The sequence below is a fragment of the Panthera pardus genome, unplaced genomic scaffold (genome assembly GCF_024362965.1).
Source record: "Panthera pardus isolate Hobbes unplaced genomic scaffold, ASM2436296v1 HiC_scaffold_24, whole genome shotgun sequence".
Taxonomy (NCBI): domain Eukaryota; kingdom Metazoa; phylum Chordata; class Mammalia; order Carnivora; family Felidae; genus Panthera; species Panthera pardus.
In genome coordinates this window covers 82052661-82196839 of record NW_026526810.1, presented here as the reverse complement: position 1 = coordinate 82196839, position 144179 = coordinate 82052661, and the positions used below count along the sequence as shown (strand labels likewise).

General features: G+C 34.0%; 1 long non-coding RNA gene across 5 annotated transcripts; it reads left to right on the top strand.

Annotated features, from left to right (window-relative positions):
* Positions 1-47491: 47491 nt before the first annotated feature.
* Positions 47492-127741, top strand: LOC109253288 (uncharacterized). Of its 5 annotated transcripts, none has more exons than XR_002074321.2 (7): positions 47492-47638; positions 52669-52723; positions 57516-57649; positions 57790-57950; positions 58291-58332; positions 96606-96653; positions 127054-127741. It is a non-coding gene; the product is annotated as an uncharacterized LOC109253288 (long non-coding RNA). The 5 variants fall into 5 exon arrangements; XR_002074320.2 differs by lacking the exons at positions 96606-96653; positions 127054-127741 and adding exons at positions 75877-75959; positions 82122-84212; XR_002074323.2 differs by lacking the exon at positions 96606-96653.
* Positions 127742-144179: the final 16438 nt, after the last annotated feature.

Genomic DNA, 144179 nt, shown 5'->3' with positions numbered 1-144179 from the left:
TCCCCAACCATCCAGTAAGCATGCTACATTTCTTCTTCCTGGCCACCCCTGGACTTTGTTTACTATTGTCTGCCTCCAATCATAACAGGGCTCCAACCTGTCTTAACAGTTAATTTGTCCAAGCTTATGTATTCCTTACTTGCTAGTTGAAAAGTCCCTTGGTCTGTACCAGAACTAACTTACTTTCTTTGAGATTTGCAGACCACTGGCCTTGAGGAGGAAGGATCAAACTTTCCCAAAGGTTAAGGCCTGACTACATTTGAGAACAGCTGCCACAGATACCAGAAAGTCTGTTCAGGGTCATGTCCACATGTGACTAACCACCTGGACACCTTCTCTTGTACGTAGCCCCCCTCCCATTTCCCCTGCCATCTCCTTTAAACCCCTCCAGCTTCCCCTGGATGGGGAAGATACTCTTTGAGGCAATAGTCCACCACCTTCCCAGGTTACTGGCTTCCTGAATAAAGCAACTTTTCCTTTCCCGCCATCTCTCTTGTCTCTCAAGTATTGATATTCCAGCACCAAGCAGTTGAACCTGAGTGTAGAACCAGTCCTCTGTCCCATAGCACAACCATCAACCCCCTAACCACTGACACTTTGTGTTCTACCAATCTTCTTTGTGGGCATCACTGTTCTTCCTTTCTAAAGATCCTTATCTTCTATAGACATATTTTCCAGTGAGCACTGGCCATTTCTAAGGCTTTTTAAAAAACAAAAATTCAGTGATCCTTTTCTTTTTAGGAGTATCCAGAGTTTGGAAAGGATTGAGATATTCTGTACTGGAAAACTCCCATAGCAACACACTTAACTGACTTTTTCATCTCTTGGGAGGGAAAGTGGATCACACTTTGACTTTCTCACTACTGATTCTTAATTTTTTCTTTCTGCCACCCAGTTTCTGCTTCTACTTCTCCCTCTCCCCCATTTTCCTTTCCCTTTCTCCTCATGTTTTTTCTTCATCCACTCTGCTCCTTAGTCTGCACTCTTTTGGCTTACTAACAAAATCTCACTACTGCTTTGAAGAAAAATGTTTCACTGTTGAAAATCATTTATGAAACAATACATTTTATGACATTCCTGAAATAATTGTTAATTCACATTAAAATTTTAAAGGCTTTGACTTTAAATTTTAAAAATATTTTACTTGTTACCATTTTTCACATATGTATCCTACATATGTTCATGCATACAAAATAACACACACATCTGTACTTCTTAAAATATACTAAAACATTATCAATATTTTATATAAAATATTTGTATTTATAAATTTAATGTATAAAATTATATATTTTATTTACTATTATAGAATTATATATAATTTATATAAATTTATATGTAAATTATATATAATTTAAAAATACAGGTAGAAATTAGAACATTCCCTACATACTTTTTATTATGTAATTTTTCTCAAAACTTTTAGTTTTCAATACCAATAGTATAATCAGGATTTCAATTGATGTTTATCCACTTACTGCTTTAGAATTTATTAGACACTTAAGTTAATTTTAATTTATATATATAATATTTTCCCATATGAACAGGTGATATCATATACAAATATTCATACATCTTTGTATACTTTTCAAATTATTCCCTAAGCATATATTTTTAGTAAATGAATTGATACACACTTTCTACTATGGCATAATCATGATATAACCCTGAAAATAATTTTATTTAACCAAGTTACTAGAACAACATTCTAACTTAATTTTTTATTCTATGAAACTAAAGTTATAAAAAGTAGTCTTGTATTTGCCATAAAGTAGATTGAACAATTGATGATACATGTAAGGATAGAATATGTATTCCATACAATGAAATATGTATGGCTGCAATGCTACTGTGTTAAGGTTAAATTTTCTTTAGCAGTTTCTGCTCTACCTCAGAAACTTACTATTCTGAAGAGAGGTAATCTACACAAAATAGACACTAATAAATCAATGTTTGGCCATAACATGCCAACAAATCCAATCCCTCACAGTGAACTTTCCAAAGTCAGAGGTCCTGTGCAATAAATGATCACAAATACTTTTTCTACACTTATAAGACATCCAACAAAGATTTTATATGAAAAGAAAAGCGAGAGTCAGATAACCTCTACCCTGTGTCTTACATCTTATTGTGTCTTAATTTCTGTTTCATTTCACTCATTTCATTTCACTCATTCCTGAAGTATTTCACTGAAATATTTCATCATTATTAATTCATACTAGCAGCAACTTATTATCTAATCTCTGAATCTGTACCTTATTTGGATGTGTAATATAAATGAAGACGAGAACACACCCATATGAGTAAAAACTGTTAATTGGTTTATGGATCGACAATTCCCAAGTATATACAGAAATCTGTATGATATTCCTGGACTTACTTTTACATTTATAATTCAGAATTGGATGAAAGACGGGTATAATTACACAGAGCCAGATGGCTCTCTTGTGACTACACATTTACAGATGCTCTTGCAGGTTGTTTATTCCAACAAAATTTGGAATAATTCAACCTCGCATGAGGTCTTTCTGACTTTTTAAACTGAAAACATAGGAAGAAGTACTTCTGCTTACTTAAAATAAGGCATCTTTGAGCATAGAACATGTATATTTATAGTTATTACACATCAAATGTTTTCTGGAAAAATTTAAGTAAGATTATAGTTTTGTGTACTGGTTGTTCCCGTTCTTACTGATTAATCTGTTACTAAGCACTTATGAGTCTGTTTTATGCAATTAAATTGAAATATCAATTGCTACATAGACTCAAACTATACAGTTTCTAATTATGTGGTTAAACATGAAGAAGGTATTCATGGTGAGACAAAGTTCAGCATTTTTTTTAAGTTTATTTATTTATTTTGAGAGAGAGAGAGAGAGTGCAAGCAGGGTAGGGGCAGAGAGAGAGGAAGAGAGAGAATCCCAAGCAGGCTCTGGGATGTCAGCACAGAGCCTGATGCAGGGCTTGAACTCACAAACCCTGAGATCATGACCTGTGTCAAGATTCAGACACTTAACCAACTGAGCCACCCAGGCATCCTCAACTTGTGCATATTTATATTGGCTAAATTTCTAGTACTTTTGCTATTGGAATACATAATGGAAATAAAAATAATCTTAGCTGCTTATGTTCTGTTTGTAATATATCTTCTTTAGTGGGAATTTGGGGTTAAATTTTATTTTTCTGATTATTTTCGGACTGTGCTAATACTTTAATCATCTTATATTCATTAAGTTTGATTGCATTTGCAGAAAGCTTTAAGTTCCTTAGGTTTAAGGTTACCAGGTGGCAAGGAGATGTGACCAGGAATATATCTTCCTCTTAATCTAATATTGTTTCTTCTCTTTAAGGGTTTACCAATAAAAAAACTACATTCTGTGTGAAATATTTTGTAGATCCTGGTCTTTAGGTTTCTGTGTATGAGAGTTCGTATATCTGGTTTCATATTGACTGGAAATATGACTAAAAGTTATGCCGATCTAAAGATTGAATTACATTTTATTTCAGTCACTTTTGCTTTCACCTCAATTAATCTACATTCTCTAACCATTTTAATTTTCAATGGGAGAAAATATTGATTTGTGAAAAGGAAAGTGAAATATGAAAGTGCATGTTAATCCCAGTGGTAATTGTCGATGATCCCTACCTTCTCCTATTCCAGGTACTTTCAATTTTCCTAGTTGGTCAGTACAAACTTAACTCAGAAACATCCATTTCAGAGACACCTGTTGGTAGTGCAGGATACAGAGAAACTCCATCTTGTAATATGATTAATTTACACTGGGTCAGTCATTGATAAGAATGTAATCGTATATACAATCTCAAACATCAGTGGTTGATTTTATACACCTCTTAAAATCATCTCCCTCCTTCCTCCTCCTGCTCCTTCTCCTTCTTCTTCCTCTTCTTCCTCTTCTAAAGTAAGCTTTATGCCCAACATGGGGCTTGAACTCATGATCCTGAGATCAAGAGTCACATGATCTAGGGGCACCCGGGTGGCTCAGTTGATTAAGCATCTGACCTCAACTCAGGTCATAATCTCCTGGTTCATGAGTTCAAGTCCCAAATTGAGCTCTCATCTGTCAGCACAGAGCCCACTTCTGATCCTCTGTCCCCCTCTCTCTCTGCCCCTCCCCTGCTTGTACTCTCTTTCTCTCAAAAATAAATAAACATTTAAAAAAGAAAGTCACACGCTCTACCAACTGAGCTAGCCAGGTGCCCTTCCCTCCTTTCTTTAGTCCCTCTTTTGGCTCTATTTAATTTATTTTATATTTTATTTTATTTCATTATTTTATTTTATTTTGTTTTGTTTTAAAGGAAAACAGAGCACACATGTGCAAGAGTGGGGAGAGGGGCATAGGGAGAGAGAGAGAATCTCAAGCAGGCTCCACACTCAGCTAGAAGCCTAATGTAGGGATTAATCCCATGACCCGGGGATCATGACCTATGCTGAAATCAAGAGTCGGACACTCAACCAACTGAGCACCCAGGTGCCCCTCAGCTCAATTTTACACATCCACCCAGGATCTCTCTCAAGTCCTTCTGTACCAACTAAACTGTAGCATCCTAGTTTGCTGACTTCTTTTTTTTTTTAATGCTTATTTATTTTTGAGGGGGTGGGTGGGGAGGGAGGGGCAGAGAGAGAGGGAGACACAGAATCCCAAGCAGGCTCCAGGCTCTGAGCTGTCAACACAGAGCCTGAGGTGGGGCTTAAACTCACAAACTGCAAGATCATGACCTGAGCCAAAGTCCAATGCTGAACTGACTGAGCCACCCAGGCGCCCCCTACTTTGCTGACTTCTATACCCATGTTAAGTCTAGGCCTCTAGCTGCTTGAAGAAATGATAGCATTATAATTTGTAAAGTAGATCGGTCTCCTAAATTATCTTTTAATATGTCTGTCTAGTTGTAATTTGTGCACACAACCATAGAGGTAGTCAATTTTCTTCAAAGTGTAGGAAAACATATTTTGCTTTCCTAATCTTTTCTGAGAAAAAAAAAATTACTTTCTATTAAGATAATTGGTGTTACTCTTGACCTATCAGGATTTTTTTCCCACTCTCCATATGCTTTTGCATCTGTTTTTTTTTTTTTCTTTTTGAGCCAGTCTGTTTATCCTCAGTTATGACAAGTTATTTACTTTAAAAAAAATAAAACATAGGCACACTTTATAACTTTTTCTGCTATCCAGTTATAGATGCCTCAAATTTTACTAATGTGTTTTTTTTTTTTATTTTTAAGACACATATGTGGAATGGAATGTATTTGAATTCAGAGAAGGAAACCCGCCTTCTCTATTCTAAGACAGTCCAGATGTAACTCAGTAATCTCCTTTTCCCTTGTGTGCAGCTGCCTTCTTCTTCTATCATTAGGTCACGTATGTAAAGAACAATTTTGTTTAATTTTGTTTACTTTTTATTTTTTAATTTTTAAATGTTATGTGTTTTGGGGGGGGGGGAGCAAGAGAGAGAGCAGGTGAGGGACAGAGAGAGAGAGGGAGAGAGAGAAAGAATACCAAAGGTTCTGAGCCTGATGCAGGGCCAGATGTGGGGCTCGATCCCATGAACCATGAGATCATGACCTGAGCCAAAATCGGGGGTTGGACACCTAACTGACTGAGCCATCCAGGCACCCCTAATTTTGTTTCTTGAGATCAGTTCTGGAAAAATGTTGGCAGAATGGAGATTAAAATATGTAAACGTTAAATAATATTTTACAGTGTGAATAAATTTCATCCTCCTTGTATCCCTTCAGAGTATGGATCATTTTATTGGCCATGAACATGTATTCAGTATTTATAGCCTTTCTTATTAATCACTAAAATTATTTTATAGGCCAAGAAGATGACATAAAAAAGTCTACTCTGGTATTTAGCCACCCTTATAAATAGGATGCACTGATCATATTGCAAAACATGGATAAAAAGTATAATGTGACATAAAATTGTATACCAAAGTTCGGGGCACTTGGCTGGCTCAGTCAGTTAAGCATCCAACTCTTGATTTTGGCTCAGGTCATGATCTCCTGCTCTATGAGATTGAGCCTCACTTTGGGCTCTAAGCTGATGGTGCGGAGTCTGCTTGGGATTCTCTTTCTCTGCCTCTGCCCACACTCGCACTCTCTCTTTCAAAATAAGTAAACATTAAAAAAATTATACACCAAAATTGAGCATTCATTTACTCCAAATAATTAATGGCTTTTATTTGGTACCTACAATGCACCAGATGTGATTGTGATCAATCCAACCCCCCCCCAGCGGTAGGAGTATTTTTAATTGAATCATGACTGCCATTTAATAATAAACATTGTCATCATATTTTAATTTTTGGCCCTTCAAAAAATTAACAGTGAGCTAGAAGATAGTGTAAGACTATTGTGATTGAGGCATTAATATTTGTTAAATATTTATTGAGTGCCTGAGCTAGCACTCATGTATCTATGAAATACATTAAAGTATACAGACTTTCTAATTTTGTTTTTCTACACATTAAATATTTTTTAAAGCAGTTCTTTTTTTTTAATTTTTCTTTATTTATTCTTGAGAGAGAGACAGGGTGTGAGCAGGGGAGGAGCATAGAGAGAGAGGGAGACACAGAAACCAAAGCAGGCTCCAGGCTCTGAGCTGTCAACACAGAGCCCGATGTGGGGCTCGAACTCACGGAGAGCAAGATCATGACCTGAGCCAAAGTAGGACGTTTCACCGACTGAGCCACCCAGGGACCCCTTATTAAATATTTTTTTAACATAATCTTTTATAGGTGAATATTTTAAAATATAGCTTTTACTAATAACATTTAATTTTTCACCAAAGTTTGGAAATTTATCATTTCCAGATTTTGCTCTTGTAGAAATATTACTATAATATTTAGTCCTACACAAAAATTATATTGTGTAAAGTTAGTTTCTGAGTCTATCTGGATTATTATCAGTCTTCCATGATTTACTGTTCATAAAGTCCCTCCTTTTTCCCAGATTCTGCTAGTGCAAAAGAATCAATCTAACAAATATCATAATGTTAGATTTTGACATTTATACATAAATATCTAAAAGTTTCAGCTAATAAATAAATGTCTTTTTAAAAGCCCAAGTTTATAATATTTTGTGTCTTCGGATTCAATTACAGATAAACCTTGTCATAGGATAAAATATAGCATTATAGAATTGAGTTTTGATCTTATTATTTTTATAGAAAGAATGAGAGGAATCCTATTTTTTTTTCATCCTTGGAAGTAGTTAGGCTTTGTATTGAGTCAGTCAAGCATGGTAAGTCACTAAGAGTTACTCTTTTGTTTTGTTTCATTTAAATTTTAAGTCCCCCGCCCCACCCCCCCCCCCCCCCCCCATAGAAACTGGTCAATACACAAATGAAAGTTTCCACATTTTTTGTTTGTTTTTGTTTTGGGTAGGAAAATAAAGTTTTTGGTGTTGTTGTTTTCAGAATGTGTCCTAATGCTGTAGAAATGGAAGTAATAGGAATGAGAATGTCTACAAGGTACGGTGAGGGAAGCTTGCTCCCTCTCCCTCTCCCTCTCCCCTCTCTCTCTCCCTCTCTCTCTCTCTCTCTCTCTCTCTCTCTAGGCAAAGACCCCTGAGCTTCTACACAACCAACCTTGCCAAAAATGCTTGCATTCTGAAGATGAGCATAACCGTTGTGGCCCAGGTGGACTATGACCAGGGTATCTTTTCTGAATAATTAAAAACAGAGCCCTGAGACTATTGAACAGTCCTAGTTAGGAAGTTCCACCATCTCCTGAACATTGAGTTATTTAATTCCCTGCTCACTAGGCAAGAATGGCTACAAGGTAGTTTTATTAGAACAAGGTGAATAAAACACATGCAATTGAGTGGTAATCACATCTGATACATCTTTTGATATGTTTTGTATGTGATAATATTGGCAATAACATTCCTAGAAAAAGTTGAATATCTACTGGCCATACTTGCTGTTGTATCCAAGGGGTTAATGGGAGATAGACTTATTGGGCTTCTACTCTAAAAATAAAACCCCACCCTTAATATTTCAATAATTTCCCTTCCCCTTAGAAAATCTTCTCAACCTTACTGCTAATAAAATTTTAAGATAAAATTTGAATCTTATCATACTATGTAACTATGAGTTTCTTTTGAATCTCTGATGTCTATTCTCTTACTGATATTTGCCTTTTTACTCAGTGCTATAATAGATCTCTTCCTGGGTCTCCTAGTGTTTGAGGAAACAATTCACTAGCTTACTGGTTCTAGAGCTAACACTTTTGGACTATGGAAAAATTTACTAGTCAATCCCTGGCACCATAAAGAAATATATTTTTTCTAGTTTTATTGTTTCAGTATGTCAGAAGTTGTTCTTCATTTTATCTTAAATATCTGTCCAACTTTTTAAACTTATTCTTCTATTGCGTCTGCCTTGATTAGATTCCCTCATTGTATGCTGTTCTTACTTTATCATTATAGATTTCTTTGTAGTCAACTCTGTGGGACAGCTATCTTTCATTCTGTTATTGCTCTATTCATTTTATCTCTGTTCAGAGAATATCTGTGTGAGGCAAACTGCTTTTCTATTAAATATACATAAGGAGCATTCATGTGAATTCAGCAGAAGTCTGTCTACTAGAAAAGTGTTGCATATAATTCACATGCATTTGGAGAGTGGATTATTCATCACATTTCCTGGCACATGATGATTTTTAATAAATGATGATCCATGTCTCAACTCTTTAAGTTCATGGTCTGAGCTCTACATCAATGCAAATATTTGGCGCCAAATTATAAAGAAATGTCTCTGTTAGTGACATCACTGAGTCACTCACCTCAAGGAGTCTCTTTTATATAGCTATATCTATTATGACTGAAAGTTCTGAGGGTTTTCTTCTTTTTTTTTTTACTATGAACATTTAACTTTTAAAAGGCCTTTTATTCATCAGAAAAAAAGACATATACTTTGAATAAACTTTGTAGTTACCACCTTACAGAGCTTTATGCATCGCTAGTAAAAGTAATGCAATGATAGGGTGGTCTATGACACATTAAGGGTACATGCACACAGATAATACTTTCTGGGAAATGAAACTCTGGAGTCTTAACTACAAAAAAGAACAGAAAATTGTTGTTGTTTGATTTCAATCTTATGGATCCTAAACAAGGAGAAATTGAGAGGTGGGTGTCAGGGAAAAGGAATTTGAAAACTCACTTTAGAACAGGCAAGTAAATATTAGTCTATTAAATATAGCAAAATGGTATGACTTTATTAGATTGTCTCCTAATGAATTTGATATCTTAGCTTCTCTATATTCTGTATATTTAATTTATTATTTTGATAAGGAATGTTACTTTGGTTAAATGTTTTATTTAATTTATTAACATGTTCATTTTGCAAAAAGTGACTGGACTTGGGTATCATTCTCTGTTATTGGGAATATAAGGTCATATAGACCACAATCCTAGTGTGTTTCTAATGTAATAAAAGGCGGTGACAAGGCTTTACAACCTATTATAAATGGTATGACAGAAGAACGCAGAGTTTTATTATACTATGGAAGTGGACAGGCAGATCCAAATTTCAGATTATAGAATACCTCCTGGAGGAGTTGATATTTGGGCTGAATTTTGAAGGATGATATAATATGCTATTCAACAAATGCCTTTTTAATGTGTAAGTGAAGCGCTACCATATTATTACTTTTAGCTTGGATAAACTCAAGTCTGAAGGTGCCTGGTCTTCTTATATGTACCATAATAATGCACCATTGCCCCCTGGTGGAATTGCTTTACACTGTTGACTTGAGGTTCATGGAGAAAGTAACTGACTTTCTAGAGTCTCTAATGCATCAATTTCATTTCATTTCAATTCTTAAATTCTAAACTTGTTTCCTTTATCTACATAGTGTAGTTTTGTTTGCCCTCTATGGATTATAGTCTGAAAAGTTAAATTATTTTTCCATTATTCTTAAAGCTACATACCCAAGAGACCCAACAAAGAGCAGTATCAGGTTACTTTTGTTAATAGTTCAGATGTTCTCATCTTAGACCAGGCATGCCTAGTGATCAATGGGTGAATAATTGTCAAATACAAATTTCCTGCTTTTGTTACAATCCCCAATGTAAGGAATAGAATTAGTTGGAGTATGTTTCAAAAGTTTAATAAATTCCAAATATATTAGATTGACAGCAATATCTTTAGCAGCAAATCTAACAAGCAGTGGTTCTCATCCAGGGAGTGTTTTTTGTCCCCCTTCCCCTAATGTGCTGAGAGACACATGCTAATGTCTGAAGGTTTTTTGGTGTGCTACTATCACCCAGAGGGTATAGGCCAGGCATGATGCAGTTCATCCTGCAATGCATAAGACAATGCATAAGCTCCTGAGAACAAAGACTTAACCAGCCCTAAACTTCAATAAGACTAAATCTGAGCAAACCTGAAACGAAATAATAAAGCTTTTCTTTTGTGTTTCAACAACAACCTCTCTGCGCTTTATCTTGCTCATCTAACATTATTAGCATAAATACATTTACATCCTTTTAACTAGTAAAAAATAAGTGTACAAGCTATAGCATATTTAGAATTTGTAAGATGAAAAGAGCAAACTTTTTTTTTCAATATATGAAATTTATTGTCAAATTGGTTTCCATACAACACCCAGTGCTCATCCCAAAAGGTGCCCTCCTCAATACCCATCACCCACCCTCCCCTCCCTCCCACCCCCATCAACCCTCAGTTTGTTCTCAGTTTTTAACAGTCTCCTATGCTTTGACTCTCTCCCACTCTAACCTCTTTTTTTTTTTTTTCCTTCCCCTCCCCCATGGGTTTCTGTTAAGTTTCTCAGGATCCACATAAGAGTGAAACCATATGGTATCTGTCTTTCTCTGTATGGCTTATTTCACTTAGCATCACACTCTCCAGTTCCATCCACGTTGCTACAAAAGGCCATATTTCATTCTTTCTCATTGCCACGTAGTATTCCATTGTGTATATAAACCACAATTTCTTTATCCATTCATCAGTTGATGGACATTTAGGCTCTTTCCATAATTTGGCTCTTGTTGAGAGTGCTGCTATAAACATTGGGGTACAAGCGCCCCTATGCATCAGTACTCCTGTATCCCTTGGGTAAATTCCTAGTAGTGCTATTGCTGGGTCATAGGGTAGGTCTATTTTTAATTTTCTGAGGAACCTCCACACTGCTTTCCAGAGCGGCTGCACCAATTTGCATTCCCACCAACAGTGCAAGAGGGTTCCCGTTTCTCCACATCCTCTCCAGCATCTATAGTCTCCTGATTTGTTCATTTTGGCCACTCTGACTGGCGTGAGGTGATATCTGAGTGTGGTTTTGATTTGTATTTCCCTGATAAGGAGCGACGTTGAACATCTTTTCATGTGCCTGTTGGCCATCCGGATGTCTTCTTTAGAGAAGTGTCTATTCATGTTTTCTGCTCATTTCTTCACTGGGTTATTTGTTTTTCGGGTGTGGAGTTTGGTGAGCTCTTTATAGATTTTGGATACTAGCCTTTTGTCCGATAGGTCATTTGCAAATATCTTTTCCCATTCCGTTGGTTGCCTTTTAGTTTTGTTGGTTGTTTCCTTTGCTGTGCAGAAGCTTTTTATCTTCATAAGGTCCCAGTAATTCACTTTTGCTTTTAATTCCCTTGCCTTTGGGGATGTGTTGAGTAAGAGATTGCTATGGCTGAGGTCAGAGAGGTCTTTTCCTGCTTTCTCCTCCAAGGTTTTGATGGTTTCCTGTCTCACATTCAGGTCCTTTATCCATTTTGAGTTTATTTTTGTGAATGGTGTGAGAAAGTGGTCTAGTTTCAACCTTCTGCATGTTGCTGTCCATGCACCATTTGTTAAAGAGACTGTCTTTTTTCCATTGGATGTTCTTTCCTGCTTTGTCAAAGATGAGTTGGCCATATGTTTGTGGGTCTATTTCTGGGGTTTCTATTCTATTCCATTGGTCTATGTGTCTGTTTTTGTGCCAATACCATGCTGTCTTGATGATGACAGCTTTGTAGTAGAGGCTAAAGTCTGGGATTGTGATGCCTCCTGCTTTGGTCTTCTTCTTCAAAATTACTTTGGCTATTCGGGGCCTTTTGTGGTTCCATATGAATTTTAGGATTGCTTGTTCTAGTTTCGAGAAGAATGCTGGTGCAATTTTGATTGGGATTGCATTGAATGTGTAGATAGCTTTGGGTAGTATTGACATTTTGACAATATTTATTCTTCCAATCCATGAGCAGGGAATGTCTTTCCATTTCTTTAAATCTTCTTCAATTACCTGCATAAGCTTTCTATAGTTTTCAGCATACAGATCTTTTACATCTTTGGTTAGATTTATTCCTAGGTATTTTATGCTTCTTGGTGCAATTGTGAATGGGATCAGTTTCTTTATTTGTCTTTCTGTTGCTTCATTGTTAGTGTATAAGAATGCAACTGATTTCTGTACATTGATTTTGTATCCTGCAACTTTGCTGAGTTCATGTGTCAGTTCTAGCAGACTTTTGGTGGAGTCTATCGGATTTTCCATGTATAATATCATGTCATCTGCAAAAAGCGAAAGCTTGACTTCATCTTTGCCAATTTTGATGCCTTTGATTTCCTTTTGTTGTCTGATTGCTGATGCTAGAACTTCCAGCACTATATTAAACAGCAGCGGTGACAGTGGGCATCCCTGTCGTGTTCCTGATCTCAGGGAAAAAGCTCTCAGTTTTTCCCCGTTGAGGATGATGTTAGCTGTGGGCTTTTCATAAATGGCTTTTATGATCTTTAAGTATGTTCCTTCTATCCCGACTTTCTCAAGGGTTTTTATTAAGAAAGGGTGCTGGATTTTGTCAAAGGCCTTTTCTGCATCGATTGACAGGATCATATGGTTCTTCTCTTTTTTTTTGTTAATGTGATGTATCATGTTGATTGATTTGCGAATGTTGAACCAGCCCTGCATCCCAGGAATGAATCCCACTTGATCATGGTGAATAATTCTTTTTATATGCTGTTGAATTCGATTTGCTAGTATCTTATTGAGAATTTTGGCATCCATATTCATCAGGGATATTGGCCTGTAGTTCTCTTTTTTTACTGGATCTCTGTCTGCTTTAGGAATCAAAGTAATACTGGCTTCATAGAATGAGTCTGGAAGTTTTCCTTCCCTTTCTATTTCTTGGAATAGCTTGAGAAGGATAGGTATTATCTCTGCTTTAAACGTCTGGTAGAACTCCCCTGGGAAGCCATCTGGTCCTGGACTCTTATTTGTTGGGAGATTTTTGATAACCGATTCGATTTCTTCGCTGGTTATGGGTCTGTTCAAGCTTTCTATTTCCTCCTGATTGAGTTTTGGAAGAGTGTGGGTGTTTAGGAATTTGTCCATTTCTTCCAGGTTGTCCAATTTGTTGGCATATAACTTTTCATAGTATTCCCTGATAATTGTTTGTATCTCTGAGGGATTGGTTGTAATAATTCCATTTTCATTCCTGAGTTTATCTATTTGGGTCATCTCCCTTTTCTTTTTGAGAAGCCTGGCTAGAGGTTTGTCAATTTTGTTTATTTTTTCAAAAAACCAACTCTTGGTTTCGTTGATCTGCTCTACAGTTTTTTTAGATTCTATATTGTTTATTTCTGCTCTGATCTTTATTATTTCTCTTCTTCTGCTGGGTTTAGGCTGCCTTTGCCGTTCTGCTTCTATTTCTTTTAGGTGTGCTGTTAGATTTTGTATTTGGGATTTTTCTTGTTTCTTGAGATAGGTCTGGATTGCAATGTATTTTCCTCTCAGGACTGCCTTCGCTGCATCCCAAAGCGTTTGGTTGTTGTCTTTTCATTTTCGTTTGTTTCCATATATTTTTTAATTTCTTCTCTAATTGCCTGGTTGACCCATTCATTCTTTAGTAGGGTGTTCTTTGACCTCCATGCTTTTGGAGGTTTTCCAGACTTTTTCCTGTGGTTGATTTCAAGCTTCATAGCATTGTGGTCTGAAAGTATGCATGGTATGATCTCAATTCTTGTGAACTTATGAAGGGCTGTTTTGTGACCCAGTATATGATCTATCTTGGAGAATGTTCCATGTGCACTCGAGAAGAAAGTATATTCTGTTGCTTTGGGATGCAGAATTCTAAATATATCTGTCAAGTCCATCTGATCCAATGTATCATTCAGGGCCCTTGTTTCTTTATTGACCGTGTGTCTAGATGATCTATCCATTTCTGTAAGTGGAGTGTTAAAGTCCCCTGTAATTACCACATTCTTATCAATAAGGTTGCTTATATTTGTGAGTAATTGTTTTATATATTTGGGGCTCCGGTATTCGGTGCATAGACATTTATAATTGTTAGTTCTTCCTGATGGATAGACCCTGTAATTATTATATAATGCCCTTGTTCATCTCTTGTTACAGCCTTTAATTTAAAGTCTAGTTTGTCTGATGTAAGTATGGCTACTCCAGCTTTCTTTTGGCTTCCAGTAGCATGATAAATAGTTCTCCATCCCCTCACTCACAATCTGAAGGTGTCCTCAGATCTAAAATGAGTCTCTTATAGACAGCAAATAGATGGGTCTTGTTTTTTTTATCCATTCTGATACCCTATGTCTTTTGGTTGGCGCATTTAATCCTTTTACATTCAGTGTTATTATAGAAAGATACGGGTTTAGAGTCATTGTGATGTGTGTATGTTTTATGCTTGTAGTGATGTCTCTGGTACTTTGTCTCACAGGATCCCCCTTAGGATCTCTTGTAGGGCTGGTTTAGTGGTGACAAATTCCTTCAGTTTTTGTTTGTTTGGGAAGACCTTTATCTCTCCTTCTATTCTAAATGACAGACTTGCTGGATAAAGGATTCTCGGCTGCATATTTTTTCTTTTCAGCACACTGAAGATATCGTGCCAATCCTTTCTGGCCTGCCAAGTTTCAAAAGAGAGATCAGTCACGAGTCTTATAGGTCTCCCTTTATATGTGAGGGCACATTTATCCCTTGCTGCTTTCAGAATTTTCTCTTTATCCTTGTATTTTGCCAGTTTCACTATGATATGTCGTGCAGAAGATCGATTCAAGTTACGTCTGAAGGGAGTTCTCTGTGCCTCTTGGATTTCAATGCCTTTTTCCTTCCCCAGTTCAGGGAAGTTCTCAGCTATTATTTCTTCAAGTACCCCTTCAGCACCTTTCCCTCTCTCTTCCTCCTCTGGGATACCAATTATGCGTATATTATTTCTTTTTAATGTATCACTTAGTTCTCTAGTTTTCCCCTCATACTCCTGGATTTTTTTATCTCTCTTTCTCTCAGCTTTTTCCATAACTTTATCTTCTAGTTCACCTATTCTCTTCTCTGCCTCTTCAAGCCGAGCCATCGTGGATTCCATTTTGTTTTGCAATTCGTTTAAAGCGTTTTTCAACTCCTCGTGACTGTTCCTTAGTCCCTCGATCTTTGTGGCAAGAGATTCTCTGCTGTCCTCTATACTGTTTTCAAGCCCAGCGATTAATTTTATGACCATTATTCTAAATTCACTTTCTGTTATATTTTTAAATCCTTTTTGATCAGTTCATTGGCTGTTGTTATTTCCTAGAGATTCTTCTGAGGGGAATTCTTCCGTTTGGTCATTTTGGATAGTCCCTGGAGTGGTGAGGACCTGCAGGGCACTTCCCCTGTGCTGTGGTGTATAACTGGCGTTGGTGGGCGGGGCCGCAGTCAGACCTGATGTCTGCCCCCAGCCCACCGCTGGGGCCACAGTCAGACTGGTGTGTGCCTTCTCTTCCCCTCTCCTAGGGGCGGGATTCACTGTGGGGTGGCGTGGCCCATCTGGGCTACTTGCACACTGCCAGGCTTGTGGTGCTGGGGATCTGGCGTATTAGCTGGGGTGGGTAGGCAAGGTGCACGGGGGCAGGAGGGGCAGGCTTAGCTCGCTTCTCCTTAGGTGATCCACTTCAGGAGGGGCCCTGTGACAGCGGGAGGGAGTCAGATCCGCTGCCAGAGGTTTGGCTCCACAGAAGCACAGAGTTGGGTGTTTGCGTGGAGGAAGCAAGTTCCCTGGCAGGAACTGGTTCCCTTTGGGATTTTGGCTGGGGGATGGGCGGGGGAGATGGTGCTGGTGAGCGCCTTTGTTCCCAGCCAAGCTGAGCTCTGTCGTCCGGGGGCTCAGCAACTCTCCCTCCCTTTGTCCTCCAGCCTTCCCGCTTTCCGAGCAGAGCTGTTAACTTATGACCTCCCAGACGCTAAGTCGCGCTTGCTGTCGGAACACACTCCGTCCGGCCCCTCCGGTTTTGCCAGCCTGATTCGGGGGCTCTGCTTGGCCGGCAGGCTGCCCCTCCGCCCCGGCTCCCTCCCGCCAGTCCGTGGACCGCGCACCGCCTCGCGGCCCTTCCTACCCTCTTCCATGGGCCTCTCGTCTGAGCTTGGCTCCGGAGACTCTGCTAATCCTCTGGCGGTTTTCTGGGTTGTTTAGGCAGGTATAGGTGGAATCTAAGTGATCAGTAGGATGCGCGGTGAGCCCACCCACCTCCTACGCCGCCATCTTCCTGAAAAAAGCAAACTTACAAGAGAAAGCTAGAGTATGATTTTTTGAGCTTATCATGAAAGACAAAGTGAAACTTAGTCAAAGTTTATAACTTTTCCATTAACACAAAGTTTTTTGCTACATACTACATGATACCATGAGACTCTTGGCTGGTTGCCTAATGAGAGAATAGACAACTTTGTAGATACTGCTTTGTAAGCATTCATGTGAATACAGATTGTATATATAGCAGTATATAGTATACTATATACTATACTATATTATACTATACTATACTATAGTATATATAGTATATATATATAGCAATATATAGCATTATCAGTCACAAACAATCTTTACTTAGTTAAGTGTTTATACAGGGTCCTCCATTTATATATTATGTATCTTTTCTGGGTGTCAGAAAAACCCAAAAAAATAGTCATTTGAGGTCCATCTTGTACAGTAACAATAATTTTCATGGTTACTTAATTTTTTTAATGTTTATTTATTCTTGAGAGAGAGAGAGAGAGAGAGAGAGAGAGCATGAGTGGGTGAGAGGCAGAGAGAGAGGGAGACACAGAAATTGAAGCAGGCTCTAGGCTCCAAGCTCCAAGCTATCAGCATAGAGCCTGAGAAGGGGCTCAAACTCACGAACGATGAGATCATGACCTGATCCAGAGTCCGACACTTAACTGACTGAGTCACCCAGGTGCCCTTTCATGGTTACTTAATCTCAGAGTTGTGGAAGAGAAATTGCACTGGACATTTTAAATTTTATTTTATTTTTTCATCACGATAAGTGTACTCTTTAATCCCCATTATCTATTTCACTCAATCACCCCCACCTTCCTTCTGGTAACCATAAGTTTGTTCTCTATAGTTAAGAGTCTATTTCTTGGTTTGTCTTTCTTTCTTTTTTTCCCTTTTGCTTGTTTTACTTCTTAAATTCCATGTATGAGTGAGATCATATGGTATTTGTCTTTCTCTGACTGACATATTTCACTTAACATACTCTCTAGCTTCTATCCATGTTGTTGCACTCGACACTTTTTAAAAACTGCCAAGAAGACTTTATTTGACACTACTGAATATGAATCAAGACTATTGCAATAGGGGAGAGAGATTGAACTCAGTTTTGCTGAAACAAAAAAAAATAAGAATTTTTAAACATTGGGGTGAACTAATGGAAAAGTACTGAAGGACATTAGGAAAGAGGTTGGTGAATGTGATTAGACCATCTGTGTTTGTTAATTGTCACTTATTGAAATTAGATTCCTACTCTCCCACAGAAACTGAGAGTGTTCTCTCCTTCAATGATTACATTTCAAAGGATGGCTCCCACTTCCTAAGAAAGGCATTTTCTGGGTTATAGAGGATTTATATCTCAAAGGGGCAGATAAATAATTTATAATTGCAAGTTTTCTATAGTAAATGCTCTAAGAAAAGAGAGATCAGTAACCCGATTAGGAAGAAACCTGTTTAAATTTAGGTAAGGTGATGAAACATGAAAGCTATCTTGCTCAGATTTCAGGAAAACAAAATTATTATTTAGAGAAAAATTGAATGAAGAATATGGAATCCTGCCAATTGCAAACAATATATTCAGAATTATATAAAGAAAACCTTTAATTTGAATACCAGTACCCATTTTTGAAAGTTTAAAAGGTTCAATATATTTAAAATTTTTAAATAAGAAAAATGCTTTTCTTTCTTTCTTTCTTTCTTTCTTTCTTTCTTTCTTTTTTTTTAGAGAGAGAGAGAGAGAGAGAGAGAACAGGAGAGTGGCAGAGAGAGAGCGGGAGAGAGAATCTTTAAGCCGTCTCTCACTCAGCTCAGAGCCCAACATAAGGCTCAATCCCATGACCCTGAGATCATGACATGAACTGAAATCAAGAATTGGACGCTCAAATGACTGAGCCACACAGGCACCCCAGAAATACACAGTTTATAAAAGGAAAAGATATCTACAAAGAGTAATGTTGTCTTTGATGAAATATGAAGTAAACTCTAATTTCAAAACCTACACTTTTGATTATTTGGATTTGGTTAACAGAGTTATTTTGATCCTACCTATGTTGAGTTTCACAGATTTTACTGAACCATTTCCATGTTCTCAGGCTTGGAAGGTTGTTATGTCCTAGGCAGAATGCTAAGATGGTCCCCATGACCCTGATGTACTCATGCTGTACATGCTTTCTCCCTTGAGGCTGGATGACATCTGTGAATATAATGGAACACTTTTTCCTCCGGTTATACTCTGTCATATAGCAAAGGTGATGAAATAGTCAATCCCATGATTACATTACATTTTAGCTTTGTAAAGACTCCAATGTTGTGGACTGAAGAAAGATCTTTTCTGTTGACCTTAATGGAATTAACTACATGAGAGGACCACATGGCTAGGATCTGAGGACAGTCTCAAAGAATTGAGAACCAGTCCTGGCCAACAACTAGCAAGAAGACAGGGACCACAGTCCTATACCACAGAAACTGGTTCTGCCAATAAGCAGTTCCAAAGCTGAGCTTACTTTGGAAGAAAACACTAAGCCTCAGCTGAGACCATAACCACAGATGACATCTTGATTTCAGTCTGATGAGACCCTATACAAAGAACTCATGGAACCCAAGTTCTGATACTAGAAACTAGGAAATCATAAATTTGTGTAGTTTTAAGTTACTAAGATTATGATAATTGCTATGTAGCAATAGAAAATGAACACATCTAGTACTATTTTCACTGCACAGTGTCTTTTCAGTCTCCACATATTAAATATCAACGTTCAGATTTTAAACATCATTGTCCTTATTAGCTGTTTTTCTAACAACAGATGTTTTCTCCAGTGAGGTCCATGAAATATATCCTGAAGTGGTTATTATGCAAAGAAGGACGTTCCTTTCTCTTTTCATGACCATACTTAATTAGCATTTCTGTCCCTGTCTGTGGCCCAGATGATTCTGTTCAGCATTCAAGCCACACGAGTGTGTTGAGAGGAGTCTTTTTGAATGTGTTTTTCTGACAGGAATAACTTACACATTGTGGACCAAGCTAAAAATGGATTTCCCCTTTGGACAGAAACACAGGTCCAATTACAATTCATATGAAATGATATTAAATGTTCAATCAAGCATTTCAGTAACTGAGGACTTCCTTGTTCAAATAGTTTATGCTAAAGTCATGAGTAAAAAATAATACAGGTTTCATAAGACAAAAATGATTTAATATTAAACCAGTGTCATATTTCATATTAAAAAGGTATTTTGGATTGTTAAAATGCTTTATACTTCTATCAAAAGAGAATGAGGAACAAGACTGAAATTTTCTCTTTTGGGGAAACAGCCTGCAATTATGTGAGTTACATTATAGTTGCTAGGAAAATAAGGACAGTTTGGCTACTAAACTGAAAAGGAATGTCATTTTCTTAGCCATGTGTCTCCCTCTTTGTTCTACCTCCATTCTGTCTACCATCCTCTAAGTTTATAGTTGATAGAATTAATATCTGACACATGGAATGAATCAATCATGTCAACTTGAGCTTTGTCTTCAATGTTTTAATGACATAATCCAGCCTACTTCAGAGAAGCTATTCCTGTATTCTATAGAGCTATGCATTTCCCTGTTAGCATCTGACCTTAGTGCATTTAAAATGACCCCCCCCCCCCCACATAGGGTAATTTGTATACATGCCACTGCTGTTTCTGAGTTCTTGTTTAGGTGCAAATAAATAACCAAAACATTCAGGTACATACCCACATATATGATTCATGTATGTGTATAAGAAAAATTTAAGGTGTGAATAAATTTCTACACATACAGATTATTTTTCAAAGAAAATATGGCAACATTTTGATAGATAGCCTTCAAATTATTCATTTTGGGGGATAGAACATTCATTTCCATAATGGAAAACACTGTGAGATAGTAGAAAATGAAGTAGGTTGGAAATAATTGGATTTTGTTTGTTATCTTATTTTTGTCCTAGCTTTCTATATGATTTGGGGTTATTATCTGATGTATCTGGGTCCTAAATATCCCCAAATATAAAACAAGGGATTAAATAAGACCAGTATGTGTCTCTAATATTTCTTATGGAAGATACACTCTCTTTGAGATTGCAACAGTGTTCTGTAGTGAAAAGTGTCCTGTGGTCAAGTTTGGAAATGCTGAGTTTTATCAAAGAAAACTCTTTACAGAGATACCTTATAGTCTTTAAAATACTAATGTGCACTGAAACTCTGTGAGAGATACCTTATAGTCTTTAAAATACTAATGTGCACTGAAACTCTGTGAGAGAATCTTACCATTCAGTGACTCTCCAACTCATTTTACCAACTTACTTTAACACATACTTTTTGCATAAAACCAAATAAAATCTGGTGGGGTCAGTGTTCTCTGGAACACATTTTGGGAAAAATTGCTCCAGAAATCTTTTTAGTAAAGAGCAAAAGAAATATTATACTCTAAAAAATAACTATAATACAAATATACCATCTACACAGGAAATGAATCTTTGCATGTAAAATAAATTATAAATTGTGTATATTCAGAAAATATTTTAATGTTCTTAAATATAAAAGATACCTGCCATGATTACTCTAACTTACTTTTTTAGTGTGTTGGATCATGTTTACACTGAGGTAGGAGCTAAGCCTTTAAAATATCTTAGTTAAGGTACGATTCTCTAATATTTCTAGTTCTTCTTGGGTACTTCTTGAGCATACATATGTGCAAATGCAGATAATGGAAAATGCAAGCCTTCAAATTAAAGTTTACATATATATAGCTTTTCCATTTAACAAGTACAATAGAACACACTGATTTTCAATGGTTGTTTAATAATTGTTGATACTAAGGGAATCATTAGGTTGAAAATTATATATTTCTTCACAAATGTGCTGTCTTTCACAACAGACCCAGTTACCTAAGAAATTGTTAAGAAAGGTTAATTCATAATGAAAAAATGGTTAAGGGAAATTTATAGAAAATTTTTTTTTAATTTGTAGACTTTGCTTTTCAGAGCAAGTTCCAGATTTACATAAAAATTAGTAGGAAAGTACAAAGTTCTCACCTGCTCTCTTTCACCCTATTTCCCCACTCTTTGTGTTATATAGTTCCATGAGTTTTGCCAAATGCATAATGCCATATATCCACCATTACACTAACTCTACAACTCAACACAGCCATCAGAATGATGTTTGTTTATTTATTCATTCGTTTATCTATTTACTTATTTATTTATTGGAGAGAGAGCATGAGCGAGGGAGAGGGGCAGAAGGAGAGAGAGAGAATATTAAACAAACTCCATGCTCACCATGGAGCTCAATGCTCCATCCCACGACCTTGGGATCATGATTTGAGCTGAAATCAAGAGCTGGACGTTCAACTGACTCAGTCACCCAGATGCCCCCAGAATGATCTTTTTAAATTATAAGACAAATTATATCAGTACTCTGTTCATAGCTTTCAATAGTTTTCTATTTTCATGAGATTAAAATTTAAAAGAGATAATTTAGGGGCGCCGGAGTGTCTCAGTCAGTTGGGCATCTGATTTTGGCTCAAGTCATGATCTCACAGTTCTAGTCCCGCATCAGGCTCTGTACTGACAGCTCAGAGCCTGGAGCCTGCTTCAGATTCTGTGTCTCCCTCCTTCTCTGCCCCTCCCCTGCTCATGCTCTGTCTCTCTCCCTCTCAAAAATAAATAAACATTAAAAACATAAAAATAAATAAAACAGATAATTTAGATTTAGTAACATAAATAGGTGAAATTAAAAGTGTGGAAAATATATGCCATGCAAAGACAAAGAGTAACAAAAAGAACACTTGAACATCTGTTAAGATATACTTTAAGAGAAAAACTGATATTTGGACATTTTTAATGATAAAAGGAATGAATATCCACTATCGGTCAGTAGACTTGCAATAATATATTTTTCCCAACAGTTTTTTTTTCCCCAACAGGCTTTGTCGTTCGTGTATGTTACCTTGCTTTTTATCCTTCTACATGCAGAATTAGGACATAGCTGATTGGTGTTGAATTGGGCATGGAACACAGCCAAGTTAGCTGACTTTGGGATGATCAAACCCATTGGTATCAGATTCATGCTAGTACTACCATGATTATGGAATGACATTACCATCCAGAGACAAACCTTATTCTTCAAAAAGTGACTGCAAATATGGACACCTTTTGATATAGACATTTTTTACTTATGACATGGCAATTACAAATCTCCAAATAATATTTTTCCTATAAAGGATATGCAGATATTTCAGGATTTTGAAATACATATGTTTCACACAGCCCAAAATTTCAGCCAACAGCTAGTATTAGACACTGAGTCTTTAGAGATACTATATTATCAAGTTACGTTCAGATAGCAGACACTAGAAGATATTCTTTTGTTGTAGCAGAGAACTAGGAAAGGCAGGTATTTTCGAATAGAGCAAGAAACTATGAAAATAACAAAGTGCTATTGAACAGAAGTACAATAGAATAAATCTTTAGAATAGTAACATATCTGTAAATGTGAAATTCACTCTATTTGGAATAATTATGCATGTGGTAATGATTTTGTCTAAGGGGTTTGCAGTTTAACATAGTATGTTTTGTAACAGTCAATGGTCAGTCTCACACTTAATACAAATTGGTTGAAAGGACCCATTCAGTGCTATTAGGTACAGAAATACAAATTTGGCTTTATCTATTCCCTTTACCTACACACTTCTGTTGTCCTTTACTGTATACTGGTTTGTAGTAGAACTCTAAAAATAAACAATGTCTTGAAGGATGACAAAATTTAACATGGTAGGAAAATACATGTATGTAACCACAATCCAAGGCAGACTATGTTAAAAGTCTAAGAGACAAAATGCTATGGCTTTACCAAGAGAATATTGAGAGAAACTGATTCCAACATTGAAAATATAGTGTATCTTTGGCCCTCACCTAATAAAAACAAATTTTGCTGAGAATGACATGTTTGTAGGCTTGTGCTGTTACATTTCTTACTAATGACAAGTTTTATGGTTATAAAATTGCAGTAACATTTTGAGAATAGATTTTAATACTATGATTTAAAAAAAACAAAAATAACTCCATTAATCATTGCAAATTGAACTATTACTATTAATAAATTCTACTGATTCATATTTAGAAGAGCTTGAAGAACGTAAAGTTTGAAATAGTTCTAGCGCATATGCATTACTGCTATAACAAAAATACAAATAAAAATAATAAATCTTAAAAACGCTTTCTTAAAGAAAATCTTGATTTCTATCCACCACTGTTGTTCTCACCTGAAAACACCCTGTTTTATTTTAAGGGTTTTGGCTAGGCTTCTTAAACTCTTCTTCTTGTAAAACTTGAGTAACAACTTTGCTGCTCATAGAGGTATTAGCAGAGACCCATTTATTTATCTTTTCTTAATTTTTTTTTAATTTATTTTTGTGGGGGAGTGCAAGCAGGGGAGGGAACAGAGTAGGGCAGATGATTTGAAGCAGGCTCCGCACTGACAGGGTGACAGCAGCAAGCTTGATGTGGGGCTCAAACTCGTTACCCATGAGACCATGACCTGAGCAGAAGCCAGACTCTCAACTAACAGAGCCACCAAGTACCTCCTGCAGAGATCCATTTATAAAGACCTTACTGGGATTGTAACTATGGGGCACTACGGACAGGGAGATTTTTCTAGACAGTGATGACTGCATAACACTTTGAAAACACTTGTCCATGTGCATTCTGGAACTATTGGAGCATTATAGACTGACCTAAGAACTGACTTAAATCTTCAAGCAAAGGAAATGAAAACAAGTAGAGCCTTCTTACTGATAAGGTCAGAGATAAGAGCTCTTCAGTGCTTCCAGCTGCTACCTCTGAGAATCAGACAAGATGCTCTGCAGAAGTCAAACCGAGCTGGCCCTTACAAGTTTATAGAAGATGGATACATTGTTATTTCAAGATTCTAAAAGCCTCACTATCTACTCAGGCAAAAATAAGCCTTATTATAAAGATATAACCTCTCTGTAATCTGTAGGATCTACAGGTATTGTTTTCTCTTTTTCTTTCTTTCTTTCTTTCTTTCTTTCTTTCTTTGCATGTTTCCAAATAGATTACAAGAATTTTTGTTAATGTTTATTTGTTTTTGAGACAGAGAGAGAGAGAGACCAACAGAGCATGAGTGGGGGAGGGACAGAGAGAGGGAGACACAGAAACTGAACCAGGCTCCAGGCTCTGAGCTGTCAGCACAGAGCCAGACACGGGGCTCAAACCCAACAACCCGCAAGATCATATATGAGCTGAAGTTGACGCTTAACCAGCTGAGCCACCCAGACACACCAGATTGCAAGAATTTTTTTTATTTTTCTAACCTTGCTTAATCTAGCATAGGGGTTGAACATGGCTTGTGCCTACTTTAGACAGCTTCAATGGCAAACTGACCTCCAGATTACCATAATATTTCACTTGTAAATTATTTGTGTGAACATTAACTATGTAACATACATAATATTTTTATACAGAAATCTTATAACTCAAAACACAGGTATTCTGTCAGGTATTTTTAACAGCTATACTATCATATGAAAGGTAAGCAAAGTATGGAAATTACTATAAAATTAATGGTCTAAGAACACAATAATTTTTGTCTCATTGAAACTAGCTCTCAATGAAAGTGTTTAGATGTTGATATCAATGTTCATACTCAAGTTATTTTATTTTAAAAAGGTTATATTAATGCATGTTAGTAAATGATGGGCCTTGGACCTGGGCCTTATTTTAAACTGCTCCATTCAAACAGTAAATATTTCTGGATGCCTCTCCTTTATTTAGATGCTAAGATTGCAAAGTTGAAAAACATTTGTTCCTTCTTTCAATGTATAGATAGGAGGAGAAGGCAAAGATATGCATGGATAGTTAGCAATGTAATGTGATAAATACAATAATAGATCCAAATTTAGGGAGATTTGGGACAAGGAAGAGGGACTATCTGACTCTTGCAGAAAGAGAAGAATTTTTTTTCGGGGGGGGGGGATAGAGTAGCAATTACTTTGGGCCTTAAAAAACTAAGCAGGACTTTCAACCAAAGGAAATCTATAAGAAATGAACACAGCTTTTCTTAAAAATGCGAGGGAATAAGAATGACCATAGCATATAATCTTTACTGTTATTTTGGATACTTTCAGAACATATCAAAGCCTATCTGTTATGACAGAAAATAAGTTTTAGATGTAGTTCTGAGTTTTTCAGCAAGTATAGAAACAGACAATTAAATGTTTAACCTTTGGCTTACAAGTGTAGTCACGAAAAATATTGCTAGATGTGTCCTGTTACAAAGATTTTAACTTTGGGTTGCCTGGGTGGCTCAGTTAAGCGTCCAACTTCGGCTCAGGTCATGATCTCATGGCTTGTGAGTTCAAGTCCCAGGTCGGGCTCTGTGCTGGCAGCTCAGAGCCTGCAGCCTGCTTGGGATTCTGTGTCTACCTCTCTCTCTCTGCCCCTCCCCTGTTCACGCTCTGTCTCTCAATAATAAATAAACATTAAAAAAAATTTTTAAAAAAAGCAAATTTCCCCATAAGAAATCATGGAAAATCAGATGATTTGTTCCAGAAATAAACCCAGAAATATTCATATAAAAATGATTGCAATACTGTAATATAATACAAAATAATAAAGAAATTTGGGTTATTGTGTAGGACAACTTTCACTATCACTAATAGAGTATTAATAAACTCTTGTCATATACTGTATTTAATGTAACCAGCAATAAGGCAACAGAGGAAGGGGTCTATATCTGCAGGAAGACTGACCTAGAATAAAGCAAAGCATTCCTATCCTTACTCTTGTATGCAAAAGCAAAGAACTGTCCATCGGCGCTTTGAAGTAACAAAAAATACACTCGTGCCAGTTATGGGCACCTTCCAACGTTCTAAAAAATCACTGATTTCTGCCAAACACTGTGGCATGAGACCTAGCATCCGAGCATGGTAGATGATCACCCACAATCCTGCAGTGAGAGAGAGAGAGAGAAGTATCATTGGCTCAGTTGTGATCATGTGATGTTCAGTGTCATGTACTACTTATATTGCAAGACATTGCTTGTTTATCATAAGTTAAAATTTATTAGAAATGTTTGCTGGTCTCATGGAACATTCACAGTACACATTACTTGCAATCCAAGGTTTCACTGTATTTATAAGGCATTTCTTTTTTACTTTCTTTTTTTTTTAATGTTTATTTATTTTTGAGAGAGAGAGAGCAAGCACAGGGGGAGCAGAGAGAGGGAGAGAGAGAATCCCAAGCAGGCTCTGTGCTGTCAGCGCAGAGCCCAATGTAGGGCTTGATCTCTCTCACCACGAGATCATGACCTGAGCCAAAATCAAGAATTGGATGCTTAACTGAAGAAGTCACTCAGGCACCCTGAAAATTAATTCCTTTCTAAGGCTGAATAATATTTCATTGTATGTAACCATACTTATTCACCCATCATCCATTGATGCACATTTGGGTTGCTTCTATCTTTTGACTACCATGAGTGATGCTGCCATGGACTGTGAAATGTTGATATACAAATATCTGTTCCAGCCATGCTTTAAATTCTTTTGTTTTTCACTTAGGAATAGATTTTTGGGGTCACGTGTTAATTCTATTCTCAACTTTTTGAGGTGCTGTCAAATTCTTTTCACGGTGGCTATACCATATTATATTCCTACTAATAATATATGAGTTTTCAGTTTTCTCTACAGCCTCACCAGCCTTTATTACTTTCTGTTGTTGTTGTTGTTGTTGTTGTTATTGCCACCCTACTAGGTATGACGTGTTATCTCATTGTGATTTTGACTTGCATTTCCCTAATGACTAATATTAGGCATTTTTTTCATGTGCTTATTGGTTTTATTATATCTTCTTTGTAAAATGTCACAGGTGATACTGTCCTGTAGATTTATTTTGGTAAAGCTCTAAGAAGTTTTTGGTTTTTTTTTTTTTAATAAATAAATGGTATAGCAATTGACAAATAATGATCTAGTAGTTTCCCTTCTTTTTTATGCTTCAATAGCATTCAAGTGATTTGCTTTTTAAAGATTTATTAAACCCATGACCATGTTATTTCTTGGAGGGGATATATTTTTGATAATTTACTCTACCTTCTATAAAAATTTTCTGTTTAGGCTTTCTATTAGTTCTTTGATGAACTTTGTTAAATTACATTTTCCAAGACAAATGTTTTTCATATAGATTTTCATATTTATGTCCATAATGGATGCCAGAAACATAAGGTACTCATCCCTGAAAATATTTTGTTTTGTATATTTGAATTTGGAGTTATATAAATATTATACATAATTGAAAAACAAAATTAAAATTAAATTAAACTTACTTTTTAAAAACCCTAAAAATGAGAGCAAATATAATGGAAGAATCTTACTTTATGCTAAATTGGGTGACCTAATAATTTTGAAAACAACTATTCTTAGAGATTTAAAATAAACTAATTGTGCCTCAGTCTTAGTGGGATATACATTAGAAAAAATTGCAAAAATAAAACCCCCCAAACACCATATTTAATAATCATAATGTTTTTAGACTGTTAATATTGTTATTTTGAGACTGATAATATTGTTAATATTGTTGTGAGTATATTTTTGGTTAAAGCTAATGATTAAATTAATGTTATTGAGAACAGGATTTTAAGCATTTTGAAAGATATAGATTCAAGATAATGAGGTTAAACACTTTATATAGTCTTACTTTTGCATTGCAAGTGTTTGTATAAAGTCATGGTATATTTAATCTTTAACAATACTTCCCAGATCTTTCCAAAAATCCTAGAAACAATGATAAACCTAATGGCATTGAGTGCTCAGAATAAGGTCTCAAAATACTAGTTTGCACTAAAGGAAACCAGGGCTTCTTGAAAATTTTTAATTCCAGGTATGGGGTAGAAAATAAACCAGATAAACTTGGAATATATCTTAGAAATCATAGTGGCTCAGTTGGTTGAGTGTCCAAGTCTTGATTTCAGATAAAGTCATGATATCAGGGTCATGGGATTAAGCCCTGCACCGGGCTCTGCACTGAGTGTGGATCCTGCTTGAGATCCTCTCTTTTTGTCCCCTAAGCTTCTCTCTCCCCAGCTCACACACCCTCTCTAAAATTTATATATATATATATATATATATATATATATACACACACACACACATAATCACAAAACTGTGTATATATATATATATATATATATACACACACACACATAATCATAAAATTGCAAAAACTGTAAAAACTTGTATCTAAAGGATTCAGGAGCCCATGTCCAAAAATTAAGCAATTTAAATATATATTTGTATAAGAATATTTATATATGAATGTATAAAATATAATTATTTACATATAAATATATACACACATACATTTATACATCTACATGCTATCCACATACATATACATGCATATATACTCAACATTATTAAAGCACATAAAATGTTTAAGTCCATGATTAAATAATGACACTTTAAAAGGAAGCAAAATTAAAGAAATGAAACTTCATTGGGAAGATTCTAAGGAAACTCTACACAGTTTTGAAATTAGTGAAAAATACTAAAACATTTTCCTGCCTTTTCTATGAGACTGGTAGTTGACATTAAAAAATTAGCTCATAAGAGGTGTCTTTTTATTAAACTGATATAACATTGAAATGAAGAAGAAATAATAGAAAGAAAGCCTTATCATAATGAAATTCCTAATGATTTAATGTATCAGGTCAGTACTCTAAACTGATGGCCACAGCATGGAAAGAAAGAGACAACCAGACCTTCTGGGCTGACTATCAGAAGTACACAACAGAACATAATACAAAATCTTAAGAAAAGAGAAAAAGAACTAAAACGCAGTCAAGACTTTAGATTCAATTACCACTTTAAAAGAAATACAGAAAATAGATAAACAAGTTCAATCACATTAAGAGGGAGCTATCAGCAAAATCCATATAGTGGGAAACTGTATGACAGAAATAATTCATTCTCTTCAACACATACAAGAAAGAAAAGGGAATTTGTAAAATTATAAAGAATAGCATTTTTATTTTATTTTATTAAAAATTTTGTTTAATGTTTATTTATTTTTGAGAGAGAGAGAGAGAGAGAGTCAGAGCACAAGGGGGGAGGAGCAGAGAGAAAGAGAGGAAGACACAGATTCTGAAGCAGGCTCCAGGATCTAAGCTGTCAGTACAGAACCCAACATGGGGCTTGTACTCACCAGCTGTGAGATCATGACCTGAGCCAAAGTCGGACATTTAATCGACTGAGCCACCCAGGCACCCCAAGAACATCATTTTTAAATTAAGAAAAAGAAATAGAGCATCAATGTATCTGAAAAAGTAAAAAATAGACAAAATTCTCCTGGGAATGATCAAATATTAAAGAGAATATTACAGACAAATAATATTACGTATGCAGAAGGTATATAACTTTTCTTAGAGAAGAAAAAGCATTTAAAGCAAATGTTATATAGGAAATTAATATAAAAATTTTAAATCCTAGACAAATTTGTATACCCGAAAATATGCACTCAAAAGAAAATCTACCATGAAAATTTCATTTGTCTATACTCTCCCAGCACAGTATATATATTTTTAGTTAAGTGACTGCAAATTTGATAGGTGAAAAACAGCATTTCATCTTAATGTGTATTTCTCTGGCTACAGAAGAGGGAGGATATCTTCATATATATGCATCATCCCCTTTTATTTAATTTTTTATGAATTGCCTCTTTATATACTTTGCCAAGTTGTATTTGTAATAGCTCTTTATGGATTAAGGCTGTTATCATTTATTACAGATATTGCCAATATTTTGTTCCAATTTCTCATTTGCCTTGTAAGAGAACTCAAATTTAATTAACACTCCACTTATTTATTCAAAGAAAAAAACGTACTTTATTTCTTTATAGTTTGTCTGCTTCTCTTTTGGAGCTAACACAGAGCAGTATAAAAAACACCCCAACTAAATTTGAATGTTAATCAGTTCACTTAGTACAATGTAATCATGTGCTCTTTATTTTAAACAGTATCTTCATGGTTTACATTACCAGAGTTGGGCTGAAGTTAATGGTTATATAAGACACAATGAGATAACTTTTGAGGCCATATGGGGGGAAATGTAAATCAATTCTTACAGTTTCTTTTCTTCATAGGAGTCCCTTAGGCTACTTAAATGGTAATTCTTCTAGTATAATGAGGGTGATGTGGGATGGAAAGGGATGAGACTTCGCAGAAAGAGGAGGAAATCTGTCAGCCTTCCTTAAACTCTAAAATTCTCTGTGCTGGCTAGAGAGGTACAGTGCAGGGGTGTTATCTAGAGGCAGAGATAGGGAAGTTGGGTGTCGATTGACCAGTTCAAGTTCCTCTTGGGTGTGCAACGGCATATTAACCAGCCTCTTTTTACTTTAAGTGATTGATGAACAGTTTTAGTTAAATCCAATGTGCAGGTGGTCCAGGGAGACATGAAATACACGACCTAAAATTACTCGTGCCAACTCAGAAACAGTTCTTCATAGCAACAAATATGCAATGACAGCCAAATGGGCCAGACTTTTTTAAGTGACTATTTTTTGCAGAACACTGTTCAGGAAACTATGAAGGGTATGAACTAATATAAGCAGTTAATATGACCAATAATATTCACATAAGCTTAGAAAAGCAATTTACAGTAATACTGTTCATAATGTTTATGGTAAGTGTTGCAATTATAGTTGATATCAATGTTAATATGTAAGATATTCAGCTGTATTGTAAATAATTGAAATTATGGCATGCTTTTTATTTAAAATCTAGACTTCCAAGTAAAACTACCCCAAACTTTCCCCTCCTACTTGCTTCCCCAGAAATATGTATTTTTTTAACTATATATGGATGTATATGACTCCATTTAATCCTTTGAAATAAACATAAGGTTCTTCAAAACTAGCGGGGTATGAAAAGAGCTGTGTGTACAGATTTATATGTATATGTTATGTGTGATGCCCACGTAAATGTGCATGTGTGCATAGTATACATGTTTTTAGTGCATGTTCGTGAATATGTGCAATTGTGTATATTTTACTTCAAAACCAGTATCAGCTTGACTGCCTTCAGTGGATATGATAAACCAATAGAAGCATCAGTTTGCCATAATCTTTCCTCAAAGAACCTGAGTCCATGTGAGCAGTTGCTAAAACCAAAGTGTATCACGGTTACGTGCAAAGACTAATCCTCATATGATATTTAAACCTCAGTGGGACTGATACTTTGTCTTTCAACAGCTGTACATGGATAATGTATTTTCTACATAAAATTCTTAGCACATGAAAATAATTTCATGAAGTCACTTGATAATCATTGAAAAATAAGAGAACATTTTTTATCACTAAACAAATTAATTTATGGTAATTGACATTAATACTTAACTAAAATTTTTTAAATTACTTTTTCTGAGGCTAAACTGTTAATATCACAGACTAATTGCAGTTTTATTTTCACTTGTGTGCCTTGTTATGAAAATAAATACCATAAAGAAAATCTGTCATAAGGAAATTATGTTCACTCTGTTCAAAAATTTTCTATTTTAACATCTTTAGATTTGTCTAGTTTTCCTATTACAAAATAGGACCTACTTGTAGTTCAATCAAAATTATTCCAATACAAAATGAGCTGCCAATTAAGTTATTGTGTGAATTTATCCTAGTTTTGTCAACTATTCTTAAACTATTAAAAGCTGGAAGTATATGTTGTTTTGCTGCATAATTATTAATAAGTTTCAGTGTAGGGAAAATGCAAACTTCAAATGTCAACTAAAATCTACTCTTTCTAAAGTACGTTAGAATGTGTACTACAACACTTTTGAAGCTATTTTAGGGTCTAATCTCATATGTCAAGATATAGGAAAAAGTCTGGTGAATTTATACAAGCTTTATGTAAGAGGAGAGGGGCAAGATTGGAAGAGCTCTGCGAGTGTTAAACACAGAGATAGAGATGAGCAGATCTCCCCGTGCTAGGTCCCTCTGTCTTGAAGGTTATGGAACTGTGGGTTCACGTTCACATGGTGAAAGAGACTTTGAACAAATGTTTTTTTCCACAGCTGTGAGAAACTGGTAGCATTTACTGTTAATAGCAATTTGCCTGAATTCAATGTAAATTGCAAATGCCCCACATGCTTCCCACTCTATATAAAAAGCAAGAAAGTTCCAATGCAAATTTGTTCAAACAGCAGCTCTGGTAAAATGCTTCTTGCAACAGGTAAAAGCAGCCAATGAAAGTGTTGTCCATAATGTAAATCAGACAGAAATTTGAATAAAAATCTACCATTACAACATATATGCATGTTACATTACCAGTTTAAGTAATGAATAGCAGTCATTCAAGGGAGGCATGTGTTCTTTAAACCTGGCTGGAGCCAAACCTAGGCTCCCTCTTAGCTGATGCTCTGGGGCCAAGGGCTGAAGAGATTCATGCAATCTTAGGAGGAAGATGCCAACAAAAATAATGCATCAAATAATAACTAGTATTTTTGTGATTTTGTCACTAGTAGCTCTGAAACTTTTCTTTATACTCTTTATTAATATGTAAGTGACTGATTAGATTTACTATAGCATGTCTTAGTTTAAAGAATAAGCAATTCTCGGGCGACTGGGTGGCTCAGTCGGTTAGGCAGCCGACTTCACCTCAGGTCCTGATCTCACGGTCTGTGGGTTTGAGCCCTGCATCGGGCTCTGTGCTGGCAGCTCAGAGCCTGGAGCCTGCTTCTGATTCTGTGTCTCCTTCTCTCTCTGCCCCTCCCCTGCTTGCTCTCTGTCTCTTTCTCAAATAATAAACATTAAAAAAAAAATTTTTTAATAAAGAATAAGCAATTCTCACAAAAGAAATATCTGTCTCTCTGAACTGTAATAGTATATCTTGAAAATCCTATATTAACCATGTTGCACAATGTCTTCAAATGGTTTATTTGATTGTTGGGTTTGAGACATCCTAGTTAAGGTGAAAAAAAAATATGTATGGAACTTCCATTTCACGTGTAATTTTTTTTAACTTTTCTATTTATGAGGAGAATCACTTCAGGTCATACATTTGTTGAATGTCTGCTCTGTGCCCAGGACTAGGTGGCAATTTGGAATACCATTACAATTTTATGGTCCCTACAGACATCTAGGAAATTGTTTTCTACTGGACCCAACAGTGGATTTTAACACAATGAATCAAATGTGCTGGGTGCTGTAGGAACACAGGGGAGAGAAGCATTTGATGATGTATCTACATGGGAGGAGGTTTGAGAGAACAGTAGAGTCCCCAGGATGTATCAAAAACAAAGTTTATAGATAATATTTTGCTTACTTGAGTTTCATTAGATAAGTAGGAGAGAGACAGGTAGAGGTTGTGGGTGGGGGTCAAGGAAACACCAGAATCTTTTTTAGACTACTCTTTCTTGCCTTAATGCTATCTAAGTGACACTGATAAAAATGTCCATTTTCACATATTAATGATTCATTCTATACTTCCTATTAGCACTATACTATAGACATTGTGTTTATTTTGAAGAGTGTTGATACATTTTCTCTGCAACCCAACTGCAGAGTGTGGGTTATTTAGTTTGTCACCTTATCTCTTAAGCTCTTCCTGAATTTACACGTCATTTTTTAAAATGTTTATTTATTTTTGAGAGAGAGAGAGCACAGACAGAGGAGCAAGGAGGCAACGAGAGAGGGAGACACAGAATCCAAAGCAGGCTCCAGGCTCACAGCTGTCAGCATGGAGCCCCACGTGGGGCTGGAACTCACAGACCACGAGATCATGACCTGAGCCAAAGTCAAATGCTTAACTGACTGAGCCACCCAGTTACCCCTACATGTCATTTTTAAAAATGTTTTTTGAAGTTTATTTTTGAAAGAAAGAGAGAGACAGAGTGTAAGTGGGGTAGGGGCAGAGAGAGAGGGAGACACAGAATATGAAGCAGGCTCCAGGCTCTGAGCTGTCAGCACAGAGACTGATGTGGGGCTCACACTCATGAACCCAAAATCGTGACCTAGGCTGAAGTCACACGCTTAATTGACTGAGCCACCCAGGGGCCCCTACATGTAATTTTTGTTAGGAAAATATTGTATATCTGCTGTGTTTTAACTGAAGTGTAAGTCATTGAGGAAAGATACAATGTTATTAAAGAATTAACATTTTATATATCCCAAGTTTGTAAAAATATATTTGAATAGGCATTTACTTGAAAAGCAAACTATTTAAGAGGAAAACAGGATTCATTAAGTAAGGACAGTATGTGTATTTTCATTTCAAATCTGAATAATAATATTTAAAATATCTAAAACATATACATGTTATTGATAGATAATATGTTATTAATCTTGAGGCTATATGTAGGTTATATTCAAGTAAAGAAATGTGATATTTCTCATAAAATGTTTACATAATTTCTCATTTTAATTACTAGATTTGATATTTGGGATTAAAAGTGCACTTAATATCAAATGATGCAATTACTATATTGACACAGTAAAACTGTCTTAAAGAAATTGTATCATATTTGGAATTAAAAGGAAAGAGATTAACTGCTTTTAGTTATATATAGATTTTTAAATACAGATTTTAATTTACAATATTTGAGGCAGATTTTATTAGTCTATATATAATATTAAATGATTATGTAGATGACACCACCTATTTTTAGTGAGAGGACAACAAGAACATTAAGAAAGTACTTATTTTGTTTTGATTTATCCATACTTCCTGAGATGCTTGGAAATTTTCTCTAATCTTTCAACAATGTTTTGTAGTTTTCATTGGACAAGTCTTCCACCTCCTTGGTTAGGTTCATCTCTAAGTTGTTTGCTTGTTTTTCTGATGCTATTGTAAATGAAATTGTGTTTGTAATTTCCTTTTTAGATTATTCACTTTCCCATTCATGTACATATGTAGAAAACACTCTCTGAATATTTATTTTATTTATATGTTATGGGAAAGATCTTCCAATCATTTCAAAAACTTTTTTTAACTGTGATAAAATATACATAACACAAAATTTACCACCTTAACCATTTTTAAAATGTAGAGTTCATTGGTCTTGTATACAGTCACAATGTTGTGTGACTATTGCCTAAGGTTAACCTCAATTTATCATCAAAAGTTTCTCCTGGAATTTGTAAGACTTCAGCAGACTCCAGAGTTCCCCACCAGTTCTATCAGATAGATTTGGCCAGTGCAAGTGCTGTCTAGGTGGGAGACATATTCCTGGTTCTTCGTACTCTGCTATCTTCCCAGAATCCTCTTTCTTCCAATTACTTTTGCGTTTTATTTTGAAATTTATTAAAAACCTTTTACTGGTACTGTGATAGAAGCTAGGAACAAAAAGTTGATGATGGTATCTCCTTGCTCTCAAATAGATCAAGATATAGTGCATGTGTGTGTGTGGCAAGAGGATGGTTGCCACATCATTTATCCTCTAAGAATAGTACCCTTTAATGAATACTATTCACTGTAGTGAATTTAGGACAGACACAATTATTAAGTCTGTTTCGGAAAGGTGGGTAGTATGAAGGTAAGAGCAAGCATGCTGCGTAGATATGAAGAAGATAGCTGAGTTGAACTTTCATCCACCAAATACACTGAATACCCAAAATTGTATTACAGACACTTGGCTAAGTGCTGGGTTTACAGGATCCCATAAGACATGAATTCAACCCTTCTGTAGTCTAGCAGGCACCTTGTATACATGCTGCCAAAGTGAGCACCTTGAAGGATAACTTTCTGCACCCAGTTCCACTTCTGAATGCCAATTTCAATTCTGGCACCAATTAATGAATCTGATACTTGATTCTAATGTGGAAGGGAGAGATTTGTCCCACACCAACAAGCAATTCTATAATATAAACTTGGTGTTCTACAATTTAATTCAATTCTGACACTCTCTATCTGGAGATAGTATCAGATCCCACATGTTAAGGACTCAGTCTTACAAGACTGTACCTTGTCCCCACTTCAGACATTGATCACAAGTCCAGGTTCTTATCTGTGCTTCTGACCCACTGGCTATAGATTAGAATTTTCAATGACCTCCTCTCTGAGTTCCATTAATTTTCTAGAGTGGCTCACAGAACTCAGAGAAACATTTTATTTACTAGATTACGGATTTATTATATGAGAAACTCAGGATCATCCACCTGGAAGAGATGCATAGGGCAAGGGAGATGAAAAGCGGTATGGAGTTTCCATGCCCTTCCCAGATGCACCACTCTCCCAGCATCACCATGTGGTCACTCACCTGGAGACTCTCTGACCCCTGTCCTTCAGGACGGTATGGAGGCTGAATTACATAGACACAATTGATGAAATCATTGGCCATTGGTGATTGATGCCATCTCCACAATCACTAGCCCCTCTCTTCTCCCTGAGAGTGGGGGTGGGGGACTCAAATTTCCAACCCTCTACACGCAGTTGGTTCTCCTGGCAAATAGCCCCAATCTTTTGGTTACCTATGGGCTTTCCAAAAGTCACCTCAATAGCAGTAAAGATACCTTTATTGCTCTCATCACTTAGGAAATTCTGAGGGTCTTAGGAGTTCTTTGAAGACCAAATACATATTTCTTATTATAAATCACAGCATCACTAAGGATGAGTAGAATTTTATCAAGTTGGTACAAGTAAAAGGAAGAAGAGCATGCCAGGTAAAGGATACTGCTGGATAAAGACATGAAGGCACCAAAGTCTCCCCAGTTCTGTTAATTATTATCTGACCAGTGCTGAAGGTGCTGAGAACAGCAAGGCATTGAACTTTATCATTTAACATCTTCAGCCTTAGGACAAAATATTCTAATTCAGGGAACAGCCGTTGTATGTACATTCATATTTCATTTTCTGTAGAGAACACTGTTTTTAAGCCTCTGTAAAAGGCTTTTTAATCTGAATTTTTCTTAATGAATTGAGATCATTTGAACTAAATTAAAGATACCTGCTAAATCGTGTTTAAGAGTTGTATTTTCTTTTCTTGTTTGCTTTTGCTTCTTTCAAACTCCTCCTCATTTTCCTTAGTCCAAATCTGCAGTCACCTGGTGGCCTCTCTTTATTACAATGGCATAGTTTTTGTGAGCAAATGAAAGAGAGATTCACAAAATTATCTTGTGCACTACTAATTCTGAAATTAGATTGAAATAAATGAGAAATTAGTAATTTAGAAAAATGCATTTAAAGAATTAAAATTACTCATCCCTGAGCCATCAGGGAATACTTCTATGAGTACTGGGAAAATTCTTACACTTTACCTATCTTTTGGCATGTGCATTTTAGAACTAATTTGCATCAACAAAAGCTAGGGATTTTACAGATGACTGATGCCTATGAAAATGAGATTTCTCCCCTGAACTTACTTTAATTAAAATGCTGTAAGTAAGGGAACATTTTCATGTGCCAATCTCCATGTTGGTTAGTGCTGGCTTTCTAGAAATGTGACTTTAGTTTGCATATCAAAGAGCTCTGGTACACAGGTTCTGCACTGTTGTTGCACTGGGCTATTTAGCACTCTAGGTGACGTCCCTCTTATTAAATAGTGCTGCATAAACGATGGCCAACATGAATAAGGTCCTTAGTTAATTACACACCTTTTCTCATTTGTTTTTTGTTGCCTCACTTTTAAACCATTACATAAAGTGCTTAAATTGGTAGTGATAAACTTATATGCCAAGGGACTTCAAACTGAATCTAACCTAGACTTGTAGACCCACAAAGGTATATTTTAAAAGATTCTTCATCTTTTTTCCATAGGAAACAGACTTTGATAAGCAGCATGTCACCTTGCTCATGGTAACAGGAAAATTATTGACCCGTAGGTATTTTCCCCACAGTTTCAGATTACAAAAATGTTCATAGGCAGTTTGATCAGAGTTACCTAGTAATAATCTTCTTTATGAATAATCTTTATTCTTATGATTTATGAATCCATTATTTTTCTTTTAAAAAAATTTTAAGTAATTTTTTAAGTTATTGATTTATTTATTTTTGAAAGAGAATGAGCACAAGCAGGATAGAGGCAGAGAGAGATGGAGAAAGAGAACTCCAAGCACATACATATATGTGCATGTATATATGAAGAGCTATATGGTGAACAATAGCAAAGGTCAATTCATTAAATAATTAGGGCACTTAAGTATACATACATATATATATATATATATATATATATTCCTAAGCAATATAGTTTAGTTTTTGTTTTAAACCTCATTTGAATAGAATTATGATTTTAATATGTGTTAACATTAAATTTGTATTTTGCTCATAATTTATATATACAAGTTTTTATGAGCCTATGATATTTTTATGATATTTTTATTGAGTTGTATCAAGACTGCTATATATTTGAATTCAATAGAAAGAAGTCCACCTTTTTTTTTTGTCTATAATGGTTTAAATAGTACTATCTATATTTGTTTCTCAAATAATTGAAAATAACTTGTTCATTGAATGTTGTAGGGAATAGTTCTAAAAACCTATTCTCTTGTTTTTATTTGTCTATTTTATATCCATATTTGAGTGGGTCCATTTTTATTTTCTCTAATATTACCCATTTCTTTTCATTTTCATATGAAATTCCAAATACTCATCTGTTAAATGTTTTTGTGTACTCTTTATTTGTGATGCTTACATTTTTCATTCTTCATTTGAGATCATGTGACTAAAACTTCTTTTTTAAACTCTTTGATTAAATTATTGAAGAAATACAGGTTTCTCTCAAAGATCCCTATATTAACCTAATATTTTTACTTTATTATTTTGTTTGTTTTTAGTTCCTTTCGCTTTTAAAACTAAATATTGTTATTTTGTTAATCTTTTCAGCAGTAGCTTTTAAAATTACTGATAATATTGCTTAGTAAGTGAATTATGTAAGATTTGGATAATTTGTGAATAAAACTTTGATTACATTTCATCATATTGACAGCATTAATTTGAATATTGTTATTTTGTCTTTATTCTATGATTGCAATCTAGATGTTTATTTTGGCAATGATATTATTTGGGAAATATTTTTATTTCACAGAACTTGCAGGATATCATTTACATGTAAAATTATCTTTAATGTTTCCAGAGGGTCTTTGGAGAATGACATTTTTTCCATCTTTTAGAAAGCAATAACAAAAGTATTTTGATTTGTTAGGTTATTTGCATGAAAAGAGTTAAGTAGAAAGAATGGCATACACCTCTTAATTTTGTATAGGTAAAATGTTAATATTTGTATTTTAGAAATGATAAGCTTGATGGGAAGTTTCCAGAAGTTTGTCAATGCACTCTTTGTCCATACTATGTTTTTACCTTAAAGGAAAATATTGATCAAGACCTTATGATATAATTCTGTTGTTTTTCTGTATTTGTTAGAGTCCTAGAGATGCTTTGCCTGATATTAGGCATTAAAAGTATAATGTTTTCAGTCATAATTTTTCTTATTATTTATGCATTTCTACTTTTTCACAACCTTATTCCTTTATTCTGAATGTAACACCATTTAGCTAATGGTTCTCAATTTGGAAAACACATTCAACTTTCCTATATAGTTGTTTTTTTTTTTTTTTTTTAAAGAAAAGTACCCATGGAACAGCTACAGAAACGTAAAGGTGGTTGGAAATTAACACTTCAGGGCACCTGGGTGGCTTAGTTGGTTAAGCATCTGACTCTTGATTGCAGCTGAGGTCATGATCTTCTGGTTCATGGGATCAACCCCCACTTGGGATTCTCTCTTCTCTCTCTGCCTCTCCCCACTCAGGCTCTCTCTCTCTTTGTCTCTCTAACTTTAAAAAGGTTGAATACACTAATGCTTCAACAAAGTTTGAATTTAAACTGCACAAATTTTCTTTCTCATTCTTTTTTTTTTAAGTGTTTATTTATTTTTGAGAGAGAGTGAGCAAACAGGGGAGGGGCAGAGAGAGAGAGAGAGAGACAAGAGGCAGAGAATCCCAAGCAGGCCCCATGCTGTCTGCACAGAGCCTGAGGTGGGGCTCAAACTCAAGAACAGCAAGATCATAACCTGAGCCAAAATCAAGAGTTGGTCCTTTAGCTGACTGAGCCACCCAGGTGCCCCCTTCCTCATTACTGAAGCCTCCCTTACCTTTTACTTGCTTTCTATGGAATCCTTTGTTCCAGGAACTCATTATGGATGTGGACATCTTGCTGACCTCAATGTATACTCAGGGACAAGAGACCACCTTGAAGACATGACTGTGGCTGGCAGCAGGTACCAGATTCCTATTGAAATTTCCCAGTTTCTGTATTTTCCTGTAAACCTCCTCAACCTTTCACCCCCAGTGGGTCTGCAGTTTTGAAGTCATTAGATTGCTGCAATCTTCTTTGCCTGGGATGGTAATGAAACTGTTGTTCCTCTTTATCCCCAAACTATGTCTTCATGCTATATTTCAGCTCCAGAGCACAGAGTTTGGTTTTTGACAACACCTAGGTCTCAGTCCTTCTCCAGAGTTACTCAATCTTGCACCTGGTATTCTTTGTATATGTTTTGGTATGTCTCAGATTTATTGTTTGTTTTATGTCAGTATTTTTCCTTACTAAATTTGTGTTTATTTATTCTTGTAAGTCAGATAGATGTATAATTCTCCTTATCTTCATTGAAAATAGACTTATTCATTATTATCAGAGATAATTTGTCTGCATTTTGTGAGGGGAATAGTTTTATTATCTTTATTCCTCGTGCCACGGAAACAGATTTCCTTGTCAGTTGCATTGATCTTATTATGAATCTATTCAGACTTTGCACATTTGAAATTTGTCATTAGAAAAAAATAATAGAACCCCCTCCCCCCCGCCCCCAGGGTTTTTGTCTCCAGCTAGATAACCTGCTATCATTTGCTGACCAGAATTTTATCTTTAACCATGAAGGATAGTCTCAAAAACCCAAGAAAAAGGACAGGGGTAGGTACTTCAAACTATTGACACTTCAAAAATGGACTCTTTGTAGCAACTGAGCTGACATTGTTTAGGTAATATTTAGACTCTATCAGTAGACTAATCAGAATTTCAAGATTCCTTTTGATCAAGAAGCAGACAGTTTTCTGCTGGGCTTATACTAAATCAGATACAACAGAAAAGGAGTTAAATACAGAAGACTGGTTAGACTGAAGAGGAGAATTTTATTGTGGCTATTTAATTGCTTGCAATATTGTTGATAATGCCTGAATGTTCTATTTTCCATACATATAAGAAGCTCATTTTCTTTTTAAGCTATCCCATTTCAATGTAGTGTCTTTGCTTTTGTAAACCAGGGTGACTCACCCTGGCATCGCAGAAATCATAAACTCATTATATCGTCTAACTTTCATAGCAATATAGTTATGTGCACAGGTTCAGGAAGCATCTGTCTTACTCTCTTCCATGATATAACTGGATAAATTGATCATGTAACTAAGATTTTAGTGGAGTATCATATTTGAAAATGATGTGTATTCAATCTTTTTTTATTAAGTTTATTTATTTATTTTGAGAGAAAGAAAGAGACAGTGAACAAGGGAGGGACAGAGGGAGAAAGAGAGAGAATCCCAAGTAGGCTCTGTGCTATCAGCACAGATCCTGACCCAGGGCTGGATCTCACAGACTGTGAGATCATGACCTGAGCCGAAATCAAGAGTCAGATATTTAATTGACTGAGCCACCCAGGCATCCCTGTTTAATCAGTTTTGACAAGCACTTTAAGGGACCACTGTTAGCTATACTTATAGAGCAAATGCCTGTAAAGCCCTCCTAGAAAAACTATCCTGGTGCCTTGTTTATGGTGTCCCAGATGGACAGGTGGTAAGGAAGGTCATTTCTTGGACCAGGACATTTAGAATATTTTGAGAACCTCTGAAATAGAGAAATTCATCCAGATTTAAAGGTAAATTAAGTAAAATTTGGTGGAGTTCCTACATTTGGCTTCTGGTCTCAGTATTGTAGATAATAGAGACTTTTTTTATAAATCCAGTCTGAGATTCCTTATGAAAACTTCCAGACAGAAGTTAATTTTATGGATTTATTAATTATTGAATATTGTATGACTCTAGATTTGAAAAACAAGCTCAGAGAGCCATATGATTGAGCAACACTTTTGCTGTACCTATGTAAATATCAGTACAAATCAGATGAGACCAGCCTGATTTAAAAAAAAAAAAAAAAGTCTACTTGAGATGATTATAATCACAGGGGAAGAGTGGGTGCTATAAAGAAGGGGGAAAAAACGTCTAAGATTTTGAAACAGACCAAAGAATTCTTGATTTGGTTTCTTTTATTCTGGGTCATCTGACTCCATGGAGGTTCTACACCTTTCTTTGCTTCTGAGTTATTCCACAATCATTTATATTATGAGCTAATCTACGATCAGTTGTAAAATACCAAAAGTAGTGCAAATGATTTTTTTTCATAAAAATATAAATTCTATCTGATTAAATGCCTTGTGGATATTTCATGAAGTTTTGCATCTATTTGTAAATCCAGTCTAGCATTCTTCATCTGACTGTACAAGTGTTTCAGTTTCCATTCTACTCTGAGCCCATTAAAGTATTAATGAATTAAATAAAATCTTGGAGGGCTTCCTGGATGGCTCAGTGGGTTAAGCATTTGACTCTTGATTTTGGCTCAGGTCATGATCTCACAGTTCATGAGATCGAGCCTTACATCCAGCTCTGTGCTGACAGCATGGAATCTGCTTGAGATTCTTTATCTCTCTCTCTCTCTCTCTCTCTCTGCCCCTACCCAGCTTGCATTCTCTCTCAAAATAAATAAATAAACTTTAAAAAAAAGTCTTTGATACATTTATATCTGTACTAGAGTCATTGTGACGAACAGGCTGCAAGATGGCCTTCCCACCAAATCCTGGGGTCCACACCACTGCGTAATCCCCTCGCATTGACTGCAGGCAGTATGTGTGAATTGCTTCTAGCCAACAGAATGTGGCATTCCAATAAGGATATAGAGATGTCACTCCTTTGGTTATGTTATTATATATAAGACTTTGCCCTAGCAGACTACACTGAAAGGTCGTCCTTGTTGGTTTGATGAAGTAAGCATTTATGTTGAGGAAGCCCTTGTGGCAAGAAACTGAGTAGAGCCACAAGGAACTGTGAATAGTCTCTAGGACCTGAGGGTGGCCTTTAGCCATAGCCAGCAAAAAGCTAGAGCCCTCAGTAATTCAAACACAAAAGAATTTCTTCTTGCAATAATTTAGATGCTTAGAAGTGGATTCCTCCCCAGGTTAGCCTGGGCTAACCTGGCCAGACTTGTAAAAACTCAGCCTGGCCAATTCTTGATTGAAACTTGTGAGATAGTAAGAGGCCTCAGCCACACTATGCTAAGGCTTCCAACTCAGAAACCATGGGCTATTTTAAGCCACAGAATTTGTGGTGATTGGTTATATATGCAGTAATATAGAACAATTGCTGTCGTCATGATCTTACTTTTTCTTTTTAGTTATTCATTAATAATGTGAACTGGTGGAATTAACTTGCAGTTGCCACTCTGTCAGTACTTAAAAAGGAACAGAAGATATGTCATGGAGCAATCATTTCTGAGCGGCAAAACAAATGGCATAAGATTGTATGATCACTCCTGTTTTAACTAAGAAGGTGACTGACAAAACTGGAACCAGGAACCACAATCATACATGGCTACGCCACATAGTAAGCAACAGAGTTGAGGAAAATTGTAGCAATTCTGAGAAGGATTTTTCAAGGGAGCTATTTTCTTTTTTAACTTGTAGTTGAAAAATATATCTCCTGTGCCAGAAAGGAGGAGAGCCATAATCAATTGGTCATATCATATATTGGCTTTAGCAAAAATAGAGCAGAAACTGCTGGAGGCTAACGTGACTAAAGTAACTCATAAACTATATTCTTCTTGTGGGAATATCAAGGATCCAATGCATTCCTGACTCACTTTCAGCTTCAACTTTAAGAGAAGGTGTACAAAACACATGGAAGAAAAGATAGATGTGTTTTGAAAGTTAGTGCACAGGGATTTTGTTCTATGAGAGGATTGTTGCTATATACTCTAATTATAGCACTATGTTGTCATAGCATTTAAAATAGGGTAACAAATATTGGATAATATAATATTTTGAAATAAAATATGTGCAGTATAAAATGGTTACTCTAAAATATTATATCATCTCTTTCAACATGACAAGGAGGTATAGAAGCTGTGGGGAAATAAAAACATACTACTTGATTGACATTTTTTTTTCCAGCAGACATATGGTTCACTTCAATTACTTTTTTAACGTTTTGTCTCCTTACGATGAATATTAAGTCTTTATAGTAGAAAATCTTTGCAATTTACCAAATAAATATCAGGAATAAATATGCTAACATATATCATTTGCTCTTCTGTGTATAGGTTTTGCACTTGTAATACCAATAATGACTTTTTAATTACAAAATAATAAATATAAGTACTAGATAATTCTGACCATCAGTGCTTGAGTATTTCCTTTTTGCCCACTGATATTTACTACTGGTGTCAAACTGATCACTTTTCCTGGCTCTCTCTTCACTTCTTCATTTTGCATTTCATGACTTAACATTTCCTCCCCAGAAAAACACTACTAGGGCCATTACTTCTGGCAACTAATCCTTTAGCCTGGCCTGAAGTCTTTCTTGCTAAATGAGATTGTTAAAGATTGCCGCTTTTCTGAGTCCAGAGCAACACTGGTTTACTCACTAGATTGATATTTATTGAGTTAAGAAAGCCATCTCTTGGGGCCCCTGGGTGGCTCAGTTGGTTGAGCATCCGACTCTTGATTTCAGCTCAGGTCATCTCAGGGTTGTGGAATTGATCCCTGCATTGATTTCTGCACTCTCTCCCTCTCTCTCTCTGTCTCTCTCTCTCTCTGTCTCTGTCTCTCTCTCTTTCTCTCTCTCTTTCTCTCTCTCTTTATAGAGAAAGAAAGAAAACTCTCTCATGCTCCTGCATCTTGTTTGGTCAAGCACAGTGGGAGCACAGACAATTTTATCTTCCCTAATCTCTTTCTCTTCCACCATGTCCCTTATCATGCAGAATATGTCCTCATGTATGGTAGAGACAAAGTTCAGGCAACCACAAAGTTGGAACTAAATGTCTGAAATAGTTTTCTTAATTGTGTAATTATTTTTGTCCCAGAATTTCTTGCTTCCTTGCTTAGACTGTTGACAGTCATTGTTTTCCTCTTTTTTTAATTTGATTTTTGGACATAAGAATGATTTTACTGATAGATTGATCTTTCTCTTATCTGTCCTAATGATGTATATTCCTTACCATCCTTATCTCAGGAACCAGTGTCTGAGTCCCACAGAAGGACATGAGGCCTGTCTCTTGATAACAGAAATTATAGTCCTTGGATAATTTGCAAAGTATGACCAGGTAGGTGAATCATCTATTCACTGAGCCTGGACCATTTTGGACATAAAGATGATTAAGGGTTATATCAAACTTTACACAATGTTTGAAACAACATAAGTAATCTCTTTTCTATCTACTAAAATGCACAAAAGCTAAAATTAATTTATATAATTATGGTTTCTTTCTTTCCTTTTTTCCTGAGTTATTATCACAGCTTTGTTATAAAATGTGATTGGGCGGGCAAAACAACTGTTAGTATTGTTTCAGACAAAAGATCAGAGTACTAAGATTTATTTTTATGACAAATAAAAGCTGAACTAAATGGAGAATCCTGGAGAAATGAATCCTCCAGGGATCAGAAATGTTTTGTCAATTAAGAAAGGGCAATAGGAACATTAATGCATATAAGCAGACACTGTAACTTTGCTTATGTGGGTGTTTTCTGATCTATTATCTATTCATCTTGATCATTATATGTAGTGGATATCATTATTCCTATTTTTAACAAAGAACAATGTCTCAACTCTGAGGAGAAATGCTTTTTGGTATCTATTTTACTTAAAAAACGGCACAAATAGAATGGATAACATTTGAATATACAGATATAGGAATAGTTTCCTAAAGCATAATAAAAAATAGAAATAAAGAAATATTATATTTTTGAAAGTTTTATTTTGGAAATTTTACACAGATACAGAATTTTTTATATTTAAAAAAATTTGATTCTGGAAATTTTATACAGGTACAGAATTTTTTAGTATAATATCAAATACTCATTTTCCTCATCAACAATTATGAACACATCATCAATTTGTTTAGTCTATATCATTTCTCAGGTCTCTTCCTGGATTATTTTGAATAATACCCAATGAATCATCACTCTAATTGGAAATACTTAGTAGGTATCTCTAGATAAAATGCATCCTTAAAAAAAATCACAATACTATTATAAACCTAAACATTAATACTAATTTTTAATGTGTTAAAATATCAATTTTTCATGTAAATTTTTAAATTTTAAATATTTAAAAAATTACAGTAAAAGGTACATAAAAGTTACCACTTTGAACATTTTTAAATGTATAGCTCAGTGGCCAAGTAAATTTATATTGATATACATCTGTTATTATCATCCATCTCTGCAACTTTTTATGAAATACCTATTTTTCAAAATTGTTTGAATTATTACTCAATTCCCATATATTGTAACTTAAAAAATGACATTTAAATATTATATAATTTTTCAAGTTTCTATCTCTTTTTGTTTACTTGGCATATTTTATTGAAGAAAACAATTCATAAATCTAATAGACAATAGTCTGAACCCTGATGATTATAGCCATGAAGTAATTTCTTATGACCTGGTAGAGTTTTGACCATATTTGCATTCAGTTATTTTTGACAAGACTGCTTTATATAAAATTTTGTGTACTTCCATTCAAGGGTGTGATGTTTAATTTTATGTGTCAACTTGACTGGGCCACAGAGTGCCCAGATATTTAATCAAACATTAATCTGGGTTTGTCTATGAGGATATTTTTGGATGACATTATAGTCAACTAAATACAGCCAATTGCCCTCCCCAATGTAGGTGACCTTTGTCCAGTTCATTGAAAGCCCTCCCTTTCTCCTACCCATGAATAAGAGGAAATTCCTTTTTCCTGACAAGAAACTTTTCCCAAATTTCACAGCTGCTGGCTTTCATACTGGAATTTACACCATTTACTTTCCTGATTCTCAGGCCTTAGGACTCATACTAGAACTACACAATTGGATCTCTCCTGAGATCTTGGGACTTCTCGACCTCCATAATCATGTGAGTCAATTCCTTATAATAAATGTTTTTCTATGTATGCATCTCTTTCTCTAGAGGACTCTGACTAATACAAGGGGATATGTGTAGGTCTGTTTGCCTTTGTTTTTGTGACATTTCCATTAATTATTACTGATAGATCTGCTACTTAAGGACTCCAAAACAGTAATATTCTAATTCTTATTTATTAGTTTGTCTATTTATTTGTTTATTTGTTTTCTTGTTTATTTATTATAAAACTCATACAACTCAGTAACAAAATAAAAATAAACAACAGGATTGAAAAATGGGAAGAAGAAGTGAATAGATATTTTTCCAAAGAAGCCATACAAATGGACAACAGGTATACAAAAAATTGTCCAATATCACTAGTTATCAGGGAAATACAAATCAAAACCTCAATGTGATACCACATCACACCTGTTAATATGGCTGGAATAAAAAAAGACAAGAGGATAACTAGTGTTGATGAAGATGTGGAGAAAAAGAACCCTTATGCACTATTGGTTTGAATGCAAATTGGTGCAGTCACTCTGGAAAACAGTATGGAGGGTCTTCAGAAAATAAAAAATAGAAATACCATATGATCTAGCAATTGCACTTCTGGGCATACATCCAAAAGAAATAAAAACAGGATCTCAAAGAGGTATCTGAACGCCCATATTCATTGCAGATTATGTACAATAACCAGGATATAGAAACACGTAAGTGTTTAGCAGTGGATGAATGGTTAAAGTTGAGGTAAGACATGTACATATCTAGATGAGTTATGAAAAAGAAAAAATTCTTGCCATTTGCAGATCATGGGTGGATCTTGAGGGCATTATGCTAAGTGAAATAAGCCAGACATAGAAAGACAGATAATACCTCTTATCATTTATATGCAGACTCTTAACAAAAAATGAAAAATCATAGAAATAGAGTAGAAAAGTGGTTGCCATGGGCTAAGGTGTGGGGGAAATAGGGATAGTTGGTAAAAGGGTAAAAATTTTCAGTGGTAAGAAAAAAATAAGTATATATAAGAAATTAGCTTCTCCTACCCTATATTTCCTGCCTTTTTTCCCTTGGGAAAAATCATGTAAATATATTTATGGTTTGTTTTTCTATTTTTTAATATGTTATTTAGTACTATGCTACACATTCCATCTTGCTTTTTTTCACTACAATATGTTGTGAAGAACACAGCATAGTATTATAAAAAGATGTAACTTATCTGTAAAATTTTCATAGAAAGGTTTTTGAGAAAGTAGTATATTTGAAATTGGTCTTCAGAAACCACAACTGTTCATGGGAAAAAATGAAAGTGTTAAAATTTAGGAGAATGGAGATCAATTAGAAAGCTACTAGCTGTGTCTAAATTAAAACATGAAAAATTTGAAATGGCTAGAGATGAAAAGACACAAAGTTAGAGTAGATGGTTTTGGGAACTCTAAGATGTGGGTAGTAAAAGAGGCCATTATTTAGAATAATTTCAAGGTTGCAAAATAAGGTGACTGAAAGAATTATGGTGACATCAATATGAGTAAGAAATGAATAAAACAGTAGTAATTGAAGATGGGTTATTATACAATCGACATTCAATTTTGGGTCTATTTTTTTATATGTCTGCCATATTGTCTAGCAGTTTGTGAAAATGAAAGATAAGACTTGGAGAGAGGTCGGACCTAGAGACATACAAATTCAATTGATTTACATAAAAGGGAGAGATCAGTACAAAAGATTGGTGAAATGCCAATGAAAATAATTTAGAGCATGGAATAGACAGACAAAAATGAGAGAGAAACAAACAAGCCAATGAACAAAAACACACCAACACAGAAGCTTTAATTGAATGCAATTAAGGAAAGAGAAGGAAGCAAGTATGAGACTGAAATATATTTTGATCAATGTTTGAATGTAATAAACAATAAATTTTTAAATTATATTTGGTCTATAGAAATCAAGTGGCCATTTTTTGATATCAGTAATATTTGTATCAGTTTGGTAGTAAAACTCAGAAAATATAGTTACTTGTGTGAATATAGAGAATTTAGTTGTCAGTTAAATGAGCTTATCTTTTTGATGCCCTTAAGGTACTTAAAATCCATAATGTTATAAAGCATATTTATACAATGAATGTTCTCACTTTATTTTTGTTTCTATATGAGTCTTGTAGGGAGGAAAAACTGTGTCTACCCACATATGGAAAATCTTGGTAATATATACTGGAATAATGGGAAAAAGCTAATTTGAAACAGAAGGAATATGACACTACAAGTTTTTTACCTGTGTTCCACAGGGAGTGTAAAGTTGTAGCTGAATCAATTAGAAATTTGTTACCTAGATATAAAATGCAAAACAACTAAAAAGTACCTTTTAGAGTACAAATGCTGCATAGGAATTTGCAACTGACTATATTACTAGTTTTCTCCCTACGTTTAATTCCAGAACTATATTTCCTTGCATATATATATATATATATATATATATACCATATTTAAGTTAAATATATGGTGTGTATATATATATATATATATACACACCATATATTTAAGTGAAATTATAATTGTATTATAAATATGTTGATTATTTAATAATACTTTAAAAATATTTTATATCTATGCTTACATAGTTATCATAATTCCTTGGTATCAATAATGCAATAATGCCTTACAATGATTTAAATATAATTTAACTTTCTATCCAAGACATCACATATATTTCTGTGACTAAATTCATACTATAGAGTTTCAGTCTAAACATGGTCTAATTTCCTAACTTATTATCTTTAATAATAAATCCCACTTGTGCTTCACTTTCATAATTATCATGAATGCTTTCTAGAGTCTTGAGAATCTTTTCTCAAATAAGTTTTGCATGTATAGCTACTTACTCTAATTATGAGTTATTCATTGTTCCAATGAAGTATCTTTTAAGATTTGTAGTGCTGTTACAAAGCATAAGAAATGCAGATCCTAAAACTTCTATGTGTTTATAAGAAAGGGAGTGCAAGTATTAAAAAAAAAGACTTACAATAATGACATATTTAATGTTAAGTTTATCTACTATATGTAATTATCCATTAGCTGATTCAAAATTTTTTCAGTGTAAATTAGAATTGTTCAATGAAAAATATACACCATCCTTTCTTAATGAAGGAAAAATAATTGGTAAGGCTTAAAAATATAATGTAGAAAAAGAAAGCTGAAGGAATGCCTTGAAGAGCTAAAAAGTGCCTGACCTGATATCCATTATGAGGATTGAATAAACCAGTCTCTTTGGCAGATTGTCTTTAGGTCATTTCTATAATATTCATTTATTGAAGTTGGACTTCTAGATGAAGAAATACATTTTGTTTCATATATCTGCTGCAATGCACTAATGTTGAATGTTTTAATTTCTAAAATTCAGAGAAATTTCTGTAGGTTAGAAGTCAACTACTTGTCAGAAACAAACAAAAAAACATGAGTGAGTATTACACAGACCAAATACTATATATGTTGTATATATAATTACATATATATATTAACCTAATATATAGAATTTAAAAATAACTGCCCCCAAACTGCCTGATAAAACAGGTGTCCCTAAATAAGACCATAACAGAATAAAAAATATTCTATTTGGTTACATTGGAACCTTGTATACATTAATAATTCTTCCATATTTGTGTCTATTTCCATACATATATGTGGAAATATATATATAGAAATATATATATGGAAAAAATATTATACACACACATACACACACACAGAAAGTGCTCTAGAACAGGGGAGGGGCAGAGAGAGAGAGGGAGACAGAGAATCTTAAGTGGGTTCCACCTTCAACACAGAACCCAATATGGGGCTGGAACTCATGACTGTAAGATTGTAACCTGAGCTGAAATCAAGAGTTGGACACTTCAACTGAGCCATACAGGCATCCCTATTTCCTTATATTTCAAAAGCGGTAAATTTTATCTACTTTTGCTACTCTGTACAGTATTTGTGGACAATTTCATTTAAAATCTAGGTATTTTCGGGGCTCCTGTGTGGTTCAGTCAGGTTAGTGTCACACTTGATTTCAGTCTCAGGTCATGATCCAAGGATCGTGGGATTGAACCCTGCACTGGGCTCTGCACTGGGCATGGAACCTGCTTAGGATTCTCTCTCTCTCTCTCTCTCTCTCTCTCTCTCTCTCTCACCCTTTCTCTCTCTCTCTCCATCTGCTCCTCTCCCCCACTTGTGCACTCTTTCTCTAAAATGAAACAAAAAATAAAATAAATTAAAAAAAATAAAATCTTGGTATTTTCAAAGTATCAAGAAGAAGTAAATTTTACTGTGTTTAATGAAATTACCATTTTAAATACAATCATTTTGTTTATTTCTTAAGTTATATTTTTCATATTTTCTAACTCATAACAAATTTTTAATATATACACACATATATTTTAGATACAAAAATCTTGTGATAGTAGAAAGGCCCAGTTTGAAAGAATTTTCCCTCCAAATATTTCTTTGTAGATGTTTTTTTCTCCATTTGTTTTAAAGCTCCCAATGGTAAAATTTTCACATGCTTCAGCTACCAACTCAGTTACTGAAAAGATGTGTAAAACATTTATCCTTAATGGGCTATAGATGGAACATTGATCTTAAAGTCTCTGAGGAAAACAAATAATTGAGTTCATGTAATTTAATTGGTTCTAAAGTTGATATTAGAATGCATAATCCACTGTTTTTAACAAATATGTGAATTAAGAGTTTTACAATAAAATAATTTTATGTTTTAAAATTTTATCCTACTGAACAATGTATTTTTTTAGTTTCTCTCTCTGAACTTCGATTCTGCTGCTTTTCATTGACGAATATTAATATATAATTAATATTAATACTATTAATATATGATATATTATATCACATATGAATAATATTAGTATATAATATATGTAATCCCACTTAAAGTAGAATCTCTTATAGAAAGATAATTGGACCTAAAGGGTTCACATTGTCCTTTAATGAATAAAGACCAAAATGACCTTAACATTGTTCTCAACTCATCTTATCTTTACACAGGTTTCTTTCTAACCCTAGGTCCCTGATCTCATTTTTCCAGGATACTTTTCTTTAGGTAGCTTGCAATTGCATTTTGTTTTGCTTTGTTTGTTTGTTTGTTTGTTTTTGATCTTGCTTGGTATGATGGTTTCTTTAACAATAGGATTTTGCTACTACAATGCTGGACATTTTCCTTTCAACATCAGTTATAACTGTAAAGATGCCCATAGCTTGAATTTTTGAGTACAAGTTATGTCCTACCAAAGAAAAAATTAAAAGTGTGAACATGAGTCTTGACAAAACTGTGTCTAAATTTTTGGTGTAAGCTCTCTGTTAAAAATAATAGACAAGAGATGTACCAGGGAAGATAAAGGTAGATTTCTAGACAAAGATAATAACTATGATCACTCATGTTTTTCGAATTATTCATTTGTCTATTTAACAAATAGCTGTATCCACATGAAGACATAAACTTCAAGTCCTTGGACACCTTAAGTTACTTTTTCATTTAATATATGGTCGTACACAATAAGACACAGCTAAATAGTACTTTAAAGCAGCAGACTAAATGGATAATACAGGTCACAGAATTTTATAAATTTCAACACATGGTGTTAGAATTTGGAAAAAGAAGTGAAAATTAGGAATTACCAGGGTCTTGAACTATGATAATAAATTAGAGAAGTGGAAAAAGGGGGAAAGTATACTCAGGAAGAATACAAATCAATACAAAATCTTTCAATCAAGGCTGACTGACCATAGTGTATTTTATGGACTACCTAGAAGAAAGAAAAGGAATGAAGAAATATTTGGATGCTTTAAAAAAGTGGTTTTATAAGAATATGAGAGCCAGTAGATGAGAACCAGTAGATTTATGGTGTCTTATAGAATCAAACTAGTCATGGTGAGAGAGCACGACATATGACTTGAAAGAATAGATAGCATCCAACTGTGAAGATCTCAAGTGCAGGCCGACTAGGTTTGCCTGTAGCCTATATGACTTTGATATAATGTGAGGAAATCAATTTCAATAAGAAAGCAAATCAAACTATTTTAATTTCTCAAGTGGGTATTTGCATATTAATCACAAATATTTAATCTAAGTGTCTTCCTGTCTCAAATAAAAGATGTCTTAGTAAATTATTCTGGGTAAGACAGAATTTTCATATACATAAGGATTTATACTTTTTTAAAAGCAATAATAGAATAGTTTTAATTAATAGATGATTTATGCAAACCTATATGATCCAATTTAAAATATAGCCAGGAATTAAAAATGTAGATGGACTACTTGAGGTGATCACTGTGGTTAGTGATCTCTGCACATGTCTGTAAGTGACAGAGATTTGAAATTATTAATATCAATAATTCAGAATGAAACTTTCTAATGTTCTTAGCCAACATTCACATTTTTAATTGCTTACTCAAACTGCTGCAACACCTCCAGCCTCTAGAATTCATGAATAGCATTCCTCTGTAAGTTGACCCCATCAACCCTATTGAAGTCCCAAGTTGTAGTGTTAAGTAAATAACCGCTCCAAAAGGCCACTATACCATTAGAGGTCATGACGCTATGGTCCTTGTCCATCCCAGAGACTCACACACCAATCTGGTTGGCATTAAGCTCAAAATTTCTTGCTAAAAACTATGATTTACTATGATCACTTAATTTCCTGGAATTCCAGAACCCAAACAGTTGTCCTATAGACATTTCCTGAAATTGACTCTATAACACATTTCTCAATATCTGCTCAAACCATTACATTGATATATTTTTTTAAATCTTCAATTTCTTTCCTAATGTTTATTTCAGGTTTGTGTGCTACTCCAAACATGCTTGTCCCTAAAGAGCACTGATTTTCCCCAAATTATTTAAAGCAGAGTTTGTATTTGCTTCGCATCTCAAGGCCACTTTGAAAATATTTCTTATTTCTTCAACACTTTCTTCTCACTTGAAAAACAAATGTTATTAGATTTAACATCATCTTTCCTGTCAACTATTGATTTGGGGGTCACCCACCTCATTAAAAATTTTTTTAAAATATTTGTTTATTTTTGAGTGGCAGAGATAGATAAAGCACTAGTGGGAGAGGGGTAGAGAGAGAGGGAGACACAGAATCCGAAGCAGGCTCCAGGCTCTGAGCTGTCAGCACAGAGTCTGATGCAGGGGTCGAACTTACAAACTGCAAGATCATGACCTGAGCCTAAGTCAGACGCTTAACCAACTGAGTCACCCAGGCACCCTAACCCCACCCCACGTTTTTTAAAGTAATTATTTATTCATGGTATTTCACTCCTTACTATTATTCCTATCATTTTCTTTGTAATCACTTCAATATTCCAGTACAAGTTTGGTTCAAAATATTCAACATTCTGGTCTCTTGGTTCTTTGAGCTCCTCCATCCGATCATGTTTTCCTCCTCTAAGCTAAACTAACAATTTCCATCATCTTAATCTGGACTGTGAGGTCAATAATAACTACCCCATCTCCAGAACTTCACCTTCAAGCATCTCCGTGTCTAATCATTGTCTTTCATCTTTCCAGATCACTGAGCCACTATATTTTTATGCCATGCTGAAAAGAATCTAGATGGCAGTTATTAGCACGTTTCCTAGGCTGGGTATCTTGACAGTAATCATGCTACAGAGAAGAGAAGTTGAATACATTATTCCATAGAGTTTTGCCTACCCCATAAACATAACATGTGGGGCGTAAGAATTTCTGTTACTGGAGTGAAGGACATGAAGAAGCTTGCATTTCTTATCTTTAAAAAGAAAACAGAGTACTTAAGTTGGCAACTTAAAATAGGGCACATATACTATATTTCTGCTTCTAGATTTGAGTAGAGGCAGAAAAAAAATGAAGCTGTTCAATATCTTGCTTATGTCTAGTACAAATATTTCTGTACTGGAAATTTGATCCTTATATGTTATATTTAACAGTGCTCATTGTGTGAACATGATCAGAAAGCTACATTTGAACCTGTATTGAACCCTAGATGAGAATCTCAGTACAATTCCTTAGGGTTTGTAGACAAAGCCACCCTTCAGCAAGTAACTTTTTCTATGGAGAAATAGTTTCTGACTTTTTACTGGGTTGTTTTTCAGACTAAAGTACTGAAGAAAAGGTACCAGGTAATCATGCCACCTAAGTCTCACTTCATAAAAAAGATCTATCCAGCCACTCAGTCAGGCACATCCAACAGTCCTTTGCCATCCCAACATCAAGTGGAGGTATTATTTATGCATAAGATTAGACTAAGGCAGAACTTGATAGCATAAATCATAAATAAATTGCTGTCACACTTCCAATTCTTCCTCAAATTATATCTTTTGTATCATGATATATTCCTCATGTCCTGACTGAAAATTAAAACTCCAATTTCATAGAATGCTATTTCTGTTATTTGTGTAAATACACACACAAATATATATGTGTGTATATACATATATACGTACATATATATATACTAATAAATGTAGGATATATTTGTAATCAATGGAAAATGAGTGTTAGGGTATTTGCATAATTTTTGAGTGTGAACTTTATATTTTATCCATTTTCTGTAACTCTGCTGAATTTTTTGTACTTATATATTGTTTTAGATTTATTTTAATAATAGGAATATTAACCCTTTATCTGTGAGCATAATGCAAAATTTTTTTCCGATTACTCATATTCTCAGACTTTGCCCTTCTGTTTATTTGTTTTTTGTTCCTACAGAAGTTTCTACTTTATTTTTATATTATATAAACCAGCAATAAAAATTGCACCTATATTTTGGGGCCAGAATTCAAAAAGCTTTCCCAACATTCAGGATATAATGAAATATACCCAGACTTTTGTTTATAATTTCACATCTTTCTTGACATTTAGATACAATATGTTTCATTTAGGGGTATAAGCAGTTATATTTTGATCCAATTGTCATTGTGCCCAAATGGCTATACCCCTGTTTTCAAACTTTTAGTAAAAAGATAATTTTCCTCAGTGATTTGAAATGCTACCTTTGTGTACAGTAAATTTCCATGTACTTGTATTTGATGTTCAATTTGTTCCAAATATATAACTTTTCCCAGGTCAGCAACATAGTGTTTTAGTTATAGAGACTTCATGGTATGTTATCCTAGTTCCCAACATTTAATTTTATTTTCAATACTTGTTATCATTGAATGTTTATATTTTTCATATGAACTTTAGAATAAATGTGTCAACCTCCATCAAAAAATCGTTAGTATTTTTGTTGTTGGTGTTGTCATCATTATTATTTCAACACTACTGATCCAATATAAAAGTTTACCTGACTCAAACTTTTTCTGGGTTGTGTTTGATTATTTTGTGAGTAAACAAATTCAAGATATAAGTAACTTTATAGTCTTGCACTAATTTAGTGTGGTAACCTAATTAATAATATTGCCACATCTTCAGAATATAACCCATTTCTACCCACCACCTTATTATCTTGGGAAACAGGAAACCAAATATGAATTGAAACTAAATTCGCTTACAAATAAAGAACTTTTCAAGACACAGGAAATGTATTTTTATTCTACTTAGTAGAACATTAAAGAACATTAAAGAAGTAGAACATTAAAGATCATTAAAGAACTTTTCTTTGCTGATTAATATTTTAATATTCTGAAATCTGAATAATAATATGCCTTAAGAAATTCAAGGAGTGTAATATGATTTCTGATATAAAAGTACTTCAGGGAAAACAAACTATTTCAAATATGTTAACTATTATTACTACTCCAAATTCTTCAAACACTGTGTCGTTCTAATTTATTAATGAAATGATACACTATTGAAATGATTTCATTTTTAATAATGCCTCACAAAATTTGAATGTCTTTGCTTTCATTAGGTGATCATTCAAAATACCAGGCACAGCTGCTCACAGATGACTGACCAAACAGGAATCTCACTCCATTTTTCAATGTTCACCTGCTAACAACTTTTAGACATCATCCCTTCCTCATTGTTTTTGTCCACATTTTGGTGAGCTAATAAGAGAGCCTGTGCTTTCTCCTTCAGTACCTGCTGGAAACTGAAACCACACAAGCCCCCACCTTATCCGTACCCCACCCTTAAATGCAACAAAAACTCCTGAGCCAGTCTCTTTTTCTGGCACTCTCCAGACACTTCAGACCTCCTTGAGATCCCTGCCCTGCGTGGTGTACTACTCTTGACATTTCAGTCAAATTTTAGTGAAAGTGCCCCCTGCCTTTGCAGGGTGACCATAACGGCTTGACCCCTGCAGGAACTGATCGATCAAGGAAGACAACACAACAGCTGCATGGTTAGTAAATAACAAAAACTTGGTCAGTCTTCCTCTTTAATTACCTTAGTCTTATATAATGTTTAAAAAGTAATTCACATATTACCTAACGTCATTTTTAATATGTTGCAGGGACATAAATAGGTCCCAATAAAGTAGGCTAAGATTAAAAAGATCTGTACAATTTACAAAACATGAAGATGTTATTTTGTAATCATTTTAATTACATGATATATTAAATATATGTGCTATTAAGGTAGTGTAAACTACCCTGATTTAAATAACTCTAAATTAACATTAAATGTATGATAAGAGAGTGCTAGAAATAAGACACAACTAATAATCAACATTTTACTTACAGGATTTCCTTCACAAACTATTGTTTTTATCTTCATAATTCAAAGTAAGTAATGAATTTCTATGATATTTATCTCTTGTTGCAAGAAAATTTACCAAATACGATGGCCTCCTTTTTTATGGAAATACATGTTTTTGTGGTTTATGGAATGGTAATAATAGTAACTAAGGTGTGATGTTCTTTTATAAAACTTTGATTATTTTTGAAAATAGCTAATATCTTTATGATGTTTAAGTATTGGAATAATAGTGTTCTTTTGTATGTACAACCTGTAAATTGCCGCTGTTGGAATATTTTCATACTTTTTTTGTAGACAGAATATATCTTTATGTCTTAAAATTTTCTTCTTGTGGAAATGTTATTTGCAGAATGCATTGTTTAATAAGGTTTAGAATAATAAACAATCCAAAAGACAAGTATCTAGTATTTAAGTACTCTTAGGGGAAATAAATTTCAACTTAAATGCCAAACAACATTATTTTAAATATAACGCTTCAATGTTAATTATTTATAATTTTTATTTTATATTAAAAGACAGATGCGTAAATTCTAGAGTTGGAAATTTTATTTGAAAAATTCTTTAACTTCACAGGACACAACAAACGTATTGACAACAGTGGAGGAAAAAAAATCTTTCTTTTCTTTTTTATTTTATCTTATTTTATTTAACATTTATTCATTTTTTAAAAATTTATTATTTTAATTTACATCCAAGTTAGTTAGCATCTAGTGCAACAATGATTTCAGGAGTAGATTCCTTAATGCCCCTTACCTTAGCCCATCCCCCCTCCCACAACCCCTCCAGTAACCCTCTGTTTGTTCTCCGTATTTAACAGTCTCTTATGTTTTGTCCCCCTCCCTGTTTTTATGTGAAAATCTTTCTTTTCTTATTCTTCATCAAGAACTATCAGAATTCTTACAATCTGCAATTGACAGACAGCTTCTAGTTCTGGTTAACTGCTCCACTTTCCAAACACAAGTTATAGCAACTTGAACTTAACTATTCTTCACTGGGTTTTCATCACAAACAGGCAGAAAGATAGCTTTGCATTAAAGAAAACCAAAAAAAAAAAAGTTTTCAAGTTCTTTTAACATGTTTATTAAGCAGATGGTGGTTCCTATAGAATGAATAATTGTGTCCTTCTCAAAATCATGTTTAAATCCTAACCTGCAGTGTGATGGTAACTGGAGGTGGGACCTTGGGAGGAGATAAGGTCATGAGGTGGAGCCTGCATGCATGGGATTCATGCCCTTGTAAAAGAGATTCCAGAGAGCTCCCCTCTTATCCCTTCACTATGAGACACAGCAACAAGATAGCCCTCTATGAACCAGGAAGCTGATTCTCACCAGAGACTGAATCTGCCAGTGCCTTGATGTCGCAATTCCCAGCTTTTAGAACTTTTGAGAAATAAGTTTCCATTGTTTTAAAGCCACCTACTCTATGGTGTTTTTGTTGTAGCAACCCAAATAGCCTAGGCAGTAATTGCTAACAGAAGTGGGGTGCTGTTACAACAAATACTTAAAACTGTGGAAGTGGCTGTGGTAACGGACAGAAGCTGGAAGAGTTTTGAAGAGCATGCTAGGAAAATCATACATTGCCATGAACAGAGAGTTAAAGGTGATTCTGTGAAGTCTCAGATAGAAAGAGAAGTCTAGAGAAAGCCTCAATCTTAGAGAATACTTAGGTAATTGTGAACAGATGTTGGCAGAACTTATCCACACAGGCCATTTTGATGATATCTCAGATGGAAATGAGAGACATGTTATTTAAAACTACAGGAAAGGTTATTGTCGTTATACAGTGGCAAAGAACTTCATTCAGTTGTATTCGTATTCTGGTGTTTTGTGGACTGTTGATCCTGGGAGCAATGAAATTGAATACGTAGTTGGCGAAATCATAAGCAAAGTATTGAAGGTGTGACTTGACTCCTTTCGACTGCTTACAGCAGGATGTGAGAAAGAAGTGACTTAAAGATGAAGTTGCTGAGCAAAAAAGAAGCAGAACTTAAAGATTTGGAAAGTTATCAACCTATCCATATTGCAAAAAGATGGGGACACTAAGGATATGACCAAGCTACTGTTTGATAAGGAGGGTAATATGAATCAGCCATCTCAACAGAAGTCAGAAGTTATTTTCCAAGAAGATGGAATGACCCCAAAGGGGTCATCAAGACAGCACTCTCATCATAGGCCTCGAGTGCAAGGGTGTGAGGGATAAAGTGGTTTCAAAGGGAACAATCTTCAGGTGGGCCAGGGAAATTCCACCCAATAACCCAGGGGTAGAACCCCTGCAGAGAGTTGTGACTTTGGTTGTGCCTAGCAGAGCTCTGTGGGCATTGATTGCTGCCTCCACCTATATTTCAAAGGACAGGGCTACTGGGTGAAATCAGGGACTCCAAATACCAGTCTACACTGAGAGGGCTGTGGGCATGAGACAGTAGAGCCATGGGACCCAATCAGAAAGCCACCTTGAGGGCAGGGCCCAGGCAGAACCACTGTAAGTTCTTCCTACTGAGCTGTAGGGGGCGGGGGAGTGTTGTCACTCCAGTGGACCTAGAAGTCAGATCCTCAAGCCAAAGAGGATTATTCTCAAGCCTTAAGTCCTAATGTTGTTGCCCTGATAAATTTTGGACTTACTTGAGACCTGTCATTCTTCTCTTTCCTACCTTTCCCTTTGGAATGGAAATGTTTATTCTATGCATTCCCACCATTGTATTTTGGAAACATATACCACGTTTACTTTCACAAAGAAGTAAATCTTTGTTTATAAACTACCCAGTCTACGTTTGTTGTTGTTGTTGTTGTTGTTGTTGTTGTTATTTTAAAGCAGCTGAAACAAACTAAGACAGTATTGTTAATTTATATGAGTCTAATATTCCACTTTTACAGTAGTATTAATTTATATGAGTCTAATATTCCACTTTCACTCTGGCTTATGAGTCCAGAAAATGGAATCTATTAAATTTTCTTGTAATACTCAGATGCTTCTCTTTCTAAAAGAGTTGACAATTTTCCATTTCACATTTCACACACATACACACAAACACACAAATTCTTATGCTGACTATTCCCAATAAAGTTGTAAAAGACAGGAGTATTTCACAGAAGCTTGGTTCACAGTTCCTAAATTTTTATCCATGAAAGTCCAGAGTATACATTTATTTGAGATATGTATAGAACAATGGGACATGGTAGCTACTTAATAAATTAAAATTAAGGAAACATTTAAGGAAAAGGAAGAAAATATATGAAGGTAATGAGGTAAAGAATACATAAATAAATTTTATCTTATTTTGACTTTTCTATTATATTTCTAAGGATATTATAAATTAAATCTGCAATATACATTTAATATTCTACTTAATGTCATTGTAATAAGACTAGATTTTAAAAAGAAATAAAAGGAAAAAAAGCAGAGTAAAACATCTCAGTAATCTTTTAAAATTATAATTGTAATAAAGTAATTTTTTATATTCAAAAAGGTTATTTTTCCTCATCAAACATATTTTACTTCATTTTCTAATAGACTTTACTTTTTAGGGCAATTTTAGAATTCACAGAAAAATTAATTCAAAGGTAAAGAGATTCATATTTTATTTAAAATTTTTTTTCATTTCATTTATTTCAGAGAGAAAGAGAGTGAGGGAGAGAGAGAGAGAGAGAGAGAGAATCCCAGGAAAGCTCCAGGCTCAGCATGGAGCCCGATGTGGAGCTTGATCCCACAACCCTGGAATCATGACCTGAGCTGGCACCAAGAATTAGACACTCAACCACCTGAGCACCCAGGTGCCCCTCATATTTTATTTTTAAATAATACTCAGACTACAGCTTAACCAGTAAACTATTTGATCATATGCATTATATATTCTGTATATACACAGTTATGCTATCATAAAACTCCATTACAAGCAACTTTTTGTTGAATAATACTGTTCCAAACTATTCTGATTTTATTAATGAACTATTGGATCACTATAGGTATCTCTTATGCTAAGTACTGAAGGAATATTATTGGAGTCTTAAATAATCCATTGTTTCATGCAACACTTGGGTCAAGTTTTACAAGCAGACCTTAGTGATACAATGTATGTTCATATACATTGAAAATGTGAGATATTTTAGAACCAAACATTTACTGATAATGATTTGAAAACATTGAATTATTTTTAGTTAGCAGAGATTACTAGCATAACCATGGAAATTTTAAGATACTAAACATTTTTCTCATTGGAAATTCTAGGATACTTTTTGGAATCAAATTTATTTAAAAATAGGCCTTGTGAATTATGATTTGTTATCTAGAAGTAAATGTTATAAAATTATTTTCTGTTTTCTTTAAGCCGTTTTAATTTTGTGTTATAATGGTATACTAAAAAATAACATGCTGAGCCTTATATCCCATGAACTACACCAGAAGCTTTATATATATTCTTTTGGTTTAATCATTAAAAAACCTTGGGAGTAAGCATTATTAAACATTTTTCTTCAGATGAAGAAAGTGAGATAAATGTAAACTAAATAATTATCCCACTTAGCACAGCTGTTAAAGAGCAGAAATGGGAATTGAATCTTAGCTATATAGTTTTTAAGTTTATTTTCTCTATTTATAAACTGCTAAGAAAAGATAAAAAGAGTTGGCTCCTACTCAGTTCATATATTGAAAATTTAAAAATGAGTTTCATAGTGTTTTGAGTTACACTGCAGAAATAGGATGGGTCCCATCTAAAATGTGGTTTTATGTCCAGGTTTATGATACTCCACACACCAAGAGAATGTAATAAAAAGTATGTCATTACTTACACAAGAGGCTTCAGGGAGAACTGGGAGGGCACAAGCAGATCCAGGCTGGTTTGAGCAAAACTGAGGGACTGTGTTTGGGTCCTTACAGTGGCCAGGAAGTAGGACTGGAGAAAAGTTCCTCGGAAAAGATGAGGCACATGAGAGCTTTACCAGCCTGTCCTGTAGGATCAAAGGGGAAAGGGAGGGTGAGGCTTAGGAACGACTCAGCAGTCATCAAAAATGGTCAGTCTCTTTATTACAACTCATATAACGTTCCTTGTAATACTCCATATCTTTCTTATAATATCAAGGCACAGAATATTTAGCTAAATAGTTTTTAGTTAAAAGGTAGTTTATATCTCCAGGACGTGTGAGAAGAAGACCCAATTATGACACATCCTGCCTCCCAAATCATCATCGAGATTTAATCCAAAATATTTAATTCATACAAATCCCCTATCATCATTAGAATGCAGAAAAGGGTTCTTCCAACATACCTATAACTTTGAAGAATATCTTCATAAAATTATACAGGTATAAGTTGAGCGAGGAGGAATTTAGTCACTGCATATTGGAGAAAAGCCGTAAGCTTCCATGAATACTTTTTGTTTTGGAGCACCATATGGCTCTAAGGATAGACTGTGAAACATTCTTGGAAGATGAATCTTTCTCTTGCTTTTGCCATGCCATGCTTCATCTCTTATACAGCCTGCAGGGTACAGAAATGTCCCTCTTTATTCAAGAGCAGATGGCAGTGCAGTGTTAATGTTGGCATTTGTTAAGCAGTTGGTTGGAAAGATGGGCTCTTTCCTGACTAAATATGGACTCAACAAATGAGTTTCAGAAGTGACTTGCATTTGTCTGCTAGGGCTGTCATTACGGAGTACCACAGACTGGGTGGACTAAAGGACACAATGTGATTTCTCAGTTCTGAAAGTTAGAAGTCTGAGATCAAGGTGTCAGCAGGCTTGATTTTTTCTGAGACATCTCTTGTTGGCTTGTTGATGACCATTTTCTCCCTGTGTCTTCACACGATCTTTCTTCTGTCCTTGTCTGGATCCAAATTTCCCCTTCTTTCTCCCCCCGCCCCTCGACCTGACAATCTATTCCTTTACATTATTTTGTTTAGGTTAGCCAGGAACTCATTTAATGGTAGTGGTGGTAGAAGACATCATTCTCTTCACTGTGCATCAGGAAGGAGTGCTTATAAAAAACTTTGCTTTCATTATGTTATAAATCTGATGAATACTGTGTTTTTTCTCCCAGTTGAATGTATATTAAAGACAATCAAATACATTGCCTGAATGTATGTGTTCTATTTTCTCCAATCTGTTAGTTCAGTGGCATTAATTCAGGTTTTGAGGCTTTCAGTGTCAAAGCATTTTTGTTTTGATTTATTTATTGTAGAGAGAGGAGAGTGAGGGAGAGCACAAGCAAGGGAGGGGCAGAGCAAGAGTAGGAGAGACAGAATCCCAAGCAGTCTCCACACTGTCAGTGCAGAGCTGACACAGGGCTCAGTCTCACAAACTGCAACATCATGACCTGAGCTGATATCAAGAGTTGGACGCTTGACCAATTGAGCCACCCAGGTGCCCCATGCCTGTGATAAATCTTATTTGGACTTGATTAATCCAGACTTGTTATATTAATATCTTAGTATGCAATTTAAAATGTCCACTTCCATGTTTTAAAAAACTTTTCCTGTTTCTTTTTTAGATTTGGTGACCAATTTATGCATGTAGAATTATTTGAGAAGCTATTAATATTTTTATTTGTATTAAATATTTATATATATGTTGTTTTTTTCCTGGAGATTTTATAGGATTTGCCCATATTACGTTCTGGGATGGGTACCTTTTACAAGTAACTTTTTGATTACCAAATTGATTTTTAATATTTTTACTGGTTTGATCATACTTTCTACCACATTTATGACAATGTTCTTCATTTTAAAGTATAAAAAACTATCCATTGTGAAATAATTTTAAAATTGTAAGTTTACAATTACCTACACTTTTTATTTTTCAAAGCCTACCCCACACATTTTATATTGTTACCTTAAGGTTTTTCTCTTTTATCTTGACTCACCAGATGTTTATCTCTTTTTTTTTTTTATTTTCCAAAAAATGTATCAGTGTCATTGACCCGTATATTTATTATTACTTACTGCTTCACTGTTTTATTTCTTAACTATGAACTGTGCTGTCCATTTTAGCTTGTCTTCCTTTAAGTCATTTGTTAGCTTGTTTTACTACTTTTATAATAGTTTTGAAATTAATATTTGCTAGCTCTTCTTCATAGAGTTTTTTAATATAAAATCACATCTTTTTCCCGAGTGTCCCTTAGTCAATAAAATTTGCATTTTTATATGATGGATTGCTTATATCAAAGCTCACCTTAAAGTTATTCTAATTCTAATTTCAGTTTTATGTTAACCCTAAACTTATTAAGAAGGATTATCTGTTAATTTTCCAATTGAGCATATTTTATTTTCAAATGTACTTTTTAAAATTACTGAATATATGCTTTGTAATCAGTGTAAATGGAGAAATTTTGCTTTTTGGAATTTGTTGAGATTTTACTTGGGACAAATATATGGCATTTTTGGCAATTTTATAAAATGTAAGACCCATAGCAATCCATTTTTATAAAATTTCATCATATTATCAAATTCTTTCCAGTATATGTATGTGCATGCAGGTGTGTGTGTGTATCCAGTGTATGTGTGTGTGTGTGTGTATGTGTATATATATACATATGTAATATATACATACATATATTTTCAGGTTTATTTTGTTTTTGATTTTAGTTTTTTTCTTTGTAAATTTCATCCCAGTACTTCCTGTTTTTGAATACATTCTGGATCTGCTGATGCATCTTTCATTGCTTTTTTTCATTATTTTTGATTTATTAGTTTTTTTCTCATAACACCTTATTTGTCATTTCTCAAGAGTATACATGTAGGTATTATAGACATCTATGTCACCTTCACTTTTGATCCAGTTTTAATTGCTTTTTGTATGACAAAGGGCAAAATAGTAAAATGAAACATTACTTAATTGTGAAAGAAATACCTATTTTATTTGCTTATCAAGCTACTAATTCTTTTTTCATTTTTGAAAATTAGTTTAAAAGAATTTCTTTAATAAGTATTTTATGTATACAACACAACAGAGAACATGAAATATTACTGGGAATATTTTTAGATACCTTACAATTATAAAAGAATACCACAGATTTTAAAATATGGACTGATTTTGAGAACACCAAAATAGTCACTTTGTAAAGTTTGCTTTTGTCTGTTGTAAATCGCTTTTGAAAGTGAAGTTTTCTCTGAAACCTTCCCTATTATTCTCATGCTGCAAAATATTTTTGTAAGTTTATTTATTTATTTTGAGAGAGAGAAAGAGAGTGAGTGTGTGAATGGGGTAGGGACAGAGAGAGAGGGAAAGAGAACCCCAAGCAGGCTTGCTGCCGTCCATGCAGAGCCAGACATGCTAGCTCGATCCCATGAACCATGAGATCAAGACCTGGGTCAAAATCAAGAATTAGATATTGAACTGCCACCCTGAGGCCCCCATGCTGCAAGATATTTTTAAAGAACATATGGAAATGAGACTTTTTCCTGGTGTTTCCCTAGTAGAGGGGGAAGAAGAATCCTTCTCCCCATCTTCAGTATCCATTTAGTTGTGGTTAGAATACATCTTAATCAGGCTTACCCCAAGGTAAATCTTTTAAGAATTTATCTTGTGAGTCTCTTCTAATGGAAGGGACATTTTATTTTTATTTATCTTGCTTTTCCTGGAATTGAAGATGTGCATGGGAATTTGCTTCTAGGAGGAACGCTCTGTTATATTTACCACAATGAAATGGGCACATAAAACCAAAACCACAACAAACTGCAAAAATAACAAAAACAAAAAATAAAACATTGGCTCATTAGATCTTCTTTTATTCCCAATGTGATAATACACACAATCACCTAAGACTCACTCCTGTGGTTTTTTTCCACTTCCTTCTTTTTCAATATTTCATTTCCTCACATACATACAATAAGAGCTATTCATTTTACTTGTTCAGTAGGACTGACTTTTTGCCTAACATTTGCTCTGGAAAGGGGAAAACAGTGCATATTATGCATGAGTAGGTGATACTATGACTTCCAGCCCATTTTCCACTTTAGTCCTGCTGTTTGGCATTATGAATCCATTCAATCTTTGATTAACGGTAATTTATTCATGTTTCTGGAAATAGTTGATTGATACCTGATTTCTCTAACATGGCCAGTTGTGATTGTCTGAGTATTTCAGGGGAGAGATGGCAAAGAGGGAAGTAGAGGGAGTAAAGTGTTTCTAGCTAGTTAATATTGTAATGACACCACAATTTGTTTTATGTCTTGCCTAATGGAGATGATGAGTCTAAGATAGCAGATAACATAGGAAAAACAAAACAAAACAAAACAAAAACCTCTGAGTTTAGGAATATGTGATTTTGCATCAGTAATAATGGAAAAGGTAAGAAATATTCTATTCTTAAGATATACTGAATTTAAACAAAACTCAGTAAGATTCAATGGTACAGCACATTACAGTAAAATCAAACATAAATATAGTTGTAAGGTTTCACCTGCAGTTTCTCTAGAATGATCCATCATCATCCAAAACATTTGATGTGACAAACTATATTGTTCTCCTGTATGTATTACGTCCTTAAATGAAACTGGATTCTTTTAATAAAAAGTGTATTGATTATACATGTTTGAATATACAACTATATTCTCTGCTATAGTCTGCCCCTCTAGTTACCCAAACATCTATGCTCATTATTCTTATTATTCAAATAATATACTCAGCCAGTTCTCAACAAGACAAACCTGAAGTTATCCAGTTCCTGCATCCTGTTCTATATGTCTGTATGATGTATAGCCATCTCTCCATCAGCAACATTTTTGAGATTTTGGATGCATAAACACTCTGGAAGGAACTGCCCCACTGCTCTAAGCCCTGGTTCTGCTCTCCAAGAGACTTTCCTTGTTGCTTTCCATATGAAGTGGGCTGTAGAAAATAGGTCTTCCTATACAGAGTTTTCACAACTTTCTTCTTGTGTTACAGTTTTGGAGGAATATGGGTTGCATTAGAGGAAAACAATCACAATCTTTAATCCATATTTCAATATGAAAACTTCTATTTCTTTCTATGAGAATAAGTATAGTTTATTCATTACATTGAATGTAATAAACTCTTTTTCTAAAATAACCTGTCTCAATTATTTTTTTTGCTGAGACTTCCAGTGTTGTTTGTTGATGGATATTTTTTTAATTTTATTTTTTGTTTTGAGAAAGAGAGAGAGCAATCAGGGGAGGAGCCGGGAGAGAGGGAGAGAGGAAAGAGAGAATCCCAAGCAGACTCCACACTGTCAGGCCAGAGCCCAATGAGGGGCTCAAACTCACAAACCATGATATCATGAGTTGAGCTGAAATCAAGAGTCAGACGCTTAACCGTCTGAGCCACCCAGACACCCCTGTTTTTAACGAATATTAAATCGACTTTGTGCCCAAGATTCTTGCTGGATTTGTGTGTGTGTGTGTGTGTGTGTGTGTGTATGCACACATAAAACATACACATGTATGTATATTCTGTCGTATCTATACATTTGTATGTATGCATATAGAGATATTTACAGATTTGATATTAAGACTGTGGCAATATAAAACAATTTATCTGGATGTTTAACTCTAATTCAAATGTCATTTTCTCTTGTTTAATACTTAAAGAGTCCTAGTACTGTGCAAAAGTGACTATGTAATGAAACGTTACTTATTCTTGGCCAATAAACTGAAGCTAATACTGCTTAATTATCTTTTATCACTAAAAAATGAGCAGAGCATGCAAAATTTCCTTTAAATTAAAGCAAAGAAATGCCATATTAAGTAGTTCTAAATTTTTAAGTATTATTTCATTCCAGAAGAAAAAAAATATTCCAAAAAGAACGGTGTATTTTGAACTGTGAAGAGTCTTGTCCAATCTAATTAAGAAAGTCAAAGAAAGCAGAAAAGTGGAAAATGGAATTAATGGTGTATTTAAGCAATAATTAAGACCTTCTTTCTAATTTATGGAATAATATATCATATTCATATGTGCCTTCTTGCATGAATTACAGGGTACTTTAAAATTGTGACCTCTCCCTAAAGATTTAAAACTAAAACAATAAAAGTTCTTAAGAAACAGATAGGTGAAAGAATATATTACTCTTATAAATTATTTAAAAAAGTAATGGTCATCAACACACGCTCTAAGTAAGTTGGGATGACTGATAGGGCCAGTTTTTGCCCTATGTTCGTTCTGCATTGTTTACATACCGACCATTTCATAGCCTTCCCTTAAGCCCAGTGTGGCCATGTGACTAGTGATGGCAAATGGAATATTGGTTCAATGTGACATGTGAATTCTGGTTTGTACTCTTATGTGGAAGAAGTAGGTCTTTTCCATCACTTGAACTCCTTCTTGATAACTGGAATACCAATCAGGTGATGAACCATTCTGACCTTGTAGTACGAATGGAAGAAAAAAAGGACAGGAATTTTGTTCTTTCCATATTCAACTTAGTTAATTTATATTTAATTAAAAATTAATGACAATAGTGTGTAACATCAGTAATTTACTAAATTTTTCAAAATGCACTTATACTGATCTCCATTAAACTGAGTTAAAGAAAAAACTGTATCTTTACCTGTAACTTACTACATTCCGTTTTAGAGATCGATTTCAGTGTTTTCTATTATTTTTTCTGCTGATGTTTTTACTTTTTGCTATATACAATAATATCATGCAATAGATTAAAAATATGGAAAATAAGTTAAATGCAAATAAAAATATGCCAGTGGTTATGGACCAGAGAAGAAAAGTAAAATATTCGTGAAACAATGGAAATTCTTTCGATAAGATACTTAGTCTTCATACATATTTTAAAGTACTGTGAAAGCTTGGGAATAATTTCATTCAGAACTTTTTTGGTTTTGTTCTGATTACTAATGTAGTCATCAGACAGAAGGGAAAACACCCGACTGGGTTTTAATCAAGGAAACAAGACAGGAAAAGAGTGGCATTTAAATAGTAGAAATGATTCTAGAATCAAGTAATCAAGCTGGGGAAAAGCAGGCAAATTAAAGACATAATATGCAGGAATAAAATTTGAAGCACATTTTAAATGGGTAATTTTATTGTACAAATTCATCTACTAAACAATTTATTCTTTCAAGAATTTAAATCTGTTGTCATATTTCTATCAATAGAAGCTATGTCATTAAGAACACATTGTTACCCTTTGGTTCACCATTTTTTACTAGTCTCAAGCTTTTCTTTTCTAATCTAGCCTCTGTGTTTACCTTATTAGTTAAGTTTATGAGTAAGATGGGGGAAAAAGAATTATGCTTACAAAGGTAATTTACATAGAATTCCCAGAGGAAAAAAAAGAAAGAATATTTCCCATTGAACCAGTCGATCTAAAATTCCAGATACTGTATTAACCAAAGAACGATTGCTATCAGGTCTTCATAGTTGGAAAGTATTTAATTGTCATATATTCAGTTGGGTAAGGGTCTGTCCATTAATTTGATAAACTTTGATGAGGCATTATTTTTTTCTACAATTTTTTTCATTTCAGATGTATTAAAAGTTACACAACAGACTAAATTATAAGTAATAGTGTGCAAAATTTTAGAAGATAGAAGTGTCAAAGTCTACAAGTAGGAATAAGGTAGAAGGGACTTATTTATTTGTATTCTATTTTACCTTCATGTATGCATCATAGTGGTATTTATGAAATAGAACTATACTAAACTAAAATACATTTTTCAATACATATAGAATAAAACATTTTATTTTTTATTTTTATTTATTTTTAACGTTTATTTATTTTTGAGACAGAGAGAGACAGAGCATGAACGGGGGAGGGTCAGAGAGAGAGGGAGACACAGAATCGGAAGCAGGCTCCAGGCTCTGGACCATCATCAGCCCAGAGCCCGACGTGGGGCTCGAACTCACGGACCGTGAGATCGTGATGTGAGCTGAAGTCGGACGCTTAACCGACTGAGCCACCCAGGCGCCCCAGGATAAAACATTTTAAATGATAACAGAACATTGTGTAAGTTAATTGGCATAATTCTTTTCTTCCTTGATAATATATAAAATAATGGTTATAATAAAAAAATTTTGAATTAGATGAAATATAGCATATCTTGGATTTATTAATTATATTCGGCAGATATTCGATATCTGTGCTTTTTTTTGGTAGTCAGTCTTTTTTTTAATTTTTTAAAAATTTAAAACAAAATTTTTTAAATTTACATCCAAATTAGTTAGCATATAGTGCAACAATGACTTCAGGAGTAGATTCCTTAATGCCCCTTACCCATTTAGCCCATCTCCCCTCCCACAACCTCTCCAGCAACCCTCACTTTGTTCTCCATATTTATGACTCTCTTCTGTTTTGTCCCCCTCCCTGTTTTTATATTATTTTTGTTTCCCTTCCCTTATGTTCATCTGTTTTGTCTCTTAAAGTCCTCATATGAGTGAAGTCATATGGTTTTTGTCTTTCTCTGACTGACTAATTTCACTTAGCATGATACCTTCCATTTGCAACTACGTGGTAGTCAGTCTTTTATTAACACCGTTGATAATAGTAGTAATACAAACATATTTTGATTGTAATCTAGAGGTCAGAGATGCCTCTGACTTTTAAGAGTGCCACATTAAAAGCAAACGAAGAAGATAAGTACACTGACATTCAGAGATACTAGTTGAAATTGTCAAAGCAGCTAAATCTTAATGTAAAGTTTAGGATTTGCCTCTCAGTTCAACAGTCTTTCCAAAATAACAGTCTTTGGAGAAATAAGCAAGAGCAGGCAAATAATATATTATTTGATTAGCACAACCTCTAATACCACACATCAAATCCAGAGTTATGTTGGGGCGCCTGAGTGGCTCAGTCGGTTGGGCTTATAACTTCGGCTCACAGTTCCTGAGTTTGAGCCCAGCGTTGGGCTCTCTGCTGACAGCTCAGAGCCTGGAGCCTGCTTTGGATCTGTGTCTCCCTCTCTCTCTGCCCCTCCCCTGCTCTCTCTCTCTCTCAAAAATAAATAAACATTAAAAAAAAACCCTCCAAAAACTAGAGTTATGTTATATACCTAAAATCACAGAAAATGTTAATTATATTCTGTATTCTACATATTATATCATGTACTAAATTATTAATTAAGTGATAATTTTCTTTATGTTCATGTTGGGTTTATAACTAATCATGCAATGGTAAAGTGCTTACAGAGTTTCTAATCATTTACCCACTCACTGTGCTTATTTTTGATCTACTTGATGTATCACTAGTTTTAGAATGCTTTATAATTTATTTATTTATTTTTTTCATGTAAAATATATTTTCCATTTATAGGATGCAACTTTATTAACTTGTCTATTGATTGCTGTATGTTTATTGCATTATTCAAATTGTCTCTTCAATTATTTTTCTCTAGTAAATCAGTTAGATTCTGAATATGATAGTAATTTTGCCATTCTTGTTTCCTCCTTTATTCAGGCATTTGCCTGAATGTCTATTATCTGACATAAATCAACATTTCAGCATTTAGTTCTTTGTTTTAAGATTTTCCTTTTTATAATGCATAGTAAAGTTGATTTATCTCGATATTAATATTTGTTTTTAAAATGCAAATTAATTTATATTTAGTCTGTATGATTTTACTACTCTTATCTTAGTTCAAGGTTTTTTTGTTTTGTTTTGTTTTGTTTTTTTGAGAAAGAGAGAGAGAAAGAACACGTGCAGGGCGGGGAGGAACAGAAGGAGAGGGAGAGAATCTTAAGCAGGTCCAGATTCAGTGCAGTGCCCATCCAGATGGGGCTCAAATCTGGTGACCCTGGGATCATGACCTGAGCCAAAACCAAGAGTCAGACGCTTAACTGACTGAGCCACCAAGGTGCCCCATCTTAGTTCATTTTTAAAATTATGTATTACTCATATGTGGAATTTAAGAAACAAAAGAGATGAACATATGGGAAGGGAGGGGGAAGAGAAGAAAGAGAAACAAACCACAAGAGACTCTTAACGATAGAGAACAAACTGAGGGTTGATGGAGGGAGGTGAGTGGGAGATGAGCTAGATGGGTGATGGGTGCACTTGCTGTGATCAGCAGCAGCTGTTGTATGTAAATGATGAATCACTGAATCTACTCCTGAAACCAATATTGCACTGTATGTTAACTAACTAGAACTTAAATGAAAAAAAGATTGCTTTACTTTGTTACATTCTCTTCTATCTTTTGCTTGTCTTTCCTGATTTGTTTTTATTCATCCTCACTTTTAATCTAGTTATTTTTGACGGTCCTTTAAGATTTCCATTTGTCAAGTGTTTTTTTTAAACATTCCCAATGTCAATAATCAATTAATATGTTTCCACTATATGTAAATGTATCAACTCTATCCTACAACATATCCTACAACGAATAAAATGGTTCCATGCTTCCTTTTCCCAGAATATGACACTGTAGAGATAATGCTTTTATTTTCTCCTCCTCAATCCAACACTCAGATTCTAGATTTTGCCATAATATTTTGATAATTTTAGTTATGAGCTATTATTATCTTTTCCCTTGCAATTTGACTCTTATTTCAAGGAAAAATATTTTCAAATAGTAATTCAAGTCTTCAACCCAGGAGAAATATATCCATTATCTACTTTCTTAGTTTTGTTACTCAGGAGTGTCTGGGCTCTGAAATCTCTGCATTAGAGTAGAGATCCATTATCTTTGCTGACCTTGTAGAAACACTGCCATTTCTCTGGGATCAGGAGTATCTGACAGTCATTTTACACAAGGCTTCCAAATGGTTAGGTGCTACACTACTCCAATAGGGTGAAATGCCTTTTTTAAAAAAATGTTTATTTTTGAGAAAGAGAGAGAGAAAGAGAGAGGCAGAGGAGAGAAAAAGATTCTGAGGCAGTCTCCAGCTTCTGAGCTGTCAGCACAGAACCCAACCGGGGCTCAAATTCAGGAACCAGGAGATCATGATCTGAGCTGAAGTTGGAAGCTTTGCCACAGTCGGAAGCTTAACCTACTGAGCCACCCAGGTGTCCCTAGGATGAAATGCCTTCTGAGAGCTCACCTCTTCCTGACAATAGAGTACTAATTTTACTTTAGTTTCTTCCTTCTATTCCTGCCTCAGACGTTGGCTTATAGCAGAACAAAATCCTTTCTGTGTGGGCTTCCTTACAAATCATGACTTACTCCATTTACAGTCCTCTCTTCTTGCACTGACATATTAATTTTTTATGATTTGGAAGGAAAAAATTATGATGAAGGAGTATAGGTAAATTGGAAGTCTCAATAGACAATGATCTGGTAATAAAATTGCATTAAATACTGTTTTTAATATTAGGAAATGTGTTTTACTTAACATCTATATTCAGAACTCTTACACTCTGGTGCTCAAAGCATAACTAGGCACAGAAGTTTTGGAGAAAAATTTTTGAGTATCTATCAAAAGACTTAGCATTTTACTATGCAAATGCATTAATTTCACAGTTAAATTTACAGCAAAAATATCAATGTAATGCAGGTAGACTTTGATATATTGTAACAAGTTTAAAAAATACCCATGACTCTCATAGCATAAAAATTATAGCCTCTCTATATATCATAAGATACTTTTTACTTTCCCCTGGAAGTAAATAATTTATATTTTCTGAACCCTATTTCCCCAGTGTTATGTGAAATTCGAACAAAAAATATAATGCTTTAATATATTCATACACTTTCATTGAAAATCTCATGGACTAGCCTTTTAAAATCAAATTGTACCTTTTTATTGATCATATTCTTTTTTATTTTTCTATCTCAGTGAACCCTTTGTACACACATAATAATGAATTACCAACATTAATACTGATAAGTGTCACAATTGTTCCAACTGGAGCAATTTTCTATCAAAATACATGGAAAAATATGCAGATTTTTAAAAATGAGCTAGGAAGCACCAGATTCTGGGTAATTTAGTTGCCCCATGAACTATTTTTAAGATTCTGTATGTGGAAAACCTACTAGACTGAATCAAACTACTAATGTCTATACCTAAAGATTAGTAAACTTAACATTTCCATTATCCTTTTCATAAATACATTTTACAATGTACATTGTAAATAATACATTATAAATGATGATTCTTAAATGCATATGCTGAATTCAAATTCATTGTAAAAGATCAACCCACAGCAGGTTCATTTTCAATTAACAGTCGTAGGAATAAGTCCATACAATCAATGCTATGATTCAAAGCATTATATAAAAAGGTAAAGATGCTTTCGCTTTCTTCTTTGTCAGAGTGGAAAATGAGACACCTAGACATGATACACTATAAAAATCTAAATTACGTGGCTGATGGGAAATGAAAGAACACAACAGTAAATTTTATTTTCCTTTATTTTTAAAAATATGAATTTATATTTTAAAGGAGTATTCACTATACATTGTAGAATTTTGATCTGCTTTGTGACTTTAAATAGAAGTGTTGATAATAAGGTGATTGAGGATTTGCAGTTGAAATTAAGCCATTGGTTTTGCTTTGATTGATTTTATTCTCAGTAAAATCAATACTTGTTTCTTGTTTTTATCATGCACAGAAAAAGCAGGCAGTGGTAAATCACATGAATGTCTTCCTGATTTATTTACACAACCACAGTCAGTATAGCAGGTTAGTTGTGTGAGTTGACCTATTTGCCATCTAAACATTTATGTTCTCTTTTTCAAAGGATTAAACCATATGGGTGAAAAATTGTATCATACTCTGAAACCAAGTAGCTGGAAAATACCCCGAATTCTGAGGCTGCATCAGGTAATGGCCAAGGTGTTGACACTGCAGAGCTCTGCCCCTCTCCTTCACTCAGGGTTTCATCAGCCTACTGCTATTTTTCAAGCATAATTTTCCCACCTACTCCTCACATCTGAAGCTAGTCTTGACAGGTTTGAACTGGATTTCCTCACCAATTGTATACTCTGGAAATGACATTTCTCACAAAAGAGGACTTCCTTCCCAATGAATTGGGTCCTGGGCTTTGGGGAATTGCTATTCACAGAGGACTAGGAATAAATCTTTTTCAAATATGTAAGCACAAATTTCCTTTTAAAGTAGAATGATGTTTAGAAAATATTACTAGTATTAAGATTTAATTGTGTAATGAAAAGTGATAACTTCCTTTTAATTAAATTTTGTCGGCTACCCACCATATGAAGTTAATTGTAATAGCTGTTGTATGAGACACAAAGAAGAACATGAAACAAGAAATAAGAGAAAAAAGAATATTTCTTGAGGCGACTGGGTGGCTCAGTCGGTTGAGCGGCCGACTTCAGCTCAGGTCATGATTTCGCGGTCCGTGAGTTCGAGCTCCGTGTCGGGCTCTATGCTGACAGCTCAGAGCCTGGAGCCTGTTTCAGATTCTGTGTCCTCCTTTCTCTGACCCTCCCCTGTTCATGCTCTGTCTCTCTCTGTCTCAAAAATAAATAAATGTTAAAAAAATTTAAAAAAAAGAATATTTCTTTTGTGAGCACATACTTGTGTTTAAAAAATGATTCCTTCATTTACCACTTGTGTAGATTTAGGCAAGTGGTTTACAGTTTTTGACAATTGACTCATTTCCAAAATGCTGATAGCAATATGTGAACTCCTAGGGTTGCTGTGAGAAATGGGCACATGTAAAATATCCAAAAGAGGTCTAACTGCAGATCTCAGATAAAGCCTATAGAACATAAAGATCTACCAGTGGAGGTATACTTCCTAAGTGTTTTAATAGTGAAATAGATATTTGTAGTATAATTGTATATGTGAGGGTCAGAGAACATCCAAAACAGAGGTACTGCCTGATGGCTGAAGAACCATGAACTAATGGCACTCTTGCCTTTCTATGGACCTGAAGGCCCATGTGATAGGGAGAAGAGGAAGGGTTATGGGTAGAAAAGTATTAAATAGAAATGGTGAAAAGAGTCTTAGCCATTGTCTCTAATAAGGAGAACTCATGGAGCCACCTGTGCATGCTAGGCTGCACACATGCATAGGAGCTCTGGCCGGGGCCGGGGGGGGGGGGGGGGGCTTGGTAATCCGGGGCTGAAATTTTGACTGTAACCCCCTCCAGAAAAATTGTAATGCACTGGCCATGCACAGTCTGGTGTGGGAGAGCAGCTTCCCTCCATGAAACCTTCTAGGCAAAGCCTTGTAATTGGCTATGGTTGGACCTGAAAGATCCCACATAAGATTTGCGCTTAGAGCCAGACTCCCTACACGTATTTTGCTTTACGTTAAATGTGAAGACAAAAATACCATCATTCACATGACATATTTTTAATATGTTTCTTTAAAGTTTCATGTTATGTTTTTGTAATTACTTACATTTAATTGATGTGGTCTTAAAGGGGGATTTTATTCATAAACTACTTTAAAGTGATGTCCATAGATTTTTTTTTTCTACCAAACACAGTTTGGTAATGTTGAAATTTTACATTGATTTAGTAAGTAAATTAAGTACATAATAAATGTGGTTGGCTGTTATACTGGGACTTTAATACTAATATATGTGTATGCAAGTATAAAATTAACTTTGGGTTCATTAACTTGAAAGTCAAGAATGACATGATTTTTAGAGCATCACATAAATTTAATTTTGGGAATTTCTTCAGAATGAGTCTATTTAAAAGGATAGGACTTTAGCATTCCAATGTTTACACATTTGTACAATGCTAACATTTAAATGAATTTGCAACTTCTGGGATGGAACACATGATCTGGAAGATATGTTGAAATATCTTTCACCCATTTTGATGCATTCCATTGACCTAGGGAATAAGGTTTTGACAAGAATGTTTCATGGCCCTATACCCCCTTCATTCCACAAAATTAGAGTGTTAGAATCTACTTAAGACAGTTGAGTATTTGTATGTTGTTAATTAAAATCTGGAGTTCAGATTTTTTCTAAATTGCTACTGTGTGTGAAAGGAGGACATTTTCTGTATAATGAGCCATCAAGAGCACAGGGCAGAAATAGATAAGGCCCCCAACAGGGTCTTTTTGCATGTACCTACACTCTAGCTTTGGCTTTCAGTTGTTTGTAACACCTGAAACAAACAAACAAGCAAACAAACAAACAGCAAACAACAACAACAAAAAAAGAAAACCAAAATTTGGGGAGCAATTCTAAGTACTCCAAATGAGGCAAAGTAGGAAAAAGTTTTCAAGGGCTTAGTTGGTTTTACTTCATCTTACCAAGAGCCAAATCCTATGTCCAAAGTTGACTAACTAACCCTCTGGGTTGGCAGTGTCTCCATTTCTCCAGAAATGGAGTTAGTTAAGAGTGAGAAAAAAAAAATGTACTGGAGGGCTTCTGAAAGCAGGTGATTTCCCAGCCTCTAAATTTGTATCATATGACTTTGTAATAATAAATAGTAAATCATGGTCAAATCATTATTATAATCTCTGACAATCTATGACTTTCATCTCATAAATAACCTGGGAAAAGTGGTAACAATCAAATACTGAGAAATACGATGTTTTCCTATTAGGAGAGCATCACTGATAGGGAACATCTACGCTGAACGTGTCTTTTTCTCCAACACACACAAATATCGATGGATGGAATGGAGTATGAGACCAGTTGTTATGATCGGGAATATTTAGACATCAGCTATGAATAGACAAAAACCTCTGTATAAAAGATCTAGCTTCAAGTTCAGTTAGTTCTACTTCAGAGTTACTATTTGGAGCTGTAAATGAGTTGTTGTTGACCTTAGTTGGCAACTCATTCATCAAGACTCTCTAGGAAGGCAAGCCTGGCTCCACCCTCAGCCCACATGATGGACAGTACATGGTAACTGGTGCCTTAGAGAGTGCCATGTTCACCATCCTAAGGTGACAATAGGACAAAGACAATTTCAATTGTATTACAAAATATTTTAATTTTCTTACCTTTTTTCTTTGTTTTCATTGCCATATTCCACTAGAGATGAGAATGTGTGGGTACGATACCCGAAGTTTAAATTCAAGAAGAAATTAAGAAATTTATGCGTATATTCAATCATGCCTTTTTTGGGTACCATCTGGTTCTCAAAAATTCAAATACTTTAAAAGTAACTTGTCCTTAGTTTTCAGACCTTTCTAAAAGACAAGAACAATACCTCATCAAAACATCAAGGAAAATGTGTTTGCCATTCATCTTTCCCAGTAGAATTTGTTCTTTTCCTGGTACATCGATAGGCACTTATGGGATGTTGAACAATAAAGCTATACACAAAAATATATAAAATATAATTATAAAGTAATTACCTAAAAGGAAGGGCATAAGATACCCTGTGAAATAGTTAAGTAGAATAAAGAAACTTTTTGAACTTAATTGTTTTATGCAAAGTAATTCAAATTGCTACTTTCTCTTTGTGCTGGTACAGTAATACTGCTCTTTTTTCTCAATAGTACTAAACCCAAAAGGATCTAGGTAGCATTCTCTCTATGTTCAGTATCACAGGTGTAGCATTACCGTCCCTTATGTCATCTGAGTTAGGACCCTGATGTTGTTCTTCCTATTACTTTTGTCCTCTTATTTCAATATATTATCAACTCACCATCTTTAGGTTTAACTGGCAACATGTATTTTTAGTTCCTCCTTTATAGTAATGGTCAATTCTTGACTTTAGGACATCCTTCAATCACATTTATTAAAATTGCTTCTTTGGTTGCACTTTTTTTTTTACCAGTTTAATGCTTTACCTGGTTTAATGTTTTGTTAGGAAAATTTAAGAACCCTTATTTATATGAGACCAATCTTATGTAAATACAGATCTCACTGTCTGAATTTTTTTGACTCCACCACATTACATACAACCACAATGACTATACTTTATTTTCTTCCACTGACCACCGAATATAGGACAACCCTATAACACAGCATTGGATTTTCATTATTCTATTGTGGCAAGGACTTTCCAGATATCATCTTTTCCTCCTTTAATCTAAACACAAACCTGAAATTCTTCTGTTCTCTATAGCATCCATGTTGGATAGCTCATTTATCTCTCACATTTTTTTTCCAAGTGTCCCTTTTTAAAATCGAAAGCCCATCTCTTCATCTCCACCTGTAACATGACTCCTATTTCATGAATAATAAAGCCAAAAGCATTGAGAGAACAACAAATATAAAAATACTGCAAACAGCTGATTAATATTGCATTTGTCTCTTATTGCTGCTGTAACAAATTGCTACAGCTTAGAAACTTAAAACATGATAAACTTAATATCTCACAGTTCTGTAACTTAGAAGTGTGAGTTCATTCAGCTGACTTCCAGCTCCAAGAATTACCAACGTGAGATTAAGCTATGCGCAAGGCTGTGTTCTTTTCTGGAGTCTGTTAGCATCAACTTATTTCCAAGCTTATTTTGATCGTTGAAGATTTTGGTGTCACTCGTTGTAGGACTAAAGTCCACACTTCCCTGCAAGCTGTTGGTCAGGGAGATTTTCAGCTTCCTTCTGCCACCACATACCTATTCTTACAGCCATTGCCTCAATCTTCAAAGCCAGCAACTGCAGGCTGATTCTTTCTCCTGCTCTGCATCTCTCTGTTCTGTCCTTTCATCTCATCTTTCCTAATGTTCAAGGCTGAGAAAGTTCTGAACATTTTTAGGAGTGCCTAAGGTTAGATTGGGCCAATGTAGATAATATAGGATCATCTCACTGCCTCAAGGCTCATTACCCTAATCATTTTCAAATTCCATTTTGTCACATTTACTCCATATTCACAGGTTCTGTGGACATCTTTGAGAGGCCCTCATTCTGACTACAGCACATACATTCAAGAAGAAAAATATGCTTTAAAAATATTCAAAAGTAGAAAGAAAAGAGTTAATAGAATACACAGTAACACACACACATATTTGTGTGTATAAGTAACTTAATTATGGTCTTTATTTTTGATGCTCACTGATATTTCTATACGTGTTATTCCAATAAGTCAATTTTATGGATGAATCCATGCTTTAACAGAAAATTTTAAAGTGTTCTGGTTGAAAATGTTCACGATTGATTGATTATTTTATTTTATTTTAACTTTATTTATTTTGAGGGAGAGAAAGAGAACCTGCAGGGGAAGGGCAGAGAGAGAGAGGGACAGAGGACCCAAAATGGACTCTGTACTGACAGCACAGAGCCCGAGATGGGGCTCAAACTCACAAACTGTGAGACCATGAGACCTGAGCCAAAGTTAGAAGCTTAACCAACCCAGCCACCCACTCGCCCCAAAAATGTTCATGTTTTTAAAAATTTCTGTTACTATCATTTCATATCTGTTCCTTCATTTGATTTTCTTTAAAACATATTGCTCTTTATTATTTTTCAGACTTTTGACAACCCATCATGCTTTCCCTTCCTCTAATAGTTTCTTCTTAACATTACCTTTTTTTTTTTTCCTGGCACCTGAATTCTAGTCTTCATTTATAAATTGTTCTTGTTCCTGTTAGTTTTTCCAGTACTGCTGCAGCTACACATAGTTCCACTAGCGTATTAAAACACATCAATTAGGTATTTTTAAAATTATAGTATAGTATACAAATGCTATCCAAATAACTCTAAGACTTGCTTTTATGTATAAAATTATTTTCTCCATTCTTGGTATTTCCGACCATGTTTTAATCTGTTATATACTCACTCTTCAACTACTTTTTATTGGTGAGATTGAAAGGGGAAAAAAAAAACCAGGCATGAGTAGTTTGGCCCCTATTTTTCTCACTTATTCTGGAGAGAGGTCCCTTTGCTGTTGGCATATCATTAGCTTAGTCCTGTCTTTGCAGCCCAGGCCTGTAGATCTGTAGCTGGCCCTGTAAGTCAACAGAAAGCTGTTTGACTCTGAAATTCAGCACTTGGAAAGCCACTTATCCCATAGATAGAATTCCTTCTCTATTATCTCCATTGAAGTAGATATTTGACCTCCACTAACCATATATTTTTTGTTTTATTTTTCCATTTAGTTATGCATCTGAGGAGGGAAGAATAGCACTATTTCTTGGATCTCTACACACCCCAAAATGTACAAATAGTTATTGTGGAGGAGGGCCAAAACACACATTTTTTAGTACCTTTTATGTGAACAGGCATTACAATAGTTATTGCATGTGAATCAGATTATTCAATCCTACAAGTGACATTAAGAGTTAATTATTGTCTGTATTTTAATGATGAGGATAAAGATAATTTAAATAATTTTCCAGTAGTCACAGACATAGGAAAAACCAGGGCTCAGGTCAGAAGCTATCTCTGTTTAAGATGAAAGACCATGCTATTTTACTTCATCTTCTCCAGGAATTTACATATATTCTTATTTTGAATTTTGTACAATAAGTAGGTACTATATTATTCATACAAAATCACTTTATCTATTATTATTATTTGCAGCTTACTTCATATTCATATAGCAGTTTCTCATTAGTTTTTTCCTTATAGATATTATCTAGCAACTCCCTTTAGATTTGTGTATTGACCAAAGTTATTTTAGTTTAAACAGCAAAACTAAGTCTGGATATTTTAAGCATAAAATGTTACTTTGGGAGTAAAAATGAGGTAGTTTGCAAGATCAAAGGAACTTTTGAAAGCTAAGCCTTCTAAAGGGCAGGTAGTAGGGAAGATTCTGGGCAGCAAGAATATTTATGGATCTTTTCTATATATATAGAATTAAATTTATTGTCAAATTGGTTTCCATACAACACCCAGTGCTCATCCCAACAGATGCCCTCCTCAATGCCCATCACCCACTTTCCCCTCTCCCCCACCCCCATCAAGCCTCAGTTTGTTCTCAGTATTTAAGAGTCTCTTATGGTTTGCCTCCTTCCTTCTCTGTAACTCTTTTCTTTCCCCCCTTCACCTCCCCTCTGGTCTTCTGTTAAGTTTCTCAGGATCCACATATGAGTGAAACCATATGGTATCTGTCTTTCTCTGCTTGACTTATTTTACTTAGCATAATATTCTCCAGTTCCATCCACATTGCTACAAATGGCCAGATTTCACTCTTTCTCATTGCCAAGTAGTATTCCATATAAACCACATCTTCTTTATCCATTCATCAGTTGATGGACATTTAGGCTTTTTCCATAATTTGGCTATTGTTGAAAGTGCTGCTATAAACATTGGGGTACAAGTGCCCCTATGCATCAGCACTCCTGTATCCCTTGGGTAAATTCCTAGCAATGCTATTGCTGGGTCATAGGGAGATAATGGATCTCTTCTCAAGAGGTCTCTCAATAAGAAGTTTTAGATTCAAGTACTCCTAGATTTTGTTTCTCTTTTCCATCTTTTAAAATTCTTGAACAAAGTCTATGAGAGACCAACTTTGAGTTGTATATTTATTTGCCCCTTGACTTATGAACGATGAATGTGGAAAGCAAAATCTTGCATGCAAACTTGCCCAGTGGAGGTCTACTCATATGGATTGAGGAAAATATCCACTATAAGCCACATAATCACTTCAAGTACAACCTGCATTGAATAAAATACCTGCATGAATTATAAGCCAGTTATTACTTCAGACATATATAGCTTTTAAAACTTCATTTTTCACTTAAATATTCATTGATGTGAGAAAACAATGCTATTTGAAAATAAATGTAATCATAACACAAAGGATGCAGTGTTATAAATTTGTAAATGGAGAGTAAAATTCCTAGACTTATGGAACTAAATCAGATTGTCTATTTATGTCTTTAGAGCAGTCTATTTGCTACATTTATTTTCCTGTTAAATATTTATTGTGGCTTCAGTGTTACTCTAGAAATGGCACAATACCTTATGAAAAGCTCATTATCTAAGACAGTACACATAACAAACCAAAGAAATTGACCACCTACTTCAGATTTTCTGAATGTATTTTATTGTCCAAAGTCATGGTTTATATGATCTGATAAGAAATACACCTTAGGGTATTCCATAAAGTGAAAGGGCAAGCAATGATATTAGTCAAGGACATACATAATGGTATTGACAATATTTTATTTCTTATCATACTAAAGTCTATCTCTTCTACCTGGTATACCAACACCTAATGTCTCATACTTGGCTATCTGGGTAAAGTTAATGGCATTATACAAATGCATATAATATATATGTTTTCCTTAAAGAATATAATAGAGTATATATGTTACATATAATATATATGTTTTCCTTAAAGAATATTTCACATTCTTTAATCTATCCCATATGTTTTTCACCTTGATGATAATTATTGCATTAATGGAGAATAAAGTATGATTATCTACAATTTTCCAGTGGGTGATGGGCACTGAGGAGGGCACCTGTTGGAATGAGCACTGGGTGTTGTTTAGAAACCAATTTGACAATAAATTTCATATAAAAAATAAATAAAATTCTCCATATTCTTTTAAATCGTTATTTGCAAATACAGGCAAAATTAGAAAACCACATAAAATTTTTTGAAAAGTCAAAGACATCTCTCTACATGGCACAGAATGTCTTAATTATTAATATTGTCTTTCATGGCCCAGGCCTTTATAAGGGATAATTATTGGGAATTTAATTATCTTCACAGACACTCATCCTTTATTCATTTTATGTGACAAGTATCTATATAACATTTACTATGTGCCAGGTGCTATTCTAAGTGTTTCTTAAGTATGAGATAGTTTTATTATATCTACTCTATAGGTGAGGAAACTACTATGCAAAGAGTTTAAGTGATTTGCTCAAGTGCCAAAAAATGGCATAGCATTTGTGTAGATACATAAGATGCAAATTAAACTATGCCCGGAAACTGGAAAAAGCTAAGTGGAGTGAAGGTTAAATGTTTTTGTTCTATTCGTTTATATTTATTCCTCCTTAGGACAATTACCTTATTAACTTACATAATATTTTTAGCATTATAATGAATTGTTATCCTTACTAAGACATCCCACTAAATATAAATTGATATATAATGGTATTAAAGCTATTAAATTATTATTATAATATATGGTACAAAACATTGATTCATTTTTATAGTAAAAATGATAATTTCCCTACTTCTTATAATAGAAAAAGTACTACAATTTAAATACATAATTGAAAAAATGTTATATATTTAAATGCTTCCTTAATGAACAATTCTCTTGCATACATCTTTCATTGACCTGAAACTCACCATTATTTTTCCTTGCTTTTAAATGCCTATTTGCTTTTTTTCTTTAATGTATGTAATTATATGCCTAGATATGGTTTTGCTCCTTCTTTTTGGTTTTCTTTGAAAAGAAATCAATAATATTTATTACCAAATACATTTATGCTTAAGGATCAAGAAATGCAATGTATTTAAAATGTTCCTATTTAGTTGTATTACTAAGAAACTTAACTGGCATTTCTCAAGAGCACCATAAACATTCTAAACGATACAATCTTTATTCGTAAAATTTGTCCAATGTCTGATAAAAATGTGTGTAATTTTTGCATCTGAAGCTTTGCATTATTAGGCACACTTAAATGAGTCTTTTTAAAACAAAATAAAGCTTTGGCCATCCCTTGGAATGTACACTGGGCAATATAATATATAAAACAAGCAAATTTCTGTGTGCTATGGTTAGAAAATATTCTTGAAACCTAATACCTTCTTTCATTAAACATTATCCTATGAATCTGTTTTTCTTGTTTTTACTCTTCTCATCACTAGAATTTGATATCTTTTTTAAGAAAAAAATTTCAATTCCAAACGTGCAATTAATAACATGTTAGAGCAAGGCTCAATAGACGTCAGCCTTAAAAAAAAACTAGACACCTTGAAATCTCTAATTAGATAAAGCTAGCATAATTTACCAACAGAAATACTGAATTTTAATTTTGCCAAGGGGTAGCTTTAGGGCATCATTTAATCCAATAGATTGCCATCCAAACAAGTATCAAATCAAAGGCTGTTAGCTAATACTCAGTAGGAAACTGAAGGTTTGAAAAGTTTCCTAAAACACCCCTGAGGTGAAGATTGATGATTATTTTATCTAAACAAATATGAGTGAGATTTATTTTCTTTAGTGTCTTTGTGACCAGAACATCAAAGGCTATGGATTTATTACCCTGTAATCTGTTTTCAGTATGAGAAAGCTATAGAGAGAAAAATTTCTAGAGAGAGGATTTAACTGCACTTGAGATTCTAATTACATTTCCAGATACAGATATTTCTACTCAGGACTCATTATGTAAATGTATCCATTATGTAAATCACTAAACTAAGACATACACATGCCTTTATTTTACCAAAAAATAAACTCTTTCCATTCAATAAGCAATCTCAAGTGAAACCCATAAAAATCATCACTTGTTTATTGACAATGTTATTTAAGATACATTTTAATGAATCATAAATTATGATTTGTTGTTGCCATAGAGCAATTTTCCTGACTACTTGCAGGATAAGACAGAACTGGTTACTTAAGCATCCTTTGGGCATGGATTCTTCAATACCTACTTAGATTTTTAAAAATGGTTTAGTGTCTTTAAAGTCCTGAATAGTGTTCCAGACAATGACGTTACCTCTGGCAGAATCTGTTGACGCCCCGCTGGTATCTTCTTGGCCCTTCTACTTTCTAGCTAAGTTTGTTTGACTTCCAAATGCCACCACCTGCATCCTTTTGCCCTTGGGCTTTTCTGGCTGACGGAGCCTGCTCTGTTCATTGGCAAGGCATGCAGGAAGTGCCAGGACTTTTATCCCCTTTTCTTGGAAGCATTTCACAAATGACTGAACCCAGGTTAGGAAAGTACTCCACTAAAGGCAAGAAATTCTAAAAGAGTCCTGACCAAGATGCCCTCACTGTTTCTCTCTACTTGACTAAATTTTGGACAAGTTTCTTTCTTATTTTAGGCCCCCCACCCCACCCCACCCCCACCTTTTTTATTTGAGTATGCTTACTTTAGAAAATATGTAATTATAAATCCTTTATCTGCTTCTTTGAGATGGAATTTTGTTCAAAAGCCACTTTATGGCTTATGAATGATTCTTATACATTATGCCAAAATATATTGGATGGGCCATTTAAAAGCTTTGTAAATGCAAATTAAAAACATTAAAGGTTAATAAAAGCTGATAAGGTTTACGTAATTTTTTGAACCAATTTTGGTGAAAATTTAGATATTGACAAAGATAAAACCTCTTCTCATGACAGATTTCTATGCAATACAGACAAAATTTTGAAAAGTGGTAAAGCCAAAAAGGAAAAATTGTTTAACCAACTGTGATACAGTCATAAAAGAATAATATATAGTCACAAAAATCATGTAATTTTTACTTTAATCAAATAAATGAAACAATATATATATAAGTATGTATAAATATATACAACGTATAATGTACCCAGGTATGTAAGACTAGCTTTATATCAACTACATTAGCTTGCTAATTTTAAAATTAGCTAATTTTAAAATTATGGACAGATGTTTAGACACTTTTTTGATTAAGTATGCAACCATTTCTCAATAATATTTCAAATAAGTAAAGGAAAAGGATCAGGGTCATAGCATGGCAGGAAACAGAACTAATTATCACCCCCAGCATGAAATTGTTTCAAATGATGCTTTTTAAGTTAGAAAGCATTTTTAAGAGTATTTTAAAGTTTTGTTATAAAATATCATAAACAACGGAATAAAGGCCAAAAGCAATGCCTATACTGTGCTTTCTTTGTATTTTTTAATGTGCTTGGAATAAAAACTGTTTCTGTTTAGCTGATCAAAGCTGTTTTGGGTTTCTTTTAAGGTGGCAAAGCTTCACCTGTGAATTTTTATAGAAGCCTGGGGAAACACTCAGCAGGATCTAACTTTTTGTTGTGGGTAAAAAACATTTTCCCTTTATGTGAAAGTTTGCTCTTTATTTGGCAGAAGGAATCCCCTGGTGAGGTGAATTTTAGTTGAAAAAAAAATACAATAAAATATACATCTTGAGAATGGCAGGCATCAAAGTGAGGAGTACAATTGAAGATTTATTCATCATCTATATTATCTAAAATAATGCCCTCTTTCTGAAGTAGATGATAGAGTTTTGCAAAAATGTCCTTGAACAAGAAATATTTAGCTGTCTTTATTTTGTAGTAGTGTTTATGGATCTTACATCATGTTGAGATTTAAACTGATTTCATTCCCCCTCCTTTTGTTTAATTAGTGTACAATAATATCTGCTACATATCCAGTCATGTATGTCTGGTATAAAATCATCAGACACACAACTCATATACAAATTACAATATGCTTTCAAACTTGATAACAGGACTTCTGCTATTAGTTTCAAATGGAACATTAGTTTTAAAAATAAATATTTTGTGAGATTTATATTATATTAAGTATATTTATAGTATGGCAAGTATTTATATTATTGCTATGGGTAAATTACATCCCCCAAAACTCATATGTTGAACTCCTAACCCCATTACCTCAGAACCTGACCTTGTTTGGAAATAGGGTCATCACAGGTGTAATTAGTCAAGAAGAGATCATAGTGGAGTAGGGTGGACCTCTACTCCTAACTGGGGGATGTCCCTACAGAAAGGGAGAATTTGGACACACATGAACGGAGGATGCCATGTGAAGACTGGAATTATGTTGCCATACGCCAAGCAAGATTGCTGGCAGACCAGCAGAATCTAGGAGACAGATGTGGAACAGATCCTTCCCTAGTGCCTTCAGAGGGAGTATCGCCCTGCTGACACCCTGATCTCACATTCCTAGCCTCTAGAACTGTGAGACCATACATTTCTGTTGTTTCAGCCACTCACTTGTGATACTTTGTTACAACAATCCCAGCAAGCTAATTCAATTGCCAATGGAAAATGTCAGAGAAAAGTGTTTCAAAATGTTCAGTCATACAAGTATTAAATAAAGTAGAGGTCACCATAAATAGCGTGAATTTGCTATGAATATTTAATCCATGACAGTTCTGATACATAACTTTTTTTCAAAGTAATATCCAGTTATACTTGGACAGATGTGATAGTCTATGTAATTACATCCACACAATTACTTTTTGAGCCCCCACAGAAGTGTATCTTCCAGGGAAAAAAGTCTCAAAGACATTACCCAACTTTCTAAACACATGTTAGATTTGAAAGTTTGCATCAATTTATTTGCTGTGACTCAGTACATAATTAGTATGCCTCTTACTATAGCTTCCTTCCCCAATGATTAAGAATGAAATTTTTAGTTTTGTCCATGTCAATGGGTAGCAATTATGTTAAAAAATTTTTTGAAAATGTGCTGATCAAGGGATGAGTCAATCAGCCTCAAGGAAATTTAAGAAAAATAATCATATTTATGAAAAATGAGCAGTTCATAGTCAGTATACATGAAGAGAAATTATTCTGTGTTATGTGAAATATCACCACAGGAAACAACTCCACTGAACTGTGAGAATGGTAGGAAGAAGAGAGGGTGCCCCCTGGAGATCCCTGGTATTTCTATGGTTTAATAAAATAAAATATTGATGAGGGTCTCAGATCTCTTAGTGTTAAGATATCCCTGTTCTAATCAGTACATCTTGTCGCACTCATTTAAAATTCAATTTCCCAAGGAAATAATGTCTCACCAATAGTCATCTATGATGAAACAAAGGCAAAAGAAAAAATTACATTTCCTTACAATTTACAGCCCATTCACAAGTCCTTGAAACAGGCAGTGACCTTCCTCTGGGAGCTCAACTGCTTCCATGTTAATACTTTGCCTAAGAGCAAAAAGTAATCTTAGCTTAACATTATCCCAACCTCCAGGATCTGGTAAGTCTACTGGAACTTATAAAAATTCTTTTGGAAATTTCCTTTATCTTTCCCCCCTAAATATATGTTAGCAATCATCCTCCAAGCATACGGCCCACTGATATGCATCTGAGGGGTCTCATGACTGTTTTATTAGACAGTAATAAATGACCTTTTCTTAAAAATATCTAGCCCCTTCAAGATCCTAGAAACCTTGCTTCCAAAATTCCTCAGAGATTTAGGCTATCCCTGACCTCGCCCCACCTTGAAAGTACCCATACAGCCCCAGGGCAGCTCTTTCTGCCCGTGAGTTCTGTCCCTGTGCTTTAACAAAATCACATTTTGCACCAAAGATGTCTCAAGAATTCTTTATTGGCCTTTGGCTCCCGGCTCCAAACCCCAACATTTCCACATTAATCTACTCTTACTTGATAAGATATTCATAGAAACTTCCCAAATCTATTTTTAAATGCAATAAGACTTTATTTATAAATGCCATATTTATAGAACAGATGATGAAATTTGAATAGTTCAAATAATTCTGAGACAAAGGAAACTAACAAAACTTGATGTCTATTATTCTGATACAATATTCTTAATAATTACAATGTAAATATGACCACCTATTTTGACTAACCTAGCCATACCATCATTTTAATATTTGTATGTATTTGTATTCTAGTAAATTCTAGTAAACTAGAATTTAGCCTAAAAGAAGTATAGGTGAGTTAGGAGGGCAGGAATAAAATATAAAAATGTCACCACAGTATGCCCTAAATTATAAAAAATGATTTTCTTCTTTTTATTTTCTCTTTATAAACAATATTTCCTTGTATCCTACTTTCTGTCACAAAGATGTTAATGATAATTGCAGAATGAGAAGTTTATTTTTGTTTACTGGTCCTCTGCCTCAATATTTCTTTGATGATTAGCAAGATCCTGCTTCTACAACTTTCCATTCCCTGTCAAATATAGACATTTCTGGTTAGTTGCAAGCTGTGCTAAACTTATATTTTTAATCTGTGATATACAGTATCCACTGAAAACCATTCAAAAGTATTTTTATAACCAAATAGCATTTCAGCCATTATCTTAGTTTGGATTGCTATAAAAACATAGTGGGCAGTTTAAGTAATACACATTTATGTCTCACAGTTTTGGAGGCTAGGAAGTCTAAGATCAATGTGCCTGCAGAGAGAAAGCACTTTCTTCTGTCTTCTCCTAAGGGCTCCACTCCCATGATATCATTTAAATTCAATTGCCTCCTAAAGGCCCACCTCTAATTATCTTCATTACACTGGGTTTTGGTGTTTAACATATGAATTTGGGGAAACACAAGCGTTGAGTCCATAATAGCCGTGGTGAATACATTGTCAAAACGTTCTTTATTGAGAATGATACATTACTAGTAACATAATTTCTTTAGAGAAATTGTGACTCAAAGTTGAAGATTATTATACTTTTCCAGGATATGTAAAAAATGTCCCTGTAAATAAACCCACAAAATATAAAAAAGATACCTAACTACTTTTCTCATGAAGAAAGTAAAACAGTATAGCTGTAGAAAGGTTTTCAATATTTATACAGAAAGTACAATTTAAGAAATAACTTGATGTCATTAAATTGTGTTAAATCTTGAGTTCACAGTCAGCTAAAGGCTCATTCAGGAGACAAGAAAATGTGATTTAATTAAACTCAAGGCACAAACCTTCCTATATACCTCTTTTTCACAATACTCCTTTTATCTTCTCTCTTTTTATATTTAACTATTTTCTTTTCCTCAATCTAGAATAATGGATTTTATTTTTACACTAAATAATGATAGCGTTTGGAATCCTTACCATTTTCTGAAATAATATATATTGCCAAATCTGTTTCATAGATGTCTAATTTTAAATAATGCTCAAAGAACAAAGGCTTTACATAAACATGTTTTCATAGTATCCTTATTTTAGATATCCTTAATAAAGAGAGAAATATGCATTCATATAAAATGTAAGAAATGTATTACTCACAAAAATATTAAAGTGGTAAATTAAAATCATTCTAGAATGTTTATATTTAGTACATGTAAAAAATGAGACATATGAACATATATATACATATATATACAACTAGTTCTAAGTAAAGGGTGTTTCGTTGGTTTTATTTATTTGATATTTTCTCTGTGCTTTTTTTTAAAAAATTAATGTTTATTTTTGACAGAGAGAGAGAGAGAGAGAGAGAGAGAGAGAGAGAGAGAGAGAGAGTGTGAGCAGGGGAGGGGCAAAGAGATAGGGACACACAGAATCTGAAGCAGGCTCCAGGCTCAGAGCTGTCAGCACAGAGCGCGATGCGGGGCTCAAACTTGGGAACAGTGAGATCATGAGCTATGTTGAAGTCAGACGTTTAACCAACTGAGCCACCCCGGTGCACCTATTTGTGTGTTTTAATCGAGATTAAAATACATTCAGCAAGTGGAGGGTGCAAATCCTAACTATACAGCTGGATGAGCATTTACAAATATAACCACCATCCAGATAATGATGTAGAATACTTATTTCAACAAAGCTTTACCTTATGCTCAATTTCAGTCAATATTCAACTTTCCTCTCCTCAGAAACCTCTATTCTGATTTTTTACCATTATCAATAAGTTTTGCCTGTTCACAAACATAACTCTTAACAGAGAAAACAACATAGTTTGCCAAGTTGCCTTCACAGAACAATTTAATACCAGTTATATCTAATCACAGACTTGAATTTCACTAGTAAAATGCATTACTGTGTTACTTGAACAATAACGCCAATCCTATTAAAATACGATGTGAAGTGTCAGCATGTGACACACATATAACAACATTTTCTTCTCCTTGTATCACCACAATCTATAGATGCGAAGGAAAAAGAACAAAAATATCTCCAGAAAAACCTTCTACAGTATATGGGCAAATGACATTGTTGGAAAATGTCCAAAGGTTAAAGAAGTTTACCTTGTGAATTTAATGGAATATTACCTCACAGTGATGACTTCCTGGATTCTTCTTCATTTGAGGAGCCTTAGTGAACACAATTTCCATGGCCCTGCCTTCTCATTGATAGGTGGGTAACTCCAGTCATTCACTCACAAAATCTTCAAGAAAAAACGAGGAGTCTGACTTTATACACGCTTTATGTTTGTATATTTTGGATCAATGTATTTATGGAGTTGAGGCTGTAGTTTTAATGTACAAGCAGAGATAGAACATTTGGCCTTGGAACTGCTCAGAGTAAGCAAAGATCCTTACTTTCAGTAGGAACACTGAAAAGGCTGCCCTTTAAGGAATGGGGACTGGAGGTGCCCTATCATCTGTCTCAGGAAACAACAAAGAAGCATCCTAGTTAATGCCTACTCTGAGTTTTTGGTAGAAAGAAAAGATAAGTCTTTCTTGAAAAGTTTAAAAAAAAAAACATAAACAAAGTCTGCAAAAGCAGTGAAGATTGGGGCGCCTGGTTGTCTCAGTCGGTTGACCTTCAGCTCAGGTCATGATCTCACAGTTCATGAGTTCAAGCCCCACATCAGGTTCAGGGCTGACAGCTCGGAGCCTGAAGCCTGCTTCTGATTCTGTGTCTCCCTCTCTCTCTCTGCCCCTGTTCACACTCTGTCTCTATCTCTCAAAAATGAATAAACTTAAAAAAAAAAAAAAAGCAGTGAAGAAAGCAGCATTACAATATGATCATAACATGCAAATGAAAAAGCAGATGACAAAATGAGAAAATAAAGGCTGAAATCATACTACACCAATATATTCTTGAATATTATGAACAGATAAATACTTCAACTAAGACAGCTCTGTTATATTGTTAAGCCTTATCCCTATGACTCTGAATGTACTGAGATATCATGTCCTACTTATGTTCTATTACATGACAAAAGAAAGTTTGCAGATAAAATTAAAGTCACTAACCAGTTAACTGAGTTGTTTTCTTTTCTTTTCTTTCTTTCTTTTTTTTTAATGGACCTGAATGGACCTACTATAATCACATGCCTTTAAGATAAGTGTTTTCTTTGGCTGGAATCAGCAAAGACAGAGATTCCAGTGTGAGAAAGGGTTGACATGTCATTGCTGTTTTGAAGAGGTAGGGAGCTACATAAGAAGGAATGTGAGCTGCCTCTAGAGGGTGAGAGTGGCCCACTGCTGATAATCATCAAGGAATTAGGACCTTCAGTTTCAGAAGGATTGAATTTTTCAAAAACTTGAATGAGGTCGAAAGTGGAATTTCCCCCAGAGCCTCCTATTAAAAGTCCAATTAGACCAACACTTTGATTTCGCCTTCGAAGGCTGTAAGTAGAGAATTCCATTGAACCTGTCCACATGTCTGACCGGTACAACTGTGAGATAAGAACTGGGTATTTGTTTTATGTTCCTAAGTCTGTGGTAGTTTGTTGTATAGCAATAAAAAACTAATATAACGGCAAAAATGTTTAATGTTATTAATAATAATAACAATGATAAACAGCCAAAAAAATAGTCCACCAGGGTAATTAAACAGGTGCAATGATAATCTGCTCCAAAACAACTTGGGATAATAAAAATAATTAATAGATAATAATTATATTTAATATTATTAAATAAATGAAAGAAAAATATAGATTATACCAGGTAAAAAAAGTCTGCGATGGAAAAGAAGGGCACATTTGACAAAAGAATTAAGTAGAACAACTGGAAGGGGGAAAAAAAGTTGTAGTCTTTAACATTTAATAGCTATTAGTTAGTTGAAAGGCAGTCAAAAAACTTTAGAAGACAGAATCAGTAGGCAAAAAGATAAAGTGGGAGAAATAATCTGGAATGAAAAAGAGAGGTGAAAGATCAAACAAGGACAAAAATAATGCTGTTAGTTTGAGAAAGCTTACAGGAAGACTTGGAGGAGAGGCATTAAACAGCACATCTGTGATGGTTAATTTTAATATGTCAACCCGACTGGGATAAGGGATGCCCAGATAGCTGGTAAATTATTATTTCTGCTTGTGTCTATGAGAGTGCCTCCAGAAGAGATTAGCACTTGAATTAGTACAGTGAGTAAAGAAGGTTCCCTCACCATTGCAGGTGGGCACCATCCAACCCGTTGAAGGCCTGAGGAGCAAAAAGTCAGAGGAAGGGTGAAGAACTCTTTATGCTTGAGCTGAGATTTACATCTCCTCCTGCCCAGATGACAAATTATGGGAATTCTCCACTGCCATAATCACATGAGTCAATCTCCTATAATAAATCTTTTCATCTATTTATTACCTATCTATCTATCTATTTATCTATCTATCTATCATCTCCTATTGGTTCTATTTCTTTGGAAAGCCTTGACTAATATGATATCCACATAAAGGTACTAAAAATCTGGTATGGAATCAGTTCTCTATAAATATTTTTACAAGGATAAAATTTAAATTATTTAAAATCTAATTTCAATTTTTGTGTTTATATTAGATTATCTAAATGGCTAAGTACAGAAGAATAGCAAATGTAATATGATTTTTGTAAAGTGCTCCATATACCTCGTGCAAAATTAATATTCAATCAAATAATTTTGAAATGAACTGAAATAATAACAGAAACACAGGTAAGGGCCTTCAAATTTTGGAGCATGCTTTATCATATTTAACAAGAATGAAAAAGGGTTGCTTTGAGGTTTTAAACCTATACCCAAGATTATGTTGTTATAGATTCTGAACTATAAATTAACCCTTTAGCTTGAACAAAGATTTCAAGAAAAACTAAAATGAAACAAAAAAACTTCCATTGAAAAGAGTAACCAGTCATATTTGTGCCAGTCAATTCAAAATCAAATAATTTCCAAACTACAAAGTCTTAAATAGAAAAGTTGTTACTACATACAATCTAGATATTGTATACATAAATTGAACATTTTATGGGGTAGTTTGATATGATGTGTATTGTGAAGTAAATAGACAAGAAGACCTCACAAATTATTGTTTATTTTGCTTGTTTTTATTGTCTTCTACTTATTTCTCTACAGCAGGGAGGTAGGAAAATTACTTTTGATTAATGAATGAAATGCATTTGCCCCTGAGTTGGATTAAGAAAAAAAAAAAACAAAAACAAAAAAAACCCAACAACTCACAAATCCTGAATTCACTGGATTCCTAGAAGGAAATAACTGAAGATTGTCTGTCTGAGGGACAAGTTAGCTCAATAAAGAATATTATTACACTGCGCTTTCCCTAAGGAAGAGTTTTCCAGCAGTAACCTGAAATCACTATGCTCAATATAACTCAGAATTCTTCAGTAACAGGAAAGGACTTTACTTTTTCTAGAACTAGAAACACATATTGTTGGAAACTTTTAATTGTAAAGAATCTAACCAAACAGAATAACCAATCAACTACTAATTCAAATAAATAGTGAACATCTTTAGTTACTATTTGAAAGTAGCTATTGACCTAATAAATCTATATTAACTTTTCCAAATTTCCTAAAATATGTCTAACTATGGCTTTGTATAATGGTAATTCATTATTGTAGTAATAATTACTCCTTTTTTTCTGACTTAAAAAAAACAACTCTTATATTTTGAGAAATGTATTTTATATGCTTAAAGCCAAGTTTCTGATTCAGTTAATTTAATAACTTACATGAGTTGCACTGAGTGTATGAATTTCAGTTATGCTGGACATTTTATCTGGGCCTTACGATGGAAAAAAATCTATTAAATACTACCGGCATATGGCTATCAGACCTTCTCTTTTCTGTGTTCAAACCACTCTTTCTTTGTTTGGTAGGCTGAACTGGAATGAAAGAACATGAGCTGAATATTTCATACTGTGCTGGTATGTATAATTCATGATCAAATCCTTCAAAAAGAAATAGATAAGAAGTACTGAAAGCTATAAATGAAATATTTTTATACTTAACAGAGGCACTGCATAAAGATCTTTTAAGACTTGTCTGCACTGATATCAGGAAGAATTATGAAAAATAACAATTCGCTAAAAAAGAATCAAAGTTGCAGAGAAGGCAACTAAAAAAGAGAAAGAGAAGCAGAGAAAGAAGTAAACAGAAAATAGATCATTCTTGATATAAATTGCAGAAATAGTTTTCTCCCAAGTAATATATGAAAATGTTCACAAGTTTTGGCTCAAGATATTTTAGTCTGTTATTCACTTCTTCCTTTTCTGTTTTGAATGTAAGGTGGATGATCAAGTTTTTAAAAGAAGACTTTCCAAAATACAATTTTAAACATAGAATTAAGGATAAGTATAGTCAGTTCATTCACTGATTTTAACATCTATTATCCATTTATTAATTCCACATATCTTTATTACTGACCACTATATAACTAAACTTCTGGTAGTTGTTAGGGGTATAGGTTTTATAAGCAGAGTAACTATATGTATAATTTATTATCCAAACTAGGACACTTGGAATGTGAAAGGGAATGCTGATACATGGAATGTTGAAGAAATAGTTACAAAATGAGACGGTCTCTGTAAAAGCAAGGTGTATAAACACTCCACTTATAAGACTTGCTCTTTTGACTGTTTTCAAAGTTCTACCATTGTATTAAAAAATGAACATAAAACTGTATAAAGTGATCCGACACAATTTTAATGTGAGCAGCTCCAGTATAGTAGGAAGTGTGTATAGGATGGAGCTCACCAAGCCATAGGAGGTCATTAAAAGTGTTTCAGAGGAAGTAACTTAAAACCGAGGAAAAGGTTAAATAGCAATTGTGTGGTAAGTAAATATCAAGATTAGTAAAACACTAAAAATAAATCCAAAGCCCCTAACCAAATAAATCACCCAAAATAGGAAGAGATTATACAATACCTTCACAAGAAATAAATGAAATTTTGTGTCTGGGTTCTCAAAGTCATATAGTAGGTGGAAAGAAATGCCTAGTCTCAACTGTAGATTCAAATTATTATGAAAAACTGCTAACGTACCATTGCAAAATTCTGTTAAACCGATAGGATAATCTAATTTGGATTAATAATAGAAGCCACAAGATAGTGTTTCCAATTATAAATATAACAGACAGGAGTTCTGCACCACTTTCTCTAAAATAGAGACCCTGCTATCTGAAAACAAGTTTAAGGCACAGTTAGTTATTTTTCCTGGACTACTCTCCCTAAACCACTCATTTCCACTTCTAGCCAAGTAGTTAAACAAAGACACAAGATTTGCTATCTTGTTAAACACCTGAAAGGAGTTTAGAAACTCATGAAAAAAAAAAAATCCAGATGATGCAGGATTTGCCTTATCTTGTATTATAACTTCATGTTATTTTGAGGAGTTACTAGATAATATTTTAATATCTTTTATCAATTAAGATAAGAAAAAATGTATACATATATACACACACATATATATGCAGTTACATAACATATATATAATCCATCTAATGTTCTAAAGAAATTGTTCTTGCAAAAATGTTTTTTATAATGCGAAATATGTATTTCCATAATCATAACTGTTCTCTCAATATTTCCATTTGATATATATAGTATTTTATATAACTAAATGGTGTTAATAAATCTTATTTTATTTTTTTTCCAACATATAAAATTTATTGTCAAATTGGTTTCCATACAACACCCAGTGCTCATCCCAAAAGGTGCCCTCCTCAACACCCATCTCCCACCCTCCCCTCCCTCCCACCCCCCATCAACCCTCAGTTTGTTCTCAATTTTTAACAGTCTCTTATGCTTTGGCTCTCTCCCACTCTAACCTCTTTTTTTTTTTTCCCTCCCCTCCCCCATGGGTTTCTGTTAAGTTTCTCAGGATCCACATAAGAGTGAAACCATATGGTATCTGTCTTTCTCTGTATGGCTTATTTCACTTAGCATCACACTCTCCAGTTCCATCCACGTTGCTACAAAAGGCCATATTTCATTCTTTCTCATTGCCACGTAGTATTCCATTGTGTATATAAACCACAATTTCTTTATCCATTCATCAGTTAAATTTTAAAAAATTAGTTTAACATTGAGGTTAAAGAACTGGATATTTCCTGGAAAATCAATTCTTGTACATAGGAAAAGTTTAAGATGCTTCATACAAGGTAGAACTACTAGTTATTATCTAAAAAGCCTTGATTCCAAATCCATTTCATGATCCATATGCATATTTCTCTTTATAGCTTCTTAATTTGTTTATCCAATGACTGTTCTAAATTCAATAAGTTAATCTATGTTGTTTGGTATACCTAAAGATCAGTTAAAAACTCACAGCCATCAGTTTATATCATCCTACTTCAAAGTCCTTAATCTAGATGGTTTCCATCTCCAATAAATGTCAGCTGTCCATCTACATGGCACAACATTAAACTCAGTTATTATAGGAAACTGTTCTATTCCCAAAGTGATACTCATAGCATTCTCTTTCCTTCACATCCCTTGACTTCCATGGTTTCTATTTTTACAAAGTCAGGCAAAATCTCATATTTTACTTAGTCCACCAATTCCCTTCAACTATGCTAATTAGCATTGATTTTATTATAGCAAATCAGCATCTCCTACACCCTCCCCCCAAACTGCCTCATTTTTCTTTCACTACAATCTTTATCAAGCAACCTTGGAGAACTCTGCCTCACTGGCCACGCCTCTTGCTATTGGTTATTGCTATGAAGTTGTCCTATGGAATGGTATTCAAATCCCACAAAATAATTTTTAAGTGTTTGTCAATCATTTCATTTATATTTCTTGGATGGCTGTTTCTGTGATCATTCTTGAATTCCTCACATTTTTCTTGCAGCAAGATGATCTTAGTTCATGATGTATTTCTCCGATTTTTCAGCATTCCACTGAGGAGACAGCTATTGAGGGAACACAACTCATTTGAAAACTTGAAGTTTCTGCTTGCAAATGTGCTTCTATAAGAGTCTTTAGCAGTAGTGTCTCCATAGGCTATGCTTCCCTGTATGTCATTCTGCAGAGTACTAAACTTCAGCTTCACTTGTTAATCTCTGAAGTATCTAATTCCAGCACTCTAATGAATTCTTATTGTCCTTTACCTGTGGGGATGACTAAGGGGCTACAGCTGGACATACCATTTCCTCATTGAGACTTAGGAGAAAACAGATCCAGTCCTTAATAGTGCTATTCTGGTGTGTGTGTGTATGTGTGTGTGTGTGTGCACGCAATACCCACTATTTTTTAAGCACCGGTGGTTCTGGGTTTATTAATTAACCATTTCCATGTCCACTGATACTATTAATGAACATTGTGGGTGCTATATTTAGCTGCTTATCATTTTAAGCTGAAAGGATATGTTCCACTTATGAAAAATTGTAGGTATTCTCAAGCAAATAAATGTAAATATTTGGAATTCAGAGTATTTTTTTGTCGCTCAAATTACATTGATTTAGAAGTTCATTTGTTCATTCAATAAATACTTATTGAAAAGGGTGGTATATAAGAAACACATACATTGGTTTCAGAATTATAAAATCTGGGTTTGATTTTCACCTCCCCTACTTAGTAGATATCTGACTTAGGTAGGTTATATAATCTCTTTGAACTTCAGTTTTCATATCTGAAAAATGAAAGTAATGATTTTTAACCCACAAGACTATGAGAACTAAGTTAGAATACATGCCTAGAATATAATGTATAATGTTTAAAACATAGTAGATGTTGACTATCTTCTTATTACCTATGTGAAATTCATTACCTATGTGAAAAAAAAATACCCAGAGGAAAATATATGCCAATAGCATGAAGGCCAAGAGGGGAGAAAGAAAAGTAAGAAGTTGTACAATTTTATACTGTATCAAAATACTATCATATCTATTGAATATGGTCTTTGATAAGTTGAAATATGAAAACTAAAGCAAGTAATAAAAACAGGTAAAGATAATGAGCTAGTAATGAAGAAAAAGGAATCACAAGCAATATTAACTTCATCTAAAATAAAGTAGAACCAAAAGGGAAAAAAGGATAGCCTAAGTAGAATGGAAGTAGATTTAAACACAACCAAATCAATACTCGGATTAAAAGTAAATTAAACCCCAATTAAATATTACAACTAAAATAAAATATTGCCAGGTTGGATGATAACAAAGTAAGAAGCAATCATAAGTTGTCCATGTTATTGGTAAAAAAAGGCATCAGTAGCTTACAATAAAAAAAAAGTCATACTAATACTAATAAAAAGAATAAAGACTGGCTATAGTAATACCAGAAAGGTAGATTTCAGAAAGAGAAAGAATATGACGAAAAATAAAGAGACCCTTGGGGGGCCTGGGTGGCTCAGTAAGTTGAGCATCCAACTTCGGTTCAGGTCATGGTCTCGTGGTTCATGGGTTTGAGCCCCACATTAGGCTGGTTGCTGTCAGCATGGACCCTGCTTTGGATCCTCTGTCCCCTTCACAATCTCTGCCCTACTCTCACTCATGCTCTCTCTGTCAAGAATAAATAAAACATTAAAAAAAAAAGAGACTCTTGTAATAGTAATAACTAAGGATGCAATTAAAAAGACAAATCAAAAACATAAACAAAATGTTTACACACCTATTAACAGAACTAAAAGAAGTAAAAAGTTATAAAAGAATGAAGAGATAAAATATTTTTATTATCAGAGACCTCATTACTTGCTCTAAAAAATTGATAGTTCAAATAAACAGAAAATCAGTAAAAATATAATAGACTTGAACAATATTATTGATTAACTTTTCTTAATATTTATAGAACCTTCTATTCAACAACAGCAGGATGCACAATTATTCAACATGCAATTCGATCATTTACCAAAATATACCATATTATGGACTGTAAAGTGAGTCTCTATAAAAATTATATCACACAAAGTGTGTTTTCTTTTTTCAATGAATGAAATTATAAATCAATAACAGAAATTATATCTTAAAAATCTCAAGTATTTTTTTTATTTTTATTTTATTATTTTATTTCTTTTAGAGAGAGAGAGTGCAGGAGCAGGGGAGAGGGGTTGAGGGAGAGAGAGAGAGAGAGAGAGAGAGAGAATCTTAGGCAGGCTTTATGTTCAGCATGGAGCCTGAGGCAGGGCTGGATCCCACCCATCATGACCTGAGCCAAAATCAAGAATCGGATGCTCAACTGACTAGCCACCCAGGCACCCCTCAACTATTTTTAAACTAAATTAAAAAAAAAAAAACAAACCTAACTGTCAAAGGAAGGATGGCAATGACTATTAGAAAACATATGAACTGGATGAAAACAAAGTAAACCAACAAACAAAATTTGTGGGAGGCAGCCAAGGCAGTGCTAAAAAGAAATGTAAAAAGAAGCGCATTAAACACTAACATCAGAAAAGAAGAATAACCTAAGATGCCACCTTAAGAAAATAATGATATGAGAAATTCAAATTAAGCACAAAGTAAACAGAAGGAAATAATACAGACATAAGGTGTAACTAACATAGAAGATACAAAATGGCGGTTGCTGTCTCCCTCAGCACCGTGGGTATTTGGGTTCAAGATTTATTTGTTGGGTGAACTGTTCTGTACATTGTGAGATGCTTAGAAACATCCCTGCTTCTACCCACTAGATGCCAGTTATACTATTTTACGTGTCACCAAAAAAAGAGCATCTGCAAGCATTCAAACACTGCCAAATGTCCCCAAAGAGGCAAAGTTGCCTCTTCCCTCTGCCAGTGAGAACCTCCACTCATACCAGACAATCAATCAATAAACATAAATAATCTTATTACCATTATCAAAAATAAGATGAGTGAAATCACATATATGATAATTAAAGAATAATATGTTTATACTTGACACCAATTTAGAACAATAAATTCAGTGAATTAGATAAAAAGGAAAATCCTTGAATGAGACCTACTGTGAAAGCTCACACTAGGAGAAATAGATAACTCAATAGCCCTATATCTGTAAAAAAAAAAAAAAAAATACTGGAATTGTAGTTTAAAACATACCCACAAAAACTTTAGTCCCACATTGCTTCATTTGAGTATTCTTCCAAGCATTAAAGGAAGAAATCATACCAATTTCACATAATTATTTCAGAAATAAGAGAAGGAGCAAACAATCACTAATATATTCTATGAGGAAGCATTGTCCTCATACCAAAATTAAAAGTAAAAAAGAAAAATCAAGAAAGGAAAACTACAGATAAAAACCCCTCATAAACATAGATGCAAAAATTCTTAACCAAATGTTAGCATATTGATTCAAAAATATAAAAATAATAATGTCATTACTAATTGAGGTTTATCCCAACAATGCAAAGTATATTTTTTTAACATTCCAGAATTCCCTTTGTGATTATATGGTGTTAAGCTGGCACCAAAGTGAAAATTCACTCTCAAGAGAAAACCCACCCCCTTCAGAAATTTTATTTTCTAATAAATACATTCTAAAATCTGTCTCAACTTTGGTTCAAACAAAAACTGTTTGAAACTGTTTACTGTCAATTTGTTTCCCACACAATCCTTTATATTTGAGGTTAGTAAGTGTCAGATAGATTACATAACCTGTCATGGTTTCACAGATAGGAAATTCTGATATTCAAAAGTAGGATATCTGATTTCAACACTTAATATCTCCATTGCCTTACAGTTTCATTTTGTTTGAATTATAAAGCTGCTTCTTCCAGTATCATAATGCTAAGCTATATTGAATCATTGGGCATCTTTAGCAAATTGACTGATATTATCACATACATTTGTATCAATAACTCTACTATGTCCTACTATACAATGAAGTCTCTATTTCTCAATTCTTAACATTTGTTCTATGGGAATACATCTTCAGTTATAAATTCACATAATAAACATATGAGTGTAAGTAGCAATTTTTAAAGTATTTGTGTATACGGGGCACCTGAGTGGCTTAGTCAGTTAAGCACTGGACTCTTGGAATCAGCTTAGGTCATGACCTCACAACTGGTGAGTTTGAGCCCTGCATCTGGCTCTGCAGTGACAGCATGGAACCTGTTCGGGATTCTCTGTCTCCCTTTCTCTCCACTCATCCCCCTCTGATGCTGTTTCTCTCAAAAATAAATAAATATTTAAAAAATAATAAAATATTTGAGTATAGAAGATGTTTTATATTAAGACACAAAAAGAATATGAAAATAATTATTCAGAATTTTCTGGCAGTAATATTTTTCAGAAATATGTGTTATTTTAATATTTTAAGATATTTCTTTGAAAGTATTTTATAACCCTTATATATTACACATGCACGTATATATCTTTTCCTGTTTTGTTTTACTTGGAATAAGGATCAATGACTATAAATCCTACATTGTGCTCATCGCCTTTTGGCCTGGTTTTGCTCTCTTTATCTGTAGATTAAATCTCCTTCCATATCCACAACCATATGAAAGAGGTAATGGATATACCCATGTTAAGCATATCAAGAACTCTGAAGAGTCTGAATTTTACCCTATTTGCAAACTAGTGAGGCAGCCTGTTAGAGTTTCATGCAAGCTGACAGAAAACAGAAGACTCCTGGGTCAGAGATAAAAGTCTATTAATATACAGCAGGCAGCAGGAGCTTCAAGTTCATGCCCATTTCCCATGGTCCCCAAATCCCCAGTGAGCCTGGATGGATGTGTGCACACAGTTGGTGTGTAACATAGCAGATGAACCCTAAAATTAGGAAATTCTAGTCTCTTATAATGAGATGGAAGCAAACCTGCCCAACATTTGCTCCAGAAAAACAAACTAACAAACATCTTTATTGTAACTGTAACAATAGTAAACAACCGACCCTCTGTAGCAAAGAAAAACTCTCTCTCCCAGGGCTGCTTGTTTTACAAACACCCTTGGAAAAGTGGTCTGTAGCAAAGGGACATCAGTGTCTCTGCTATGGTGGGCAGAAACGTGAGAGTCCCACGGAGAACTGACTCCCCACAATGAAGATTTGCAAACCGTGTCCTGTGGTTTCACAGGACAGAGACAAGACTGTTTTGTTTTCATACTTCCTGGTTGGCTTTCTGACTCAGAGATTGGATTGGAAATCTATAATCTCTTATTTTTAATTTGCTTTTACCTAATGATACTTATACACAGTTAGCTCCCCAAATTCAAATTTCCCAGGACAAATCTGCCAGTCGTTTTTCTGTTTATCTATCTGCTGGAAAGTACATAAAGAAAAGGGGAGCACTCTTCATATTAGGAAAGTAACCTTTTCTTCCTTAAAAAAATAATAATTAGTACCTGCCAAAAAGGAATTGGTTTTCTTATTTGTACATCCTTTTTGTTTTTGAACCATGTTAAGAGGCTCTGAGATAGCAACTTTCCACTGTTTTTCATTCTGGTAATTTTGCACTATTCACAATAGAGCAGGAAAGATAGGGAAATGGTTTAGATAACAGGCTCAACTGTGAGTTTTACTTTTGACTTTTTATTTTATGTTTCTTCACGTACATTTCAGTGCAAGGTAATAATAAAAAAAATTTAGGAACTGCTACTCAGATCCATTTTATATAGGAATTCTATCTGTAGATTTTTTGTGTGTGTATGTGTGTACAAATTAGAGCAGATGTACTCTAAAGCTACATTAATATAAGGCGGAAGTCAAAAAAAACTAGATCACTTGGGCCTCCATCTGAGAAAATATGTATTTTTTTAATTTTCAGAGGTTTTTCACCACTATAGCCAAAGTGACAAAGCTTGCTATGTTTCAAAAGAATATTTCAATTGATGATATTTCCATGTTCCTTTTAAAATATTAAAAATCACAGGAGCACCTGGTGGCTCAGTCAGTTAAGTGTCCGACTTTGGCTCAGGTCATGATCTTGTGGTCTGTGAGTTCGAGTCCCACATTGAGCTCTGTGCTGACAGCTCAGAGCCTGGAGCCTGCTTCAGATTCTGTGTCTCCCTCTCTCTTTCTCCCCTCCCCCACTCACATTCTGTCTCTCTGTCTCTCAAAAACGAATAAAAGTTAAAAAGAATTTTAAACATTAAAAATCACAGCTAACCAGATTTCTTCTCTCAGACTACATTCCTCAATTGAAGTACAGAAATATTCTTTTCCAAGCTGGTAGCTCTAATTTTGGTTTTGTATATATCAGGATATTATTCAAAATTTAGGTCTTAAGCAACAAACGTGCAGTAACATTATTATAAATCTACTAAATCCTGTCTGTTCACTAGGTCTTAAAAACATGATTTACCACACCCCTGAAAAATCCCAGTAGTTGCCAGCGTGTTATTTATTCTCACATAGAAGCTGTTTTTTTCCTCCCCCCACCCCCCCACAGGACTTATTGTAGGGACCATCTCAGAATAATATTCTTCTTGAGGTATAAATGACCTCAAGTCATTAAATAAGCTGAGAATGATTTGATTATATAAGTTTGGGCATATTTATATACTCACAGAACCATCACCACAATTGAAAAAATAAGTACCTCACGTCCAAAAGATTTTGGACATGAAACTTTTGCCCACAAGACTTTTTCCTCTTTTTCCTTTTTCGAGATGTCTTATAGTTTAGGTTTCCCTTTAATCTCCAGCTCATTTTGAGTTAATTTTCCTCATGGTGTAATGTATGAGAGTTAATTTTGTCTCAAAATGATGTGCAATCAATTTAACACCATTTTTGAAAGATTATCCTTTCTTCATTGAATTGCCTTTGCAATTTTGTCAAAAATTAACTGAATACATATAATTTTCATATTTATATCTTTATTTGATTGAAGAGATTAACTAATGTTTTTCTTTTTTAAATCACAAATGAATATGGATTTTGTCAAATACTTTTTATGTATCAGTAGAGTTGGTCATATGATTATATTTTCTTTTTCATTTTGTTATGGTTATTTTTTTTCTTTTGGCTAAATACTTTTCTATTTCTCTTTTATTATCTTTCTTGAGTCATGGGTTATTTATAAGTTTGTTACTTAGTTTCTAAATATTTAGTCAGTTACCAGAGATCTTTTTGTTATCAATTTCTAATTGAATTCTATTATGACCAGGAAACATATTTTGAATGCTTTTATTCTGTGGATAATTTTACCTAGAGGGTCAACTGGAGAAAAAAAATTAGGAGAAAAGCAACTTATATTCCACAAGCAGCCTAATGCACTTCATATTAAAGAGAGTTCACTATTGTCATTAGACAAAAACCAATTATGGGGACACCTGGGTGGCTCAGTTGGTTAAGTGTCCAGTGCTTGATCTCTACTCAGGTCATGATCTCAGGATTCATGAGATCAAGACTGAGCCCCCGCATCCGGCTCTGTGCTGACAGTGTGGAGCCTGTTTGCGATTCTCTCTCTCCCCCTCTAAATATCACAACTTAAAAAAAAATTATGGCCTAATTTAACAAGTGGGTACATTTATAAGATATAGGAAAAGAAATACAATAATCCTTAAGAGTTTGAAATGCTGCTCTATTTCACATACAGCAATGAAAATACATAAATTGACTCTAACATTTAGGAATAAGGATCCATCAAAGGAGACTGAGAACCAGCAGCCAGGGCAGTAGGAAAACCAGAATAAAGTAGTGCCAGGAAGACTGAGAAAGAGGAAAAATTTTCCAAGGAAAAGGAGGCATCAACTGTTTCAAATACCACCGGAGCTAAACCAACACTCCTGAAATCATACTTACTGGCCTGCTCCTGTCAACCATGCATCCTTAGCCACCTCCCCACCAGTCCTGCATCCTCAAAGTTGGATTCGAATTGAGACTGTTCCCTTCAGAACACATTACTCAGAAGATGAAAATGTCTCAAATTTCTTCTTTTTCCTCTATCTCCCTTCCACTGCTTATCCATTTTTCTATATTGTCCTTTTAATAAATGAATTTAGGTAACAAAGAACTATAAGCCCATTTAAAACCAGCATATGGCTTAGGCAATGCCATCTGTAACCTCTTAACTAATGAACAATGTTCAGGCACATCTACTTTCTTTCATAATAAAAAAGAATAATACACTGTGACCAGGTGTGGTTCATCCCAGAAATATAAAATTTAATTTGAAATCTAATGACAAATGATACATAAATATTTCTATATTTGTATTAATACTAGTTTATTATTTATCAAATTATAACATTGAAACATTAAATATTGTTATTGTACTTGCCCATCACATAATCATTCTAAAAAACTGTAAATTTTAAAAATCTACTTGACATAAAGCTAAAGTTGAGAATTTCCATAGAGAATTTTTTGAGACTCAATGAGATTGAGGCCAAAGCTTGTTGGTTTATGCCCACCCTTCCCTCTCCCTGTTCAATATTGTAATATATAGATGACATTTGGATGTTTTTAGATCAATTTTATACTTTAATTTTTCTGTGGTTTAAAAATATTGCTCTGTTCCATTGGAACAGACTTGTGAGGCATTATGTAGGGAATGCATTAAAGAACAATTTCTATGGATGCTTATGTAAAATAAGTTCATATAAGAGAAATTATTTTTAGTTATGTTGCCCAATGTCACTATGGTGAAATAAAATTTAAATGTGTATGTAGTCTACTATAATAATGTTAGTTAAACACTTGAAGCATGTAGCTAAGATTTGGCTTTTATCCACCAAACTAATTGCTCAGATAGTCTTTCTCAAAGTATTCAATCCAGCTGAAGATTCTCATTAGAATAAAAGTGATATTGAGAATGCATTTTTTGGATTTACAAACAAAAATCATATCAACTTATATATATATATATATATATATATATGTACACACACACACATATATGTATGTAAATATATATAATCTTTCAGCTAAACTATTTACTTACTCAAGGCCCAATTAATTAGATCCTTGAAAAAGAGATAATGTCATATTCAGTAAATCATATCTGAGGTATCACTGAAGTGTTAATTATTTCTAAAAAGATTATAACACATACTTACATATGCCAGAGAAATTCATACATTTTTGTAACTATGACCTCCACATTTTTTTTTAACTTGAGAGAGAGAGAGAGAGAGCGAGCAGAGGAGAAGGGCATAGTGACAGAGAAAATCTTTAAGCAGACTCCACACTCAGTGCAGAGCCTACCATAGGGCTCAATCCCCCAACCCTGGGATTGTGACCTGAGCCGAAATCAAGAGTCTGACACTCAGCCGCCCGAGCCATCCAAGTGCCTCTGACCTCCATATTTTGTATATACATACAAACACACACAGACGCACACATATCGTATCATACATATACACAATATGTAGACATGCACATAATTTTCCTCAGGAGTCACACATCCTTAGAATATAATAAAACTAAATATGGAAAGTGAGGGGAGAAGAATAATTTGAAGAGAATTTGAAGAGAAAATACCATACCTCTTTGTGAAGTGACAATATAGTTATGTTGGTAAGAATGCAGTCTTGTTATTAGCAAATACTAGCAGATTAAGCTTGAAATATGATAAACTCTCTTTTGGGGTTTGTGAATTCATTTGTTCATAAACATATTTACTGTAGCATAGTCCTATTCTGAGGCAAGTGGTGTTGTTAAACTTTACTTTTATCTTCTTCACGGAGACAATTGAAGCCTATACCTACATAAATCGAAAAGCCAAATTTTAGAATGACTCTAACTGAACCAGTGACTTCAAATAGAGAGAATCATTACATCAGGTATGCCTTGCCTCAGAGATGATTTCAAGTCTCAGAAAACTCACTTCACATTCCAAAATAATATTCTTAAAGAAACAGACATATGTGAAATATATTCTACATCCTAAGTTATGATATTTGTAAACAAACCAGTTATTCTTTACAGCAACAAAGAGAAATTATGCCACCAAGTAGTTCAAATCTTTACTCTCCAGCCTATCAAAATCCAAGAAAGTTATATTAGATCAAGTTAGACTTACACTTATCTATCAAAGCAAACTAATGATTTGGGAATTTCTAATCATTGTATGAATATAATTATAACCTGTTAGCAGGAAATTTAGTGGTTAATTCTGCAATTGTCTAATATGGCATACATTAAAACTTTTTATAAAGGAATATCAGTTTTCTTCTGGAGAATTAGGGGAATTATTACACTTTTCTATCCACTATGAGTGAGCTGTGGCCATGTAATTTTATCTGTCCACTCAAAATAAAAGAGTTTAATTTCCTATTTTCTCTTCCCCTGCTGTGGTAGCCCTGTTGAGATGGAACATCCATCGGCATGAGTACCTCATGGATTATATTCAGCCTAATTGACCTGGACATCATAAGATGAACAGGAAGTAAACTTCTGTTGTTTTAAGCCAAAGAGATTTTTTTTCATTAGTAGCAGCTAGCCGATTCCCAAATATACAACTAGTATTCTCAACTAGTATTCTCAGAAAATAAGGAGAGATACAGACAGACAGGGAGGTGGAGTTCTAAGAGGTATTGAAGAGCAAAGCAACATTTAAATGTGAAAATAATTCCTATTAGGTAGTGCCATAGATACGTTGAATCATACTTTGAATCAAATTCAAAAACATGTAGATTCAATAAAAACACTTAAAAAGAAATAAAAGCTACAACCAAAGTAACACCTCAAAATCCGAAATACTTCATACTAGAGTCTTCAAGAATTCCTGTAAGGATTTTAGTATAAGTTCTCCCAGTCATTTTTTTAAATGGACATTTTGTTTGCTTTCTGGTGGGTCTGGTTTTAAACAACTGGAACAGATTCTGAAAAACCTAAGCAGAAAGCATCTTATTGGAAAGATATGGAGGAGATCATAAATGCAACATAAATGTTGGTAATTCAGGAAATTGGTTAGGGACTGCGAGAGGTTATATCTCAAAGAACATAGTTAGGAACATACCCCACAGTCTGGTTTGGAAAACTTCACAGGAAAACTGCTGTCTTCTGCACCAGCAAGCACCACAGCACCTGGTATCAGTCATCTCTTTTACGAGACTTCAGATTGTGGTTGATTCTCTGAATAATATATATAGAATTTTTTTCATCTTAGTGTCATTGAACAAAAGATCAAGATCACAGACTAGAACATCAAGGAAAAGAAAAGGAGTATACAGGCCACTTATGACTTACAGAATTGGGTCAGAGTCTTATTTTAGGATTTAGGCTACGTAGCAAAAACATAGTAAGAGTTCACTACTTTACAACAAAACAAAACAAAACACACACACACACACGAGTATATTTCCAAAAAAATCAGTTATGCTTTTAAAATTTTATAGCTTTTTTTCTTTTATTTGACTCAGTAGAATTCTTTTCTTTTACATGATTTTTTATAGCTTCAAAATAATTCACCTTAGCGATTCAAATAAAACTAATGAATCCCATTGAGTTTCTTTTTTTGCTTTTGAAAACTATAATAGTATAACATTATAAATATTTAAAATTTTTCTCTCAAAATTAAACTCAGACATCGATTTCTGAGTAAAGGGGAAATGTATTAATATGTATTAGTGTAAGAGTAAACAGCATTCAATCACATTGACTGCAAATATTTAATCAATAAGCAGAGAGGGAGAGGGAATGAAATGTAAAACTCCTCTTTTATTCAGACCTCACAATTCTCCTCAGCCCCAAGCGGAAACTACTCATAATAGTTTGGTCCATGTATCTCCAGTCTTTATTTATTTATTTTTTTAATCTACTTGTGATAATTACGTATGCACTGTTTTGCAACTTCATTTATTTACTTAATATATCTTAGGAGTATTTTCATTAATAAAGTTCAGAAAGTTCTAACTCATATAAGTCATTCTTTTAAGTGTCTATACAGCATTACATGACACATTTGTTATATTATTTGTATATACACAACTTGAAAGGTATTTAATTTGTGTGTATTTCAATTTTTAATTATTATAATTCTATATATGACCAACCACAACTAAAATGCTAATATTTAACCATGTTTAAAGGCAATTAAATATGAAATGAAATTATCATATGGCTCCATATGGTACTGTTGGAGAAAGACTGCAACAAATATTTGAACCCCCAATTGCATGGCATGTACTTATATGTATATCCTTTTTTTCCTTTTTTTAAGATTCCTAAAGCTGGAAATGATGGAGGAAACCACAAACATATTTTAATCTTTTGATTACTAATATATGTATAGATAAGCCCATTACTATTTTCTACTCTCACAAATGGTTTATTTTATTTATTTAGTTTTTACAAATGGTTTATAAGACTATCAATATTCTGCATCTTCCTCAACACTAGGTTTCATTATCCTTTCAACTACTGACAAAATGATAGACAAGAATACATTGCTAAAATGTTACTATCATCACACATTTCCCTATAAAAAACATTGCCAATCATTTTAACCTTTTCTATCTGATAAGCAACAACTTATATCTCACTTATTTCCCTATATTTTCAATGCCTTTTGATTTTGCATTTTTTAATTGAAATCTGTGTTGAGATCATTGTAAATTCACTTGAAGTTGTAGGAAATAATAGAACTGTTGTGCACTTTACACATTTTCCCTTAATTGTAAAATTTGGCTAACTGTATTTTAATATCACCACCAGGATATTGATATCAATACAATCATCCAATCTTATTCAGACTTCCCCATTTTACACATATGCATGTATGTGTGTAACTCTATTGCATTCCATATAATTTTTTTAACATGTTCATGTTGTATATCAACTATCATGATTGGTATTCTTAGCAAAGACCTATTTTATAAACATATCCACTCCCTTCCCATCTCTGCCAATACCTAATTCTTGGCAATCATTAATCTGTCCTCTACTTCCAAATTTTGTCTTCAAAAATGCTATATAAATATAAATGCATTAAACAGTATGAAATCTTTTGCAAATATCTTCTTTTTCCATTCAGCAAAATCTTCTTGGGATCCATCCAAGAAGTTGTGTGTATCAATAATTCCTCCCTTTTTATTGCCAAGTACATTTCAGGATTATGTGTGTACCACAATTTAGCATTTCCCTGTTGAAGGAAATTGTGACTGACTGCAATTATCGATTATTACAAATAAAGTTGTGGACATTTGTGTATAGATTTTTTGTGTGGTCATGTTTTTAGGTCTCTGACATAAATGCCCTAAACTGCAATTGTTGGATTTTATAATTGTATGAGTAATATTTTAAGAAAGTGCCAAATTTTTCTAACCTGTAAAAGTTGTAAATTTGTTTGCTAATATTCACAATTGTTTTTATTTCTTTGATGATGGTTAAAGTCATATAAAATTAAACCTAACTTTACTATTAAGATTTTTCTTTCCAGGGCCTTCCTGGGTGGCTCAGTCGGTTAAGTGATGAACTCTTGATTTCGACTTCATGGTTCATGAGAAGGAGACCAGCATCAGGCTCAGTGCTGACAGTGCAGAGCCTGCTTGGGATTCTCTCTTTCCTTCTCTCTCTGCCCCTCTCCACCTCAAAATAAATAAATAAACTTAAAAACAAGATTTTTCTTTCCAGAAATTAGGATAGTAAACTATTTAAATTAGAATGTAGACAGATGTTCACTTCTAAGCCATCTGTTTACAATATTTTGGTATTCAATCTTTTTTAATAAAAACAGAGCTAAATCTAAAATTATTCACACTAATTGTTTTTAAGGCAATATTTTTTATGTTGTTTCCATAATTTTCACAATTTAGCTTTTAATTTTAATCATCATGAGTATCTTCTTTATTTTTTTCTCTTTTATATTTTAGTAATACTATTCTTAAAGATAACAGGTTTCAGAAAGTCAATTCCTGTCACTTGGGACACTCATGGAAAAAGTGACAAACTAAGTGTAATAGAACTTAAGCAAAATGACTAATAATGAGTAACCAAATAGGAATTAATTGGCAGGGAAAATCAATTTAGAGTTAAAAGATAGTTTGCCTCATTGATTTTCATAGCTCATTGAACAGCTACTATTGTTCGTTGTTCTCCGAACTAGACTAAAATTATGGTTAGACTTCCTCCACACATGAGGACATCTAGGTAAAGTCCAGGTATGCAATAAAGCTAAGTTATTAGGTGTTTCCTTGCAGGGTAACTTTTAAAGGGAAAATAAATTAAATATCTGAAAGGTCATAGGAGTAATGCCACAGAGTTAGATTACTGGCTCTATGTACATATCAGGGACATTTGTAACAATCAAATGTATGGTGGTTTCTTACATCATTTTTATTAGTGTGTGATGGTGCCTCCTGACAGAGGGACAGGTTTTAATTAGCAGTCATTTTCCGACACAAATTTTCATATATGCCCTAAAAGTCTCCCAAAGCAAAATCGCTTCCAAGTTGTTCCATAGTCTTTGTTGCATTGTAGGGCAATCTCAAGTTCTTTTATGAGAAAAAAATATTGATCTTATGTGTTGGCAACTCTGCAGTCTATTTTTGTGTATATTTAGTTACTGCTTCTCAATATGTAGGCTTCTTCCATATATAATTAATATTACCTTTCTTTTTAGGCCTACTTTTAAATTCATATTTTTCTTTGTGTAAACAACATCATAGAACTTATAATTTAGTCTCTTGTTAGAATCTTTACTATTGGAGTAGGTAAATTTCAAGACGTTAAAGTTTCGTAGGAAACTTTATTTCATTGAGAGATTTACTGTTTTTCATCCACATGCTTTCAGTTATCTCTGTGGTTAAAAAAAGTTATCTCTGTGGCTTATTATATCAGATATATAGGCTTCGTTAAAATTAAACTTCATTATTATTGAAGTACCAGGCCAACCATTATAAATAATTATATTATGAAATAATTCCTCAAAAAGTTTCTATAAAAAACTCTAATTAAAATGATGTAAGTCTTATCTTAAAATATTTGCATTATTAATTTGTCTTAGGTTTTAATGGCAGTATAAATGAATACTTCTACAAACAAGTCTCTGAATGCTTCTCCTACTACTGTTAAAATCAGAAACAGAGACTAGCCTTGAAAACTTCCTGAACAGACAAACACAGTTTAATCATACAAACAAAGCTTAATTTAGCTTATTTTACAAAGCCAACTTGACCTGGATCATTTCTTGCTTGTGCTTCTGGAAATGATAAACAAAACTTGAACTATTTCCCGAGGTTGATATGTGGTAACCACTGAAAATTGTAACATTGCAGCCAGTCACTGAGACAGGTTAACAGTCACAGCTTTCTCACTACATAAGCTGCTTTATAACATATACACTACTGAGCCTCATTTCACATTTTGGTTTCACTGTTCTTGGATTACAAACTGTCTTTTAGGTGGCTGCACAACAAATCTTAACTAATTACTGTTTTAGTGATTCATGGGTTTTACTTTGGCTATTTTGAGCATCTATCTGACACTATATAACTCAATACTTTCCCAGTTTTGCTTTGTCTGCAAGTATGATCTGAATTTGTCGTTCAACTGAAGTATTCAATATGTTCTAATATAACTTATCCAAACGTGATAGAATTTTTTTTGTCCTGTTGAACATATGTGAGGGATAAATCTTGGATAAACCAAGACAATTCACACATGAAAAGAAAAGAAAAGAAAACAAAACAAAGACTATAGCGTTAAGTAGATAAATGGTACAAGCAAGAATATAATCCATCCTGTTTACATGATTTATGACATGAGAAGAAAAATTAGTATTTTGCAAAGGTATTGATCACGAAAAGGTTATACATTTTGTTTTTCTCCCCTCTCTCTAAGACAGTGATGAAGTGTTACTCTTTTGTTACCTAAGATACCAGACTTTAAAGTGTATCCATCCACTGCTAGGTTTTCTCAGGTGAAAGGATAGGAAAAATGTTCTACTCTTTTCATTTCTTTCAAAACCAGTTGAATGGAAGATCTATATTTTGTATACAGTGTATTTAGATACTTTGTTTACAAAGATACATTATGTTTTATTAAATATTGATTTAATCTTAGTTACCAGTTGAAATGTCTTAAATACAATTTTAGTCAATTTTGAGAAAGAAAAGATTATATAAAAATCAGAGGGAATTACCAAAGATGCTTCTGAAATTATTGTTTCAGTCTGATAAAGTTTCTTTTTATTTAAACCATCTTTTATACACAATAGGGTTAACTGTGCAGCCTCAAACTTATTTTCCTATTATAGAGTTTTTCAAGGGAGGAAAGAAATAGAGAATAAGAAATGGTGTTTTCTGGTTATTTTTTCATACTTTTAGATATATCTTTAAATATTATAAGCCATTTGAATTAATTTTCCTGTAGTGTTCCAAGTAAAAATCCTTATATGTTATAAAAGTAAAGGAAGAAGACATTAAATAAATATACACATGGTACCCCTTTACATAGCCCCCATGACTATGCTAACAGATAGGTAAAAATATGTATACTACAGGAAGTAGGAACTGGGGATCGTGTACTTATATAGAGATTTGAATCCCAGTTCTTTGATTTACTGGTTTTGCTGCTTTGTTCATGTCATAGCACTTTTCTGAGCTTAAGTTTCCTCATCGCTAAGTGGAAGTAATGACGCTGTGTTATTGCAGTGTTAAGGTATCCTGAGATAATATATACCCTGTGTTGTATTAACCCCATCTCCACATTTTCTACTTTTAGTGTTAGGACACATCTTATGCTGTGTCTCTATTGATGGAGACTTACCTTGAATGAAAACACCATAATATAGTAAAAATTAAATCATCAATGCAATACTTTTTAAAACTTTTTTAAATGTTTATTTATTTATTTTTGAGAGAGAGAGAGATAGAAACCAAGCAGGGGAAGGGCAGAGAGAGAGGGAGACAGAATCCCAAGCAGGCTCCGTGCCGTCAGCACAGAGCCCGATGTGGGGCTTGAACCCGTGAACCATGAGATCATGACCTGAGCTGAAACCAAGAGTTGGATGCTTAACCAAGTGAGCCACCCAGGTGCCCCCAATAGTTTTTAAACCTAAGACTTGTGACAATAATAGGTAAAACAGTTTTATAACACCTTGGATAAAATTCTATACAATTATCCTCCTTATGTGAGATCAATTTATTTCCCAGAAGATGAAAATGCTTTTTCAAATAAATTTTGCTTTTAAAAGAACATTTTCTGCCTTTGTGGAAACTCAGGAGAACATCATATGCACATCCAAGTGTTGTTTTATTTTGGAGAATACATGTGAGGTTAGTGCAAATTCTCAACAGACTTGGATACCTGGGACAGACCTGGATATGTTGTCCGCTTGCAATGGACACTGAGATCTGGAGTGAATTTACTTTGAGTGAACACAAGCTTTGCTAGGAAGAGATGTGAAAGTGCCTGCTCCTTCCTATATAATTAGTGCCACATATTTTTTTTTTTTTTTTTTGCAACTGTACGTAAAACAGGTTAAGCCATTAAGGGGGGATTTGGGGCCATGAAAATGTTTTGGAAATAGAGAGAGGTGGTGATTGCACATCATTTTGAACACACTAAAAGCTACTGAACAGTTCACTTTAAAATGATTATAATTAAGGGCACCTGGGTGGCTCAGTCGGTTAAGCATCCAACTCTTGATTTCGACTCATGATTTCACGGGTTTGTGGGATTGAGCCCCACATCGGGCTCTGTGATAACAGCAAGGGAGCCTGCTTGGGATTTTCTCTCTCCCTCTACCTCTGCCCATCCTCCACTATCTCTGAAAGTAAATAAATAAACAACATTTTAATGGTTACAATTATGTCAGTTTCATCTCAATAAAAACAATGCAAAAGAAACTTTCAAGAACTCCCTTGTTCATAAATTTTAATATTATCAATAGATAAAAAATCATTGTCTACTTCCTGATATGCGCACAGAGAATGACACGGAATAATTTTAGTTATAAATTCAAATTTGGAATATTGATATAATAAGATGCTGTTAAATTATCTTTTTGAGAGTTGTTGTTTTTCCTCCATGTAATTTTACTTTTAGTTTGAAATACATGGCTTTAAGATTCTGATGTGTTACATCTTGGGTAAATTTTGTTTGGGTCTTTATAGCTGAGGTGAACCCTCAGCTGTATCCTGTATTGACATCAGCACTCTGCATCTAAGATAGGAGGCTTTTAAAATTGTCTTTATAATGATATTCAGACTTTGAGTACTCATGCAAAGCAGCAGAGGTCAATCAAATGTTAACCTTGATATATTTCTTGAAATATCACCATAAATGAAAGAAACATTATAAAAATAGTGTATGATTTATCTGTTATGACACATTGCATTATTGGGAAATATGTGAACTGGTTAATCAAAATGAGTTAACTTCATGGTTCATACTCTTTTGGAAACATCTAATAAACTTTCCTGTATCTATTAAACTGGAAATTAGTTTTCTCTCAATAGCGACATAATCATTAAAAAAAAAAAAAAAAAAAAAAAGGTTAGTCTTTTGAGTCCTTGAAGTCTTGTGCGTATCAGACCATCTCGGTTCAAAACAAATGTTTAGCCCAACCATAGTGATGGGATCCTACAAAGATAAGGCCCAGATTTAGGGATTTAAAATTAACTAGTCCTTCAGAAGACAATAATCAGAATCCCAAGAAAAGGACATGGGACTGTGGTTTAGATGTGATATTAAAAGTGTATGAGCTTGAGAAGGCTAGGAGAAAGCAAGATGACACTTTTTAGCTTCAGAGGAGGAAGTCTGTAGTTTGTTTCCCATTGGGTTTCTTTCATGGAGACATCTCTAAGGTGGAAAGAGCTCATAGGAGCCGGGTAGCTGAAAAAGCCAGGTAGTCATGGGCTTTAGTTCAATAGTTTGGCTACTCAACATCCTTGCATGGCCTTGTTTCCAAACTCATACTTTCACAAAAAATTGTTTGGGTTATTATTGTAAAATTATGTCTTGAATAACAATAGGAAAAGTAAAAAACCCTGAAGGAAAATAGTCTTGCCAGCTATTTCAACCACATTTAGGCCAATGAATCTCAAATAGGGTAAATATAAGAGAAGCATAACTAGATACATCATAGAGAAACTATTGAAAGACAAAGACAAAAAGAAATTCTGAAGAGCTTTTAAAGAGAGCTTGTAATCATAGAAAGGATTCTTTGCAAAATGTTGCCATTTTTTGCCAAAAGCCTATCTGGTAATATTGCTCATAATTCTAACCACTGTCCTATTGATTTGTTTTTCGGCAGCATGAACAAATGCCAAAAATAAAAATGAAAAATAAAAAATAAAAATCAAGCAAGAAGGAAATGTATGAAAAAAATTAATTGTAGCTAAAAGGGGTTCTCAAATGAGGTAGTAAAATGGGTTTCAATTAATGAAGGGTCAGAGATTAAATTTCAATCAAGATACCACAGCAGATGTGTGATAAGTAAAACACTACCAAAACTAGCACCATTAACAGCATATTACTGGCACTGCATGCCCAATTGGTAGTTTCCCCTGAAAATGATGTGTTATTGCTATCACTGTTATCTTCAAAGTACATTCCTCACTGTGCATGTTCCTTTAATTTAAGAGACACTATAATTTGTTAATAACATCCAGAGCTATGAAAATGTTATTCATCCAATTAAAAGCCTTGCTGAATTACAGATATATAAACAAACAGACACACAGAAAAGGGGTTTACAGTGCCAACAAATTTAAGCCATGGATCACGAATAAACACAGAAACAACAACAAAAAAACCTTCTCTGGTCCAGATATCGAAAATAGTTCTTGTGAACAGAAGAGTAAATAGCGCTCCAAATGGGTAAAGGAACAAACAGGAAAATCCTTACAAACTAGATTCTACCTAATCTCTCATCCAACAGAGAATAGACATCCATAAATTTTAATCAATTGTCAGAGATCATCAAATGATCATATTTAAGATCAACTGATCACCTATTGCTGCTTGCAATGATTATTGGCTGCTAATAAGCCTAATATAAAATTAAAAACAAAATATATAATGCAAAAGTGGTAGGAAAGAAAAATAAAATTAAAAAAACATAGTCAGTAAATTTCTCTTAACTTTTTGTATTCCCTCGGACCCAACAAAAGACTCAACGGACCTTAAATTGTCATCAGGTGCACCTCTCTAATAATGAAATTTACTTAGTTCTGTTAGGTGATCTAATGGGCATCACATTGGAAAACCTTCAAAACTATTAATTAACAGTTTAAAAAAAACTAAAATCATAATTCTTGTACAAATTATAAATGAACATATATTAAATATTTTATTTAACTATAATGAAGGAGTAAAGCAAATAATTTAACAGGTTCAAAGGAGAATTGAGAAATACACTTACAGAACAGGAATATTTAAATAAGTGTGAAAATGGACACAGAACTGGATTCTTCCAAAGAAGAAATAACTCCACTGAAACTCCATCAGAAAGGACAGAATTTATGTAGAGAAGAATTTATCTATAAGAAACAGTAGTTTTACATAACCACCAGATATCTGTAATTTACAGAATTATAAAATAGTTCCTATGAAATCAGTATTATATAAATTTGGTATATTATAGAGAATATGTAATTTTTAGTAAAGCCTGAATTTTTAAATGAATTATTTGTAAAGTATGTGTTGATACTATAGCACTCTATTTCCCTATTTTTATATTTAATCTTTCAGTGATTATTTATCCATACAATTATCTGTCTATAGATGTGTCTGTTTAGAGAAATATCTTTCCTTGAACATTTCTCACAGCGTATTATTCTGAAACAAAAAAATAGCCAAAAAGTCAATCAGAACTAGACAGTTTCTCCCCTAATGCATTAAAATGAAACAGTTAAAAATTTTTCATTATGAGTCTTTCTTTTTGTGTGTAAGCTGAAACTGAATTGTGTAGTGTACTTTGGTTTTCTAAAAACCTGAAAATAAATATTTTTGTAGGAAACAAATAAAGAGGAATGTTTTCTACAGTATCCAGAGCTACCAAAGCTGAACAGCTTAGTGAGTAACCCAAGCTCATGAAATTACAAATTTAACAGTTTTCTTCATCTTTGTATGCCTTCAAAACACCAGAAAAGGTGAAAATGAAAAATCAGGGAAAGAAAAAAAAATTGCCATACTAATTATATATTAATTTAAGTATGGTAGAGAGTTTTTTCCTTCTGGAAAACTTTCATCAAGATAATAAATAGCTACTTTATAATTTTGGAGATTTCCATAAATTTATTCAATATATAACCTAGATGTTTGACTTCCAAGAACTTTAAAAAAAAAAAAAACATTTATTATGTGCTGTACCTTTAGAATGGAAACAAAATTTACATGTTTAAGTCTGGTGAGACTCTAACAGATACATATGTTTCTTGTTTCAGAATAACATAATTTGTTAAATATTAAGTTGTATCATAATGCTAGCTGAGTTTCGACATAATGAATGACTTCTGTTTCTTTTTTTTAATTAATAAATTAATTTTTTATTTAAAAATTTTAATATTTATTTATTTTTGAGAGAGAGAGAGACAGAGAAAGAGAGAGAGAGCGTGAGCAGGGGAGGGGCAGAGAGAGAGAAGGATATACAGAATCAGAAGCAGGCTCCAGGATCTCAGCTGTCAACACAGAGCCCAACATGGGGCTCCAACTCATGGACTGTGAGATCATGCCCTGAGCTGAAGTTGGACACTTAACCAACTGAACCACCCAGGTGCCCCAAATTACTTCTTTTTCTAATTGTGTTGTTTTATAAAGGCATCTGGTAGAGAAACTCCTTGAAGTATTAACAAAAGCAATAGTTTATCTCAAAACAAATAATGGAAAGGTATAATTTACCACATAAAGAGTCTCTTCTAATCTGTTTTTTCTGATCATTAAGAAAACTGATAATTGGACTGACTGGACATAAAACATTATACATCGTAGAGATTTTTCACATCAGTTTTCCTCTCACATTCTTTGCACATTCTTCAGTTTGTTTCAGTTGTTAGAGAAAAAATAATCTGATTAGACCCATTTAGTTCTGAGTTGTAAGTATACGAGAATGGTAAGTATCCAGGGACATTTATAATTTAATATTGAATATAAATTTATAATTTAAAAGTCTCCAAATTGTTACTTCAGTTTCTGGTAAATGTTTAAGAGAAACTTTTCTATTGTTCTGTAAATCCTCCTATTTAACCGGAAGCAAATTTATATAGTAAAATTTGGATGCTATTTACCTATTCTTTCACATTATGGTAGGCAAAATAAGAGACTAATCAGATCAGAAAATAATATGGTTGGTGTTTTGTTTTTACACATATTGAAGGATTTGGGACAGGATTCTGATTAGGGATGTCTAGCTACTATGACTACTCTGACACTTATTAGCCACAAACATTTGGTATACCATTTGACAAGTTTTCCTTACAGATAAAGTCAAATTATGCCAATGTCACAGGATTCGTATGAAGACCAAATAATACATACACAAATAATACAGCATTTTTCAAGATGTCTTAAAATCAATTAGCCTCAGAACATTGTTTTTAGCAAATTATTGTATAAATTCCCAGAACATAAGTAAATATATGCCAAAATGACATGTTTCAGGGGGCAGGAAATATTTACAAGGCCAGATAGTAAATAGTTTTGCAGACCATAATATGGTCTCTCTTTCAACTACTCTAGTCGGCCATTGTACAGTGAAAGCAACCTTGACAATAAGTAAATGAAGGAGAGTGGCCATGTTCCAACAAAATTTTATTTATGGACACTGAAATTGGAGTAAAATAAAACTTCAATTTGTCATGGAACATTATTTTTGACAATTATCAATTTATGGTTATATAATAACATACTCTGACCATGGAGGTCATATAAAAAAGGCCATGGGCTAAATTTTGAGGCCTCCTAATATTGCTTTCATTCAGCTTCCCCCACTTTGGTCAGTGGGGCCCCTCCATAAAGCCTAGAAAACTGCACAGAGAATGATTTGGATGATATAATGCATTACAAAACTATCAGTTTGGAAGCTTATGATATATTTTGGATATTCAAATAATCACTGAAATAATTCCATAAATTTAGAGACTATCTTAAATTCAGGACAGTAAAATAGACTTAGACTTAATTTTTCTGCTTATGCCAGTAAAGATAGGTAACACAATATAGGAATTACATTAATATTTACAGATTTATAAATTGCTTCATGAATTTAATGAGAAAAAAAACTGAGTCTTGTCCAGCTACATATTTCCAAAAGGGTAGTTGGCTTTCACTATATATGGCATATATATTCATTGAAATGAGACTGGCTTAATTTATTATACTCATTATGGTTTGTCACATGGCAAAACTGTCTTTGCATTTTGCAAAAATGTAAGCACTTTAGAAGTATATGTAAGCAGAAGTAGAAGGAGCTGATTTTTTCCCCCTGCACATTGGCATATGACCCTTGGTGATCCACTGGACCTCTTTTAGCTCTAATAGTCTAGATGAGTAGATAATGCCTAATATTTCTTTGTAGTATAATGACTATTAGTGATGGCATGTGATATTTAGCATAAGAGATTGGGAGTGGATCTTTCTTAATTTAATGCCAAACTGAAAACCGAATTTTCATTAATTAATTTCTTAAAGCTCTGTCCTAATTCCAGATATCAGTCCAAGTTTAAAATATAAATGTGGATTCTCTATAGTTCTTCACTTTCCTGAATCTCTCAGATTCCTTTTATTTTTTCCATTTTGAATTGTATGTCCACCTTTACAATTTGATTTTTTAGTTCAATTGAACTGAATTATCACACTCTCTCTTCCTGAAATCATAGGTTTTATTAAGAGCAAGAACTGAAAGTTATATTCCATAAAGAGTTTAAGGATTGCATTAGTTAGGATATAATTGTGGCTGCTCTGAGAGTTCCAAAACCACAGTGGCTCAATTAAGAACTTCATTTCTGTCTCACATAAAAATCTAAGCTGATATGGCAGGTCTGCTCTTGAAGCAGAGCAAGGCCACTCCTATCTTTTTGCTTCTCCAGCCTCATGATGCTCCTTTATTCACCTGGTCCAAGATGGCTCACCATATAGCCACATTGTGACCTCTGGTAAAGGGAGAAGACAACTTGGGAAATAGGGTGTTTTCTTATCAATATATAAACTAGACATTGCATACACCCTCCTCCTACTCATACTGACTAGGAATTCATCATAGTATAGGCAAATCATTGGAGGAGGCAGAGTAATAATAGGCTTATTCTTGGTAGCCATGTGCTTGCTCCACATTGAGATTACCCTATGGGTAACCCTAACAAAATCTATGCTAAATTAGATATTTCAACTGAGACTTTTAAATATGATAGGGGCGCCTGGGTGGCTCAGTCAGATGAGCGCCCGACTCTTACTTTTGGCTTGGGTCATGTTCTCAAGGTCGTGAGATTGAGCTCTGTGTCAGATTCTCCCTCTCTCCCTCTCTCTCTGCCCCTCCTTTGCTTGTGCTTTCTCTCTCTCTCTCTCTCTCTCTCTCAAAATAAATAAATAAATGAATAAACTTTAAAAAATATGATGGATAATGGATAGATAGCTTACCATGCATAAACATTCATGGAAATATCTGAGAAGCCATTACCCTAGCTATTCACAGCAAAATAAAGGAATAAAATATAAGTCATGAAAATTTTTTCGAGAATTTCTTTGATAATAACTGCTATGACATCCATTCCTTCTCTTTCAGTTAATCCAAGAAGGAGAGAGCTTCCACTCTTTCCTCTATAGTTAGACTTACTGTTGGTTTAAAAAAAAAAAAAAAAAAATCCAAGTCTGAAGAAAGGCTGCTTCATCTTCAGACTAAAGAACACTATCTTCAGAGGTATCTTCACTTGACTGGTCAGAAAGATTAAATGACAACAGTGATTGGTACATGCAATTTGGTCAGTACAAAATTGTTTAAAAATATTTGAATACGGGGCGCCTGGGTGGCTCAGTCGGTTGAGCAGCTGACTTCCACCCAGGTCATGATCTCGCGGCTCGCGAGTTCGAGCCCCGCATCGGGCTGTGTGCTGACAGCTTGGAACCTGGGGCCTGCTTCGGATTCTGTGTCTCCCTCTCTCTCTGACCCTAACCCACTCGCATTCTGTCGCTGTCTCTCTCAAAAATAAATAAACATTAAAAAAATATTTGAATACATTTACATGAGAAATATTTTAGTGATATATGCTCAAATATGTACAATTATATCTTCTTTGTTTGGGATTTGAGATGGGATTTTTATATTTATATTTATAAAAATAAAGAAAATGACAAGGAAAGGTATTACACACAAATCAAACTGCAGGCATGTAAAGAATGATCTCTGCAACTCTATACAATACTACTCCTTTTATCCACAGTGTCAGTTACCTGTGGTCAACCACGATCTGTAAGCAGATGATTCTCCTTCTGACATATTGCTAGACTAATGCTTCATCATTAGATGAATGTAGCATTCATGTAATGTGAATACTATGTGAATGCTATGTGAATAACGGGCAATATTATTCACCTCACTTCATCTCATCACGTGGGTATTTCACCTTTCATATCACAAAAAGAGAGTGACTACAGTACAATAGGATATTTTGAGAGAGAAAGAGAGAACACATTCACATAACTTTTATTGTAGTATATTCTTATAATTAATCTATTTTATTATTGCTGTTGTTAATCTCTCACTGTGCATTATTTATAAACTAAACTTTAGCATAGGTATGCATGTATGGGGAAAAACATCGTATATCAGCCTCAGTACTACCCACAGTTTCAGGCATCCACTGGGGCTCTTAGAACATATCCCCTGTGAATAAGGGGGAACTATTGCACATTTTCCCCCCAATGGATAAAACTAGTCCATACTGAAACTTTAAGGAATCGAAAAGGTAAAACTCATCTTAAAGTCTTTTTGAAACTTGTGTCTTACTGTCTGGCCACTATGGAGATTGGAAAAATAAGATGATTAATTGGGATACGGGTCTCCAAATTGGGAGTGAGTTCAAGGTTACTATCTTTTAATCTGGGTATGAAATGATACTTCTGTTTGTGGTTACCCCACCATAAGCAAGGGAGCTAAACTCCTGGTTTTTTACTTCCACCTCTGCCCTTCAAAATAGAGTTTATGGAGAAAATATAACACATGCTGTAGAGCCAGATACTTTAAGTGGTTATTAGTATCATGTTAATATAAAAGAACTTTAAAAAAGAAATAAACATTAAGTCATTGGATGACTGAGCTTCCAAAACAAGTAAAGGTAACTCTAGGGATGAGCAACTATGTGTTCTAGTGCAGGCAAACCTGGGATAACCATGCAACATTCTTCTGAAGTATCCATTTTAATCAGTAAAACGAATTGGAAACCCCCATTAGGTATTTTTCAAGGTAGATGGACTACTTCTGCAATGTTACTGGCTCAGGAACTGTGATACATAATATTACAATGTTCAGGTAACTACACAAGGGTAGCTCTTAGATGTGAATTGAATTTACAAATTAAGTGTGATTCTGTCCACTGAAGAAATATTTTTTACACAGTTTCTTATTTTTTTATTTTTATTTTTTGAGAGAGCAGGAGAGGGGAAGGGAAAGGGGGACAGAGGATCCCAGTGGGCTCTGCCCTGACAGCAATGAGCCTGATGCGGGGCTCAAACTCAGGAACTGTGACTTAAGCTGAAGTCTGACGCTCAACTGACTGAGCCACCCAGGTGCCCCCATTGAAGAAATATTTTAATTCAGTCCTCAGTTATGAGTCATCCACTTCTTTTCAGGTGATAGCAGTTAAATTACTAAGTAATGCTCAGAATTAATAATTATAGGACCTTTCAATAAGACAATATTGAATAAGTTTTCACAGGAACTTAGATATCACTTTGAACTATAATAAACGCTCACTCTTCCTTTAATAAAAGTATGCATGTGTTTAGCACTGAGAAGTTTTTCCAGCTTGAGGGCCACCTGAGTGCCTCAGTAATTGGGCGACCAACTCGCTTCGGCTCAGGTCATGCATGATCCCAGAGTTGGGAGATGCAGCTCCATGTGGAGCCTGCTTCGGATTCTCTCTCTCTGCTCCCCCCCACCAAGGTTGCTCACATGCACTGTCTCTCTCAAAATAAATAAACATTTTTAAAAAGATTTTCTCAGTTTGATATATTTTACTCCTTTGCTAAACCTATAATATTAGTCTTAAACTCTTTCATGTCACAGTAGTTATTCTGTTACTTTCTGGAAAACAAATCTTCAGAGGACTGAAATACCACAGTTGAAGCAGGTGAGAACAAATCCAGCAGGAAAAAAAAAAAAAAAAAAATATATATATATATATATATATATATATATATATATATCCATAAACTGATAAGGAAAGACCCGTATTTGGAGTATAAAACATGACCTAAAACCGTCCAATGCCCTTGTAAGAGAGACCACTTCTTCCCTGTAGACAGTGTATTGGAAAAGTTTTTGAAGCATAACTCCTTAGATTCTCAAACTTTTTTTTATCCAGGAAATCTACCTGCAAAGCTAGCTGAACTCCTCTTCACAGACCGCTCACAGCAGAGTTGGATTCGCTGTGCAACAGGCCAATTCCCGTTACAGGAGAAAGTGCGTACTGGATTTTCAGCTCTATAAAATCTATGCTTTACTTACAAATTTAGGACTGTTCACTGACTGAAACTTAAAGATCAAAGTTTTAAATGTGAACGTTGAGGTTAATCTGAGTAATAAGACAAACGTCAGGAAAAAAAATTATAATCATCTGATGCTAGCAGATAACATGACTGCCATTTGGTAAATCTTCAGAGCAAGTCCTTTTTAAGCAGTAACACTGATGTATAACTTACATATGGTTTTGGATATCCTTGTGTGATAAAATTAAAAATGAACCCCCAAATCCCTCATGCCTGCAAGCAAGCAAAATTCCCTGGTGCCAGGGGAATGAGCAGAACTGGGAGCCAAGAGGAAATAAATAAGAACGAATTAGGATTAATTAATAATTAATTTTACATTAAAATGATGTCTTAAAAATAAAAAGCAGGGAATTGTAGGGGTGCTTGGGTGGCTCAGTCAGTTGAGCATCTGACTTTGGCTCAGGTCATAATTTCACAGTTTGTGGGTTTGAGCCCCACATCAGGCTCTGTTCTGACAGCTAGAGCCTGCAGCCTGCTTGGGATTCTGTATCTCTCTCTCTCTCTCTCTCTCTCTGCCTCTCCCCTGCTCACACTGTCTCTCTCTCTCTCTCTCTCTCTCTCTCTCTCTCTCAGAAAATAAACATTAAGAAAAATTTTTTTAAAAGAGGGGGGTTGTAGAAACCAGGGCATAAGATTTGTATCACAATGATAGAACTAGAAGGAAATTAGGGGAAGAAACATCTGTGGATGTGATTTAAAGGTAGATCAGTTGGATAGTAGAGGGCAGCTGGATTTTCACCACAAAACTAGAAGTAAGCGGAGGCCTACTGAATATCCTCCCTGGCCAGGACCTGGAGACCAATGGAACTAAGCCAACAGTGGGGAAGGGTGAGCAACACATTTCTTGGATGAAGAAGCCATTACTCGTTCTCCATTTCTGAGCTTACAAATTCCACTGGGCCTCAAGATTTTCGGGATTCTCATCCATAGGACAAAACACAAGCAGGACTCTGAGCTAACCCTAATGTAACACAACTGAGGTCAGAGAGCTTGACAGAGGAACAGAGGTGATGTGAAAAGAAAAAGACAGCACCAGCCCTTGGACACAAGTTGCCAGTGAACTAAACCTAAATTATAATATTTCACATATTTGAAATGTTACACTAGGTTAAAAACAAAACAAAACAAAAACACCACACACCTCCCTGCACCTAAGAGAAAAAAAATGGTAATAAAATGCAAAATGCACAGGACAGATTAAATAATGAATGGTATCTTTCGAGAAACAAAGAGTATACACTTCAGAACTCCTCTGCCTTCCATATAAAATGAATTATGACATGTTGAAGATTAGACAAGTTGCCTAGAGCCCTGCTTCACTCTGCACTGCGGAGATATTATGTTTCATATGACACTTGGAATTTCTAAGCAGAAATTATTCTTCTGACTTATTCATAATGAAAAGGAGAAATTTCTAAAGAAGTTAGTTGGCTACTTACACCAATGGCTAGACTCCTTGCTTTTTAAAGAGAAAGTTATGTCTAAAATAGCCTCTTCAGCTTCTCATCCTCTATCCACAGACATAAGAACACTTTGCCTGGCAAAAGTAAATATTTAAACATTGAGATTAAAATTAAATAAAAACTTATAACAGAAAAATACAAGAATTTCGGACTTAAAAAAAACTTTTTACTATCTCCGAAACAGCAACGATAGGATTCCATGAACTGTATGGGAGGAGAGTAATAAGGTTCCTTGGAAATAAAATTAAAACACTTTAAATTTTACAGGCATCTAGGAAAATCTAATTGCATAAATATAAAAATAAACATTTTCAAAGAAAATATAAAACAAGGGAGGATTTAGGGGTATTCCAGTGTTAAACCTAATGTTAATACTGGGTGTTCTAATATTATATTTCAGATTTCTAGCACTTCAAAATATTGATTTATTCAAATTTCTCTGTAACACCAACTTGCTTTATATTTTGTTTTTCCTAATAAAAATAAAGCATCTCACTGGTTAAAACAATCAGATTATCACTTTACACTGAAATATATATATGTTTATAAAATATATATGTAAACATATATATTTATGAAGTATATATATGAAATACACATATGTATCCAAATTGCCATTTTGGATATAAAAATTAATTGGATAAAATTTTTAGTGATTATAGTACACTTGATCTTCGTCAAAAGGCCGAGAAGCGATTTTAGTGATTATAGTAACAACTTAATGCTAAATAATAAAAATATGCCATGTATTTTTTTTTTTTTTTTTTTTTTTTTTTACAAATAATCAGAATGTCATCTAGAAAGCTTGTATCAGCTTTTGGTTCCATAGATATATGTGTAAAATTCCTTATACATTTGAAAATATAGAATTACTGATGCATGATAAATAATATTTTGTTTTGTTTGTGTGCCTTTGAAGAGTAGAGCTCTGGCCAGTCTCATTTGCCATCTCTGCAAGTCCTTCTACTGCCCTTCTCTGTCCTGTTCGCCAAACACGTTGGCCATTAGAACATTCCATAGGAGTGTGACCAGCTGTTGTCTCTTTCATGGGTCTAGGTCTTAGCTGGCTTCACTAGTACTAGTAACATATTATTTCTTTACCTTTTCAGTCTCAAGATTGGTCACAGTCTCTTCCTAATGCCAGTCTTTGGGTTACTTAGCATTTTCTGTTCTTCCTTAAATGTGGCCATACTTGTGAATATATTCTTTTATTAAATTCTCTCTGAAATCCAGCTGAGGGTACTCTTATGCACATTTCATATATATATATATATATATGTATATATATATATATATATTCATATATACTTATATATATCATATTCATATATATATTCCAGTATTGTCTACAATATTCTTTGGCCTTTTTATTTAAAACCTGAATATTTACCATAATTTATTGACTTACTCTTTTTTTTTTTCCTTTCTCAAGTTGTTCTTTGTATTCTAAACTTGTTTATGTTTGGACTTTTGTCTTGTTCGTGTTTGCCTTGCCATAAATGTTTTATAGTTTTATATAATCACATTGATCATTTGTAATTTATCTTGGAAAAAGGAATGAGATTATCTCTACTCCTTAGTAGCATCACCCCAGCCTGATGCCCTAATGTCATTTACCAAAGAATGTACTTATCGCATAATCTCTGAATGTCCCCCATATAACATATTGCGTTTCCATGTGTCAAAGAGTTTATCTCTATTTAAAGGTGTCACATTTACTACATCTTTTCAGTGGCTATTTTATGTCAAGAATTGTGAAAATTCTGAGAATTTACCCTACGTACAGGTAACAAATTAGCCTGCCATAATTTCACGTATGCTGATGGAAGACACAGGTATCCTGGGATAGAGACAAAGGACTTTATCACTCACGATGCTGCAAGCAGCCTGATGTCCCTGTTTTAGTCAGATCTCCTTGACACCAGGTTCCATGAGTGTGTAGAGTAGAGCAGAGACAGATGTGCACATAGTGTGATTACACCACAGCTGAGAAGCTTAGCGCTGAGGGAATTATGAATCTTTTATAAATGGCTGAAGGAAGACATTTCTTTAGTATACCAGACAGTAAACAAATGTCTGTTCACCACAAGGAGACACTATCTCAGGCTTCCAAAGCTGTTTGCTATACAAACGTCCTTAAAAATATAGTCAAAAAAGTGATTGCCACTATGTGTAACATGTGAAGAAATGCAATAGATCCATGGATAATAATCTACCAACATTAAAAAATGTAAGAAAATGACTGATTTGGTGTCCAAAATTTGTCATTAACCTCACTCTGAACATTTTAATTGATTCTTTACATTTACATAGCCAAATCTCTTAGATCTAGCTAGACAAATCTTCCACAGCTACTGATATATTAGCTTCCAATTTTAAAAATCTACAGAGCTACTTTTACTTTTCTTTTCTAATTACAGTGATCAGAATTTCCAAAAAGGTTTTAGCATTGTATTGCTAATAATAATTAACTGTATGCTCCTCACTGCAGTAAGAACACTACTAGATTTTCATCATGAAGTATGATTGTTGCTTAGTGATCTATACATGAAAATAAACAACATAAACTTACATTCATTTATCAGACTGAGATGTTCAACTCTATTTAGTACGTACTAAAATTTTAAACGGGTTTGTGGGTAAAGTTCAGGAGAAATCTCATTGTTCCTTTCCAGGATCCTAAATGATCTTTTTTTAAACCAGAAATAAAACTAAGGGAATTTCTTGCCTTCAAATGAATGTTTCTTCACTATAGGAAATATTATTTCTAAACTCTTCATGGAATGTTTGACAGAACTATGAAACACAGTGAGAGGTTGTGGTTTGGTTTCTGGGCTTTTAAAAAACATAGCCTATCATTTCTAAAATATCTGCTGATAGCCTGCTATGTGTCATAAGGGCATTGGCACTCACATGTCCCTTTTTTCTCCCTTCCCTGCACATTTCAGTTTTATTATTCAGTCATTATTTTGTAATGACATTGCTTATGGTATTTCATACTCCTTATCTAATCATAACTGACAAAAATATTCAATTTATTTATTTATATGTTCATCATGTCAATCCATGTTTGTAATCAGTCATTTTATCTCATTTTTTTCCTTAAAGTTTCTATTTTAATTTCTTCACTTGGCTCAATTGAATTGCTAAAGAAGCTTATCTTCCTCGAGAACAGTTTATATGTGTGTTTATGTTAGTGAATGTCTGTCTATAGTTTTTACACTTGAATGAAAACTTGGCTGGATAAAATGTTCTTGACTACATTTTTTTTTCTCTTTAAGATCTATAAGCATTTTTATGCAAGCTTTGGGCATTGACAACTCTTATAGAGAAGCCCTCATTGTAGTCCAATTGTTCCCCTTTGGAATAATGCACCTTTTTTGCCAAGATGGTGAATATATTTAAAACTTATTTTTCATATTCTACAACATAAAAAAGTCTCAGAGTTGTTCTTTCTTTATCAAATTTCCTTGACTTTCCGTTTGCTTCTCAAATTAGAATATTTTTTCATGTACTGCCAGTAATTTATTACATTTTTAAAAACTGCTTTGTTGTTCTATTTATTTTCTCATGTTTCACTTCATTTTGCTGATTTATGAACTTATCTTTGAGTGCTTATTTTATTCCAATTTTTTTTCATTGACTAACCGCACAGGTTAAGGCACTAAGAAACTTTCTTCTATTGGGCCAGGTTCGCATGCAGGCACAGTTCTACAATACGCTGTATTTTCTATGCTGGCAAAGAAGACATCAGTATTGAAGACGTATTGATAGTGTCATTGTGCTTCAAACAGAACATGGCGAAAGTGAAATATTATCTGTACACTGCTTCTTTTCCATTTAATATCAGTGAAGTGCATTGTAGTAAGTAACTATATATATTTAAAATTACAGGTAAACCTTATTTATAAGGAATCATTGATACATTTATATCTATTGCCCTGATAACCCCATCCCTTCAAAAACTTGAGTTTTTTTTGTTACTGAAATAAAAATAATGATACATTTTCACTGGACGATTGCAACACATGTATTATAACCTATTAAATGCACCCAGTCTCCAGGGGTTAAACCAACTATAGGGAAAAATGATATTTGAATATAGATCCATTTTAATGGTTCAATTTAATAGGCAAAATTTTACATTTATATTCCTAATACAAATATCAGAATGTGAATATCTTTTGAAAAGTTTCTGGTTGCTTAAACAAAAACAACAAAAGTCTGAAAAAGGAACTCGTAAAAAATAAATAAGGGATAATTATGTAGTAATGAAATTAAATTCCTTGGAAACCATCTAATCAGAAAAGACTGCTTACCAGCATTAGATAAAATGTTAGTGTAATTTCCTACTTTATGTCACCATTTAATAAATATTTTTATAATATTCTTCCCTAGGAATCACATTTTTTCACAAAATAAAGGCTATTCACAAATATATATATATATATATATATATATATATATATATATATATATTTAAGATTTACAGTGCTAATTGAATTAGTGTAATAAACTAGGATTGAAAGTAGTTAACTGTTGGTATATAAAATTAGTCCAGCATTTTAACATCAAAGATAGGTGGTATATTTTACATCTATGTTCTTTCTCCACCTTTTCTGTGTTATCTTTAGTCTTATCTTTCTGATTATGCAGAAAAATGACCTAAATATAGTTATGAGTAACTTTCCTCCTGACATTTTGCCCATATACAATAAAAGTGAATCACTGACTATTTGAGGACAATGTACATGGTAGAAAGAACAAAAGACCCGTGAAGTAGTTTTCATAATAAAAATCAAATTTTCTGAAATACATTACATGCTATCTTGTTATAAATGCATATATGTGATATTTTAGAGAGTACCTTAGAAAGTAGATACTAGGGGTGCCTGGGTGGCTCAGTCGGTTGAGCGTCTGATTTTGGCTCAGGTCATGATCTCACGGTTTATGGGTTTGAGCCCTGTGTGGGGCTCTCTGTTGACAGCTCAGAGCCTGAAGCCTGCTTCAGATTCTGTGTCTCCCTCTCTGTCATTCTCTCCCTCTCTCTCAAAAATAAATAAACATTAAAAAATTTAGAAAATAGATACTAAAATTAATAATTTAAAGGACATAATATTTGGAAAATGTTTTCAGAATATATCCCCATCCCAAAACTTTCATTAAATAGAATGCAGTCCCCTAAATGAACAAGAATGACATGATAAATATTCAATGTTTGCTTCTATACACTTAGTGAAAGGATTATGTGCTAATGGTAAATTATCAGAGTTTTTTAGCTTTTAGTTTTTACTTTTCTATGGATTTTCCCTTCATCTTGCATTTGGAGGAGTATAGATCAAAATATTACTAGGCAATAGAATACATATTTTAAAATCTTTAGAATTAAGGCAAAAACCTGTGCTTTTATAAATTAGTTTTCATACATTTTAGCATTTGTTTATTAATATCTGCCACAGTAAGCTTAATGTATCATGGCTTTGTGGTATGATGCCTTATGTATAAAAAAATATGTCTTTCAACATTATAATTGAAAGCACTAAGTGGAGATTTAAATACAAAGTCAAGAAGAATTTTCATATTACGTTAGTTTCATAATGTACTGTTTTAAGGAAATTGAGCAACTTCATGAAATATTCCATGATCATAATTTAAATACTTAATATAAAATTCCATTTTTCTCTAATTCAAAAGATTTTCAAAGTTAAAATAAAATCTTTTCAGGAAATTATTTCAAGGGACTTAATTATAGACACGGAAGCTATTTTTTATATAGTTCTCAACAATTATTTTTTCATTAACATACTTGTATATAACACATATTGCCTTCAATTTATCAAATTAACATTAACCAACATTGGTTGCCATTTTAAATTTTAGCTTAGTTTTTTCTTATATCTTTTTAAAAACTTATTTACTTATTACACATTAATATTATGAGCTGAAAGATGAAGATTAGTTTATTTGCACTATTTCATTCTTTTCCCCTTGCCTAATTTTCATAGGTACTTCAAGTTATATGACAAGCTATGGTAGTTATCTGGAGACATTCTTTAAGAATCTTTTTTTTTTTTTAAGGTTATTTATTTATTTTGAGAGAGAGAGGGAGATCACGTGCAAGTCATGGAGGGCAGAGAGAGAGAAGGAGAGAGAGAATCCCAAACAGGATCTGCACTGCCAGCACAGAGCCTGATGCAGGACTCAAACTCATGAACCTCGAGATCATGACCTGAGTCAAAATCAAGAGTCAGTCGCTTAACGAACTGAGCCACCCAGACACCCTGGAGACACTGATTATCATCACTTGGGCAGGGGACATTGCTAGCATCTCGTGTTTTGAGGCTAGAGATGCTACTAAACATCCAAGAACAACAACAAAGAACTATCCAGTCCAAAATATCAGTATCACTGATATTGCAAAGCCCTGATCTAACAGAAACACTTAAAATTCCACATATTGCACAACTTTTGTCTCTCATGTGCTCACTATACTAGAATAACACATGTGTAAGCCCAGTATCTTTCTGCTCTGTGCTCTCTTTTCATCTACCTACTTCTTATTTTAAGTACTACCTATCTGAGTTGATAATATTTAAGTTACATTCTGTGACAATATTCGATTCTTCTATAAATATTCTATAGGTTGATTCAAAAAGTTGGAAAATTATATAAACCATACTTGAATTATATTTTTGTAGGAAACTTAATATTTTACTAAAGTTCCATACAGTAAGGTAGGTTTACTTTTCATTCTTTATTGGCAAATGTCATAACTTTTGTTTCAATTATACAATTATTGTTAGCATATGGGTCAAATTAAATTCTATTTTTTATGGAAAAATCAATTATTCAAAAATAATAAAATATTGAAACATAAATTTGCTAAAGATATTGAGTATGGCTTTTCCTTGTATTCTCATTTGAATTTCTGGCCTTCTTTTTTTTTTTCTTTTGAAGAAAAGAAACAAAAGTCTTATTTGCTATACTGAAGTCAAATAGTTATTTATGGTATTGAATGCATTTCAATTTTTTTGTTTATTTTTGAAGACATTTCCATTGAAACCCAGGAACTCCATTTAATTTTTCCCAACTGACTTTAGGTGTGCTAAATAATTTTAATTTGGGGTTCATTTTATTTGGAACTCATTTTTTAGATATACAAGTATTTCATTTTATATTATTCATTTATTTTATTTTTATTTTCATTTCGTTAACTTTTTGTCATTTAAGGTACAATGAGTAGTACATTTTCAAAATTATTTTATCCCTGAAAATGTCATTTTTTACTGTTCTTGGTTGAGTCTCACACCTACCTAATAGTTTGATGGCAATACAATAATATTGATTTCAAACTTTGAAAGATTTTTCTCTCATGTTTACTTATCTCCAATATTTCTGATCAGTTATCAAGCCTGTCTTAATCTTATTCATTTGTAAAAGATAAATTTCCCTTTTTGGACATTTTTAGCATTTTCTCGTTATTTTCAGTCCTTCAAAATTACGTAATGAAATGTCAGTCTAGAGTGTCTCCCTTTTCTCTGCTCACATTTGATGTGGTAAACTTACACAATTTGAAGGTTAAAGTCTCTCTTCACAGGATACAAAGTGCTATGTGTAGGTCACCTCCTTGAACTAGAGTTCCTTAATCAATGGCTTGAATAAAAAATTTAAGTGATGAATTTTGTACATACATAATAGGACAATTTCAATGAAACTGAACTTTCTCAGTTTTGAGATGTGAATCATAATAAAATAATAGAAAACAGTAAGTAGTTTTTTTTTTGCCACATTGACATAAATCTGACTTGTTTTTTTGTCTTATCCAATCTACATGTAATTCATAAATTAACTCCTGGCATCCTTAGTTTCTATTCAATTAAATTAGAAGAATAAAGATTGAAGTTTCACTATATTTGTGGGAAAGTTTAATTCACTGTGAAAATCAAACTCCAATTCAGTACTTAATTAGAACATCAATGTCTTAATAGATTTCTTTTTTATTTTTCTGTGTACTCAGCTATGAGTAGGAATCAGAAAATCTTTTGCCTTTCTCTGATTTTCCTTGAAATGGGTTTTTTAGCTATATAATACAAAAAAAGTGACCAACTGGCATTAGTTCTATATCTAGCTGATTCTGAAAAAAATCACTGGCTAATTATGGGCCAAAAACTAGTCATTTTTTTTTCAAATTGCCATATTATTTTAAGACAGTCAAACATCCGGGGCACCTGGGTGGCCCAGGCGGTTAAGCATACAGCTCTTGATTTCTGCTCAGGTCATGATCTCATAGTTCTTGAGATGGAGTCAAATGCACAAGGCTTGCTTGGGATTCTCTCTCTCTCCCCCCACTTCCCCACTCACGCTTGCATGCTCTCTCTCAAAATAAATAAATAAACTTTAAAAAAGTCAAATATTTGCTAGATGAATGAGTTATAGATACCTGTTGCACAACCTAATGCTTATGGCTAATGACATGGTATTGTGCACTTCAAAATTTAAGAGGGTAGCTCTCACGTGAAGTATTTTTACCATAAAAAGAACAAAACAAACAACAGGGGGACACAAGGAAACTTTGTGAGGTATTGGATGTGCCTTATCTTGATTGTGGTGTGATATCACAGCTGTTTGCACATGTCCTAACACATTAAATTGTACACATTAAATGGAACAATTGTGTATCAACTACACCTCAAAAAAGCTATAAAAAAGCCAAATGTATTAATAACCAAACGTATGCAAAATTTTAAAGTAACATGATATAAAATTTACACAACAAAACATTTTGTCAAGTGCTCTAATCATCTTAGGGTACACTTCCTGAAGACAAATTGCCAAAGGCATGCCTACTCTTGATCTGTGGTAGCTTATGGGATGGAGAACTGAAACTGGATAAGCAATAAAACTGGGGCTGTTATATCAGGAAGGATGTATTTAAAAAGTTGTTTTATGAAGTTAATTATCTCTGCCCATTTGAGAACCAGTTTTTTTTTTTTCAGCTGAGACTGTCTACAGTGACTTTTCCTTCCCAAATACAAAGCCTGTACAACCCCTTTATTATAGTACAGTTCTGAGAAGCCGTGCAAGACAGACATTCCAGATGATGCAGACAGCTAAAGCAGGCATTTTCCAAAAAGCAGAGTACAAAAGAAAGCAGATCAGAGAGCACTGAACAATGAGTAGATCCATGGAAAATTTTGTAGAATATATTAAAAGATTAAGAAATGGCTTATGCTGCAACATTTGACATTTCTATAAAAATGAAGACTTAGCTTGATAGAGTGGTAGAAATACTTGATTATGAATCATCACTGAATGTTTGAACTTAATACTTAATATTAAAGTCTCTAATAAAATAAGTAGTAACTTAAATGAGTATTAGCAAAAGAAAAAAATAAGATACAATCAACTATTACAACTAAGAAAGCAAATATGTAGTAGAACAGATCTGGAATAAAGAAGGGATATTACTCTTAGCCATAGATGAATAAAATAGTGCAAATCATTCCACAGCGAGGAAGAAAGTGGGAAAAAGAAAGGACTGGAAACAAAATGAGTTTCAGTTCATCTACAAGTGGGAGGGTGTCTTTCCTAAGAAATTTGGAAGTCAGGAAGAGTGTGTAAATTTATGGTGGGGACTCTCGTAGAAGTGGTAAGTTACATTGGAAAGAGGAAAAGAAAGGATAGTCTCGCTTCCTTCAACCACTGCAAAGCTAGAAAGTGACATTCTGCTGTATTTTGTCCTGAGGCAAAGTGGAAATGTTACAATACCAGGAAAGGAAGTTAGATTTCATTTATTTTTTACTTATTATTTATTTATTTATTTATTTATTTATTTATTTATTTATTTATTTATTTATTTTTAAATGTTTATTTTTGAGTGAAAGAGAAAGAGTGCGAGCAGGGAAGAGGCAGAGAGAGAGGTGGGGAGACACAGAATCGGAAGGAAGCAGGCTTCAGGCTCTGAGTTGTTAGCACAAGGCTGACACAGGGCACAAACTCGTGAACCTCGAGATCATGACCTGAGCGTAAGCTGGATGCTTAACCAACTGAGCCACCCAAGTGCCCCCAGGAATACTACATTTAAAATGTACTACCTTTAAACTCTCAAGCAGGATCCACACTGTCAGGTGATTTGGGGCTCAAATTCTCAAACTGCAAGATCATAACCTGAGCTGAAACCAAGAGTTGGATGCTTAACTGACTGAGCCATCCAGTTGCCCCTCAAGTTCATTTTTTAAACAAAGTTTATTTTTAGGATTTTAGGTTTATAGCAAATTTGAAGGTAAAGTACAGAGATTACACATATATCTACCGCCCCTATACACACATAGGCTTTCATATTATCAACTTTCCCCTACCAGACTGGCACATTTGTTACAATTGATGAACCTACGTGGGCACATCATTTTACCCAGAGTACTTAGTTTAGTTCAGGGTTCATCAGTAGATAACTCTCTACCAGCAGATAACTGAGTTATAAAATTCTCCTAACAAATGGAATGATCATAAGAGCTAAGCCAAACTGTGCATGTACACTAACGCCTGCCTAAAACATATCTACTCATATTTCATTAGCCAAACATTTCACCTGACCAAGCCCAACACCAGTAAGGGGAAAAGTGCATTCTGCCTAAAGAAGAGGGAGTTCTATATTTACTGAAGAAAATCTAAGAATTGCAGCTCCAACCCTTATTATGTAGTGATTTTTATTAATTTTCAGTTAAGGAAATCAAGACTAGGATAGTTAAATAATTGGCCTAGTTCTTTATATTTAGGAAATACCAGAGGCAAATTTAAAGGCATGTCTGTTTGATCCCAAGGCCTCTTCTATTTCCACCATACATTTATTTATATAGTAATTACCAGGTTAACCTTTATAACAGTCTCAACATATTTCCTTAATGCCAGAAGGTAAGTAATATGATTTAAAATTATTTATATCAATATGCTTCTTATAAATACCCAGTTTTCATCCTTAAATGGATAACTATCATTTATGCAGTGATTTAGGCAGAATATTTAAGTCTTAAAATACTTTGAGATCAAAATGTTGCTGTAATTTGGTGCTTAATTAAACACTAAACAAAAAATGTAATAATCAGTTAAAACTACTTGTGTTACCAATCATTTTGGAATGCTAATCAAAAGCACAATGAGTCGCCACATCACATCCATTATGCTGGCTATTATCAAAAAAAGAGAGAGAGAGAAAATAACAAATGTTAGCAAGGATGTGCAAAAATTGGAACACTTGTACATTGCTGATGATAAGATAAAATGATGCAGTTTCTGTGTAAGACAATATGAATATGGTGGGTTCTCAAAAAAACTATGCATAGAATTATCATATAAACCAGCAATTCCACTTTTAAGTATACACTCAAAAGAATTTAAAGCAGGAACTCAAACAGGTATTTGCACACCAGTGTTCATAACAACATTATTCACAATAGCCAAAAGGTGGAAACAACTCGAATGTTCATTGATAGATAAATGGATAAACAACATGTGGTATATTACATACGAGGTAATATCATTCAACCTCAAAACGGAATGAAATTTTGGTATGTGCTACACGATGTATTAACCTTGAAGATACACTTAGTGAAATAAGCTGATCACAAGAAGTCAAATACTGTATGATGTCATTATGGCAGGTACCTAAAATATTCATAGTCAAATAGTCAAATTAATAGAGACAAAAAGAAAAATCGTTACCAGGAACTGGGGAGACAGGGAAATAAGGAGGTATTTTTTGATGTGAACAGAGTTGCAGTTTGCAAGGCTGAAAAAGTTCTGGAAATGGACAGTGGTGATGGTTTCACAACAATGTGAAGGTATGTGTTGCGGCTGAAATGTACACTTCAAAGAGGTTAAGATGATAAATTAGATGTTATGTCTATTTTATAACTATTTAAAAACTCCCCCTCCCCCCCAAAAAAAATAACCATGAGAGACTATTAGCTGGATGATTTGAAGATATCAGGGTTAACCAAACAGGCCCACAGTGAAGAAGCCGGGATTCATTGCTTTCACATACCTGATTAAGACTGAACCAATCATGAGAGAATAACTTAAATTTCTTTCAGTAAAACTTGTGAAATGAGTAGAGACTTGGATTGAGTTTCATGAGGTGAGACAATAAAATGGTGAAATTTCAAGAACAAACTGAAAACCCTGTAGTTAAAACTGATCTGAGACCAAGAAACACAGGACCAGGTAACTGGACTAAATGTCACTGAATTATTCTTGCATTTTCTAAAGATTTATACTTTACAGTTAAGGGAGGCAGAATTATGGTTGGCATCAAGTAACTCCAGTTGTCAGGAGAATTAGATCAAAGAAAAGTAAACTAAGACTGATAAATGCACACTTTCTTTTACTCAAAGCCTCTATCTGTGACTCTAGTAGTTTTAATAAATCTCTGATACTTTATAATTCAATAGAATTTTCCCACAGCAGAGTAGAAATTGATAAATGTGACTTCAGCTACCCTATCAAGAGTTGATGTTTGTCAAGAGAAAAAAAAAAATGGAAGTATTTCCCCTCTGGTACTTTCCTGTAATAAATCACAACACTTAGGTTATTTGACCAAAGAAGACAACGAACCAGCGAACGTTATCATTAATTGTCTTGCTTTTCTATAGCCCAGAAATTTTTTACCTTAAAACTATTTCTGCTTTCTAACTTTTGCACATCAATAATATAGCTCATCTATATTCAGAAAAGTCAGTATGCAGCTAATATCTATTTGATTATTAAAACTGGGTTACAAAGAATCAACCAGATGTTGTGTGGAAGCTTTTCACCCAGGTAATAAATTATGAAATAATGATAATTTGACTTTACAAATTTATCTTCCACATGAGCATCCGATTTATATTTGTCTAAGTTCCTGTCAGTATTAATAATGTGTGTCATTAAAGAACACTGGGAGCAGCCAGGATGAAAAGGAAAGGTGAAGTAGAATAAATAGACTGTCTTTTAATCAGTGAAGGCAGTCCATACAAAAGGAGCAAAAATAAAGACTTCAAGGAAAATATTTAAATGAATTATAAAATAGTTTTAAACTTTTAATGGAGATCAGGTTATAAGAAAATATTTGTTTTGGGGTGTCTGGGTAGCAGGCAGTTGGTTAAGAGTTGAAATCTTGATTTTGGCTCAGGTCACAATCTTGCAGTTTGTGAGTTTGAGCTCTGAATCAACTGACAGTGTGGAGCCTGCTTGAGATTCTCTATCCCTCTCTCTCTCTGCCCCTGCCCCCTGGTGCCCCCCCTCAAAATAAATAAATAATTTAAAAAATTAATGACTTGGAAGAGAATACTATAGCATTTTCTTTATTACATGTTAAATAACAAGAACCATTAGTGAATCTGTTAAGTACTGTACCATAATTTTGAAGATGTGATGAGGGTAAACAATATGTTTAAATACATACAATATCTGTAATGTGTTATGAAAATATATCTGATTTCTATTGGTGAAAAACAAGCCTTAAATGTTAATACTATTATGTTGTGTTCTTTACATTTATAACTGATGGATGCATTAAATTGAAGTAAAGAGTTTAGTGAAAATAAAGAGCCAGCTCTTTAACTTCTTTGCATGCCAATTTCTCCTACTAGCTGATGTTTCTGGTTATTAAATAGAACATTGTGTGAGAATGCTTAGCATGATGCCTAGCCTTAGGATATATTTAATAATTATTCATGTATGTAAATCCATTATAGTCATTACCAAAAAACATATCCAAATATACATTTTAAAATGTGACTAAGTGTGTGATCAACCACAATTGTAGAACCACCATAACCACAGCACAAAGAACATGGCACATTGGGAGTCTAGGAATTTCAAAGAATTTTAGGGGGAATTTAGTTCTAACTGGACATTAATAAATTCTTCTTGATTACAGTGCCTGATAGAATGAAGAGACAGCTTGAGCATAAACAGGGAAGGGTTGGCCAAGTGTACACACAGGAGAAAGTAAACAGAAATTTATGGTTATGGAAGACAGAACCAATCATATTATAGGTTACAGTGTAGACCTATCAGGGTGTTGAGAAGATAAGAGTAAGAAGGCAAGATAATGTTTTTGTGACAAATTATGGTGAATATAAAGCTAAGATACTTTGGGTTGTTTCTGTAGGTAATGAGGATTCATGGGCCAAATGTGATATTTGTGTCTTTGGACAAAAATTATTGGTTGAGTTTGGATTCAAGTCTGAAGAGGATTAGGTTATTTTCAGGAAAAGTTTTCATGAGACTGCAAAAATCAAAAAGAGGTAATGAGAACTTGAAACAGGGAATAAAATTGTCAAGGAAGTCACAAATGCAAGACATATATCAACCCAAGTCTCCACTATTTACCATAATAAGATTCTCATCTTGCAAAATTACTCACATGGCTTTTTGCCTCTCTATGAAACTCTTATGTTTAGCAGTATACGCACACACACATGCACAAACACACACACATACATACATGCTAAAATTTGCATCTGAAAGTGTTATGAAAAATCCCTACTTTCCCTGTACATTAAATACATATCACGTATCTCACGTTATGGGGCGTAGTATCATGACAAGTTTTCTTTTTGCAGCTTTCATTATTTATAAGAGGAAATGAGAATAGCACTTTGAAACTCATAGTCACTAGGAGACTGAGATCAAATAATATTTGCCTAAGATTATTCAAATATCAAATAGAATTTTAAGTACACCCTGAAATCCCAACTCAGCACAACTCCAATTGAAATAACTTTTCAATTTGAACTTTAAGTGTTTAAAGTCTCTTCCTAGTAGGATACCAAAGCATTTAATTTTATCTGAGATGGAAGCAAGGGAGAAGGCTAAAACTCAGACACGCCACCATATAATTAATATCTGGGGAAGGGTTTAGAACAAGGGAATAAGTATGGATTTAGGAAATGTGAAGACCTGGATTAGTTTTGTTCTTTTCTCCTCAACAATGGTGTGAAACCATCTCTCTAAATCCAAAATGGGTATATCACGACTTACCACGTGACATTGTTTTAAGAATTGAAAATTTAGTGTTGGCCAAATACATTAGTATATGTAGCTCATAGAGGACTTTCAAAGGTTTAACTGGAAAACCAAGTCCTGTCAAAAACTCTCATCCAAAATATCACCCAATCTATGCAAGCTACATACTACATTTCCACTACATATCTTCACAGAAAGAAGTAAACATTGAGGAAAAACTACAAAGAATAAAAAAAAGGACAAAAGGAATGACAGCAGGATAAAGTTTGATCAAATCTATCCCTAGAATAAAAAAACCCACCCTATGTATTAAAATACTGAAAAAGTTCATTACTAGGTCAGAGCACTAACTCCAGAGAAAAGACTAAAAGGTGCATGGGAGGCATGAGAAGATCGCCTTGGAATCATGCTGCCCTAAGGGCAGAAGCAAAATAGAATCAAGCGTGAGGTCCTCTAAGTAAAATGAGCAGTGA